Raw genomic sequence first — 144,179 nt, 5'->3', positions numbered from 1 at the left:
GCTCGCTATAACTCACCTGTTAGTCCAGCGGAATTGTGAAAAAGCATGTTGTAGCGTCATTCAGAAGTTTTTTTGTTGATTCGTGATCTCTGAGCTATCCTGAATCAGAATCAGGCGGTGCCAGACTGGCACCCTTGAGGAATTTTGTTTAAAGGAAAAAAACAAAATGGCCGCCACTGATTTCCGATGAATTTTGTTTTGTGCAATATCTTCACTTCTAATGCACTTAGAAACAACATTTTGGTGACTATTATTATGTTTTCAAGGTCAAAGATTCCGATAATTATATAATTAAAGTTGTGTATATATAACACATGTATCACACTTTGAAGATGGCATCCACTGATAACGATAAAATTCAGATAAAGTCATCGATTTTGCCTTTTTATATGTTTTTGTATTATGAGTTTCGGGTCCCAAGGTCCCCCAGAACTCTACCAGCCTCAACCTTCGATGCCTGATCAATTTCTTTCCTTTTTGTTTCAGGTTGCTGTCGTTAACTTTGTAAATAATCATTTCAATAGTGATTGCATATACATAAAGTAACTGTTCTTTGATTTTCTTTTTAGGTGATGTGACAACAGTAGACTTCTTCTGAAGAGAGGACATCCTGTTTCTTTAACTGCTCTAATGCTTCTAAGACATTACTAACTACTGGTAGAACTAGAATAGAAAAAATCATTAAAAGTAGTATACGTAGAGGTGATTTGCTTCATGAAAAACGAACCGATTCTCAGTCTATTCTGTGTCACAAAAGCTGTGTATCCACATATACATCCGAACAGCACATAAAGAGGCATGAAAAATTAGACAAGCAAGAAGCTCCTCCACCAAAGAAAACACGACGTTCTCATACATGTGAATTTGATTTCAAAAAGCACTGTATCTTCTGTGGCAATCAATGTGAACAGCTCGATCCTCGAAATCCACAGCGATGGAGAAAAGTGATAAAATGTAGAACAAGTACACATACATTCAAAGTACACCGCCCCCATGCCAAATGATTAAATATCCTACAGCGCGGCATTGCCGGGGCGCCTCCGGCGCCCGGCAATACCGCAGTGCAGCTCATAGAGGCTGCATTGGGAGGGAGAGGTGTACGCTAATTGATTGATTAATTGTATAATTAAAATCAATAAAAGATTATCACAAAATATTTTCTTAATCAATTGGCTAATCGCATAACTAAACCACCAGTGCTTCATCCGAAGATGTATCTTTTAGAAATTAAATTAAATAAGTCATTAATAAATAATTAAATAATTAATTGATTAATCAAATAATTAATCAATTAATCAATAAATAATTAATCGATTAAATGATTAATCAGTAAATCAAAAATATCCTTGATAGCCACATCACTTGGTCACTGTCATGTCCAAATATTAGCTTCCCAGCTCAAAAGGTGCCTGAGATATTGGCCAAATGAGAAAGAAAATAAATAAATGATTAATAATGAAAATAAATAAATAATAATCATTAAAAAATTAAATTATTAATCAATTTGGTCACAGAACACATAAACCACCACCATTTCATCAGAATCTGTAACTTTAAAAAAAAAATTTTTTTAGTCATTAATCAAATAATTAATCGATTAATTGATTAATTGATTAATTAATAAATCAAAAATAGCCTTTGCAGCCAAATCACCTGGTCATTGGCATGTCCAAATATCAGCATCCTAACTCAAAAGGTGCCTGAGTTAATGGTCAGAAGAGAAAGGAAATTTGATTAATTAAATAAGTACTTAATTAATCGCTAATAATTAAATAACTCCTCAATTTATTGTTAATCAAAAAACAAAAAATAAAGTTTTTGACAAAGGACTTGCTCACTATTGTGCCGAAATTTCAGCTTCCTAGCTCAAAGGATGGCTGAGATATCGCCCGGACAAACAAACAAGAAAGAAAACAAGCAAACAAACAACCAGAGTGAAAACTGAGTACTCCCTTTCAGCGTGCGTCACTGCCGAGCCCCCTTCGGTGCCCAGCAATGACGATTTGCAATGCCTGGAGATGGCATAGGAAAGGTGCGGTGTACAACAAACAAACAAACAACCAGAGTGAAAACTGAGTACTCCCTTTCAGCGTGCGTCACTGCCGAGCCCCCTTCGGTGCCCAGCAATGACGATTTGCAATGCCTGGAGATGGCATATAGCCCAGCAGATATGTGAAAAAATTGTGCTTTTGGTGATACAAGCATGAAATTTTGAACACTGATAGAGCATACTACTAGGAAGATTTTTGGATATAGGGGCATTCAAATCTTTTCCTAGGGACAAAATGGCGGCCATTTTAAAAATGGCCGTTTACGGATAATAAGATACACAGTACCGATGTCTATAAAACTAGATTTACTTATTGCTCAAGCACACCTATGATGTTTTTTTCACGTAAACAGGTTGTAAGATCATAATTAAATGTCAACAAACTCACATAACATTTATTTGGTCCTTATTCTTTACAAAAATAATTACTTTTTGAGCTATTTTGAGCAAACTCCAGAAACACAATGGAAATGAAGTGAAAATGCCACATTAACGCTGTGGAAGTGACTTTCACTATAAAACAGTCTACAAAACAGTCTTCCACATGTTTGTGTATATGTAACAGGTGTGTTATTCCTCCTGTATACTATCGTGTGCACTCCCCTGCACAGTGACACAGAGCTGAGCACTGGAGTGCGGCCTTAACACACTTGCACTGTTTCCTGCAACCCTTCTTGCATCCACATCTAATCAATTGTCGGCATGCCTCAGTTGCCTCTGTGAGGGTTGTCCAATATATCCCCCAGCCGTTATTACTCTGTTTCCAACCCCATTCACTTGGCGATGGGAGCTCAGGTGCGCAAATCATCATCTGGCCCCAACAAAAGCCGGCTTGGTAGGCAGCTCTCTTGATGTGTTGTCTGAGGGCTTCTTGCGTTGGTGGGATAGCCTCTATTGATCTACCAGTCTGGGTGAAGAGATGCTTGCGGGCATCGTTAACATGTTCCTGGCTGCTTGTTCGATCGTAGAGCAGAACAACAAAACGCTCCAGTGGATCCATGTTGTCATTTGCAGTTGAAATGGTTGGTGTGGCAGCCAGTGCGCAGAAAGCTGAGGTGACCTCATCATAGGCTTTCCATGTTTCCCATGCTGTTTTCTTCCCCCTTCCGCCGAAGCAGGACACGGTGTCACACCCAGTGAAGGCGTGGAAGAATGGCAACCCTCGGCACTTGTTTGGTCCCAGTGCCACAGCCATCTCGTGAGCTGCCAAGTGCCTGAAATTCTTCCCTGTGCCAAAAGCAACCCAGAGTTCATCGATGTCAAGATATCCAGTTGCTGCCACTGCAAGGATCAAAACATCTGTGTCCACTGTGCGGATTGACACCTTGGTATAGCCCTGTCTGACTGCATCTTGGACATGGAGTAGTATCCTTGTATCTGCCTCCTCGTGACTACACGGGGAAAGACCAGTAACATCTCGTGGCTGTGTACAAAAAACTTCTTTGTGGTTTGTGGTGACGATTTGCTTGTCAGTCTCAATGTTTGCTATCCTCGTTGCTAGAAAGTCAAACAACTCCACCTTGTTCTCGTCTATGCGAAGGAAGGCCTGCCAGTTTCGAGGGATGGAACTAGATGGCTCAACTCGTCTCCTGGTGCCTTTACCCCTCGTCTTCCTGGTGTCGGCTTTCAAACTGTCTGGGAAATATTCATCCCAGATAATATCAACCCTGCTCTTATTTTGTATCTGAGATGTGATGTATGGCAAGAATACTAGTGATGCATACTCAGAGAAGGTCTTCGCATTACGAGGTGCCAGCATGTTCACGATGGCTGCTCCATCCAGGATCATGACTTCAACAGGGGGGCTTACATCATCATTTTCCCGTGAGGTGATCAGATCTTCTAAGCACCCAACCAGATCAGACTTGGTTCCAAGCCGGATTTTGCCCATTTGTGACAATGCAGGGGGACAAGCTTGGTTTTCATGTGCAAAGAATTCATCAAGATCTCCATTCCGTGTCTGGGATGCAATAAACAGCCTGGAGAACAGAACGCAGTCATTCTTCAGAGATACCACCTTCAACTCTGTTCTTGACTTCTCTCTGACTGGGGGTCGGCTGAAGAGAGGGAGATTGTTTCTTTTTATTGGGTCAGTGATAGGCTTTGTCTGATGTACAAGCCTCTCGTTCACATATGTGTCATACTGTTCTTTTCCCAGCTTCTCGATCTGGTAAAGGGTGTTGATGACTGCTGGGTCTGCCAGGTCTCTGCTGTCTAGCACCAAGAGATCTTTGCTGTCGTCACAGAATGGGTTCCCCATCTCTCCTATGACACGGGTGAGTTCTCTTACATCTCGAGCAAAGGCTACCTGCGTGTGCTTTGTCTGTTCATGGTGTTTTAGTTCAGTTTTCCTAATTCTTTTTTCTGTTGTGGCCTCGAACTTATAGATCAGTTTGGCCATCTCTGGACCAGACACCATCCATCGGCGCAAAGCTGCAGCATTCTCCGTAAGACCTACAGCCCCTCCATCACCTTTCACCAATGCATTATTTTGCTCGTGTGCCTGGTCTAAGGCTATGGCAGAGAATGCACGTGTAGTCTTCTTCATGGTGAAGTTTCCTGCCAGAAACTGTGCGTATACAGTTGGATGCTTTGTTGCAAGTGTCACCATGTCGCGCAAGTGAACTGGGATCCACCTGGCATAGTTTGTATGTCCCAAGGCGAAGAACCATGGTACAAGCTTGGTCAGAGCATCAGTGTACAGTTGGAAGTTTCCTTCACGGACGGATCTCACATAGATCAGGACTGCCAGTTCTAGCTGCATAATTAGGAACCAGAACTGAAACTGTGGACTTGCATTGGCTTGTTCACCGCACCAGTCATCTAGTGGTATCGTATCCTGTCCCTCATCTAGTCCACTGGTGTACTGGCTGTAGGCTTCCTTCAGGAGAAGATAGAGAGTACTGGCTGTGACTTGGTGTGCTCGTCGTGTGCGTGTCACATGGGTCACTTTCAGGAAGGAATCAGCAGTACCACTTGTAGCAACTCCTGCAAGCATCAGAACGCCTGTCCACCCACTGCTATCCAGAAGGTCACCGAGGGTTGCCATCTCAATATGGAGTCCACCAAAGACCATGACGAAGTGATCTTCTCCGTGTGTTTCTGGCCATCTCCATTGGATCTGTTTGGCAAGTGTGTACAGTGGCTGATCAAGTGTGATTACAGGGATCTGACCTGGATTCAGAATATCGATTGCTGTCTTGATGACATCCATGGAGTGACGAATCATTGCCACAGATTTTGCCTGGTCATAGAAGAGAGGCAGCAATGAAGTTAAGGCCACACTACACTCTGGTTCTTCTGGAATAGACTGCTTGCTGGCATGGTATCCAGCCCATGATACTGTCTCGTCTCCCTTAAGTGGTGTGTCAGATAGCACTGTCTTCTCCATCTGCTCCAGCCACCTGTCAAAATGCAAGATAATGAACACAATTAAGAACAAACAAGTCCACACAAGTTAACAAGTCTTGGTTATTTAGGTACACATATAACTGTCCACAGTTCAAACACAATAATCAGTTACCTGTACTCAATCTGCATTGCTTCAGGGATGAGTTGGCAGTTGCTTTTGTTGGGACCCGCTAGCTTGGGTACAGGTGGGTCACATTTACCCAGAACAACAGGAGGTACGATGGTGTATGACTGTGGCAGGTGTGCATCTGTTGTTGATGTGTCATCTGGGTTTACCCGTTGAACTCCACGGCTATCGCTATTTGGGTGCTGGAAAAGTGAAATGCCAGTGCCATGGAAGGAGTCGTGGGCACTTGTTGAACTGGGGTTATGATCAATGTTATCCACTGGCCCAGTTGTGAAGAGGTCACTTTTTAGCTCAGGGGGGCAAACTGTACCCTCATTTTGGAAGAAACGGCAGATTCTGTTCCCCAAGTCCGTGGAGATGCTAAGCACCCTGTCATAGGAGATCGAGAGACCCAGGTTGAACATAGTATCAACCAGGTCTCTTTTTCGAGTCTTTGTGTGGATAAGGGTGCCCAGGTACACAGGCAGGGGAGTCTCCCGATTGTGACTGTGCCTCGTGGACGTGGTAGTACTGCTACTCTCTCTGCGGCGTGAGTAACTGTTGAACATAAGGAGTTGTGAGATTGTGAGAGTAGGTGTTGATACCGACGAGTGGCTTGACTGCTCTTGGATGTTAGGACCATTCAAGATCATAGAAACTAGTGATACAAGCGAATTAGGTACCGAATGTTCTTGGCAGTGGGCTTCAAATGAACCACTAAATGTTGAGTTCATTTTCAACATGTCTCTACGAACTATATTTGCGGCTCTAGCAAGACAAACTCCATCACTGTCAGTGTCGTGATCACATGCCTTCTGAAGGGCTGAGCCAACATCCTGGTTGAAAGCAAGCAGAATATCTCGACCGGACATGTGCTCCTCTAGGTCTGGAAAATATGTCATGATTCGATCTTTGAGTTTGGTGGAGTGGACACGCCTGGTCAAGACTGTTCCAAGCTGTTCCAGCCTGGTGGTGTATAGTCTTGCTAGGTCTACCAGCTTGAACACTGGTGTCTGTACAAGAGCATCTGTGCGGGCATCATCGATGTAGGACACTAGCTCTCCAAGTGCTATACCGTGATTGATATCATCTTGTTCATTCAGTGTTGTGCTTGTGGCCCTTGCTTTGTTATAAAGTGACACCAGACACTTCACGTGGTACTGTGCATCTTGTGCTATAAGGTCACCTGCACTCAGTTTAGCAAGAAGTGCCTGATCTCCTAGTTTAAGGGCAGCTGTCCTGACATGTTTATCGAGGTCGAAGGTGGAAGCTTTTCGCAGAGAATTAGTACCCGCTGGTTTGTCACAAAAGAAACACTTTTCAGGCTGTGGCTGTGTGTGGTCTACATGTACTCTGTGACGGGTGTACTTTCTTGAGACACTTGCGGTTTCTTCACTAGACGTTTCTCTTTTTTGTGCCCGATGCAGTTCAGTTTTGTTGTATTTCAGTCTGCATGAATCATGCCACTTAGCCTTGTGGCTCTGGAAGGTTGACTGGATACCTTCACCATCGTCCAGGCGGGACAGTTCTAGAGATTTTGGCAGGCAGCCCATCTGGCTGAAGGTGAGGAGATAATCTGCAAGAGTTTGGTATCCGGACCCTGTGGTTCGCTTGGAATCAGCTGGACAGGCAAGGGCCTCATCGGTGACCTCCTGACATAACACACACTTCTCCCAATCTGTCAGATAAGGCATGTTTGTTCCAGATGTACTAGGGCTTTGGGGGTCTAATAGCTTGAAATTTTTGTTGGCCATTGTCAATTAAGCATTATCCACCACCACCATCCAATCAATATACAAATTGGGAACCAAATCTAGGTAGCTACTACAGTCAATGAGCGAAGGTGCAGTGCAGTCGAGTTATCATCTGAAAAAGAAATACATACATTATTATCATAAATATAGTAATTCGCTTTCGTAACTTTTCACTAGCCTTGCATTGTTCCTTATAGTCACCTAGTCTATGATAGGAAAGTTCATAAAGCTACATCAAAGTTGTTCATATAAAGGTATTGAACCAAAATTACACCCAGGAGAAATCAGATAGTCATGCAAAGTTAAATAATTAAACCGCTAGACCAGTCCTGTCTATTGCAATGGTAAACCATTTGTTCTGCCCCTTATAGGCCACCGTAGATTCCAATTTTGAACCCAGTATGAAGGTATTGCATAGCATGTACATGACAATTTATAATATGCTCATTACATTGTGTTTCAATAGCAGCACAAATGACAAGTCTGAAATAATAGGTAAATATGTCCTTCTTAGCCGCCATTTCGTAAAATGGCCGCCATTTTGGGCCAAGGAGAAATCTGGAATGCCCCTACATCCAAATTTCACTGTAAGGGTATGCCCTAACTGTGTGCCAAGTTTCATGCTTGTATCATCAAAGGCACAATTCTACCACAATTCTTCACATATCTGCCGGACTAATAGGAAAGGTACGGTGTACAACAGTCGATGGAGGAAAGAATCAGATGCCATTTAAGCTTAGGATTCTGACTGTTTGTGACCAATGCAATGACATACAAGCTGATGATGATGTTCGCCTCCGAGTCCAGGGGGCATTCTCCGACTTGCATGCTGCCGATGCCCAATATCATCTTGATTGCTATAATTCCTTCATGTCACCAAGAGCTATTTGTCTGTCTGTCTGTCTGTCTATAAATGTAAGTAAATGATCGAGGAACCATTTAATTTCAAATGAATGTTATGCTTTGAACATTAATTGGATGGAACATGAATCAGACGGAACACAACTCTGCAGTTTAGCAGTACTTTGGGTCTGAATTTGGCAAATTGTACAGAACCTTATCCCGATCACGCATACACAAAGATTAAAGCAATTAAGCGGTGAGGCAGCTTCAATATTCCGCTATATCCGTCTGTCCATCAAAAATGAAGAAGAACCCTTCTAACCCACCGTGTTCAATTCTAAAGGGTTCTAAAGTTCTAAAGTAAAAAGTTCTAAAGACTAAGGTGTCTAAAGGGTAACTCTAATGGCTTCTAAAGGGTACTTCTAAGGGATTCTAAAGGGAGGCCTCCAAAGGCCTCAACTCTGTGTTTGCCTCAAAATCTTGTGTCCCAAACCCATCTCTCTCTGTTTTTTTTTTTTTGTTTGTTTGTTTTTTTTGTATACAAGATCGAGGCTCGTGAAAGAGCGAACATTAATCACACAGAAAGACAAACAGACACATAAAACATATAACATCGGGAGCGGTAGACAAGATGGGGAGAGAGGAGGAAGGACACAAACACAACATTATTTAACACAACACATAACACAACACACAACACACATAACAAACACAACCTGTTCCCACCTTTCCCAGTCGAACCCAACTGCTCCTGGACTCTGTGTCCTTCTCTCCTGTCAAGGTGGAAAAGTTTTTGTCAAACCTCGAATCTGATTCTGCAACTGGACCAGACGGCATCAACCCACGGGTCCAAAAATCCTGCTCTGCCGCTCTATCTCACCCTCTCTCTGTTCTTTTCACCCTCTCTTTTGCTCAAGGTCATCTGCCAGCATCCTGGAAATCAGCGAACATTACCGCTTTACACAAAAAAGGTGCAAAAACAGATCCTTGCAACGACAGACCAATCAGCCTGCTTCCAATTATCAGCAAAGTCATGGAATCCATCATTGCTTCGGATATGAAATCTTTCCTCTTCTCCAATGGCTTGATCTCTGATCATCAATTTGGATTCAGACCAGGTCACTCTACTCTGGACATGCTGCTTCTGCTGTCTCAACAATGGATGGAGGTGCTCAATGCCAAACAGGAAATCAGGGCTGTCTCACTTGACATATCACGTGCCTTCGATACGGTCTGGCGCCCAGCTCTGCTCACCAAACTCTCCTCCTATGGTATCCATGGAAATCTCCATGCATGGCTTGCGGACTTCCTCTCTGGTCGTAGTCAACGTGTGGCCCTGAATGGATTTCTCTCATCTCCCCTTCCTGTTCTGGCTGGAGTTCCCCAAGGTAGTGTTCTGGGCCCTGTGCTATTTCTGGTCTTCATCAATGATCTCTCCGACTCTCTGGAAAATCCTCTCTATCCCTTTGCTGATGACTCCACTGTCTGCCGCTGCACTCCTCATCCCTCAGATCGGCAGTCTGCAGCCTCTTCACTCTCTGCAGACCTGGACAAAATCACAGACTGGTCAAACAAGTGGAACATGTCTTTCAATCCTGACAAATCTCACACTCTTACTATGTCTCTCCGAAAAGACTGACTGGAAAACCCTCCCATCTACTTTCTCAACAATCCTCGCCAAGAAGTTCTGTCGCTCAAGCTTTTGGGTCTCACTATCTGCCATGATCTTTCTTGGGAAAACCACATTTCCAAGCTGGCCTCCAAAGCCAGTCGCCGACTGGGCATCCTCCGTCGTGCAAAGTCCTTCCTTGGCACACCTGAGCTCCTCACCACATACAAGGCTTTCATCTGCAGCTCAATGGAATACTGTTCCCCCCTCTGGGCCAGTGCTCCTGCCTCACACCTAGCTCGGCTTCACGCTGTTGAAACCAAAGCTTTTAGAATCATTGGAATCTCCTGCGATGAAGCTAACTCCGAGGGCCTTTCACTCACTCACCGCAGGCAGGTTGGTGGTCTTTCTGTCTCCGACCGACTCCTCTCCGGCCTTGCCCCCCCAGCTCTCTCTGGGCTCTGTCCCCCTAATATTCCTTCAGGTCGCACAAGATCTGCCTGCAACCCTCTTATGGTTAAACTGCCAAAATCTAGGCTCTCTGCTCACCTTCTCTCTTTCATTCCCCTTTTCTCCCGCCTCTGGAACAAACCCTCCCACTCCCTTCAATCGCACTCCTCCCTCCAGGTCTTCAAAACAGCTGTTCACCACCATCTCTTATCTTCCCCCATCCAAAACCTTGATCTTTTCTACCCCCATTAATTCACCCCAGATCCACTTTTTTGAAACACCGATTTCCTTCCTGGAGGTCCCAGCAGTGTCCATGAGTTTTATACATCTCCCACCCCCCCCCCCCTACTCCCCGTGCCTCCTCTCCCCAAGCCCTCTCCCTCCCACATTTCTCCCGATGTCCCTGCTCTCAAATGTTGTGTTTGTGTCCTTCCCCCTCTCTCACCATCTTGTCTTCCGCTCACCTTATTTTTGTGTTTTATATGTCGGTTTGACTTTTTGTGTGATTAATGTTTGCTCTTTCACGAGCCTCGATCTTGTATACAAAAAAAACAAAGAAAAAAAAAAACAGCTATAGAAACTGCCACCAAAAAGAAATGCACCTCCACAGATGTTGACACAGCCTTCTTGCACGTCGTCGAGGAGATGGAAAAAGATAAGTGTAAACTTTGGAATTCTGTGGAGCTTCAAGACATGTACAATTCATTTGGTGATGATAAGCAGTCACGGCGTCATCTTGGCGAATGTGTAACAGCACATTTTGGATCAGAACTCATAAAGTTGTCAGGAAATGGGTACGCTAGTCTACTAGTCTTCAAGGGACATGCACCAAACATCTTGAGAGCAGTGGAGAACACAGACGAAGGAACTCCAGATGTGAAACATATTGTGAAGTGTATCATTCAGGAAACCAAAAATTTTGTAGAAGTCTGACTATTAGGGTGGCCCTTAAACGGGGTGAAAATTTTAAAATGTTAATTTGAATGGTCTCATGGCCTAGATGTGATACATTCGGGATGGAAACACTGCAGTCAAAATGTCATATAGGTCCGTTTATATTTAGAGGTAGTCCAGGCACCTTCAATAATCAAGACTTTATATATATACTAGTGCATGCCCGTACATGCGGGGAGGTAAGTACGTGGACATACGTACGCTGACGTACGTACCAAAAATAAGGCCTCACTGTCCGGAAGTTCGCATATCGCAGTTACGATTAATCGCAAATTAGTTTTAATGGCCAATTATTCAATTTTTCAAACCGCGAGGCAGAAACAACAAACACACGCGGTTCCTTCGCTGTCGCTTGACCGTACGTGCAAAAAAAAATTAAAACTTTCATCGTTCCTTCGGTCTTCGCTCTCGTCCTTCGCCGTTCCTTCGCTCTCGTCCTTCGCTGTTCCTTCGTTCACGTACAAAACGGATGTGTTTGCTAAATAAATGGCCATAACTTGGTAACCACTTGTCCGATTAATAGCAAACCTTGAAAAGGCACATCCTCAGGTCCCCAGCACTGTCCGGAAGTGAGGCCTTATTTTTACTTACCGGAAGTGAGGAGGTCCGGAAGTGAGGACAGTGAGGCCTTATTTTTGGTACGTACGTCAACGTACGTACTGCTCACCTTCACTCCTTCATTCCTCTTTTCTCCCGCCTCTGGAACAAACTCCCTCACTCTCTTCAATCCCACTCCACCCTCCAAGTCTTTAAAACAGTTGTTCACCACCATCTCTTATCTTCCCCCATCCAAAACCTTGATCTTTTCAACCACCGCTAATTTCACCCCAATTCCCCTTTTTGAAATACCAACTTCTGTCCTGGAAGTCCTTGGTGTCTTTGTGCTTTATACTTCTCCCTCCCCCCCCCTTCCCATGCCTCCTCCCCCCGGGCCCTCTCCCTTCCACACATCTCCCTGCTCTCGGATGTTGTGTTTGTGTGCTTCCCCTTTTCTCCCCATCTTGTCTTCCGCTCCCTCTTTTTGTGTATTTTGTTTGTCTGGTCGATTTGTTTGTGAAGTAAATGTTAGCTCTTTCACGAGCCTCGATTCAGTATACAAAAAAAACAAAAAAACACACAGACAGACACACAGACACACAGAGATTGCTTGCATTACAGATATATATATATATAACACAACACAACACACAACACACATAATATAACAAACACAACCTGTTCCCACCTTTCCCAGTCGAACCCAACTGCTCCTGGACTCTGTGTCCTTCTCTCCTGTCAAGGTGGAAAAGTTTTTGTCAAACCTCGAATCTGATTCTGCAACTGGACCAGATGGCATCAGCCCGTATATATATATATATTGTCGCGATCCCGGCTGTGAAATGGTTCCCAGCACGGAATACGGACGTTAATGTCCGGGCTTCAAGTAGTCCACGGAGTGGACAGAGAGAACTCAATAAACACAATTGTGTTTTAATCGGCCTTCTAGGGGTAAGGCACGATGCTTTATTGGCTCGATCACAAAAACCATAAATGGTAACAGAATGGAATAAACTGCACAAAGCCTGCAGGAACTGTCGGCAACAGACGCTCCAAACAGGACGCAGGTAAGATCACTCGCGGCTCCAATCGACGATCTCCGGGACTCGGAGGGTAACAGGATGGAATTCACCGCACAAGGCCGGCAGGAACGGTCGGCCAGCAGCTCCAACACGAAGCAGGCAATCACTCGCGGTTCCAATCTACGAGATCCGGGAATCACTCGTTCTCTTCCGGAGTTACTCGCTCGTAAAATACCGAACTGTAATCGACCAGCCCAACTCGGCTGTCGTGAGGATTCAAGGAAAGCCCTTTTGAGATTTCCCACTCGGAGCCTTCGAGCCGCGTCCGTTACATAAGATGGCGAACGCGCTCTCTGACCCTCCACCAAATCACCAATCGCGTGCCGAATCGCCTCCCGATCGCGTGAGGCTCCAAGGAGGCCACGTCACGCGGTGGGCGGGGCACCAAATCTGGGTGAGAACAGGTGGTTTCACAGGTGGTTTCTCACAATATACAGACTTGGCATTTAATATGGAATATTTTTTTTGTGGGGGTGAATTTACTTTTCAAGATGACTTAGAACCAAAAGTTCATTGGAATTATGTTGAAATTATTCTAGATTTTGTTAATGTGACCTTTAAAAGAAACAAAAACCACATTTGACATTTCGAAGCAAATAAATTGATCCTTGAAAGTGATGTAAACTGATATCGAACTCAATTCATGGACAGTACTGTGTTAAACTTCTGTGCATTTTCCAGAAGTATCTCTTTATTTTGCACATTAGCCAAAAATTCTTTTTTAACAAACACAAAAGTTAAATTACGACTGGGATTACGGACAATAAAATTACAGTTCAGTACTTCGTGTAACCCCCACGAGCATTCAGAAGAGCACGTACACGTTGAGGCATGCTGTTCACGAGATTTGCCAAGGTTTGGACAGGAATCGCTTGCCATGCAGTTACAATAGCCTGCTGCAATTCACGCACAGAGGTCGGCTGCTGGTCCAAGTTGTCGATTTGACGCGTTAATTCTGCCCACAAGTTCTCGATCGGATTCATATCCGGGGACCTGACAGACCACTCCATATGGTCTACACCACGGTCAGCAAGAAAGTGTTGGATCATGCGAGCACGATAGCCTGCTTGAACCAGTCGTTGGTTGACTAGCCTTCTGGATACAGGCACATTTGTCAGTTGCTGCCACTCAGCCCTAAGCCGATTAGCTGACTTGGTACGGCCATTGCGGACTAACCGGTGCAGCTGGCGATCATCCCTCCTTATGGTTCTGTGGGGACGTCCTGACCTCGGTATTGGAGTCGGGACACCCCTCTGAGCATTTCGTTTCAGGATCTTTGACACCTGACCTTGAGTGATGCCATACTGCTGAGCAATAGCACGCTCTTTCATGCCGGAATTTCGTAAAGCCACCACTAAATGACAAACAGCATTGTCGAGTTGACGGACCATCTCCAGGGGAAGCGGCAATAACTTTTGTAGACGTGCAGCAGTTGTTTTCCACTAATACAGAACGCAACAACCCTTATATACCCAATTGTGAAGTCAATCGTCAAATGTACCTGTCCGTACATTTTGTCACGCCACCTGTGATATAATCCTGTCATTGACTTCTTGCTGCGACAGACAATCAGTGACATGGTTCTTTTAACAAAGAAATCACCGAAGCGTAAAAGAAACTCGCCAGATTGATATACCGAGTTCAGAAAGTAAACCCAAGTCAAGAAAAAAAAAAATTCCATATTAAATGCCAAGTCTGTCTATATATATATATATATATTATATTTTATATTTCTAGTCCATAGATGTGATAATTATTCATAAGTATGTTTTATCAAACGGTGTTTATTTATTTCTGTGATACATACTGTATTATCTGTAATGTGTTTTTAGTGTTACGTGACCTCAATCACATGGCCTATAGGGGGAAATGTTCAAGGGTGCTGGACTACCTCTAAGTATTTATGAGTCTAGCTGACATTTGAGCTGGTTTGTCTTTCGGGCAAATGGACCAGTTTTAGATGGTGAGAGCATTTCAAACGTTCATAAATAAGGGCCACCCTACTGACGATACATACTCAACGCGTATTTCGAATGAGATTGCAGCAGAAGTGGTAAGCCCAACCCTGGCAAATCTCTTAGCAGCAATATCACCAAAATTAGTTGACAGCAACCAAGCCCTTCTCATTGGAAACATTGTTACAAGTTGTGTCACCAATAAGGCAACAAGTCTTCAGATCGCTCTTGGAGTGTTGGTCACAGAAAAACAGCTGACAGATGAATGCCACGCCTTTGGCATTTGTGCATCATATGACGAAATACTACGCTTCAGGCATCAGCTGCACATGCTTCATCAAACAAAGAAGAGCTGAGAGGATTGTTTAACAGCAAACGTGGCTTAATCCAAACAGTAGCAGACAATTATGATGCTAATGTGTCTTGCTCTCCTTTTGACCCAAATGACTGAAAATGTCACGCCAGAAATCGAAGAGCAACCTCCAACAGTTCCAGTTATCAGACGCATCTCTAAAGATGAGATTGTAGCGTGGTGCTACGCACGCAACTTGTTTGCCAATGAAGGTAAGCCACAACGCGTAAGGTCAAAAAGAGTCTTTATTCACTAGCTCAAACTGTAGCACTGAGGTGCTCTGGGCTGCACGCCCCGTGTATATCCCGAGGCCACGCCTACCCCTCGGGCATGACCGACACCCTCTTGGTGCGCGGAATGATGTCACCGCGCCAGCGAGCCATCGTGTCCGCCACACGCGCCCCCCCAGAATTCCCGCGCACCTGAAGGGTCAGTTTGCGGGGCAAACGGATGACCCGGCCGAAGCGCCCTCTGGCGGCTGGCGGCGTCTGGGATGCTGGGATGTCATCTGGGATGCCTCCGGCGGCACCTGGGATGGGTGCAGGACCGGGGGGGCCGTGCCGGCGGGGGCCGAGCCACTGGCGGGGGGGTGGTCCACGTCGAGGTGGGCCGGCTTGAGGCGGTCCACGGAAACGCGGTCAGGAGTACCGCCGATGTCGAGGGTGAAGTGTTTCACCCGGGTCTCCAGCACGTGGAAGGGCCCGTCGTACGGGGGCCGCAACGGTGTCCGGTGGGCATCGTGGCGGACGAACACGTACTCCACCGTGCGAAGCTCCGGGGCGACGTGCGTTGGCGGGCATCCGTGGTGCGCCGTCGGCACCAGGGCGAACCTCTGGGCGGTCTCCTGCAGTGCGGAGCGCTGCTGCGCGGCGGACCATGGTGCCGTAGAGTCGGGGAGGAACTCGCCCGGCACCCGCAGCGGTTGTCCGAAGACCAACTCCGCCGCGGATGCGTGCAGGTCGTCCTTGGGCGCCGTCCGGAGGCCCAGCAGGACCCAGGGGAGCCTGTCGACCCAGCTGCCGTCGCGGAGGGTGGCCCGGAGCGTGGCCTTCAAGGAGCGATGGAAGCGCTCGCACAGGCCGTTGGCCTGGGGGTGGTAGGCCGTGGTGCGGTGCAGCTGGACGCCGAGCCCCTGCGCGACCGCCCCCAGAGCTCCGAGGTGAACTGGGGGCCGCGGTCGGACGAGATGTCCGAGGGGGCGCCGAACCGGGCAACCCAGGTGGCGATGAACGCCTGCGCGACGTCCGCCGCCGTCGTCGCCGCCAAAGGCACGACCCCCGGCCACCGGGGGGTGCGGTCCACCATGGTGAGGACGTGGGTGAAACCCCGCGAGGGGGGCAGAGGTCCCACCAAGTCCACGTGAATGTGGTCGAACTGACGTTCGGGCACCGTGAACGGGGCCAACGGGGCCTGGGTGTGGCGGTGCACCTTCGCGCGCTGGCATGCGAGGCACGTCCTGGTCCAATCGCGGATGGCCTTCTGGAGGCCATGCCAGACGAACTTGTCAGCGACCAACCTCTGGGAGGCCTTCGTGCCCGGGTGGGACAGGCCGTGGATGGCGACAAAAACCCGGCGCTGCCAGCCCGCGGGCAAGATGGGGCGAGGCCGCCCGAGGGAGACGTCGCACAAGAGGGCCGTGCCCGCGCCGTCGAACGGCACCTCGGTGACGCGGAGGCCCATGACGGCGGTCCGCAAGGCCTGGACGTCGGGGTCGGCGGTCTGGTCCGCCGCCATCCGGGCATAGTCGATCCCGAGGTGGACCGCGTGGGTGACGGACCGGGAAAGGCAATCCGCCACCGGGTTGTCCTTTCCCGCGACATGCCGGATGTCCGTCGTGTACTCGGACACGGCCGAGAGGTGACGCTGCTGCCGGGCCGACCATGGCTCGGCGACCTTGGCCATCGCGAAGACCAGGGGTTTGTGGTCGACAAAGGCCGTGAACGAACGGCCCTCGAGCAGATGGCGGAAGTGCCGGACTGCCAGGTGGAGCCCGAGCAACTCGCGGTCGAAGGTGCTGTACCGGCGTTCGTGCGGGCGAAGATGCCGGCTGAAAAACGCCAGCGGTTGTCAAGCACCACGCACCCATTGCTCGTGCACCGCGCCCACCGTGTAGTCCGACGGGTCGGTGGTGAGGGCGATTGGTGCATCGAGCGCCGGGTGCGCGAGCATGGTGGCGTTAGCCAAGGCGAGCTTCGCGCCCACGAACGCCGCGTCCATCTGCTCGGTCCAAACAACGTCACCTTTGCCCGGCTTCCCCCGGAGGGCCTCATGCAGGGGGCGCAGGAGCTGGGCGACGCGGGGCAGGAAACGGTGGTTAAAGTTCACCATGTCCAGGAACTCCTGGATCCCCCTGATCGTGCGGGGGTGCGGAAACCCCTTGCCCGCCTCCACCTTTGCCGGTAAGGGGGTGGCCCCGTGCCTGGTGACGTGGTGCCTCAAAAAGTCGATTTCGGCGGCGCCGAACCGGCACTTGGCGGGGTTTACAATCAGGCCATGCTGGCCCAGGCATTCGAAGAGCATGCGGAGGTGGCGGAGGTGCTCTTCGCGGGACGCGCTTGTGACGAGGATGTCGTCCAGGTAGACGTAAACACAATCCAAGTCGCGCAAGACGCTGTCCATCAACCGTTGGAATGCCTGAGCCGCATTCTTCAACCCGAAGGGCATCCGAAGAAACTCGAAGAGGCCAAACGGTGTAATGACGGCCGTCTTCGGTATGTCCTCCGGCCTGACGGGGACCTGGTGGTATCCACGGATGAGGTCCACCTTAGAAAAGAAGGACATTTTCACCAACCGGGCGGAAACGTCCTGAATGTGAGGGACCGGGTAGCGTTCGGGGGTGGTGGCATCGTTGAGGTGGCGGTAGTCTCCGCACGGCCGCCATCCCCCGCCGGGCTTCGGCACGATGTGCAGTGGTGACGCCCAAGCGCTCTTGGAGCGCCGTACGATGCCCAGCTGCTCCAGCGTAGCGAACTCCGCCTTCGCCACCGCGAGCTTCGTCGGCTCGAGGCGGCGTGCCCGGGCGTAGACCGGTGGCCCAACGGTGGGGATGTGATGTTCCACCCCGTGCTTGATGGCCACCGCCGAGAACGTGGGCCGCGTGAGGTCCGGGAAGCTGGCGAGGAGGCGGGTGAACTCGTCCTTTGCCGGGAGCATACAGACCAACCTCGCCGGGACCGAACCGTTCAGCAAGCCGCTTGGCGAGCCGCTCAGTGAGCCACTCAGGGAGCTGCCCAACGAACTGCTCAGCATGCAAGCAAGCGAGCTGAACGTTTCGGCCTGGACGAGGCGTTGGTTCTTCATGTCTACCAACAACCCATTTGCACATCGGAAGTCCGCACCGAGCAATGCCATGGGCACGCTGGCGGTTACAAACGTCCATTGAAAGCGTTGCTCTCTGAACCGCAGGGAGAGGCAGCGCTTCCCGAATGTGCGTATGGGTGTACCGTTGGCTGCAAGCAATGCGGGGCCCCGGCCCGCGGTTCGCTTGTCGGACGTGGAGGCGGGGATAACGCTCACCTGTGCGCCTGTGTTGCAGAGGAAGCGACGCCCAGACAAGGTGTCCGTGACAAAAAGGAGGCTGCCGGAATGGCCGACGCTCAGGGCCGCTACCGAGCGCCGGCTTGGTAGTTTCCCGACTTGCCAAACGAGCACGGCGGGCAACAATTCCTAGCCTTGTGGCCAAACCTGGCATGGAAACGGCACCAGGTTTGCGGCGGAGGCGGAGGCCGCGGTTTTCGCGGTGGTGGTGGGCGGGGCGTGGCGGCGGCCACGCGGTGTGCATCGGCATCAGCCTCGGGATCCACGAGGTGTGCAGCAGCATCAGCCTCGGGATCCGCGACAGCCGCACCGACTCTCGCCCGCGTGTCACAAGCCGCGAAAAACTTGTCGGCCTCGACGGCCAGAGCACGGGTTTCCTTTATTTTGGAACCGGCCAACGCGAGGCGTGCCTGTGCCGGCAGCTGGCATAGAAAGAGCGCCGGGAATTAAAAAATCCGGGGCTTTGTCACCCAGCAGCGAAAGCATGTAGTCCATCCGGACCGATGGTCGTGTGTCGCCGAGTTCGGGAAGGTCCAGGAGGCAGTCGGCCCGCTCGCACTCCGTGAGGCCGAATGTGGCAATGAGGAGACGCTTGAGTGCCTCGTACCTGTGGTCGGCCGGTGGGTTCCGCAGGACGGACATGACTCGGGCGGCTGTGCCGGGCCCGAGGGCGGCGATGACGTGGTAATTGCGCGTCTCATCCGCCGTTACGCCTCGAAGTCGGAACTGTGCCTCGGCTTGCACGAACCATACTTCGGCCTGAGCTTCCCAAAACTCAGGGAGCTTCAACCCTACCGCGTTGTTGGCCATGGCGCGTTCTGTGGTCAGCGACGGCTGAACCAAAAAGGGGTCACCAATGTAGCATGGTGCTACGCACGCAACTTGTTTTCCAATGAAGGTAAGCCACAACGCGTAAGGTCAAAAGAGTCTTTATTCACTAGCTCAAACTGGAGCACTGAGGTGCTCGGGGCTGCGCGCCCCATGTATATCCCGAGGCCGCGCGCCCCGTGTATATCCCGAGGCCACGCCTACCCCTCGGGCGTGGCCGACACGCTCTTGGTGCGCGGAATGATGTCACCGCGCCAGCGAGCCATTGTGTCCGCCACAAGATGAATGAACAAATTGTACCACCAATAAGTGTCCACCGGTATAATGGACCAAAACAGCCTGACAGACCCTATAAACTTGGACCCCATTCAGTACGGATGGCAAGAAGGTGAGGACGGTGCAACTTTGTGTCCAACCATACTCCCACCTGATGTGTCTGCTGCACCGGTCACCATTCTGCAGCTGATTAAGTGTGGATGCTCCACCAGTCGGCCCTGTTCTACAGGGAAGTGTGGATGTGTGGTAGCACAGATGTCATGTTCGATATTTTGCAGTTGCAGTGGTGAATCATACTGCTGTAACGAACAGACAAGGGCAGTAGCTGCTTATCAGGACGAAGATGATGAAGATTGAACATTGTGTAAAACATTAATAAGGATGCATGCTGCTCCAAACAAAGTTATTATTTGTCAGTCTGAAAATAAAAGTACATTTCAAAATCATATACTTGTTTTGTCCACTTTTTGTTTAAATTGTTATGTTTATTTACAACGCAAGTTTTACTAGACAAAATCCATGGTCATTGTCAACTGTCCACATGTATCCAAATATATTTGTGTAAAAAGCACAATCCAATATAATAACCAATGCATTAATAATTGCAAATAAGTTACTTCAGCTGTCATAAATACATATTTGGTTGTGACTGTTATTGTATTAATATTTGAAGGTTCATCAAATTCAATTTCTAACTAGAGGTTATCAATGGAACTGCAAAATAGCCTTTTATATAGGGAAATGGTGGCCATCTTGAAAATATGATACAGTAAAGCGCGGCGTTACGCGCGCTGCTTGTGAGCAAGGAGGAAGCGGACAAGCGGTAACATATAAACGTCTTTATTGTAAGACTACACTGTAACACTGTACTGTCCCGGGCTGGGCGCCCGGTGTATATCATGAGGCCACGCCTACCCCTGGTGCGTGGCCACCGCCCACTTGGTGCGCGGAATGATGTCACCACGCCAGTGGGCTTTTGTGTCCGCCACACGCGCCCCCCCAGAATTCCCGCGCACCTGGAGGGCCAGTTTGCGGGGCAGACGAATGACCCGGCCGAAGCGCCCCCTGGCGATCGGCGGCGTCCGGGGTGCAGGGATGCCAGGTGGGATGCCCCTGGCTGCCCCTGGGATGGGTGCAGGACCGGGGGGCGGCGTGGCGGCGGGGCTGGGCGGTGCCGGGGGTCCGCCCGCAGGAGGGCGGCCCCGACGTGGGGGTCGGGCCACTGGCGGTGGATGGTCCACATCGAGGTGGGCCGGCTTGAGGCGGTCTACCGAAACGCGGTCAGGAGTACCGCCGATGTCCAGGGTGAAGTGCTTCGCCCCGGTCTCCAGCACGCGGAAAGGCCCGTCGTACGGGGGCCGCAGTGGTGTCCGATGGGCATCGTGGCGGACGAAGACGTACTCCGCCGTGCGAAGCTCCGGGGCGACGTGCGTCGGTGGGTGCCCGTGGCATGCCGTTGGCACCGGGGCGAACCTCTGGGCGGTCTCTTGTAGAGCGGAGCGCTGCTGTGCCGCGGACCATGGTGCCGTGGAGTCGGGGAGGAACTCGCCCGGCACCCGCAGCGGTTGCCCGAAGACCAATTCCGCCGCGGATGCGCGCAGGTCCTCCTTGGGCGCCGTCCGGAGGCCCAGCAGGACCCAGGGGAGCCTGTCGACCCAGCCGCCATCGCGGAGGGTGGCCCGGAGCGCGGCCTTCAATGAGCGGTGAAATCGCTCACACAGGCCGTTAGCCTGGGGATGGTAGGCCGTGGTTCGGTGCAGCCGGACCCCGAGCCCCTGCGCAACCGCCCCCCAGAGCTCCGAGGTGAACTGGGGGCCGCGGTCGGATGAGATGTCTGAGGGGGCGCCGAACCGGGCGACCCAGGTGGCGATGAAAGCCTGCGCGACATCGGCCGCCGTTGTCGACGCCAAGGGCACGGCCTCCGGCCACCGGGTGGTGCGGTCCACCATGGTGAGGACGTAGGTGAAACCCCGCGAGGGGGGCAGAGGTCCCACCAGGTCCACGTGGACGTGGTCAAACCGGCGTTCCGGCACCGTGAACGGGGCCAACGGGGCCTGGGTGTGCCGGTGCACCTTGGCGCGCTGGCACGCGAGGCACGTCCGGGCCCAGCCGCGGACGGCCTTCCGGAGGCCATGCCAGACGAACTTGTCGGCGATCAGCCTTTGGGAGGCCCTCGCGCCCGGGTGGGACAGGCCGTGGATGGCGTCAAACACCTGGCGCTGCCAGCCCGCGGGCACGATGGGGCGAGGACGCCCGAGGGAGACGTCGCACAAGAGGGCCGCGCCCGCGCCGTCAAACGGCAGCTCGGTGATGCGGAGGCCCGTGACGGCGGTCCGCAAGGCCTGGACGTCGGGGTCAGCGGCCTGGTCCGCTGCCATCCGGGCATAGTCGATGCCGAGGTGGACTGCATGGGCGACGGCCCGGGAAAGGCAATCCGCCACCGGGTTGTCCTTCCCCGCGACGTGCTGGATGTCCGTCGTGTACTCGGACACGGCCGAGAGGTGACGCTGCTGCCGGGCCGACCACGGCTCGGTGACTTTGCCCATCGCAAAGATCAGCGGCTTGTGGTCGACGAAGGCAGTGAACGCCCGGCCCTCGAGCAGATGGCGGAAGTGCCTGACCGCCAAGTGAAGTCCGAGCAACTCGCGGTCGAAGGTACTGTAACGGCGTTCGGGCGGGCGAAGCTGCCGGCTAAAGAACGCCAGCGGTTGCCAAGCTCCACGCACCCATTGCTCATGCACTGCGCCCACCGCGTAGTCCGAGGCATCGGTGGTGAGGGCGATCGGTGCATCGGGCGCCGGGTGCGCGAGCATGGTGGCGTTAGCCAAGGCGAGCTTCGCGCCCGTGAACGCCGTGTCCATCTGCTCGGTCCAGGTAACGTCGCCTTTGCCCGGCTTACCTCGGAGAGCTTCGTGCAGGGGGCGCAGGAGCTGGGCGATACGGGGCAGGAACCGATGGTAAAAGTTCACCATGCCCAGGAACTCCTGCAGCCCTCTGATCGTGCGGGGGCGCGGAAACCCCTTCACCGCCTCCACCTTGGCCGGTAGGGGGACGGCTCCGTGCCTGGTGACACGGTGCCCCAGAAAATCGATTGTGGCGGCGCCGAACCGGCACTTTGCGGGGTTCACAATCAGGCCATGCTGGCCCAGGCGTTCGAAGAGCGTGCGGAGGTGGCGTAGGTGCTCTTCGCGGGACGCGCTGGCGACGAGGATATCGTCCAGGTAAACGTAGACAAAATCCAAGTCGCGCAGGACGCTGTCCATCAGTCGCTGGAACGCCTGAGCCGCATTCTTCAGACCGAAGGGCATGCGCAAGAACTCGAAGAGTCCGAATGGCGTGATGACCGCCGTCTTCGGGACGTCCTCCGGCCTGACGGGGACCTGATGGTAGCCGCGTATGAGGTCCACCTTCGAGAAGAAGGACCTGCCCGCCAAACGGGCGGAAAAGTCCTGAATGTGGGGGACGGGGTAGCGGTCGGGAGTCGTGGCGTCATTGAGACGGCGATAGTCCCCGCACGGTCGCCATCCCCCGCCGGGCTTCGGCACGATGTGCAGCGGCGACGCCCAAGCGCTCTCTGAGCGCCGAACGATGCCGAGTCGCTCCAGGGTAGCGAACTCCGCTTTTGCCACCGCCAGCTTCGTCGGCTCGAGGCGGCGTGCCCGGGCGTAGACCGGTGGCCCGACGGTGGGGATGTGATGGGCCACCCCGTGCTTGACGGCCCCCGCCGAGAAGGTGGGCCGCGTGAGGGCCGGGAAGCCGGCGAGGAGGCGGGTGAATGCGTCCGCTGCCGGAAGCGTACAGACCAACGTGGCCGGAACCGAATCGTTCGGCAAGCCGCTTGGCAAGCCGCTCGTTGAGCTGGGCAACGCACAAGCGAGCGAGCTGAACGTCTCGGCCTGGACAAGCCGTCTGCGCTTGACGTCGACCAGGAGCCCATTAGCGCACAGGAAGTCCGCGCCAAGCAGTGCCATGGGCACGTCGGCGGTGACGAACGTCCATCGGAAAACCTGCCCTCCAAACCGCAGAGAGAGGCAGCGTTTTCCGTACGTACGGATGGGCGTCCCGTTCGCGGCAAGCAGCGCGGGGCCCCCACCCGCGGCGTGCTTGTCTGACGTGCCGGCGGGAATGACACTCACCTGCGCTCCCGTGTCGCACAGGTAACGGCGCCTGGAGAAGGTGTCCGTTATGAACAGCAGGCTGTTCGAATGGCCGGCGCTCATCGCCACTATTGAGCGCCGGCCCGGGCGTTTCCCGACCCGTTGAAGGAGCACGGCGGATGACACCGCCGAGCTTCGTGGCCGAACTTGGCGTGGAACCAGCACCAGGTGGTGGAGCTGGAGGAGCGCGGCTGGCTCCGCCAGGCCGGTGGAGTTGGCGGGTTTCCCCGCGGTGGCGGTTTTCGCCGCGGCGGTGGGCGGGGCGTGGCGGCGTTCACGAGGTGCATATCAGCATGCTGCTGAACATCAGCGTGCTGTAGAAGCTGATGCTGTGGAACATGCTGCTGAACATCAGCGTCGAGGGCCGTGACGGCCACGCCGACGCTCGCCCGCATGTCCGAAGCGGCGAAGTACCTGTCCGCCTCGGCCGCCAATGCTCGGGGTTCCGTTAGCTCGGTCCCGGCCAACGCGAGGCGGACCTGCGCTGGAAGTTGGCGCCGGAAAAGCGCCCGGAATAGCGAACCGGGGGCTTCGTCGCCCAACAGTGACAGCATATGGTCCATTCGGACCGACGGGCGCGTCTCACCGAGCTCGGGGAGATCCAGGAGGCGGTCGGCCCGTGCGTCGTCCGTAAGGCCGAACGTGGCTAGGAGTAGCCGCTTGAGTGCCTCGTACTTGTGGCCGTTCGGTGGGTGGCGAAGGACGGACACAACTCGAGCGGCCGTGCCGGGCCCGAGGGAGGCGACGACGTGGCAATAGCGCGTGTCATCGCCGGTGAGGCGCCGAAGCTGAAATTGGGCTTCGGCCTGGACGAACCAGACTTCGGCCTGAGCCTCCCAAAATTCCGGAAGTTTGACGAAGTCGGCCATGGCGATGGCGTCGCGTGTGGAAGGATCGCTCCAGCAGATCCAACGTCGAGGGTCACCAGTAAAGCGCGGCGTTACGCGCGCTGCTTGTGAGCAAGGAGGAAGCGGACAAGCGGTAACATATAAACGTCTTTATTGTAAGACTACACTGTAACACTGTACTGTCCCGGGCTGGGCGCCCGGTGTATATCATGAGGCCACGCCTACCCCTGGTGCGTGGCCACCGCCCACTTGGTGCGCGGAATGATGTCACCACGCCAGTGGGCTTTTGTGTCCGCCACAACAGGATTAATATATACACCTTTAATCTTATCATTATCGGATTCCTTGACAATGAAAACATAAAACTATAAAACTATAGAACGATAAAAGTTGTAAGCAACACCATGGTAAATGGCTCGCTATAACTCACCTGTAAGCCATACCGTGGTAAAAGGACGTTGACAGGTATCCAAGTGATTCAAAACAAGACAACGCTGTTATACAAACACAGGTTTATTGTTTATATTAGAAAGTTGAAACTATTATGTCGTCATATCCATGTACAAGTTGGGTCACCTGATCAAGATCAAGTCTTTGGACTTCAGTAAAACATCAAGAAGATCGTTACTCGAAGCAGTGGTGAAAAAAAGTGCAACATGGAAATATAACTAACCTGTATGCCATAGCTCACGATAACGTGAAACACTCCTGCACTCCATCCTCCCTCCAGCGTCCTTAAACGTATTTTTGACTCGAAGATCACAAGAAACTCATTTTGCAATAAATGTTCGTTTCCCATTAATCGTACACTTTCAAAAATCCAATCTCACCCCTCCCCTCCAAATCTTCCCCATAACCCCTCCCCTCCAAATCTTCCCCATCACCCATCCCTTTCAAATCTTCCCCCTTGCCACTCCCCTCCTAATCCTCCCCATCACCCATCCCTTTCAAATCTCCCCCCTTGCCCCTTCTCTCCTAAACTCCCCCCACACCCCTCCCCTCCAAGACTTCCCCTCGCCCCTCCCCTCCTAGACTCCCCCCTCACCCCTCCCCTCCAAATCTCCCCCATATCCCATCCCTTTCAAATCCCTCCCCTTGTCCCTTCCCTCCTAAACTCCCCCCTCGCCCCTCCCCTTCAAATCTCCCCATCCTCATTTCTTCTCAATTTCCCCCCTCTCCCTCCCCCTCCTCAAAGCGTCCTCCCCGCTTCTTCCCTCTTCCAACTCTCACCTCCATCTCCCCCAACCTTCTGCCTCACTCTTCCCCCTCCTCAAATAACACCTCATTGTGCCTCACCCAATCACCATCAAACCTTTTGTCCGCCCCATCCTTCCCTTTCTTCGAGCTATTCTGAAATCTCTGACACACCTTCAACAGCTCTCCCTACCTCTTCCACCTCTTCCACATCTTACCCTACCCCTCCTCCCCCCTGTTCTGTATCCGATGCTCCCCCTTCCTCTTCATTAACGGTATGGACCTCAAACATCCGGGGCCTTCGTTCAAACTCAACTGATCTCTCCATACAGGTTGCTTCTGTCAAACCAGACGTGATCTGCTTAACAGAAACTTTCCTCCTTCATGATGTCTCTGATTCCTTAGTATCTCTCCCGGGTTACTCCCTCCTCCGGTATGATAGACCTGAGCCTCGTCCTGGAGGTGGGGTTGCTATCTTTTTCAAAAACTCTCTTCCTCACTCGCCCTGCACTGCACTCTCTCCACCTCACCCCCAGGAATACCTCTGGCTACGGCTTCCCCTTCGCTCCCACCTCTTGTTCATATGTGTGTTGTACCGTCCACCAAACAGTGATGACTCCATCTACATCTCGCTGTCTGATAATATGGACCAACTTCTGTCTACTAATCCTAACTCTCTCTTCCTCATATGTGGTGATTTCAATTGTCACCATGCCAGTTGGCTGGGTGTGGGTCCCTCTCTCACCAGCCATGGCTCCTCAGCAAAGGACTTCTGCGACTCACTGGGACTGACACAATCTGTCAATTTCCCGACCCGGATCTCAGTTAACGGAGCATCTTCTCTTCTGGACTTGGTTATGACTAACTTCCCTGAAAATGTCTGCTGCTCTTCTTCTGCTCCAATCGGCTCATCTGATCATGTGCTTGTTAAAGTGGACATCTCTCTGACCATTCTCAGGGAGCCTCCTCAGCGTCGACGAGTCTGGCATTTCACTCAGGCCAACTGGCACGGTCTTCAAGCAGCCATCAATCATCTGGACTGGTCTCCCATCTCTACCACCTCTGACATCAACTCATCCTGGGAATTCTTCCAAGGTAAATTGCTCTCTCTCATGCACAGATGTATCCCATCTCGTCTTCAGTTGTCATACCCTTCCTCCAATCCATGGTACACGGAATCTTGTGGTGAGGCTGTTGCCCAGAAACAACTTGCCTTCGTCTCCTGGAAAGCAAATCCAACGGAAGGAAATCTCATTACCTTTCACAAAGCCCGAAACAAGTGTGTGTCCACCCTCAGGAGAGCCAGGAAGCAATATCTCTCCGTTCTCAAGACCGAACTCTCTTATCTGTCTCCCTCTTCCAAATCCTGGTGGCATCTGGTCAAATCTGTTTCTGGTGTTTGTTCCCCCTCCATCCCCTCCCTTACCTCAAACGGCCACACAGCTGACTCCGCACGTGAAAAAGCTGAATGTCTCAACTCTGTGTTTGCCTCTAAATCTTGTGTCCCAAACCCATCCCTCTCTGTACCCACCGTACCCAGTCGTACCCAGCTGCTCCTGGACTCCGTGTCCTTTCCTCCTGACAAGGTGGAAACGTTTCTGTCAACCCTCGACTCTGATTCTGCAACTGGACCTGACGGCATCAGCCCACGGGTCCTAAAATCCTGTTCTTCCGCTCTTTCACTCCCTCTCTCTGTTCTCTTCACCCTCTCTTTTGCTCAAGGTCAACTGCCATCTGCTTGGAAATCAGCCAACATCACCGCTTTGCACAAAAAAGGTGCAAAAACAGATCCTAGCAACTACAGACCAATCAGCCTTCTCCCAATTATCAGCAAAGTCATGGAATCCATCATTGCTTCGGATATGAAATCTTTCCTCTTTTCCAATGGCCTGATCTCTGATCATCAATTTGGTTTCAGACCAGGTCACTCTACTCTGGACATGCTGCTTCTGCTGTCTCAACAATGGATGGAGGTCCTCAATGCCAAACAGGAAATTAGAGCTGTCTCCCTCGACATATCACGTGCCTTCGATACGGTCTGGCACCCCGCTCTGCTCACCAAACTCTCCTCCTTTGGTATCCATGGAAATCTCCACGCATGGCTGGCGGACTTCCTCTCTCGTCGTAGTCAACGTGTGGCCTTGAATGGGTTTCTCTCATCTCCTCTTCCTGTTCAGGCTGGAGTTCCCCAAGGCAGTGTTCTGGGCCCTGTGCTTTTTCTGGTCTTCATCAATGATCTCTCTGACTCTCTTGAAAATCCTCTCTATCTCTTTGCTGATGACTCCACTCTCTGCCGCTCCATTCCTCATCCCTCAGATCGGCAGTCTGCAGCCTCCTCACTCTCTGCAGACCTGGACAAAATCACAGACTAGGCAAACAAGTGGAACATGTCTTTCAATCCTGACAAATCTCACACTCTTACGATGTCTCTCCGAAAAGACCGACTGGACAACCCTCCCATCTACTTTCTGAATAATCCTCTCCAAGAAGTTCTGTCACTCAAGCTTTTGGGTCTCACTATCTGCCATGATCTTTCCTGGGAAAACCACATTTCCAAGCTGGCCTCCAAAGCCAGTCGCCGACTGGGCATCCTCCGTCGTGCGAAGTCCTTCCTTTGCACACCTGAGCTCCTCACCACATACAAGGCTTTCATCCGCAGCTCAATGGAATACTGCTCTCCCCTCTGGGCTGGTGCTCCTGCCTCACACCTAGCTCGTCTTCACGCTGTTGAAACCAAAGCGTTCAGAATCATTGGAATCTCCCGCGATGACGCTATCTCCGAGGGCCTTTCACTTACTCACCGCAGGCAGGTTGGTGGTCTTTCCGTCTTCTACCGACTCCTCTCCGGCCTTGCTCCCCCAGCTCTCTCTGGGCTCTGTCCCCCAAATATTCCTGCAGGTCGCACAAGATCTGCCTGCAACCCTCTTATGGTTAAACTGCCAAAATCAAGACTCTCTGCTCACCTTCACTCCTTCATTCCTCTTTTCTCCCACCTCTGGAACAAACTCCCTCACTCTCTTCAATCCCACTGCTCCCTCCAGGTCTTTAAAACGGCTGTTCACCACCATCTCTTATCTTCCCCAATCCAAAACCTTGATCTTTTCTACCCCCGCTAATTTCACCCCAAATCCACTTTTTTGAGGTGACTTTTGTCTTCTTTCCTGGAAGTCCTTGGTGTCCTTGGTTTTATACCTATCCTGCCTCCCCCAGGCCCTCTGCCTCCCACACATCTCCCGATGTCCCTGCCCTCCAATGTTGTGTTTGTGTGCTTCCTCCCCTTCTCTCCCCATCTTGTTGACCGCTCCCCTTTTTATATACTTTGTTTGCTTGTTTGTTTGATTTGTTTGTTTGATAAATGTTAGCTCTTTCACGAGCCTCGACTCTGTATACAAAACAAAAAAAAAACAACCCAAAAAAAAAAACACCAAATCTTGGGGCAACACGGAAATGATGGGCCAAGTGGCATCCTCAGCGCCTTGTCTAAGGTTGTGCAGGAGCCCAGGATCACTCCTGACACCCAGTGTGGTCACATGGAGACTGTAGATCCTTTGCATATTACTTTATAACTTGCAACGGTACCCGCCCTATGGGCGGGGCTTCAATTGGGAGGCCCAAATGAAAAAGCAAAATATCAGAAATTGAAGGCTTTTTATTTTAAACGATTCATATAAACATCCATTGAATCATATCACATGCTCACATGCACATCATCAAAATCTAAACAGTACATGGCGCCCATTTTGAAAAAAGATCGAATTCTGCAAAACGGAGGCGGTCGCTGCACGTCTTTCTCTGTCGCACGTTTATGTGTGAAGAGTGCGTGCCGAATCTGTAACACGGAAGCATGCTCACATGATTCACGAGCGAGTCGAGGCTCGTGAATCATATCACATGCTCACATGCACATCATCAAAATCTAAACAGTACATGGCGCCCATTTTGAAAAAAGATTGAATTCTGCAAAACGGAAGCGGTCGCTGCACGTCTTTCTCAGTCACACGTTTATGTGTGAAGAGTGCGTGCCGAATCTGTAACACGGAAGTGGCTGCTGCACGTCTTTCTCAGTCGCACGTTTATGTGTGAAGAGTGCGCGCCGAATCTGTAACACGAAAGCGACCGCTACACCTGTTTCTCAGTCGCTTTGCACACGCTGCCGTGTTACTTCGGAGCCGCACGTTTATATAGGAAGAGTTTGTCAGGAGTCGATCTACTCTCTCCTGGTAGACGGGTCAATATACTGCCTGACCCCAAAAAAATTGCAAATTTTTGTTTTATGCTTATTTCTAGTAGTTTATGAAGTGGAAGACAACATATTAAAAGTTGGACAATTTTGACGCATGGGAAAGTCCCTCAGTGACGTCAGAAAACAAGATGGCTGCCGGCAGATAAAACGTAAAAAAATTGACTGATAAATCATCAGACCACTAACAATTTAAAGTTAATTTTGCACCAATATTTGTATTATGATCGTTCCTGGTAGTTTATGCAGTGCTAATCCTGAGACCATTCGCAATTTAAAGTAAATATTTGCACAAATATATGTTCTTTGATTGTTTCTGCCAGTCTATGACATGGAAAGCAACATATAAAAAATTGGACAATTTTGACACATGTGGAAGTACCATATGCCTTCTAGTCTTAGATTCCAGTTTCATCGTCCTCCTCCTCCTCCTCCTCTATGTCTGGTTCAACACTCATATTGTCACAGTTGCTGTCCTGGCAATGTCCACATGCACTGGTGCACTCTAATCCATGCTTCCTACATGAACACCTTAGTGTTTTGCACCCCCCTGAACAGTTGCAGTGAATCATCTGAAGTAGTATGTCTGGAGCAGGGCTTTTGTCTGTCATCACTGGAACAAGTTTTCCTCCTTCTACCTTCCATCCCCACTCCGTTGGCTCCATTCCACAACAAAGGCCCATCCATTCCATTACCTGGTAATAGGTCCGCAGAGAATGAAACTTGCAGGCAGCGGATGTGGGTGGCAGTCTTTCAGGAGTGACAAATGCCTTAGCCCTTGCAACCTTTTTGCAGAGAATGTTGTATCTGATCGATGCCAATGAGTCGTTCTGATTTGCTTCAAACAATGCCACCATTGCTCTGCAGCCTGCAGTTTCAATAACATCCTGACTCTGCTGTGGTTTACAGAACACCTTTGAGCTGTCTATCAGTTCCTTTTCTTTCTTGATGATTCTTTGAAACCCTGACTTCTTTCCAATCCCAAAGACACGAGACGTTGCGTCACAGCCAGTTAATGCATGAAGGAACAATATATCTCTGCAGGCTGCATTTCCAAGTATCTGCTGAAGGACTTTGATATTGTAGACATTTGATTTTGCCTTGTCAGAACGGAAATAGAGTTCAATGCAGTTTGTCTCCACCATATAGAAGAGCAGGAGGAGAAGGAGATCTGTATCTTCTCCAATGAGGGTTGTAGATCTGGAAGCCGCATTTGCGACGGCCGCTTTTGCAATCTCAACATCAGCATCTCCCTCTGCTTGGATCACCTCACAGCCTTCCTTGTGCAACACCTCTATAATCAACAGTATCATTGCCTGCTTGTTTGACTCATTCGACAGAAAGTCCTCCTTTTTCCCAACAAATTTTGTTGACTCCGTAATGTTAACCTTGGTGGCATTCTTGTTTCTATTCCGACGTTGATGAGAACAGTCCTTTGTGCTTGGCCCAGCCTCATAACCATCAAACACAACAGTAGCTTTGCCATAGTGTCGTACTGTAAATGAGGCATATTCATCTGCAATGGAACTGTAGGTGAATCCCTCTGTCCACTTTAAGCGGTGAATAAGTGATCCCCCGTCAAGAACATAGTGATCTGTTCCTGGAACTGTCTGGTTGACAGCATTGTCAGATTTGGTTGTAGCATAATTCCTTATTGCCTCCGCCAACTGTGGTTTATCTGGCTGGCGCAGGATGTTTTTTGCCTCAAAAAGAGACATTGGGTATGGGCAGAGTTCATATTTCATCACTTCACCTATCTGGAGATCTCCCGTCTGTGACACCACTAAGAACCTCTGGAATAGTAACGCTGGATCTATTGTGCGGTCCTCAGCAACTTTGACTGCCCTGCTGAATGCAAGTGTCTTGGCTTTAGAACTCCTTTTGTGTGAATAGGAGTAAGCTGGGCGATCATCCATCTTCTTGACAATGTCACTACCTACTTTGAATAGGTCATGAACATTGACATCCTCATTTGCAGTAACCCCTGTGATGATATTGCGCAATGACTTGTCATCAGAAAATGGTGTGAAGCTGTCCAGTTTTTCGGCAACTTTGCCACGATCAGCTTCATCTCGACTCACCCTGGATGTTGTCAACTCCTTATGTTGTTCACTTGTTGAGTAGCTACTCGAGGTCAGTTCTTGCATAGCAAGGTTGTAGGAGGACGATATGGTTGAAGACAGAGTCCAAACTGCTCTCTGGTGCTCTGACATCCCACTTCCTCGAGTCAGCCCCCCTTGGCTTTTCAGTGAGCGCATTAATGTCTGTTCTATCACAAGATCAGAGCCTAGGCCAGCCCAGTATTGGTCACTGCGCCGGATTACATGATAACCAGATTGGAACTTCTGATGAACCTCAGGGTTGTCATCCTCTAACGCAAGCATCTTCTCGAGATAGAGTCGAGCTGACTTCAGGTAATTGGGATGGCCAGCAGCTGCAAATATCGGCAAGCAAGCTGATATGGCTTGGAGATGCATCTCCCAGGACCCCGTCCGATCAGCTGCCACAAGTGCCCTTGCAATTCCCAACATACGCTGGTAGTTGATCCAAAGTGCACTGGTTTTCGAGTCCTTTGCAAGTTTATTCCTTTCCTGATTCAATCTATTGTCAATGAAATGAATGCACTCTGATTGCAACACAGACTCTATAGTGTCACTTTCGACAGTCTCCAGGGAAATGTACAGTCGCTCCAGTTCTGCCACTTGTTCTTGAAACCCAGGGTCAACTTCCACAATCTTGCCAACAACCTGACGTGTAAGACACTGATCCACAAGCAAATGGCCACGAAAAGCACGTTGCACCGCCTTCCCACTCAGCATGTGCACAACAGCATTTTGACCATACACTGTTTCCAGGATCTCTTTCAGTCCACTTCCATCCATCAAACTTCCAATGGCACCCAACAAATTCATTAATGTGTGGAAGCTCCCAAGCAGTAGCACTGCATTATGGATTGGGTTATCAGCAGGAAGAGCATTCACTATCTCAGAGGCCTTCCAAAACAGCGGTTGGTCAAATGTGATGATTGCTGGCATGTTGTGTTTTGATGCAAGTTTGCTCAGGTAATCAAGAGTTGACAAGATGCAGGTTTTGTCACCTGGGTTCATATCAATCATTGGGAGAAACTGTATTGAGGCTTTCCCTGGGTGATCACACTCCTCATGCAGAAAGTGCATCATGCCTTGCCAATTTGGTGCACTCTTTTCGAAGCAAAATGACATCTCCCATAATATGTCAATTGGGCGATCACAAATTGATAACAAAGGGAGGGGCTGAAATTTGAGGTTGCGGTTGACGTGCTCTGCATAGCGGTAATCTATTATATTGATCTTCGTCAGTTCGACGAGCTTCCTGTCAGACATTTTCTTTCTAGATATGATGTGGCTAGATTGACGCCCTGGTGTAATAGCTGCTATCATGCCCATCCCATGAAAGGTACCCTTTCCATCCAACGTTATGATGTTGTGGTCCACATTGTCTCCAGCAATGGAGAACACTCAGTGGAACAAATTAATTTATATAAACAAAAAGAAACAAAAATAAAAAACCAAAGACGTTTTCGACGTAGTGAATCGTGCATGGTTTTGTGACATTTTTATCATGTCAAAAATTTTTACTTTCCCATGGTCCATTTATGTCCAACTTTTGATATGTTCCTAAGTAAGTCTTAAAATATAAGGAAATGCAATAAAACTAAAATTTGCAATTTTTTTGGGGTACGGCTGTTCTGGTTGTATATTGACCCGTCTATGGTACGTAGAATAAACAGTATTTGTAGAATTTCAATAAAAGCCACATCACTGTTCATATCGGTAAATATTATTCCATCGTGTTTGGAAAAACTGGAAAATTGGAAAATTTGGAAAAATTGAAAAAATTGGAAAAACAATATAGCCTATTTTACTCCCAGGGGTCCCACGAATACCCACCCAAAATATCGTTGCGATCGGTTGAGCCGTTTTTGCGGTACCTTCGAACGGACGGACGAATACGGATGGACAGATGAAAACAATATAGCCTATTTTACTCCCAGGGGTCCCAGGATTACCCACCCAAAATATCGAAAAACAATATAGCCTATTTTACTTCCAGGGGTCCCAGGAATACCCACCCAAAATATCGTTGCGATCGGTTGAGCCGTTTTTGCGGTACCTTCGAACGGACGGACAGACATGTGAATTATAGTAAGATTCTGCATTCGGAACCTAAATATTGAAATGCAAATGGTATTGATTCAGAGGCTTCGCTAGCTTCCAAAAAGATCCGGGGTTCGGGGCTCGCGGCCCGGCCCCCCCACCGCCAAACTTCAGATCCCTCCTCACATCCTCAATAAAACATTTAGCACAGTGGCACATGTAGAAACATGGGGGCAATACCCCTGGTGCTCACCTGGAAGAATAAACAGTATACTACACTGACTACGGGTATTTTAAACTAATTTCAATGATTTCTAGAAGACAGTGCAGCATGTGGAATCATACTAATATAATCATAAGATTTTAAACAAACAAACAAACAAATACTCATTTTGGGAGGAAACATCTCCCCCCCCCCCCCCCCCCTCCCATCCTGTATACCTCCTCAGACCGCAATTTTTCTAATGCCTTGAACAAACATCGGTACATCACAGGTGATGAAGGTTGTGGTGAAGTTTCATTGAAATTTTAATGTAGTTTCAGAGAAAAGAGCAAATAGTTATTTTGGGGGGAAACCCCCCAGTAGACCCCTCACGGCCAGATGTTTTAAAAAATATGCTGTGAACAAACTTTGGTACAACACGGATGATTAAGGTTGTGGTCAAGTTTCAGCAGAATTGCGTGTGTACATTCTGAGAAAAAAGCAAATACCTATTTTGGGGGACAACCCCCCTCCCCCCCCATATACCCCATCAAGGCCCGATTTTTTTTTAATGCCGTGAACAAACTTTGGTACAGCCCGGGTGGAGAAGATGTGGTCAAGTTTCATTGAAATCGTGTGTGTAGATTCAGAGAAGAAAGCAAATATATATTTTGGGGGGGTCAAACCTGGACCCACTTTGACCCCCCCCCCCCCCATAGACCCCTCTAAACTTCGATTTTCTTCGTGCTGTGAACAAACTTTGGTACATCAAGGGTGATGAAGGTTCTGGTCACGTTTCATCGAAATCGTGTGTGTCGTTTCAGAGAAAAAAGCAAAGTCCTATTTTGGGGGGGTCAAACCTGGATGCACTTTGACCCCCGGGAGACCGCCTTAGACCCCGATTTTTTTTAATGCCGTGAACAAACTTCAGTCACAACACAACAAATATTATTTGTGCCAAATTTGGTCGCAATCCCATCAGCGGTTTCGGAGAAGAAGTTTCAAGTGTTTACGGACGGACGGACTGACGGACAATGCGCCATCGCATAAGCTCTCCTGAACTTCGTTCCACGTGAGCTAAAAATTGACTAATCGTTATAAAGTTTCCTATTGTAGCCGAGGGGTTGAAATAGATTCGTGCCCCATGGGTCATTGCTCAGCGACAGCCCTGGTTTGATTCTTTTTATATATTTTTATTTTTGTGTATACAAGATCGAGGCTCGTGTAAGAGCTAACATTAATGACAAAAAAACAAACTGACACATAAAACACAAGACAAAGGGAGTGGGAGACAAGATGGTGAGATAGAGGGAAGCACACAAATACAACAGTAGATAACAGGGACATCGGGAGATCTGTGGGAGGGAGAGGGCTTGGGGGGAGGAGGCACGGAAAGGGGGGTGGGATAGGCACAAAACACATGAACACTGCTCGGACTTCCAGGAAAGCAGTCTGTATTTCAAAAAAGTGGATCTGGGGTGAATTAACGGGGGTAGAAAAGATCAAGGTTTTGGATGGGGGAGGATAAGAGATGGTGGTGAACAGCTATTTTTAAGACCTGGAGGGAGGAGTGGGATTGAAGAGAGTGAGGAGTTTCTTCCAGAGGTGGAAGAAAAGAGTAATGAAAGAGTGAAGGTGAGCAGAGAGTCATAATTTTGGCAGTTTAACCATAAGAGGGTTGCTGGCAGATCTTGTGTCAGGAATATTTGGGGGACAGAGCACAGACAAGGCTGGGGGGGGGGGGGGGGGGCTAGGCCGGAGAGGAATCGGTAGAACACAGAAAGACCACCTACCTGCCTGTGGTGAGTGAGTGAAAGGCCCTCAGAATCAGCTTCATCGCGGGAGATTCCAATGATTCTGGAAGCTTTGGTTTCAACCCCGTGAAGCCGAGCTAGGTGCGAGGCAGGAGCACCAGCCCAGAGGGGAGAGCAGTATTCCATTGAGCTGCAAATGAAAGCCTTATATGTGGTGAGGAGCTCAGGTGTGCCAAGGAAGGACTTCTCACGACGGAGGATGCCCAGTCGGCGACTGGCTTTGGAGTCCAGCTTGGAAATGTGGTTTTCCCAGGAAAGATCATGGCAGATTGTGAGACCCAAAAGCTTGAGTGACAGAACTTTTTGGAGAGGATTGTTGAGAAAGTAGATGGGAGGGTTGTCCAGTTGGTCTTTTTGGAGAGACATGGTGAGAGTGTGAGATTTGTCAGGATTGAAAGACATCATCTACAGAATCTTGTTTCTCACAGTCTGAGAGTCCTTTAGGTGCTTTTTTGCAAACTCCAAGCGGGTTTTCATGTGTCTTTCACCGAGGAGAGGCTTCCGTCTAGCCACTCTGCCATAAAGCCCAGATCGGTGGAGTGTTGCAGTGATGGTTGTCCTTCTGGAAATTTCTCCCATCTCCACACAGGATCTCTGGAGCTCAGCCAGAGTGACCATCGGGTTCTTGGTCACCTCTCTTCCCAAGGCCCTTCTCCCCCGATTGCTCAGTTTGGCCGGGCGGCCAGCTCTAGGAAGAGTCCTGGTTGTTCCAAACTTCTTCCATTTGAGAATTATGGAGGCCACTGTGCTCTTGGGAACCTTCAATGCAGCAGATTTTTTTTTTGTAGGCTTCCCCAGATCTGTGCCTCGACACAATCCTGTCTCTGAGCTCTACAGGCAGTTCCTTCGACCTCATGGCTTGGTTTTTGCTCTGATATGCATTGTCAGCTGTGAGACCTTGTATAGACAGGTGTGTGCCTTTCCGAAACATGTCCAATCAATAGAATTTACCACAGGTGGACTCCAATCAAGGTGTAGAAACATCTCAAAGATGATCAAGAGAAATGGGAGGCACCTGCGCTAAATTTCAAGTGTCATAGCAAAGGATCTGAATACTTATGTCAATGTGATATTTCAGTTTAAAAAAAAAAAAAAATTTGCAAAGTTTTCTAAAATGCTGTTTTCTCTTTGTCATTATGGGGTATTGAGTGTAGATTGATGAGGGAAAAAATGAATTTAAACGATTTCAGCATAAGGCTGCAACATAACAAAATGTGAAAAAAGTGAAGGGGTCTGAATACTTTCTGAATGCACTGTATGTTCCACAGTCATCAAATGGATGTTAGAACGAGAAATAACGGCGCTCTGGCCAATCTGCTGGGATGTGCAGAGCTTAGCTTCACTTCAGCACTTGATCATCGCGTTCACATTCCAATTGCATTGAAATGCACAAGATTGGAGGTCACGTCTCTTCAAAGCTGTCCATGCGCGCACGCTTTCGAAGTTAAGTAACTTTTCACAATTGTGTTTTTGTCGAAACTGTATCTTTCTTTCGGTGTGTGTAACTATTGGTGTGTCTTTAATAGTATTCTTGGTGTTGGTTTTTCATACCTGTGTACAGAATCGTCGGTTAGTTCTTGTCGCGTATTCTGAGGCCTAGTGTAGTACTAGTAGGCCTCATATGTGTCTGACCTTGGCTTGAGGCTTTGTTTCTGTCTCAGCGGTTCTTCGATTGCGCTCGCAATTACTTTTGGTCTCTATTTTTCACGTTTCACATTCGGTCTCTGTCTCTGTTTTCATCTCAACTCAAAAAAAAAAAATAATAATAATTCCCTTCTCTGTTCTTATCCGTTGTTCGTTCTTATTTGTTCGTTCGTTCTTCGACCACGTTGTTCGTGATCACGTGTTCACATCGTTAAAAAATGTTTCAACTGTCCCCTGAAGAACTGTATTCTGTCATATACTATAACACCTTTTTCTTCTTCTTCTATAAAAGGATGCTTTCGACTTGCTCACCAAATCTATTCATTCCAAAAAAAAAAAATCCCATCTCTTACAGTTACTTTCATACATTCCCTAAACTCTCCAGAACTCCACCCATCCTTCAGCGTCCTCAAACGTATTTTTGACTCGAAGGTCTCAAGAAACTCATTTTGCAATAAATGTTCGTTTCCCATTAATCGTACATTTTTCAAAATCCAATCTCACCCCTCCCCTCCAAATCTTCCCCATCACCCCTCCCCTCCAAATCTTCCCCATCACCCCTTCCCTCAAAAACTTCCCCATCACCCCTCCCCTTCAAAACTTCCCCATCACCCCTCCCCTCCAAATCCACCCCCTTGCCCCTCCCCTCCAAATCTTCTCCATCACACATCTCTTTCAAATATTCCCACTTGCCCCTCCCCTCCAAATCTTCCCCATCACCCCTTCCCTCCAAAACTTCCCCATCACCCTCCCCTCCAAAACTTCCCCATCACCCCTCCCCTCTAAATCTACCCCCTTGCCCCTCCCCTCCAAATCATCCCCATCACCCATCTCTTTCAAATCTTCCCCCTTGCCCCTCCCCTCCAAATCTTCCCCATCTCCCATCCCTTTCAGATCTCCCCCCTTGCCCCTTCCCTCCTAAACTCCCCCCACACCCCTCCCCTCCGAGACTCCCCCTCACTCCTCCCCTCCTAGACTCCCCTCTCACCCCTCCTCCTCAAAGCGTCCTCCCCGCTTCTTCCCCCTTCCAACTTTCACCTTCATCTCCCTCAACCTTCTGCCTCACTCTTCCTCCTCCTCAAATAACACCTCACTGCGCCTCACCCAATCACCATCAAACATTTGTCCGCCCCATTCTTCCCTTTCTCCAAGCTATTCTGAAATCTCTGACACACCTTCAACAGCTCTTCCTACCTCTTCCTCCTCTTCCACATCTTACCCTACTGCTCCCCCCCCCCCCCCCTGTTCTGTATCCGATGCTCCCCCTTCCTCTTCTTTAACGGTATGGACCTCAAACATCCGGGGCCTTCGCTCAAACTTGACTGATCTCTCCATACAGGTTGCTTCTGACAAACCAGACGTGATCTGCTTAACAGAAATTTCCTCCTTCATGATGTCTTTGATTCCTTGGTATCTCTCCCAGGTTACTCCCTCCTCTGGTATGATAGACCTGAGCCTCATCCTGGAGGGGGGGGGGGGGGGGGGGTTGCTATCTTTATAAAAAAAACTCTATTCCTCACTCGCCCTGCACTGCCCTCTCTCCACCTCACCCCCAGGAATACCTTTGGCTACGGCTTCACCTTCGCTCCCACCTTTTGTTCATATGTGTGTTGTACCGTCCACCAAACAGTGATGACTCCATCTACATCTCGCTGTCTGATAATATGGACCAACTTCTATCTACCCATCCCAACTCTCTCTTCCTCATATGTGGTGATTTCAATTGTCACCATGCCAGTTGGCTGGGTGTGGGTACCTCTCTCACCAGCCATGGCTCTTCAGCAAAGGACTTCTGTGACTCACTGGGACTGACACAATCTGTCAATTTCCCGACCCGGATCTCAGTCAACGGAGCATCTTCTCTTCTGGACTTGGTTATGACTAACTTCCCTGAAAATGTCTGCTGCTCTTCTTCTGCTCCAATCGGCTCTTCTGATCATGTGCTTGTTAAAGTGGACATCTCTCTGACCATTCTCAGAGAGCCTCCTCAGCGTCGACGAGTCTGGCTTTTCACTCAGGCCAACTGGCACGGTCTTCAAGCAGCCATCAATCATCTGGACTGGTCTCCCATCTCTACCGCCTCTGACATCAACTCATCCTGGGAATTCTTCCAAAGTAAATTGCTCTCTCTCATGCACAGATTTATCCCATCTCGTCTTCAGTTGTCATACCCTTCCTCCCGTCCATGGTACACGGAATCTTGTGGTGAGGCTATTGCCCAGAAACAACTTGCTTTCGTCTCCTTGAAAGCAAATCCAACGGAAGGAAATCTCATTTCCTTTCACAAAGCCCGAAACAAGTGTGTGTCCACCCTCAGGAGAGCCAGGAAACAATATCTCTCCGTTCTCAGGACAGAACTCTCTTATCTGTCTCCTCTTCCAAATCCTGGTGGCGTCTGGTCAAATCTGTTTCTGGTGTTTGTTCCCCCTCCATCCCCTCCCTCACCTCAAATGGCCACACGGCTGACTCCGCACGTGAAAAAGCGGAATGCCTCAACTCTGTGTTTGCCTCTAAATCTTGTGTCCCAAACCCATCCCTCTCTGTACCCACCGTACCCAGTTGCTCCTGGACTCTGTGTCCTTTCCTCCTGACAAGGTGGAAAAGTTTCTGTCAACCCTCGACTCTGATTCTGCAACTGGACCTGACGGCATCAGCCCATGGGTCCTAAAATCCTGTTCTTCCGCTCTTTCACTCCCTCTCTCTGTTCTCTTCACCCTCTCTTTTGCTCAAGGTCATCTGCCATCTGCTTGGAAATCTGCCAACATCACCGCTTTGCACAAAAAAGGTGCAAAAACAGATCCCAGCAACTACAGACCAATCAGCCTTCTCCCAATTATCAACAAAGTCATGGAATCCATCATTGTTTCAGATATGAAATCTTTCCTCTTCTCCAATGGCTTGATCTCTGATCATCAATTTGGTTTCAGACCTGGTCACTCTACAGTGGACATGCTGCTTCTGCTTTCTCAACAATGGATGGAGGTCCTCAATGCCAAACAGGAAATTAGAGCTGTCTCCCTTGACATATCACGTGCCTTCGATACGGTCTGGCACCCCGCTCTGCTCACCAAACTCTCCTCTTTTCGTATCCACGGAAATCTCCACGCATGGCTGGCGGACTTCCTCTCTAGTCGTAGTCAACATGTGGTCCTGAATGGGTTTCTCTCATCTCCGCTCCCTGTTCAGGCTGGAGTTCCCCAAGGCAGTGTTCTGGGCCCTGTGCTTTTTCTGGTCTTCATCAATGATCTCTCTGACTCTCTTGAAAATCCTCTCTATCTCTTCGCTGATGACTCTACTCTCTGTCGCTCCATTCTTCATCCCTCAGATCGGCAGTCTGCAGCCTCTTCACTCTCTGCAGACCTGGACAAAATCACAGACTGGGCAAACAAGTGGAACATGTCTTTCAATCCTGACAAATCTCACACTCTTATGATGTCTCTCCGAAAAGACCGACTGGACAACCCTCCCATCCACTTTCTGAATAATCCTCTCCAAGAAGTTCTGTCACTCAAGCTTTTGGGTCTCACTATCTGCCATGATCTTTCCTGGGAAAACTACATTTCAAATCTGGCCTCCAAAGCCAGTCGCCGACTGGGCATCCTCCATCGTGCGAAGTCCTTCCTTGGCACACCTGAGCTCCTCACCACATACAAGGCTTTCATCCGCAGCTCAATGGAATACTGCTCTCCCCTCTGGTCTGGTGCTCGTGCCTCACACCTAGCTCGTCTTCACGCTGTTGAAACCAAAGCATTCGGAATCATTGGAATCCCCCGCGATGAAGCTAACTCCAAGGGCCTCTCACTCACTCACCGCAGGCAGGTTGGTGGTCTTTCCGTCTTCTATCGACTCCTCTCTGGCCTTGCCCCCCCCAGCTCTCTCTGGGCTCTGTCCCGCAAATATTCCTACAGGTCGCACAAGATCTGCCTGCAACCCTCTTATGGTTAAACTGCCAAAATCAAGACTCTCTGCTCACCTTCACTCCTTCATTCCTCTTTTCTCCCGCCTCTGGAACAAACTCCCTCACTCTCTTCAATCCCACTCCACCCTCCAGGTCTTTAAAACAGCTGTTCACCACCATCTCTTATCTTCCCCCATCCAAAACCTTGAGCTTTTCTACCCCCGCTAATTTCACCCCAATTCCACTTTTTCACAATTCCACAATTCCAATTCCACAAATCCACTTTTTTGAAATACCAACTTCTGTCCTGGAAGTCCTTGGTGTCCTTGTGTTTTATACTTCTCCCACCCCCCCCCCCCCCCATTCCCATGCCTCCTCCCCCAAGCCCTCTCCCTCCCACACATCTCCCTCGTCTCAAATGTTGTGTGCTCTCAAGTGTTTGTGTGCTTCCCCTTCTCTCCCCATCTTGTCTTCCGCTCCCTCTTTTGATATATTTTGTTTGTCTGGTTGATTTGTTTGTGAAGTAAATGTCAGCTCCTTCACGAGCCTCGATTCAGTATACAAAAAAAAAAAAAAAAAAATTATATTACGAATGCAGAATGGAAAGTAAAAATACAAAGCTTCCACAGTCTCCACAGGACTCCACTTAGTGTAAGCAGTGGTCACAGGCTCCTCTCTGACCTTTATAAACAAGGAACTGAGAAGGGCATTTGGCTCATCATTGTTTTGCCACAATCCCGAGTTGAAAAAAACAATTTTACAGCTTTAAACAATGAGCTTCTTGATGTTTTCCTAAAGTCTAAATAACCCAATTTGATCAGGTGACCCAACTTGTTGCTAATTCGAACTTGTTCTGATTTCCGATACGTGAAACAGGTTGCAACTCATGCCTGCAGAAAACAGACTTTTTGAACGCCGACCACATTTTCCATCCAATCATGTTTCCATGTTTCCAACTTTGTTAAAATATATCCGTGCGTATGTGCTCCATTGTTGAAAGTTTCGTGACAATCGCTCATTCAGTTGCAGGGAAAACGAAGTTTTAAGCGAATACGGGTGAAAACGTGAGGGTGGAAGAAATCAAAGTGAGGGCCTCGGCCATCATTCCACAACTTGGTGAAGGATGGCTGTGGATGCCTATTACATGTTTCTTTCTCACAGGCGAAACAAATCGCAGGGATGACATTACTTACCTCTGCCACCGAAGGTGAATGGAGGTTGTTTTCACACCTGTCTGTTTGTTTGTGAACGACATATCTCAAAAAGTTATCGATGGATTCAGACAAAATTTGGTGGAGGGGTTGGGTATGCGACAAGGACGAAATGATGAGATTTTGGTGAATATCCGGATCTGGATTTGAGAATTTTTTTCGGTGACATGTCATCATTGAAAGATAGTGCAAAAAACGATATCTATCTAGCACGATACCTCAAAAAGTCATCGATGGATTCAGACAAAATTTGGTGGAGGGGTTGGGTATGCGACAAGGACGAAATGATGAGATTTTGGTGAATATCCGGATCTGGATTTGAGAATTTTTTTCGGTGACATGTCATCATTGAAAGATAGTGCAAAAAACGATATCTATCTAGCACGATACCTCAAAAAGTCATCGATGGATTCAGACAAAATTTGGTGGAGGGGTTGGGTATGCGACAAGGACGAAATGATGAGATTTTGGTGAATATCCGGATCTGGATTTGAGAATTTTTTTCGGTGACATGTCATCATTGAAAGATAAGGCAAAAAACGATATCTATCTAGCACGATACCTCAAAAAGTCATCGATGGATTTGGATGAAACTTGGTGGAAAGGTTGGGTGGGTGACAAGGAAGAAGTTATTCATTTTTGGTGAAGATTCGAATCTGGATCTGGATCAGAGAATCTTTTTAGTGATTCTTCACGATTGAGTGAAAGGGCTAAAAACGATATATAGCACGATATTTCAAAAAGTTATGGACGGATTCGGCCAGACCTTTGTGGACTGTTTGGGTGTGTCACAAGGAAGAATCAGTTAGATTTTTTTGGAACATCTGATTGCCGATCTGGATATGAGAATTTTTTTTTTTTTTTAACGGGCCAAAACGATATGTAGCATGATATTTCAAAACGTTGTGGACGACTTATGACAAAACTAGGTGTACGAGTTGGTTAAGGAACAAGAACAAGCAGATTAGATTTTGGTTCAGGTCCGGATCCATATCCGACCTATCAGTGGGATACCAGACGTAAACTGTTCGGCCTGGCAGAGGGAATGCGCTCTACCGAGTGCCCTTCTAGTTATACTTGCTTTCAGCTATTTTGTGGATCCTTTTGTTTCCTGTGGCTAAATTATCGCTTTCAGCACTAACCACATAACAATCAGCAGCTCACAATGGCTTTGTCATTCACCGAAAGATAGAGACCATTTTTTAAAGAGTGGGGTGGGATAGTTCATTACGTGTATTATGGGTTAGGTAACACGGTTCTAATTCCAAACCCACAAGTTCATCCCATGCCGCTGGTGGGTTTCGAGAGCGCATCACACATCGAATCTACATCTTCATGCGTGAACTGCACGTTCGGTACGCTCTCCGTTCTCACCGACGGATCGGGAAGATCCCATTCCACGTCCGCAGAGATGGTGGACACTGCGGTGGTCGGCCGGATGCGGGCGGTGCTAAACCAGCCAATGCTCCTTCCAGCAGGGACTAAATTCCACAATAAACTGTGTGTTCGCCTCGGGGCTGGCCCGGCCCACCGGCCTCCATCATGGGCCCGGGCCGCGCGAGGAGGGTATACAGCAAACTCGCGTAGGGTGCTGCGGAAAAGCATCGGAACTTCTGAAGGTTCTGGCTCACGGGACTCGATGAGCTCGCGGAACCTAAGTGGTAGATCAAGAGAGATGTTCAGTTTGAAAACCTCATGGGTTTAGAAAGAACAACTTAAGCCATGCTTGAATTACCAGAATTACCGACGTACTCGGTTTCTGGACCTGCAGGCCAAATCGCCAAAAATCATCCCTCGAATGTTTACATGGCAAAGATAAAGGCGTTGAGGCCTGCTCAATGAAAGTCTGTTACCAGGATTACCGACGTACTCGGTTTCTGGACCTGCAGGCCAAATCGCCAAAAATCATCCCTCGAATGTTTACATGGCAAAGATAAAGGCGTTGAGGCCTGCTCATTGAAAGTCTGTTACCAGGATTACCGACGTACTCGGTTTCTGGACTTGCAAGCCAAATCGCCAAAAATCATCCCTCAAATGTATAAATGGCAAAGATAAAGGCGTTGAGGCCTGCTCAATGAAAGTCTGTTACCAGGATTACCGAGGTACTCGGTTTCTGGACTTGTAAGCCAAATCGCCAAAAATCATCCCTCCAATGTTTACATGGCAAAGATAAAGGCGTTGAGGCCTGCTCAATGAAAGTCTGTTACCAGGATTACCGAGGTACTCGGTTTCTGGACCTGCAGGCCAAATCGCCAAAAATCATCCCTCGAATGTTTACATGGCAAAGATAAAGGCGTTGAGGCCTGCTCATTGAAAGTCTGGTTTTAAAGACCTAAACAATCTGTTTATGAGCTCTGTGCTTTTCCACCACAAAGGGCAGCAACGGGACGGGGATCATCATTACAGCATTGCTCGCTTTAATCACAGCCTTCGGTGTGGATTATCATTTGTGGACACCCCAATGGCCACAGTAAGGCCTCACTAAGCTCTTTCGAGACAACCAGAGAACAATTTTACTCTGTGGTTTTTGAGTGTGCAGATTAAACCAAAAACGCCTTTTCGGGCTGGGGGTAGTTAACTCCGTTAACAATGACAAACTCTAAAATACTTTCTATACGGATTGAATTTTTTTTATATGAACACCCATGCATAATTTATTTAAGAAATTCCACAAGATGGGACTTTTAAAGTTGATTTTGTCCGACCAGCCTTTCAACCCCACCTTAGGATAGCTGGGCCGCAATCTCTTGGTCTCAGCTGGCCACACAGGTCTTCAAGCTCTAAGCAGACGCCGGAAGAAATGTCAAACGCTGGCGGTGCTTGTGCCGGACTTATTAGCCAGGTGTAGTCCGCACAACCCGGTGGGGCCTGAAGGCAGAGGGCGCGGCTCCGGCGCCAGGCTTGTCGTGAGGCCTCACGTATCTGGGCCACAAGCTCAGCCATCAGCATCGTTGTACAGGGCTCAAGAGGCCGCTGATGACTACGTGTGGCCCCTGCCATAGACCGCAGCCACATCGAATAGGCCACGGCTGGGGTAAAGAAGCAAAAGGAAGTGGGGAAGACAGAAGGAAAGCAAGGAGAAGGGAGAGATGTTGTAAAGCACCTTGTACAAAACCCCAGGTGGTTTTCGCTCCTTATAGTCCAGCTTTCTGGTCATGGTGGTAATGTGAATCTCAACAAACTTAACCATGTGACTATTCCTTTCTGGTGGTGGACCCTTAATCTTTATACTATGGAGAGCCTTCTGTCACCCGTTTTCTAGTTCCGTATCCACTCCCTGAATAGAGTGAGAGCTGGAGTGACAAAGTCTGGTGATAGTACTATACGACTAAGTCGAGGTTGAGAGAAACGACCCCAGACATGAATATGGAGACCCAAACACATTTAAAAAAACTTGTATACATCCTCATGTGGCGTACCCTATCGACATCCTGCGCTCCTGAGGAACTATTCAAAAAAAAAAATGGCAACACTAGGTCCTGGTTGCGGTGTTGTTAGTGACAAGCTACAGACTGATCATCCCACGTCTTCTTCCCTGCTCGACTTTATCTGCTCAGACGAGTATAACGGAAATGACACCAGTTCACCATCTGGACAAATTTATCAACAATGACTCTTTTCTGCGCTGCAAAATCCATCAAAATGTCATAGATGACTCAACTATCTGCAAGACTGATCCTGACCCTTCCAACATGCAAGATGTGGCAGCACGCCTCACTTCTGATCTTGAGAAATGAAGAAGCTGATCATCTAGCTGGAATATATCTTTTGAATGCAGGGAAGTCCCACTTTATCCTAATACGAAGATTAAATATTTTTCTTAATTGCTACAGCAAACAAGGAGGTAGCTGCAGCTTATCTGTCACTGGGATGATGGACTGGCTGCCTACACCTTGTCCTAGTACACCAATAAAAAGGTCACCTACAGAGATTACAAGTAATGTAGGAAGGAATAAGGTGCAATGTTACCATCAATAGCTTTGCCACCAATAAAAGGGAGGAGGTGGAGGACCTCAAAGTACATAACTACAGGAAAGGCCTAGCAAGATGAAATTTCACGTTAAAGCTGCTGGATTTAAGTTGACCATGTCAGCAAAGTGGGGAATAGACCATTATGATGAGATGTGATCTAAATATAGTGCCTTGTGGTAGGAGCATATGGTTATCTTTTCAGCACTGCACATGCCTACAACCAACACTTAGCTCTAAATTTCCCTTACTAACTTTACCCCTCCAGGGTGTATATATTTCCCAACCTTGAAGGTAACTGACGTACGTAATATATTTAGCATCTCAAGTGCGCAAGCATGCGAAAACCTTGTATGTTCAAAAAAATTAAAATGAAAAACGATATATATATATATATATATATATATATAGTTTTTTATTTATTATACATGTATATACTGTCGTGGCCAAAAATCTTGGCACCCTTGCACTTTTTTCAAATAATGCACCATTTCTTCCAGAAAATTGTTGAAATTAAAAAAATATTTTGGTATCTACAAATGTATTTCTTTAGCTTGCAGTGGAACAAAACCAAAAAGCTGAAAAAAATACTAAATCTCAGCTTATTCCACACAGAAATACTAAAATGGCCCAGACAATATTATTGGCACCTTTTAGAAGTTGTTAGAAATAATTCGATTTCAATCAGGTGATTCTCCTTTACTTTGGAATTGAACTCACCTTTGGTGAGTTGCAGGTGCCTGCAATATAAAAATCACTCATTCAACAGTTTGAAGAGAGAAAAGGACTCATTCTGTTGTTTTGTGTCACTGTGTGTCACCGCAATGAGCATGGAGAAAAAAAAGAAAACCAGAGAATTGTGTGAGGAGGTCAGACACAAGATTGTAGTCAAGCATGGACAATCTCAAGGCTACAAGTCCATCTCCAGAGACCTTGATGTTCCCGTGTCCACCGTACGCAATGTTATCAGGAAGTTTAAGGCCCATGGCACTGTAGCCAACCTCACTGGACGTGGCCACAAGAGAAAACTTGATCGAAGATTGCAGTGAAGGATTGTTGGAATGGTGGAGAAAGCACCTTGATCAACTGCCAAACAGATTCAAGCTAACCTTCAGACACAAAGTACGACAGTTTCAACTCACACCATCCATCACCAACTCAATGAAAGGGGATTCTGTGGTAGGAGACCCAGGAGGACCCCACTGAGAAGAGAGAGACATAAGAAAGCCTGACTGGAGTTTGCCAAAACACACCTGAACAAGCCAGAATCCTTCTAGGAGAATGTCCTGTGGACAGATGAGACCAAGTTAGAGCTTTATGGGAAAGCACATCATCTCTATGTTTACAGAAAACAAAATGAAGCCTTCAAATAAAAGAAAACCTTCCCAACAGTCAAACATGGAGGAGGTTCAGTGATGTTTTGGGGTTGCTGTGCTGCCTTTGGCGCTGGGTACCTTGAATGTGTGCATGGCATCATTAAATCAGGAGAATACCAAGGCATTTTGGAGCGCAATGTTCAACCCAGTGCCAGAAAGCTGGGTCTCCGTCGAACGTCATGGGTCTTGCAGCAGGACAATGACCCCAAACACACTTCAAAAAGCACCCAGGAATGGTTCAAGACAAAACGCTGGATTGTTCTGAAGTGTCCAGCTGAAGTGTCCTTCGTACCAGTCCAGATCTAAATCCCATTGAACACCTGTGGGGAGATCTGAAAACAGCAGTTGGGAGAGGGCACCCTTCAAATCTGAGAGAACTGCAGCAGTTTGCATAAGAAGAGTGGGCCAAACTACCAGTAGAGAGTTGTAGGAAGCTCATTCATGGCGATAGGAAGCGCTTGACTGCAGTTATTTTGTCCAAAGGCCGTGCTACCAAATATTAGAGGCCGTGCTACCGTGCTACCAAGTCTCGGGTGTCAATAATTTTGTCAATGCCATTTCTTTTTATTTTCTGATTTCAAAGGATAAATTAAGTTCTGAATCAAAAACAAAGGGTCTGGAATATTAACAGTGAAATAAAAAATTGTGGAGACCAAATACTTTTGTCAATTTCAACTTATTTTTGAGAAAATTGGAAGTTATTTGAAAAAGGTGCAAGTGTGCCAATATTTTCGTCCAGGACTGTAAGTTCAAAGGTTTTTGAAGGTTCAAAGGTTCAAAGGTATATATATATATCATTGCATTTGAACGTTTATAATTCTGAAGCTAAATACCCAGAAGGCTGCGAAGATTGCAAAGTGCATCACACGAGCAGATTATTGGCTTAACCAGATGGCGTGTGGAGACACTACACGTTTGAGACCGGATGCATAAAGCCAGATGAGAATGTGTTGCATATAGCCGGTTGTGATTGTGCATAAAGCCAGATGAGAATGTGTTGCATATAGCCAGCTGTGATTGTGCATATAGCCGGTTGTGATTGTGCATAAAGCTAGATGAGAATGTGTTGCATATAGCCGGTTGTGATTGTGCATAAAGCGAGATGAAAATGTGTTGCATATAGCCAGTTGTGATTGTGCATAAAGCAAGATGAGAATGTGTTGCATATAGCCGGTTGTGATTGTGCATAAAGCAAGATGAGAATGTGTTGCATATAACCAGTTGTGATTGTGCATATAGCCGGTTGTGATTGTGCATAAAGCGAGATGAAAATGTGTTGCATATAGCCGGTTGTGATTGTGCATACAGCCAGTTGTGATTGTGCATAAAGCGAGATGAAAATGTGTTGCATATGCATAGCCAGTTGTGATTGTGCATATAGCCGGTTGTGATTGTGCATATTGCCGGTTGTGATTGTGCATAAAGCGAGATGAAAATGTGTTGCATATAGCCAGTTGTGATTGTGCATATAGCCAGTTGTGATTGTGCATATAGCCGGTTGTGATTGTGCATATAGCCGGTTGTGATTGTGCATATAGCCAGTTGTGATTGTGCATATAGCCAGTTGTGATTGTGCATATAGCCGGTTGTGATTGTGCATATAGCCGGTTGTGATTGTGCATAAAGCGAGATGAAAATGTGTTGCATATAGCCGGTTGTGATTGTGCATATAGCCGGTTGTGATTGTGCATAAAGCGAGATGAGAATGTGTTGCATATAGCCGGTTGTGATTGTGCATAAAGCAAGATGAGAATGTGTTGCATATAGCTGGTTGTGATTGTGCATATAGCCGGTTGTGATTGTGCATATAGCCAGTTGTGATTGTGCATAAAGCAAGATGAGAATGTGTTGCATATAGCCGGTTGTGATTGTGCATAAAGCAAGATGAGAATGTGTTGCATATAGCCAGTTGTGATAGTGCATTTAGCCAGTTGTGATTGTGCACATAACCAGTTGTGAATGTGATGCATGTAGCCAGTTGTGATTGTGCATAAAGCCAGTTGTGATTGTGCATAGAGCCAGTTGTGATTGTGCACATAACCAGTTGTGAATGTGATGCATGCAGCCAGTTGTGATTGTGATGCATGTAGCCAGTTGTGATTGTGATGCATAAAACCAGTTGTGATTGTGATGCATATAACCAGTTGTGATTGTGCATATAGCCAGTTGTGATTGTGATGCATATAGCCAGTTGTGATTGTGCATATAGCTAGTTGTGATTGTGATGCATATAGCCAGTTGTGATTGTGCATATAGCCAGTTGTGATTGTGATGCATGTAGCCAGTTTTGATTGTGCATATAGCTAGTTGTCATTGTGATGCATGTAGCCAGTTGTGATTGTGCATACAGCCAGTTGTGATTGTGATGCATGTAGCCAGTTTTGATTGTGCATATAGCTAGTTGTGATTGTGATGCATATAGCCAGTTGTGATTGTGCATATAGCCAGTTGTGATTGTGCATACAGCCAGTTGTGATTGTGATGCATGTAGCCAGTTGTGATTGTGCATGTAGCCAGTTGTGATTGTGCACAAAGCCAGTTGTGATTGTGATGCATATAGCCAGTTGTGATTGTGATGCATGTAGCCAGTTGTGATTGTGATGCATATAGCCAGTTGTGATTGTGCACATAACCAGTTGTGAATGTGATGCATGTAGCCAGTTGTGATTGTGATGCATGTAGCCAGTTGTGATTCTGATGCATGTAGCCAGTTGCGATTGTGATGCACATAACCAGTTGTGAATGTGATGCATGTAGCCAGTTGTGATTGTGATGCATATAGCCAGTTGTGATTGTGCATATAGCCAGTGGTGATTGTGCATATAACCAGTTGTGAATGTGATGCATGTAGCCAGTTGTGATTGTGATGCATGTAGCCAGTTGTGATTGTGATGCATGTAGCCAGTTGTGATTGTGATGCATATAACCAGTGGTGATTGTGATGCATATAGCCAGTTGTGATTGTGATGCATGTAGCCAGTTGCGATTGTGATGCACATAACCAGTTGTGAATGTGATGCATGTAGCCAGTTGTGATTGTGATGCATATAGCCAGTTGTGATTGTGCATATAGCCAGTGGTGATTGTGCATATAACCAGTTGTGAATGTGATGCATGTAGCCAGTTGTGATTGTGATGCATGTAGCCAGTTGTGATTGTGATGCATATAGCCAGTTGTGATTGTGCATAAAGCAAGATGAGAATGTGTTGCATATAGCCGGTTGTGATTGTGCATACAGCCAGTTGTGATTGTGATGCATGTAGCCAGTTGTGATTGTGCATATAGCCAGTTGTGATTGTGCATACAGCCAGTTGTGATTGTGCATGTAGCCAGTTGTGATTGTGCACAAAGCCAGTTGTGATTGTGATGCATATAGCCAGTTGTGATTGTGATGCATGTAGCCAGTTGTGATTGTGATGCATGTAGCCAGTTGTGATTCTGATGCATGTAGCCAGTTGCGATTGTGATGCACATAACCAGTTGTGAATGTGATGCATGTAGCCAGTTGTGATTGTGATGCATATAGCCAGTTGTGATTGTGCATATAGCCAGTGGTGATTGTGCATATAACCAGTTGTGAATGTGATGCATGTAGCCAGTTGTGATTGTGATGCATGTAGCCAGTTGTGATTGTGATGCATGTAGCCAGTTGTGATTGTGATGCATATAACCAGTGGTGATTGTGATGCATATAGCCAGTTGTGATTGTGATGCATGTAGCCAGTTGCGATTGTGATGCACATAACCAGTTGTGAATGTGATGCATGTAGCCAGTTGTGATTGTGATGCATATAGCCAGTTGTGATTGTGCATATAGCCAGTGGTGATTGTGCATATAACCAGTTGTGAATGTGATGCATGTAGCCAGTTGTGATTGTGATGCATGTAGCCAGTTGTGATTGTGATGCATATAGCCAGTGGTGATTGTGCATATAACCAGTTGTGATTGTGATGCATATAGCCAGTTGTGATTGTGATGCATGTAGCCAGTTGCGATTGTAATGCACATAACCAGTTGTGAATGTGATGCATGTAGCCAGTTGTGATTGTGATGCATATAGCCAGTTGTGATTGTGCATATAACCAGTTGTGATTGTGATACATGTAGCCAGTTGTGATTGTGATGCATATAGCCAGTTGTGATTTTGATGCATATAGTCAGTTGTGGTTGTGATGCATGTAGCCAGTTGTGATTGTGATGCATGTAGCCAGGTGTGATTTTGATGCACATAGCCAGTTGTGATTGTGATGCATGTAGCCAGTTGTGATTTTGATGCACGTAGCCAGGTGGGATTGTGATGCATATAGTCAGTTGTGATTGTGATGCATGTAGCCAGTTGTGATTGTGATGCATGTAGCCAGGTGTGATTTTGATGCACATAGTCAGTTGTGATTGTGATGCACGTAGCCAGGTGTGATTTTGATTCACGTAGCCAGGTGGGATTGTGATGCACATCGCCAGGTGAAACATATAGTGAGGTTGCCATAAATGATACCAAGTGAGACAGGTTGAGTTTGTGACATATAAATCGAGGTAAGGTCATGGAAGCAGAAACCAATGTCAGAGCAAGTGAGACAGTGATGCATAAAAGCAGGTGAGATCAGGTGAAAATGTGATTCATGAAGCCAAGAAATAAAAGAAATAGACTTCCACAACAGCCCCATTAACAACCTGATCAAACCATGAGGGTCTCATCCTGGTGGCGACAATCCCAACAGGTCAAGATCAAAAACAAAACGACCGTGAAGCTGCCATACACCAGAAGTAAATACCTCACCTGTTACTGCTTAGAACGTGTCCTGGCTGGAATCCGATCCCAGAGTACGATCCACCCGCTCCGCACACTCAAACTCAACAGCACCTGGCGTTACTATGACGTTGGCTGCGAATAAACTCGAGGGTTTAATACGACCGGTCGCTCAGCAACAAACACTTGGACCCCGCCTCCTTCGTACCAGCATCGTTATTCCTTCGGGTATACATTAGGGTATACATTATACATTAGGGTATACATTATACATTAGGGTATACATTACACATTAGGGTATACATTATACATTAGGGTATACATTATACATTCGTGTATACATTATACATTAGGGTATACATTACACATTAGGGTATACATTATACATTCGGGTATACATTATACATTAGGGTATACATTCGGGTATACATTATACATTAGGGTATACATTATACATTAGGGTATACATTAAACATTAGGGTATACATTATACATTAGGGTATACATTATACATTAGGGTATACATTATACATTAGGGTATACATTCGAGTATACATTATACATAAGGGTATACATTATACATTAGGGTATACATTATACATTAGGGTATACACTATACATTAGGGTATACATTCGGGTCTACATTATACATTAGCAATAATTATCAACCAAATGCAGCTTAAATGCTCAAGTGAGAGAGGTCTAGAATAGCCATGCTTGGGATGTTAACATTTCCACCTGATGGTATAACAACTCACCTTGTGGAGAGGTACCAACTCACCTTGTGGAGAGGTACCAACTCACCTTGTGGAGAGGTACCAACTCACCTTGCAGACAGGTACCAACTCACCTTGTAGACAGGTACCAACTCACCTTGTGGAGAGGTACCAACTCACCTTGTGGACAGGTACCAACTCACCTTGTGGACAGGTACCAACTCACCTTGTGGACAGGTACCAATTCACCTTGTGGACAGGTACCAACTCACCTTGTAGACAGGTACCAACTCACCTTGTAGACAGGTACCAACTCACTTTGTGGAGAGGTACCAACTCACCTTGTAGACAGGGACCAACTCAGCTTGTGGAGAGGTACCAACTCACCTGGTAGACAGGTACCAACTCACCTTGTAGACAGGTACCAACTCACCTTGTGGACAGGTGCCAACTCACCTTGTGGCCAGGTGCCAACTCACCTTGTGGACAGGTACCAACTCACCTTGTGGACAGGTACCAACTCACCTTGTAGACAGGTACCAACTCACCTTGTAGACAGGTACCAATTCACCTTGTGGAGAGGTACCAACTCACCTTGTGGACAGGTACCAACTCATCTTGTGGACAGGTACCAACTCACCTTGTGGACAGGTACCAACTCACCTTGTGGACAGGTACCAACTCACCTTGTGGACAGGTACCAATTCACCTTATGGACAGGTACCAACTCACCTTGTAGACAGGTACCAACTCACCTTGTAGACAGGTACCAACTCACTTTGTGGAGAGGTACCAACTCACCTTGTAGACAGGGACCAACTCAGCTTGTGGAGAGGTACCAACTCACCTGGTAGACAGGTACCAACTCACCTTGTAGACAGGTACCAACTCACCTTGTGGACAGGTGCCAACTCACCTTGTGGCCAGGTGCCAACTCACCTTGTGGACAGGTACCAACTCACCTTGTGGACAGGTACCAACTCACCTTGTAGACAGGTACCAACTCACCTTGTAGACAGGTACCAACTCACTTGGTAGACAGGTACCAACTCACCTTGTGGACAGGTACCAACTCGCCTTGTGGACAGGTGCCAACTCACCTTGTGGACAGGTACCAACTCATCTTGTGGACAGGTACCAACTCACCTTGTAGACAGGTACCAACTCACCTTGTAGACAGGTACCAACTCACCTTGTGGAGAGGTACCAACTCACCTTGTGGACAGGTACCAACTCACCTTGTGGACAGGTACCAACTCACCTTGTAGACAGGTACCAACTCACATGGTAGACACGTACCAACTCACCTTGTGGACAGGTACCAAATCACCTTGTGGACAGGTGCCAACTCACCTTGTGGACAGGTACCAGCTCACCTTGTGGACAGGTACCAACTCACCTTGTGGACAGGTACCAACTCACCTTGTGGACAGGTACCAACTCACCTTGTAGACAGGTACCAACTCACCTTGTAGACAGGTGCCAACTCACCTTGTAGACAGGTACCAACTCACCTTGTAGACAGGTACCAACTCACCTGGTAGACAGGTACCAACTCACCTTGTGGACAGGTACCAACTCACCTTGTGGACAGGTACCAACTCACCTTGTAGACAGGTACCAACTCACCTTGTAGACAGGTACCAACTCACCTTGTAGACAGGTACCAACTCACCTTGTAGACAGGTACCAACTCACCTTGTGGACAGGTACCAACTCACCTTGTGGACAGGTAACAACTCACCTTGTAGACAGGTACCAACTCACCTTGTAGACAGGTACCAACTCACCTTGTAGACAGGTACCAACTCACCTTGTAGACAGCTACCAACTCACCTTGTAGACAGGTACCAACTCACCTTGTAGACAGGTACCAACTCACCTTGTAGACAGGTACCAACTCACCTTGTAGACAGGTACCAACTCACCTTGTATGCAGGTACCAACTCACCTTGTGGACACGTACCAACTCACCTTGTAGACAGGTACCAACTGACCTTGTAGACAGGTACCAAATCACCTTGTAGACAGGTACCGACTCACCTTGTAGACAGGTACCAACTCACCTTGTATACAGGTACCAACTCACCTTGTGGACAGGTACCAACTCACCTTGTAGACAGGTACCAACTCACCTTGTATACAGGTACCAACTCACCTTGTAGACAGGTACCAACTCACCTTGTATACAGGTACCAACTCACCTTGTTGACAGGTACCAACTCACCTTGTAGACAGGTACCAACTCACCTTGTATACAGGTACCAACTCACCTTGTAGACAGGTACCAACTCACCTTGTAGACAGGTACCAACTCACCTTGTAGACAGGTACCAACTCACCTTGTAGACAGGTACCAACTCACCTGGTAGACAGTTACCAACTCACCTTGTAGACAGGTACCAACTCACCTTGTTGACAGGTACCAACTCACCTTGTATACAAGTACCAACTCACCTTGTAGACAGGTACCAACTCACCTTGTAGACAGGTACCAACTCACCTTGTATACAGGTACCAACTCACCTTGTGGACACGTACCAACTCACCTTGTAGACAGGTACCAACTCACCTTGTAGACAGGTACCAACTCACCTTGTAGACAGGTACCAACTCACCTTGTATACAGGTACCAACTCACCTTGTGGACAGGTACCAACTCACCTTGTAGACAGGTACCAACTCACCTTGTATACAGGTACCAACTCACCTTGTTGACAGGTACCAACTCACCTTGTAGACAGGTACCAACTCACCTTGTATACAGGTACCAACTCACCTTGTAGACAGGTACCAACTCACCTTGTAGACAGGTACCAACTCACCTTGTAGACAGGTACCAACTCACCTTGTAGACAGGTACCAACTCACCTGGTAGACAGTTACCAACTCACCTTGTAGACAGGTACCAACTCACCTTGTTGACAGGTACCAACTCACCTTGTATACAAGTACCAACTCACCTTGTAGACAGGTACCAACTCACCTTGTAGACAGGTACCAACTCACCTTGTATACAGGTACCAACTCACCTTGTGGACACGTACCAACTCACCTTGTAGACAGGTACCAACTCACCTTGTAGACAGGTACCAACTCACCTTGTAGACAGGTACCAACTCACCTTGTATACAGGTACCAACTCACCTTGTGGACAGGTACCAACTCACCTTGTAGACAGGTACCAACTCACCTTGTATACAGGTACCAACTCACCTTGTAGACAGGTACCAACTCACCTTGTAGACAGGTACCAACTCACCTTGTATACAGGTACCAACTCACCTTGTTAACAGGTACCAACTCACCTTGTAGACAGGTACCAACTCACCTTGTAGACAGGTACCAACTCACCTTGTAGACAGGTACCAACTCACCTTGTAGACAATGTGGTGATGGCTTTAATAATTTTTGTTGGCACAAGAGGTGGCACATCGAATGCATTTTCCATCTAATGCATCACCTGCCTTGTATGATCAGTAGATTGTTTAAAGAAAACATCTACGAGGACAAGATGAGATAATGGGGGCAATTTCAGAAGACTGAAAAAAGAAAGAGGGAAAGAGGGAAAAGAAGAAGATAGAAAGAGGGAAGAAGATAAGTTACAAAGATTAGTTGGTAGGCAATGAAGATGTGAATTAGCTTGTTATTTCATAGTTAACGTTGTTGGGGTAACATGTCTCTTGGCACCCTGGCAGCATTGTGTATAGAAAGATCCATGCCACCCTAAAAGGCTTCTGTATGGCTTCTTGCCCCCATCGACCTAACGCCACCGAAGATGGACCCAGGTTACGCTTTCACCTGTTTGTACGTCTGTCTGAGCAGGATATCTGAAAACGTTATGGATGGATTCGGATTAAATTTGTTGGTCAGGTTGGGTGTGTGACAAGGAAGAATTGGTGAGATTTTGGTGAAGATCCAGATACTGGTTCCGACCTATCAGTGGGATACACCACATAAACTATTCTTGTAGTGTTGGGGCCTTTCGCCTCCTCCCTTTTCTTGCTCTGCTGGGATTTGGAATGAGTGGAGAGTGTGTGGAAAGTGGTGCTGATGTGGGATGTGACATTTGAATGAAGTACCAAATCTTCGATGTGCATTATGTGGAGAGTGTGTGGAAAGTGGTGCTGATGTGGAATGTGACATTTGAATGAAGTACCAAATCTTCGATGTGCATTATGTGGGGAGTTTGTTGTGGAAAGTGGTGCTGATGTGGAATGTGACATTTGAATGAAGTACCAAATCTTCGATGTGCATTATGTGGGGAGTTTGTTGTGGAAAGTGGTGCTGATGTGGAATGTGACATTTGAATGAAGTACCAAATCTTCGATGTGCATTATGTGGAGAGTGTGTGGAAAGTGGTGCTGATGTGGAATGTGACATTTGAATGAAGTACCAAATCTCCGATGTGCATTATGTGGGGAGTTTGTTGTGGAAAGTTTGGAGAGCAGCACCCCCTGTTGGAGGGAATCTCCAGTTAGCGATGGGCAAGGTGGAGGGATTAAAAGGTTTTCTGTCAGTGGGGCAAATCCATAGTGGGAATCAGTAGCTGGAATTGCAAACGTGTAGTTTGTGAGCTGGGAGAGCGCCCCAAGAGTTCAGAGTGGGGGTTACTGAATGCTCCGAGCCAATTGGGACCTCCTGAGCGGCTGAGAGCTGCCAGAGAGGGCCCACGATTAGTTTGGGATCGTGGAGAGGAACACCCTATAGGTTCGCCCTAAGGTCTCAGGGTGCTTCGGACTCCAGAGAAAGATAGAGCCAAACAATGAGGCCCGAGTTGGGACTTTACTGCCCATCCTGCTGATTGTGCTGATGCACAGAGATGGAGGATTTGAGAAGGCCATACCCAAATCCATAGGATGCGACCGGCATGCTGAACGGTGGGGTAAATTGGTCGCGAGTACCACAGCAGTTGATGTGGTTAAAAGTAATTTTGAAAAAATGTCTTGTTGCCGTCCTCTCCTTTTCACCATACAGTGTTTGCCTTTGGTAGGGAGAGGATAGAGTAATCGGCATTGGAGAGGACCCATTGAGTACCAAGTTGTTCGGTCAATTACTCCCTCTGACATTGAGCCATGTAAGGATCCGCCACATCAGCCCTTTGAGTTGATTGGAGCACCATCGTTTCCTGCCAGGGAAGTAGTAGATTTAGAGCTTGTCTTCCCCCTTATAAAGACCCAGACCCGTGGCCATCGCTGGTATCTGCAGCCAACCAACAACATTGCTGCTGCCTACCTATACCCAGATCTACCTTCAGAGGTGCCTGCTGCCATGAACAATTGTGACCCCTCCTTGACTGTGCCACATGAACTGATAAATGTATTGGGTTCCTTTGTAAGTGAACGCTCATCCTCAGAGCTACTTTTTATTTTGCTGAAGACTGTACATATGAATTTTCGTTTGACATGTCAAGTATTGTGCATAGGGAAGGGTATGTATGAGAAGGTAGGATTCTGGTAGATGAGATAGGCCCAAGACTGCACATACAGCACAATGTAAGGCAGAATAGTTGTCAATAAAGTCATTTTCATCATGTCCCTCCCAAGCACAAGGTGAGACTTTTGGACCAATCTGAGACAAATTGATTTATTGCTTGCCTTGTCCACATTCCTATTTGCCTCCATGCTCGGGACACTGGCCGACAAACTCAGTGCTTGTGGGTTCAAATCCAGCTGAAGGCATGCATGGATTCAAAGCTCCAGGAAGTCCCATTGGTTTCAGAACTAGCTATGGAATTGTGGGCAGAAATCCAGGTGGCTTATGTAAAGACCTTTGGATTCCGTAAAACGAAAATAACAGCGAATAAGACGATCTTCTCACTGCAGGTCACATGACCCAAGACAATGGACCTTCCATTGTAACTGGTTGCTCGGCAACAGTAACAAGCCCCTCTTCCGCCTTACTTTATAATAACTAGAATGTAAGACCCCTCGCTTAACTGACGGGAATACCAATCTTTGTGTATTTGTGAAAAAAAACAGTTGTTAATGGGGGAAAAATAAAATTATGTGGTGTATAGATACCGGCCTAGCTATTTCCTCGGGGAGCCAGGGTGGGGGAGGGACGGTGCTAATGGGATATTCATCACAGCCATATTAGATGATGAATTGCGAATAATATACAGCAACACTACAAGGAGGATTAAAAAAATACTTTCTCACCCTCCCCTTTCTTTTGATCAAACGGTCTGGGTATGTATTAGGTATATGGGCATGGCAGGAAACAAACTCTGAGGTCTCCTCATCTCCACCTTTGTGTAAATGCTAAAAATTGGGGCTTTCCGTTTACTCGACATAGTGTGATGGTTAATCTTTGCAGCAAGAACAAAAAGGGATTTCTGAGAGATCCTGCCCTCCGTGCGGGGACAGCCAGCATTTGTAGGACAATAAATGACAAGAATAATTGTCCTATATTGTCAGGATTCATTCATACAGTATTCATTCTTCTCCTACAAGTTTGGAGGACAAGAATAATTTCCCTGAATATGGGACAATAAAGATTTATTATTTATTTATTTATTTAGTTTCTTTTGACACGTGTACCCATGTACCCATACACACAAACCGACTTTTTTATTAATTGTTTTTTGAACCACAAACCTTCCCCGGAGTTCCCTGCATCCAACGGACATGGATTTATTGAAAGCTGCTATTATCAAGTTATAACACAGCTCCTTTTATAATGTAGATTTTATCATTCAGTTAACTTCTTTTTTTTTAAATGATTTTAAAAAATTGATTAATTTTTACATTTAATTGTTTTTAGTTTTAAAATTATTTTAACATAAATAAATCAGTATATTTTATTATTACATTTATTTAATAAATTTAAAAAATTTAAATATTTTTTATTATGATTTAATTATTTCAATTTGCCTTAGAACTCGCATTTTACAACTACTTTACATTGTGTGTGTGTATATTGTATGTGTATATTATATATATATATATATATATATATATACATATATATATATATATATATATATATACTGTATATATATATATACTGTATATATATATATATATATATATATATATATATATATATATATATATATATATATATATATATATATATAACTGTAAGAAATAGTAGAAACTCCACAGTATGAGCAGGGCGTCTCATTTGCATTAAATAAATAATCGTTAGATTAAATAAGACGCGGACGTAGCTTCAGGACGTCGATCTTTAATTGTCGACAAGCTTTCGACCAACAAAGGTCTTCCTCTGAGTCTACAAAAACAGCAGGTATGTATATCAGTCAAGTATGTATAATGATATGTGTGTAAGATGTGTGATATGTGTAGAAAATGCATACAAAAGGAAGAGCCACGCCAAAGTTCACTCACCAGCCCCAAGTTCAACGGAAGTGAAGCGCACCTTCCAGTTACCGTTTGCGTTACAGTTCCGGTGCACGTGCATATACAAATATAGAGATATACATACATAAACACACAAGCATATATTCATATACCATTTATATTTGTATATGCACGTGCACCGGAACTGTAACGCAAACGGTAACTGGAAGGTGCGCTTCACTTCCGTTGAACTTGGGGCCGGTGAGTGAACTTTGGCGTGGCTCTTCCTTTTGTATGCATTTTCTACACATATCACACATCTTACACACATATCATTATACATACTTGACTGATATACATACCTGCTGTTTTTGTAGACTCAGAGGAAGACCTTTGTTGGTCGAAAGCTTGTCGACAATTAAAGATCGACGTCCTGAAGCTACGTCCGCGTCTTATTTAATCTAACGATTATATATATATATATATATATCAGCCGAAAGCACTCGGCGTTGCCCGGGTTCTTTTAAAATGAATTTACTACTATAATTCAGCTTTTACTCGCGGCCGTAGAAGATTGACTACTATAATTCAGCTCAGCTTTTCATTGCGAAATGGGCACAGCCCGGCCAAGACGGCCTCGACACCTCGCCTATAACCTTCCCGGGACCCGTCCCGACATTTTTTGTTTTAGAGGTTTCCTCGTATCTTTCACCGTTCAGGAGATTAGCACGGGCAGACAAACAAACAAACAAAAACTTTATATACATACATACATACATACATACATACATACATACATACATACATACATACATACATACATACATATATATATATATATATATATATATATATATATATATATATATATATATATATATATACAGTATATATATATATATATATATAATAACTATACATAATACATAAAGGTCTTCCTACCCATCCATACACTGATATAAATGTTCGTACCTTATGGGTGGGATGGAAAACTGAAATTTTGTCTAATGATGCAGCTCGAAGGCACTATCCCAGGAAAAAACTAGAACGGCACTCTTCCACGTTCCGATGTCGACTGATATGACCTCCGATATATGTGTGAACCACATATACCTGACATGACCTCTGACCTTTGACGCCAAAATGTAATCAGTTCATCTTTGTGTCATAATATATACTTGTACTGTACCAAGTTTGGTAACAATCCCATCACTGGTTCGCAAGTTAGCGCAGTAACAGAATTTGTACCCAACGGGACATCTGACCTTTGAACTCTTGACCCCATAAATCTAATCCGTTCATCTTTACATCATTATATATACTTGTACAGGCATTCCTCGATTTAAACGCATTCATTTTACACCTTTTCGGTTTAACACCATGGAATAATTAGAGACCACTTTTCGATTTACGCCTGCCATATTCGGTTTAACGCCTATTAACGATATTTAACACCTTTAATATTGTTGCGGTTTTGAGAATAAAGATAACCCCCCTCTTAGTTAGTTCCACCACATGTAGCCTCACTTAGTTCAGTTATGTCTTATTCGATGTTAAGCATGGTCTCCTTTCCTGTGTTAGTATGCGTTGATGCAGACACGTAAGGGTAGGCCTCATTTGGGCTGGAATGCCATGTGCTAGGGCCTGGAACAAGTCTAGGAGGCCCGAGGGAGAAGCTAAAGGGGAGTGGCTGGTAAGCGGCAAGCAGCCAATGGGAGCTGAAGGGGAGTGGCTAGCAACGGCGGCCGGGGGAGATGCTTAGAAATTCTGACAGGACTCTGCGAGGGGCTATAAAACCCTGCCCGGGCCCCCGAACGCTCTCTCCGTGGCCAAGCTCCCAGCTCTCTCTGCGCTCTGTGATCGAAAGCACGAACTCTCTCTGTAGCCTGCGTTCTGCCCCTGCCCTACGCTCTGCCCCTGTATTAAGCACTGTCGCAGGACGATCTCTCCCGGGGCCCGAGGCTCCAACGATCTCCCTGCCTGGGCTCCCTGCACGTGCCGCGAACATCTCAAGGGACACGCCCAACGAGCTGACCAGGGCGAACGGCACCAACGGCCGTGCTTGAGCGCGTTCTCTTCTCTTCCTTCCTTTCCCCGCGCGAGTGAGAGGGCCCTTGTCCGGGAAATTAAGTTAAGGACGTTAAGTTTCTACTCTGTGTCTCTTTGCCCTGATCATTTGTACAAATTGTAATAATAAACCTGTGTTCTTTGCTTCCATTTGGCCGTTCACGTCTCTTTCCACCATTGGCCTCGCATTGTACGAAGTAAAACCGCTCAATCGGGTTCAATAATAATTAACGGCACGAGTCACGTGACACGCAAACTGCTCGGGCATATCAGACCAGCGTGACTCGGGCGAGGTCCAGTCCCCGTTCTCATGGCGGCGTGTGTATAGAAGGTACTTGGGGATTCGACCAGATACCCTTCCACATGCTCGCTAGGGGGGTGGCGGCTGGAATTGCTCCGCAATCCGCCCCACGAGTGTAAAGTGGGTAGCGACCTCGTGGACTCGAAGGCCCGAGGGGGAAAAGGGTTTAACCCCCTCTGTACGTCGACGGGCTCGAGATCCGCAACAATATTGACATTTAAATTAACGGGAAAAACCACATTCGGTTTACGCCTTTGCAATTTACACCCTGCTTTCCAGGAATTGCCAGTTTCCAGGAAGAAGTTGTTTCTTGGGTTTGTTGATCTGGAGAAAGCATTCGATAGGGTTCCATGCGAAGTATTGACATGGGCATTGAGGAAATTAGAAGTGGAGGAATGGTTGATCAGAGTAGTGATGGCAATGTACAAAAGAGCGCGCACAGGTGTAAGGACAAAGGACAGGAACAGTGGTGAGTTTGAGGTGAAGGTGGGAGTGCATCAGGGGTCGGTACTAAGTCCACTACTATTTGTAGGTGTGATGGAGGTGCTGGCTCAGAACGTAAAGGAGGGTTTACCGTGGGAGTTGTTGTATGCAGATGATCTGGTGTTGATTGCGGAAAGTATGGATGGACTGAAGGAAAAGATGAACAAGTGGAAGGAATGTATGGAGACAAAAGGTCTCAATGAATATAGGAAAGACGAAGGTGATGGCAAGTGGTAAAGCATGTGGTGAGGTGGAAAGAACTGGGAAGTGGCCATGTGCTGTGTGTAGGAAGGGTGTCAGAGTGAACTCCATTCAATGTACAATGTGCGCTGAGTGGGTTCATCAAAAATGTAGTGGTCTGAGAGGGTCATTAACCAGTGCGGCAGCTACATTCAAATGTAAGGTGTGCACAGAGGTAGCTGCAGATGGAGGAAATGAGTTGGATCTTGGAGATGGCGTGAAGCTGGAAGGAGTGAAAACATTTTGCTACCTCAGAGACATGCTGAATGGAGAAGGTGGATCAGACACGGCAACGGTTGCTTGAGTGAGATGTGCATGGAAGAAATTTCGGGAACTGAGTGGCATGCTGATGAGGAGGGGAGTTTCGTTGAAGCTGAAGGGAAAGGTGTATGCTGCATGTGTGAGAAGTGTTATGATTTATGGGAGCGAGACATGGGTCATGAATGTAGAGCAGCAACGAAGGCTGGAAAGGGTGGAAATGCGAATGGTTCGGTGGATGTGTGGAATATCGTTGAGAGAGAGGAAGACAAATGATGAATTGCGAAAGATGATGGGAATAGAGCCTGTGATTGATGCTGTGAAGAGGAACAGGTTGAGATGGTTTGGTCATGTGTTGAGGAAGGACGAAAGTGACTGGTTGAGAAGTGATGGAAATGAATGTAGAAGGAAGTAGAAGACGGGGAAGACCGAGAAAGACTTGGCTAAAGATGGTGGAAGAAGAAATGCGGGCAAGGGGGTTAACAAGGAGAGATGCAGAAAATAGGGCAAAATGGAGAAGATCGTCATGGGGACCGCAAGGCTAACCCCCGCTCTAGCAGGGAAAAATCCTTAAAATGCATGTTGTTTGTGTTGTTGTTTCCAGGAATGCATCCTGGGTGTAAATAGAGGAATACCTGGACCAAGTTTGAGTTAGATCTCTTCAGCTGTTCCCAAGTTATCAATGTGCTTCACTGGAACTGGTTGCGAAGCAACAATAACAGACCCCGCCTCTTTCACCTATTTTATAATTTATTTATTATTTTTATATTCCATTATTTTTATTTATTTTCATTAAAATTATTATTATTATATTAATTTAATTAATCATTATTTTGTTTCATCTTTCATCCTTTTTTTATTAGGCTGAGGCCAACTTCAGCAAGGTTGGGGCCATTTATTCCTGATACGTGAAACCCTCACAACCCAGGGCTACAGAAAACACTTTTTGGAATTCTGACCAAATTTTCCATCCAATCATGCAACTTTGTTAAAACATTTATCCATGGGTGCTCCTATGTGGAAAGTTTTGTGTCAATCGCTAAAGCAGTTGTGGAGAAAAGGAATTTAATGGTTCCCTGCTGTGATGATGGGACAATCTACCATCACCAAAAAAAGAAAATAGCCCAGGAGAACCCAAGTGCCGAATAGCAGGATTTTCTGTTCATCCTATCTCTCAAGTACTCATCACTGCTCGTACTGTCGGTGATGTGGTTGCTGTTGGATTTAAACGAGCCTCGACATTATGTTGACTTACAAGACATGAGGTTAGGATGACTGACGAGAGCAATAATCACTCCATGCCTGTGGACTCCAACTGCCATCTGGTCGATATCACAAGAGTTGGATTTTCCAAATACAGCCGTGGCCAAAAATATTAGCACCCTTGCACTTTTTTCAAACAATGCACAATTTCTTCCAGAATTTTTGGAAATAAAAAAATCTTTTGGTATCCACATTTGTATTTCTTTGGTTTTAAAGTATTTTTTTTTGTATTTCCACATTTGTATAAACAAAAAAATCTGAAACAATTACTAAATCTTAGCTTATTCCACACAGAAATACTGAAATGGCCCGGACATTATTATTGGCACCTTCTAGAAGTTGTTAGAAATAATTAGATTTCAAGCAGGTGATTCTGCTTTACTTTGGAATTGAACTCACCTGTGGTGAGTTGCAGGTGCCTGCAATAAAAAAAATCTCTCATTCAACCAGTTTGAATAGAGAAAAGGAGTCATTCTGCTGTTTTGTGTCACTGTGTGTACCACTGAGCACGGAGGAAAGAAAGAAAACCAGAGAATTGTCTGAGGAGGTCAGACACAAGATTGTAGCCAACCATGGACAATCTCAAGGCTACAAAAGTCCATCTCCAGAGACCTTGATGTTCCTGTGTCCACCGCACGCAATGTTATCAGGAAGTTTAAGGCCCATGGCACTGTAGCCAACCTCCCTGGACGTGGCAGCAAGAGAAAACTTGATTCAGGATTGTTCGAAATCAAAGATTGCAGCGAAGAATTGTTCAAATGTGGAAAAAGCACCTCAATCAACTGCTCAACAGATTCAAGCTGACCTTCAGACACAAGGTACAACAGTTTCAACTCACACCATCCATCACCAACTCAATGAAAGGGGGTTCTTTGGTGGGAGACCCAGGACACCACTGCTGAGAGAGCGACATAAGAAAGCCAGACTGGAGTTTGCCAAAACACACCTGAACAAGCCAAAATCCTTCTGGGAGAATGTCCTGTGGACAGATGAGACCAAATTGGAGCTTTTTGGTAAAGCACATCATCTCTATGTTTACAGAAAACAAAATGAAACCTTCAAAGAAAAGAACACCTTCCCTCCAGTCAAACATGGAGGAGGGTCAGTGATGTTCAGTGATAAATTTTCCGATTGAAAAGGATATATTAAGTTCTGAATCAAAAACAAAGGCTCTTTAATATTAACATTGAAATAAATAATTGTGGAGACCAAATACTTTTGTCAATTTCAACTTATTTTTAGAGAAAATTGTGAGTTATTTGAAAAAAGTGCAAAGGTGCCAATATTTTTGGCCATGACTAAGTTCTAAGGCTTTCAATGCAAATGTTGACAGTTTATTGTGTAAGCAGGATGAACTTGGCCACGACAATATTTTTGGCCACGACTAATTCCAATTTTCTTTTGACATTTTCCTCATCTTCCAATCACCTTAATTTTGGATTTTCTTTTTCTTACTTTTTCATAATTTTCCTTTATAAACTGGTCATTTGACAGTTAGAAGCCCCAATGTCTAGGCCATTTCGTTCAATGTTTGACTCAAGGAGGAAGAAAGCATTATGAGTATTTGATCAAGTATGAGTATCATCAAAAATTAAACAACGGTCGAAACCAATGATGGAACCATGTATGGTCAAAGCGGATCGAAGGATCTTTCAAATGAGCGACAGAAAAATGCTCATTCTACACAATCAAACACAATACCAAAAGCAATCGTGCTACCACAATCATTTGGAGAGTTTAGTGAATGTTAAAATGCAATGGTAATACTTCTAAATAACAATGTTTTTACAGTTTAAATATCTAAACAAGTGTACATATTGGTTCCAAAAGCACCTCCAACTTGTGAACATCAATTACACGTTACAAATTTCAGTTTTCTCCTCATGGCTGTTCACATATCAAACTTTAGATGCTCCCAAGTTATCGTTTCAAAAAACCTGGACAGAAATACATTTCGGTACAGAACATGAATGGAAAAAATAAAGAAGGTACTGGAACTGGAGGCAAAAAAAAAGAAAAGAAGAAAAGTGCAGGCTGAATATTAGAAGATTACATCTCAGGGGCCTGCGCATGACGGTTTTCAAAAAGCCCGTTAGTTCTAAGCCCTCAAGTCATAGCAAAAAAAAACAACAACAAAAAAAACAACCAAGGTATTCACAAAACAAAATAATCATTATTTGCAAGTTAGCTCCCACAGAGTCAAAAACATACCAAATGAAAGCGATTTGGGATCGATTTTTAATTTCGGATCCGATCATTTCGGATTGCCACAATTTGGACGAATGCAAGCTATGTGAACGGAAGATAGTGATGCAAGCAGCTGTTAAAATTCACATTATCTGGTAAGCAAATTTCCAATGGGTAACAATAACCGAGTATGAACACAAGAGAGCATCACCATTTACCTTGAAGCTCACCGTTTAGGAACGAACAAGCTTACAGGTTTTGTTTCGAGCTCGTTGGATCGTAATCACTTGCTCATAACAGCCAGACTACGGCGGACAACAAAGCCAACGGGTCCGTCCGTAGAAAAAAAATGTTAACTTGGGGGCCTGGCTTCGAGCCGTGCTTTGTTTTGTTGACTTCCAAAAAATGGAAAACCTTCAAACTTGGATGAAATGCCGTTAGAAACATAGGAGCAGAAAGGAAGTTAAGGGATCAAAGTCTGGAGGGGGTGGGGGGAAGCGAAGAACACAAGACTTCAGCTGTATGAACTAACAAATCACAGCATTGATTTAAAAAAAAAATTGTACCCCTCATCGAGGCTCGCGAACAAGGCCAATCATTTACCGTGCAAAACTGCAAAGTTTGGGCCTCTTGACCTGAAACAACTAAACGAATTTTCAGCAAGATAAGCTTAGGAATTAAAGAGTGCGGGTGACAGCTTGGTAAAGTCAGTTATGAATGGGTAAATTATCGACACAATCTCTCGAATGGAATGTCACGTTTGTTCCCCAAACAGATCAGCAACCTGGAGGTGGCCTGCCATGGGGTCGCTTGGTATAGTTCCTGCAGACTTGAAAGATAGACCAGTATCCCTTCCAGCAAGGAGATAAAGGCATGCCAGTCTGGTGGGATTAGTCCTGTTTTTCAGTTGTGTTACTCCTTTGACCTTGACGAGTTACTGTCGCCCCTTCCACTACCCCTTTCAATGTAACACCACGTCCCTCCTGCCTTTGAAAAATAAAAATGATCAAACATCCACAGCAGGATTCGGGTGAGCATTGCACGGCAGTTTCACTGATATCAAGTTGAAGACCTGTGGAGAGAGACAGTGCGCATAGATTCTGTGTTGAACATCGAGATCGGGGAAGAGCTGTAGCATCGCCGGGCATTGTGCCACCAACATGTCCACAGTGCAAAGGAGGAGCGTCATCAGGCAAGAAAGACGACAAAGATGACGAAGAAGAGGATGAGGACGAGGAAGACCTTCACAATTAGCCAGCGGTTGTTTGTTACCGACTGGAAATAACGTAGCAGCTCAGAATGCACCGCCTCGACATTCAGCTGTGTGTCGTCCACATTGGAGTCAATCCTGTGGTAAGGAAGAAGATGTGAAGGAAGAATTAAAACACACAAACACACCTCTGAGAATGGGTGAGGATACTGTGCAGCACAATCCCTCTTTAATGAACAAGTGTTAACTTGATATTTACGTACAGAAATGTAGAATTTGGTATTACGTATATTGTTGTGGTTTTAGGAAACAACCTCAGAGGCAATGGCACCCAGCATACAGGTCCTTAGGTAGTTATTTCTACAATACAAGATCAGAGTACTCCCTTCCCTTTGTGTAGTGTAGACCATGGTTGCGTGTCGCAGCTTGGAGGCAGGGCAAGGGTAGTGCAGCAGTGGCGGCGAGCGCTTTCATTCACCGGACTTTGTTACACCTCAGAAAAGAGAGGCGTTAATTGGCCATTAGTGTTCTGTGGACATTTAATCGCTCCGTCCGTCTATACAAACAATTATATGCCTCCAGTAGCCCACCCGATCTGAGAACACGTTGCTACCCCTCCCACCCATGTTAATCATGGAGCTCTATTTCGTGACGAAGCAAAAGGACCTTCTGAAGGAATTCGGATGCAAATGTCTGGTGAGGGCGGGGCTAAGCGGCGATGTGCCAATCGGCATCCCAGATTTCGCCAATAAACTTATTGATCCGATATTTGGCCCTGCCTCCACCAAGGGTTAACAAAAGTGCTGCAGGCGAAAGCTCGCTCTCGAGCTCTGCATGTGCATTGGTTTTCGCTCTGGCTCTGCTTGTTGGTTCTTGGTGCTCGTCCTGTCCTCGGTCCTTCAAGGGTGGATGATCTGGGCTCGATGGGTGGCGCTCACGCGGATCAGAGCTGGCAGCCGAAGCGGTGGACGGACGGAGCGAGCACATCGTCAGGCGCATGTTAGGGCCGAAACCAAGCCACGCTACACATATATTAGGCTCTTACATAGTAGGCTATCCTCTCACACTTGCTTTTATTTTTATCGTTGTCCCTTGAACGGAGACTCACCATCCATAAAGAAGGCATCAACAATTAACAGTGTTGTCGCGGCTCGACCCAGGAGTGACCACCACTGATAATGAACCTTCGCAGCTATCTTGTACGACACCCTGCACCCTATACAGTCACCCACCCTGGACTTCACAACAGTTTTTCTTTCCTCTTTACCCCTCCTTTAGTGCTTGGGTCGCGGAATCACGTCTGCTTCCGTCCAGTAAGCAAGAGGCCGTTGACCTTTGTACTTTCTCTGTCTTGTTTTCTTTTCTCCCTCCGTGGATGGTCTAATAGGTACCCTGTAGTGTGTATAGCCGGTAGGTAAGGCATAGGATTAAGTCTGCATCTCATCCATTTCTTTTGCTTTGTAAATATCGCTGAATCCTTCACTGCTTGCGATCACTTGTACATTATGAATGTGCAATCCCTCCATTGTTCCCTTTGCGTGCATCCACCTCTCTCCTGCCCCTATGCCAAACAAACATTAAAGTCCTTGAGATCCCACCCCCTTACGTTTTGCATAATTATCCCCGTTTATGCAAATATAAATCCCTTGTTGACGTTCCTTTTCCATCTGTCCATGTCCGTCCGTCATTTCCTCCATTGATCCAGTGCTGTTTGCACTTAGGTTAGCCTAGGAGGTTATAATTCCCCAACTAATTGGCTCATTACAGCACGGCATCCACCAGGTGGTAAGCTCAGCTGCTATAATCAAGATATAATTAAAATAGGATTGGTGCAGAGCCGAGGGTGCATTCCCCAATTGGAAAGTCATGTGGTACAGGTAAACGGTGGTTAGTCAGAGAACCCTGAGACCACGTGGTGGACCAATTTGCGTTCACGGTTGGCTAGCAACTTACCATGGTACAAAGTTATTTGCGCTCGGTAGCCCCAGGCCCGGTAAGTTCAGGGAGATCCCTCCCCGAACTTACACCCGAAACCCGTGGTTTTAACAATATTCTTTAAATCAAAATATGTTGAGCCACTGGGGAGAAATCAAGAAAAACCCTCTATAATGGGAAGTTCTTCAAGAGCTATTATGGCCAAATAGGAACTGCAGTTTGAACTGTATAAAAGGTGAAAGGGAGAAAAAAAAATACATGTGTAATGACAGAGGTACATCAGACTTGCCTGTTTATGTATATACAGGGCGTTTATAAAGTCCTATCTATTTCAGTGAAATAACGGTTTTTATTGATTTTTATTGCAGAACCCCATGAAGATGAATGTGTGAGAACGTGTGATGGTGGTGTGATGGTGGTGTGATGGTGGTCAGAGAACGTGTGATGGTGGTGATGATGGAAAAATGTGTGATGGTGAGCATGTGATGAACGTGTGATGGTGGTTTCAAACTTCTCTCTAATTTATTTGCATTTCTTTCCTTGAATACACAATGTTACCACCATCACATGTAATGAAACTAGCAGTAACTTGCACAATAAAAACTGTTATTTCACCGAAATACATAGGGACTTTATAAACACCCTGCATAGACCATGGGCCGAGCCCCAAAATTCCTACTTTCCGTGATCTGCAAGATAGAAGTACTTAATTTGACCTTTAATGATCCGAGAGCATATTTATAAGTATGTCTATTAATGTTCCCATCTTCAAAACATACGTGTATTTGACAGAAATCCGAAGAAAGGGCCGCAAAAATTACTCTTGCAGCCGACGATCTCAGGGAAGTGATGACGTAAGCTTAGTTCTTAATTGGCCAATCATAGGGCTTTTAACAGGGGCTCCACCAAAACCAGCCAATCACAGTCATCATACAGTGGGTGACGTTGTAACGCAATGTAACAAAGAGCGAGTAAATCTACGCGTAGTACGACGCGACATGGAGTGCTGCATGCATTTGGTGGACCAATCTGCAGACAAACTTATTAGTTTTTCGGATGTTAGCTGGAGAAAATTTCGCGAATGTGTCCATCAGTGGAAGGACTTGAATACCAGAGAAGGTGCCATTGCTACCAAAGCTATCCAAAGATTCCATTTAGAGCTCGTGTTGGCGGAAGAACAACTCGATGTTGTCCCTGCTGGCCCTGACCACTCCGTTGGATATCATCGTGCATGTTATATGCGATTTACTGACAAAACAAAGATCGAGAGAGCCTAGAAAAGACAAGAACGAGAAAATCAAGCTAAAGAGTGTAAGTACTGTTTATTGAGAACGAGAATCCTATTTTGTTTACCTTTTTAAAATTAAATGATTCGGCCCTTTCATCTTCGGTGACTGCATACAGGCCTAAAATGTGATTTTAAATTTATTTAAAAATTTATGCAAATGTTTCAGACTTATGTTTACTTACCGGTATATTATGGTTCATAATGAAACATTGTAATGACTAATGAGTTACATATCTCATACATGTCAATATTACAGTTGAAATTAAAATATTAAATTGTTATTGATGCATTAAATCTAAAAGCCATTTCTCTTCCTTCTAATTTCTTCCAAATACAGCTGCTACTACGAGTGAAATCCAGACCCAGGAAACGGAAGTGAAGAAGTACCGCACAAGTTAAGACTTCTCCGAGATAAAGGACCGAGCCGTCATAGTGAATCATCAAGGGCTTCCCATCTCTTGCCTATTCAATGCGTCATTTGCAGGAAAGAAAAGTACGCCGTCGAACATTTCAGTAGAAAGAGAACAAAAGAAAAACTTATCCAGTGTGAAACTGTAACAGCGGGTAAGCTGCTGAATTGCGCAAAGATGAGCATTTTATTGCATATACGTGGACATGATCTTGTAGCATTAGAAGTTAGGTATCACTTAAGTTGTTACCAAAGCTATACTAGATTCCTTAGTAAGACAGAAAAGGAGGAGAGTGTAGAAACAAAATCATATGAAGCAGGGTACAAATTCTTTTGCACATCAGTTGTAGAAGAAAGAATAATCAAGAAACGTGGTCTTGCGCTTGAAGAAATTACTATCTTCATTTAAGAAATGTGTATCGAAGGTAGAGGGTGTAAATGTTGGGTACAAATCCAACTATCTCAAGAAGAGACTTCAAAAGACCTATCCCTTCCTGAAAATTTTGAGATCATCTCACAGCAATGAGAGTGATTTCGTGTTTGTAGATGATTTGTCAACTGAAGAGTTGGTGGAAGATGTTGCAGAGCCACTTTCCTCTGAAGTAAGCACAGATCAGACAGACACGAACACAGATTCAGATGAAACCACCACCGGTGGGAGTGCAGCCCATAATTATAGAGTTTTCTACCATGCTGCGCAATCCTTGAAGAACATTATCCGTGCAACTAATGATAATCTTCAGCAGATCTGGCCACCCACAGCAGGAGACCTCAACATGGATGCTGCTAACAGTGTTGTGCCTCATGAGTTATTCAACTTCATGGCATGGACAGCTGGAATATCAAATGAAATTCCCCAAGAAAATGTACGCGTCGAGGTTAGCGACGAAAGACGTAAGAAGATTATTTCAACTTGCCAGGATGTATTAAACCTAGCATTTAATGGAAGAAGAGTCATGCCCAAGCATTCCGCATTGGCGATGTCAGTGAGACATATAACTGGATCTGCCCAACTCATCAGTTTATTAAATGGCCTTGGTCATTGCACCTCAAATTCCCAAGTTCTTGAGCATGACACAGCACTGGCTCAACTTCAGATAGAGAGAGGAGAACACTTCATACCTCCACACATCCATAAAAATACCCATGCAACAGTTGTGTGGGATAACAACGATTTCGGGGAGGAGACTCGATCTGGTAAAGGAACCACACACAATACCAATGGTATTATTATACAGAGGCAGCTATCCACCAGTGACTCACACGACGAGTCAAGATCTTTGCAGAGAACACGCAAAAGATCCTTGCAGCCACCCTCAGCAAACATTGAATTTTATCAAGGTGGGCAAAGGAAAGGGCCAAGGCGATTTGCTGAGAATGTCCAGCTGGACTTGGAGAACCATGTGCATATACAAAATACTGCACGAAGAATTGATGAGGCATACTTTTTCACAAAGATTGCACACACAGATGAAAGAATTTTACCTGGATGGACTGGTTTCAACACATTGCTAGAAAGAGATGCCATTCCACCCAAATCAAATATTGGCTACTTACCCGTCATAGATGCTAGTCCAACTGAGCTAAACACTGTGTACACCATCCTTTGCCACAGCCTTGCCATAGTGGATAAGTTGGGTCTCAGTAATATTGTTGTCGTCATGGATCAGGCCATTTATTCAAAGGCCCAAGAATTCCGATGGAAGAATGACGTCTTCATGCAACGAATTGTTTTGCGCATGGGAGAATTTCACGCAGCTATGGCTTTTCTGGCATGTATTGGAAAGCGATACTCAGATGCTGGCTTCCAGGACATTATCATCGAGTCTGAAATTGTCGCCACTGGCTCTGTGGGAGGCGTGACAAGTGGCCATCATTATAATAGAAGTATCAGATCTCACAAACTACTTTGTGAAGCACTGCAGCGACTTCGATGGCATGCATATCTTGCATCCCTATCAGAAGATCAGAGAAATGTTGCTTCTCAGCTTGCGATCGACATGCAGAAGGCATTCCCATCTGAAGACTTTGACGACCACATCAACTCAAAGAAATACCAGGAACTTGCCATTGGGTATGAAAACTTTATCATGGACAACTTGAATAATGACACATTCCACTTTTGGAGCACATATATTCAGATGGTGCAAGAATTGCTTCTTTTCGTCAGGGCAACAAGACAAGCGAATTGGAACCTTCATCTGTCGAGCATCCGTTCTATGCTACCTTGGTTCTTTGCATATGACAATCAATTATGCAAGATATTTAACATCATATTGGCTAGAAATGTGCTGCTTGAGAGAGAGTCACCCTGACATCTATGCAGAGTTTCAAGCTGGGAATTTTGTTGCTCAACGTCAACAGAATCATGGATTTTCCCACATAGCTTGTGACCAAGTCATTGAGCAAACTGCAAATCGAGACTCCAAGACAAAAGGAGGCCTGACGGGATTCACACTGAAGAAGGGTGCAGTACAAAGATGGACATTATTACAACATGAAAGAGCTGCTATTACACGAGAGTGTATGGAAATGGCTAATCGTGGCACCTCATCTAGGTCCCGTGTTGATCTGGACAGAACAAGGATAGAGTGAGATGAGAAGGACATTCAGAACATTATGGATACAGTTCAACATATGATCACCCCATTTGATCCTTCACTCGAAGGTGACAAGTTATTACACATTACATCAGGTCAAGTTGCATCAGAACCGGTTGCTGCAGACCTCCGTGAGGCAAAGGGAAAAGGTGAAGCTCAATTCACAACGTTCTGCCAGAAGAGACTACAATCAAATGACATTGGTTATCATGACATTGTGAAGAAGATGAAGCTGAAGACGTTCAAGGATACCGGCAAGTCAACCATTACAAAGGTAAAGGATAAAGAAATTGTCTTGAAAGCTGATCGGAATCTGTTCGCGAGACTAATTGTTGTTGGCTCCGTGAGAGAGGTTGACATCAAAGAAATGCTGATTCATTCACTGGGGCCAATGCCTGCACCACTCGCAAACCATGATGGCTCGCTTGTCAAAACCAACAAAGTGAAACTCTTGCACTTCCTTGAAAAATCAGTTCATCCATCACCCACTGTTCAAGAGATCCCAATGGGCACAACATGGGTATGGGACTCGATGGCTCTCATCAGAGTTGTCAAATCACAACCAACGTTTGGACAGTTTGCTGATGAAGTATTGAAAGTCCTTGTAAATCGGGCAAGGATGAACAAGTCCAGAGTTGTTCACTTCGTTCCAGACAGATACATGTCTTGCAGCATAAAGAATGCTAAACGAGGAAGACGAGCAGAGGGAGGGACACAGATCACCAAGATATTTTCTGCAGATCAGAAGACTCCAACCCAGTGGTCTAAGTTTCTTTCTGGTGGTGAAAACAAGGAAAATCTCCTTCAATTTTTGTTTGAGAGGTGGTGCAAGAGTGGGAGAGATCTAATTGGTGACATGACAATTATCATTGGGCATGGTGTTGAGCCTGGTGTTGGGCTAGCGGCTAGGGTGCCGGCTTAGGATCCTACGATCCTGGGTTCGAATCCCGGTCGATCGCTGAATTAACGCCAGGGGGGTTGACTCAGCCTGTCATCCTTCCGAGGTCGGTTAATTGAGTACCAGTTCACTGGTAATTCCCTGTTTGTCGTTAAAGGCGGCAAAAAGGGTTGGCGTCAGGAAGGGCATCCGGCCGTAAAACATTGCTTCAAAAAAGGGGACCGAAAAACAACAACAACCACGGTTCCCGAAAAAGGCCAACCCCCGCTTTGTGGGGAAAAATTGCCTCTGAAGGTGGTTTTTTAAAATTTTTATGGTGTTGAGTGTCATGCTATTCGAATGAATGACAGCAAACAGGATGTGGAAGTTGTACCAATCCCAGCTCTGTTCTCGACACAAGAAGAAGCCGATACAAGACTACTACTTCACTGTGCACATGCTGCAGGAAGCAATGATAATGTCATCATCAATAGCCCAGATATGGATGTGTTGGTAATTTGTGTGGCTTTCTGCGATGACATAGATGCACAGATCTACTTCCACACAGGCAGAGGAAGTAATAAACGCACAATTGTTGTCCGACGTATATTTGAGCACTTCGGTAAAGAAGTGTGTTCGGCATTGGTAGGGTTCCATTGCTTTACTGGTTGTGACACTGTGAGTGCTTTGTATGGCAATGGTAAAATCAAATCTGCAAAAATCTTGACATCAAGTAAAGACCACTGCTACACATTTGAAAAGCTAGGGATGACGTTTACAGTCCCACCATATTTGTATGAAGACATTGAAGCATACACCTGTGAACTCTATGGGCAGAAGGGCTGTCAAGATGTTAATGAGGCAAGATACAGAATGTTCAAGACAGTGCACTGTGGAGAGAAAACTTTGCCTCCAAACAGAGATGCTCTGCACAAGCACATATTACGGGCCAACTACCAGGCTGCCATTCACAAGATGTGCCTAATCAGCAAACCAGAAATACCATCACCAAAGAACAATGGTTGGAAGATTGAAAAGGGCTTGCTAACCATAGACTGGATGGGCCTTCCCCCAGCACCACTCAGTGTAATGGAACTTGCCCACTGTTCTTGCAAGAAGACACAGTGTACTCAAGGTAGATGCTCATGCTTTCTCAACGAGCTTCCATGTACAGCTTTGTGTTCATGTGCAGACTGTGCAAACGTGGCATCTGTTCCTGACCTGTCCCAGGATGGGGAAGAAAGCGACGATGATGACGATACTTAATTACATGTACTTATTTTTTTCCGTTTTCTTGACTCCACATATCATTTATTCATCGCTTCTCATCTTTTCCTACAGAATGCACAAATATGATTGCATTGCAATTTTGTATCAGCTGATACCTTGATCTCTTTTCAATAGAGAAGAAAAGCTTGTTGTTTTTGAAAGAATGTATCCCTTTTCTGTTAAACATTTCATCACGTTTGATTGTTATGACCATGGAAAATAAAACCAACAATATCTGAGTTTTTTGTATGATTGATATGTGTGTGTGTGTGGGAGGGGGGTTGTTTGTGTGTGTTAAATTGAGCAAAATGCAACAGTAACAAGTAAATGGTGATCTTAAAAATGAAAGAACAAGATCTGTGTGTGTTGGACTGTGTATATATAGTTATGCATTTTATCAAAAAGAGGGAGGGGACTGAACAGACATAATGCAATATTTGGGTGATTAGTACACAATATCTTTTGTTCATTATAAATACAAGAATATGTATGGTTGGTAGGGTACTAGGATTACTTGTCCATTCAAAAGTTCTATCTCGAGTCTAAATATTTACTTAACTTACTGATTCAATTTATGTGTTTCACCAGAAATGGTTGCTAGGGACATTTTTCCCATAGCAACGACCATCACAATGATTTTTTAATATAAAAAAATTCACAGAATTAAATCTTCTATCATTTGGTGAACTGCACAATTACCAGTTTGCTTGACCTTTTAATTTTAGTTCTCAAGAAAACGATAAAGAAGTATGAATATCGCCGTTGCTTGGGAAAGGAACGTCCTTAACAACGGCATTTAACTTTTCCTTTGTTTTTAACATTTCTACTTTAATGTGCAACTTTCAAACGTGGGAACATGTAATTTATGTTTAATACACACCTATTTAACATACCTAACACACTTGTAAGTACTTCTCAGGTGTAGATCAAGGAACTCAAAAACTAAGCATAATTTTGGGGCTCGGCCCATGGTCTAGTATAACTAGCAGGAACTCAGTGCAGAGTTCGGCCGCCGAAAACCCTCCCATTATTTGGGCGGTGTACAAGCAACAAAGCGCTGCCTCGCATGTTCCCGGAAGTTTATGTTTACTGCTAACAACCCAGTGTTAATTTGAGTCATCTGCACACTTATTGCCAAAAAAAAAGTTATGAATTTGTTTTATGTTCCCAGAGATCAGACGTTGAAGTGAAAATAAAAGACAAATTGCAAAGTGAAAGTGTCAAAGATGGTGAATGAAAGGCACAATCAGGAAACAAACGGGTTGTTTTATACATACTAGCAACGGTACCCACCCTATGGGCAGGGCTTCAATTGGGAGGCCCCAATGAAAAGGCAAAATATCAGAAATTGAATGCTTTTTTTTATTTTAAACGATTCATATAAACATCCATTGAATCATATCACACGAAAATCATCAAAATCGAAACAGCACATGGCGCCCATTTTGAAAAAAAGATTGAATTCTGCAAAACGGAAGCGGCCGCTACACGTCTTTCTCAGTCACACATTTGTGTGTGAAGAGTGTGCACCGAATCTGTAACATGGAAGCGGCTGCTACACCTGTTTCTCAGTCGCTTTGCACACACTGCCATGTTACTTCGGAGCCGCACGTTTATATAGGAAGAGTTCGTCAGGAGTCGATCTACTCTCTGCTGGTACGTAGAATAAACAGTATTTGTAGAATTTCAACAAAAGCCACATCACTGTTCATATTGGTAAATATTATTCCATCGTGTTTGGAAAAACTGGAAAAATTGGAAAAACAATATAGCGTATTTTACTCCCAGGGGGTCCCAGGAATACCCACCCAAAATATCGTTGCGATCGGTTGAGCCGTTTTTGCGGTACCTTCGAACGGACGGACGGACATTTGGTGAATTATAGTAAGATCACAAAACAAACATTGCAAATTAGCGTTCCAAGGGCATTGCCTTTGTTTCCATTGGCATCATTTATGCTTTGTGATGGTGAACAATAGTGATAATCAATAAAAATTTAAAAAACATTTATTTCACTGGTGGATCGAGGGGGATGAGGTAGATGAGGGCCCCTGGTAATTCAGTTTTTACGTATGGCCGACGTTTGTTTTAATGAACTCTAAAATGTCCATTTAAAGTCTTTTTTTTAATAAAGCAACATTTTCTTGGGAGCTATTAACCTTCCAAATTTCACTCTGGATTTGCCCTTGAGTTTATACGATCTCACCATAAACAACGTTGCGGGTTAGTCGGCCTGCAGCAAGTGCAGTTCCTATCTGGAATTCACTGGTTGGCAAAGATGCGCAGATCGAATGGGTCTCCTACTCTACGCAGTGCAACGCACAGCTGTCCATGTGTAACAAGTACAAAAAGTTTTAATTAAAACAAAAGCCGCGTCGATGTTACACAATGCATAGATGCAGCTGTGCCTATAATGTCGATGTTATAGGCACAGGACATTCCTATTGATTCGATTACTTGATGTTATTTTTGTGCAAAGTGAAAATATATCTCGGCAATTTCCCGTGTGTGGCGACGAATTTTTAATATATCTCGGCATTTTCCCGTCTGTTATTTCAGGCGGTGTATGACTGACCATGCCGTGATTGTAAAAAAAATATATCTCGGCAATTTCCCGTATGTGGCGACACGTGAACGAAGCTATGCTCCTCTCTCCACATTATTGTGACGACGTATAAATTAAATATTTCATCGTGACGATTGTCATCAAATGGACGAATTTTTTAATATATCTCTGCATTTTTCCGTCTGTTATTTTGGGTGGTGTATGACTGACCATGCCGCGATTTAAACAAAATATATCTCAATGGACTTGAAGTTACAGGCCTTTGAGAATTCATTTCGTTCTATAAAGGGCAACTTTCATCGGATTTTCTTCCCGTTTTTTTTCAACCGAGTCTAAAACTATGTTAGCGACTGTGAAAAATGAAATGATGTATCGAATTTGATTTGAAATAAAACTGTGCGAGAGAGGAAGACACCACGGGCCTACAAAACAGGCCTCAAAGCTATGCGAGTTAATAAAATGGTGGATATTTGTTTATATGAAGCCTCTCCCAAAATGGGTGGAGCTATGGTTCCCAGAATGGGTGGAGCTTTGAGGTTTTGTCTTCTCTGCAAGAACAAGAAGAAGAACAAGAAGAACAACAACAACAGCAGAGGGCACTCTATTAGCAGCGTACGCGGCTAAAAACACTGGTGGGAAGCAGGACTCCACACCGCCACAACCTTGACCCTGGCTTTAGTTGATAGTCAACGCAAAATGCCGGCCTGACTGGAAACCGACGTTCGCGAAGTTGGAAAGGAAAATCTGTATCAGATAGAGAAATAATAATTCAAGGAATGAGGAGAATATACCCGGCACACTCACCACAGAGCATCCACGTCTCAAGAAGACGTTCAGTGACTTTCTCCCCCAGCAACCCCAGTGAATTAGTTACGGCTTGTTAGCAGTTATCAGGACACCGCTTCTCATTGAGTATCAAGTTATGAATAACACACCGCTTTAATACAGTAACCTTGCAGTCACGACAAAGAGATTGCAGTGTTACAATTATAGTTACTATACATCAGTATTACTACAAAAACGGTTTTCTGTATTAAGGAACCTCGGCTAATAATTAGTTACTCTCGCAGTATTTAGTACACCGCTTCTCATCGAGTCATGAGTAACACACCGCTTGAATCCAGTAACTTTGCAGTGTTACGATTACAGTTACTATACATTACCATTATTATTATTATTAACGTTACATTATTATTATTATTATTATTATTATTATTACGAAAACGATACTACTGCATTTAGAAACCAAGGCAAATTCGTTTGAAGCGGACTGAAGGCGAGGCCTAGGAAGTGAAGCCAGTCGTTGTATGCCTTAATGACATCGTTGTGGGTGGAGTCAGGCCAGGTGTCCAACCAATGGATGGAAAGAGAGGAGCAGCCAGACAAAAAATGGCACTACTTTAATATATGAATTATTGGGATGGTGTGGTGGGTGGAGGGGTGGAGGAGGTGGTGGTGGGGCAGTCCCGTAGAACCGACTGTAGCGTACCTCAAAATCTGTTCCTCTTGCTCCTTCACCATATGAACTAGTTGCTGGAAGATCGAGCCGAGCTCCACGATGGTCGACTCGATATTTTGTACAGCGTCGGCACGGCTCTGGATGTAAGTGTCCTGTAAAAAGAAGGAAACTGATGTTAGTGTTACCTCTCTGGAGGATGCTCTGGATCACTTTGTAGACGACTCTATCCTGTGCCAGCCCATCCCTCATCCCAGTGACAGAGGGCGGCAGCCACATCCTTACAGCAACTAAATTATTTTTAAAACCACTTGAATAGGCTCGTACTCAGCAGGGGTTACAGCAAATACACCTGGGGTTCTCAACATAAACTCCGGGTTGACTGGAGGGCCACAAATGGTTTTAACCACCCTCACATTCCTCCAATGAATGTCTTTTTAAACTGTGTCCAAACATTAAAAAGGTCTTCTCATTTTGTGCACACTCAAGCTGATGACCACTCCAACAGACGAAGTGCCTTGAAATAATGTCTCTTAAATAAATAAATAAATAAATAAACAATTTCTGCCACGGCCAATTTATATAGCAAGAAGATAATGAAATATAATAAATCATTCACAAGCACAGTTGCCCAGGGAGTCTTCTGCCCCCCTCAAAGCCTGCCCTCCCCCCACCAATATACCAACCTGCTCGTCAATAAGTTGCAGCTGTTGCTGATGTGGCTCCATGCTGACAACAACGGTGCCGTCACCTTGAGCTGCTCGCGGCTCGTCATCCTGGAGAAGCAGCGAGACGGCTGCACATGGAATAGAGAAAGCAGTGGATGTTGCACAATGGATATTCCAAACACAACAGGTTGCATAACTGATGGCACTTTTGAGGCCTCTTACTGTAGTCAGATGATATTGTTATCTATGACAATACTCTGTTCTCCCGCAACAACTACCTTGCTGAGAACCAACCCCAGCCTGTGCTTTTTGTCAAGACAGGTTTTTGCAATTTGCCCAGAATATGGACAAACAATGGCCTACTCTTTTCAAAAGGGACCGTGGGATCTTTAACATCCACCAGCGAATGCTCACAGATCCGAGACCCGGGTTAACATCATTCTGACATATGGTATACTCAACGATGCAACACCTTGCCTGTGAAGCACCAGGATAGCAGTTCACTGATGGGCAGCGTATCAAACAAACATTCAACTGTTAAAAAGCAACTACAAAGACAAAGCCTGAAAGTTTCATCATCCTGGCTCAAATCCTCTTGGAGGAGTAGTTGAAGGATACAACATACATGCGTACATACATACAACATACTGTTGAGGTTGCGGTTCTGACTCCTAGGGGATAAAGAATGCATCTATAGTATAACGATAGTTGTTTCAAAGTCTACGACTCTCGATGGCGGGGCGCTGGTGTGTGCTCTACGGGATGTGTCAGTGTGGACAAGGAAGCTGCCGTTACATCTCAGTGCACTAGGGGGTGGGTTGGTCGTTAGTGTGGACCTCATGGACGCCGGTGTTTGGTACCACCCATCAGCATCAACAAATAAAGAACACAGTTCAAGGGTGCCATTTACTGTATTCGTGGGGGACACCCCATGCCCGCCAGTGGCCGAGGGCTTGTAGCCTGTGCAACCACCAAAAAGGGATGCAAAGGCTCCCCAGAGTTGTCACACTAGATTGGGAGGGGGGGGGGGGGGGGGGTCCGTCTTCCCCCAATTGTCTCGACCTCAATCTTTGTTGGACGAATGCAGGTCCCAAGTACAGCGCTAAATTGACTGTACATCCGATATTCCGTGAGTTGTGAGTGCCACGTAGTGCATAGTGGTAATGGGGAATGTTTTGTTCAATTATATTGGTGATGTACATATTTGTGAGTGCAAATAAAACTGCTTGGTCCCTAAAAGCGTGGTGCATTCTGTTGGCCAAAGCGGCGACGTACAGTGATGCGGAGGTTTATAAGGTAATTAATAGATCAGAAGTTATCAGGAGATGAGGTAAGCTCGGCCTCATCACCAGCAGTCACATATTGACTCGGTGGGAGACCCGTTTGAACCTGCTGCTCCACCGGGTAGTAGTGCGGCACATAGGCCCGAACGCTTTGCTCAAGAGATGTGGGGTCGACTGGGGCTTCCAGTCACATTAACCTGACTCAGATTCAAACCGGAGTTATTCAGACCGACCGTGCCTGCAACAAAACTTTCCTTCCATTATAGAGATTTATATAGTCTGTCTACTCCAGCAAGTGCTCTGTACTGTGGGAATTATTACAAAAAGCAAGGAAAGGGAAGCCTACCATGGCCATTCATAATGGGGGGTGGAAGGCTGGATACGGTGCTCTGCGTAAAGTGCTCACGCCTGCTCCTTTGCTCCTTCAGGTTCTGTAAGAACGATATAAAAGAGGGCGCGGTGATACATAAAGCACAATCTGTTCTTGTGACGTTTCTGCGGACAAGTGGAGTCGATACATCGAGGAAGGGACGTGGACAAGTGACGGGCATATGCTCAACACCCACCTCGGTCCTGACTTCAAGCACGTTCTTGAAAGTGTTCGACATGGATGCCAGTCGAGACTGAGGCAGGGCAAGGTAAAGACTACGATTAAAAAGGCAGGCCATGCAGATTTGTAACATCGCATTCTCTCTGATGAAACTGTAGAATAATTACCAAGTACCCAAATCCCAAACAGGCACTATCCGTCTGCTGCTGCAATGCAAAAACAAATTCTTTGCATTTGCAAAAATTTGCATTTTGCAATTTGCATTTGCAAAAAAATTCAATGCAAAAACAAAAACAAATCTTCAGCACAAATTTGATACGATTTATACTAGAAACCCTTTTCCTTTGGATACTTTGCTCTGATATTTACATGGCATATTCAAAAAGTCATGCGAACAAAATACTTACAGTCCAAGACATACCAAAATAAGCAGGAGACATGTGTGTATGAATATCAGACTGAAATCACCAAAACATGAAGAAGTAACTGGGTAGGGGTTGCAAATCCTATCATAGAGTATGTTCAGTGAAAGTCGAACAACAAACATTTATTCAGAATGAAAAACAAAGATGTAGAGATGCTTCGTGTGGTGCTACTTACTACTTGTGCAGGTGTTGTAATTTGGAAATGGAGCTAAAGTTTTTTGTCATTATGCAATAATCCCTACCTAGTTCCTTTATATTTTGGCGAGTGAATCCAACATTAAGTAGAAAATAGAATTCGACACGAATATGTCAATGGCTGTGTCTCCGCCCACGTTGGATGTCAACCCACTGTTACGTTTGCTCTAACTTAAAGGTCACATGAAAAATTAAAGCTCCCTTGAGGGTGCAAGAGGGAGGAGAGAGAGAGAGAGAGAGAAAGAAAGAAAGCAAGAAAGTAGAAGAACAGATGCTTCTAACCCAAGTTATATTTTAAAAAAAAACACCTTTTAGAGGCCATTTTTCCCCGCAAAGCGGGGGTTGGCCTTTTTCGGGGACCGTGGTTGTTGTTGTTTTTGGGTCCCCTTTTTGAAGGAATGTTTTACGGCCGGATGCCCTTCCTGCCGCCAACCCTGTTTGTCGCCTTTTTACGACACACAGGGAATTACCAGTGAACTGGTACTCAATTCGCCGACCTCGGAAGGATGACAGGCTGAGTCAACCCCCCTGGCGTTAATTCAGCGATCGACCGGGATTCGAACCCAGGATCCTTGGATCCTAAGCTGGCACCCTAGCCGCTAGCCCAACACCAGGCTGTAAATTCTGTTATAGTCTGCAAGTTATAGTCTGTAAATAACTTTCAAAGGGCATGTGACCTTTGACCTGTTCAATCTGAAATTCAACCATTTAATCTTTGTATTGAATGAATGAATGAATGAATGATCGTTTTAAGGCCATTTTCCCTGCTAGAGCGGGGGTTAGCCTTGCAGGCCCCATGACAATCATGGTTCCCTGTTTGAGGCAATGTTTTTATGGCCGGATGCCCTTCCTGACGCCAACCATCGACATAAATGCATCGCAGAGCCTCTTACGATGCGCAGGGATACGGTGTACCATTCTAAACCGGGGTACACACCGTGATCATTCATCCCAGCAAGCTGGTACTCAATTTGCCGACCTCGGAAGGATGACAGGATGAGTCAACCCCCCTGGCGTTAATTCAGCGATCGACCGGGATTCGAACCCAGGATCCTAGGATCGCAAGCCGGCACCCTAACCGCGAAGCCAACACCAGGCATACCAGGTAATATTTGTATTACAGCCCATAAATGTATCAAGTATGGTTGAAATATCTTGAGTTGTTCATAAGTTATTGCAGCAACAGATTTTCAATTAAAAGGGTGCTTGACCTTAGGCCTTTCACCTTTTTAACCCAAAATCGAATCAATTCATCTTTGTATTGTCCATAGTTATGCCAAGTTCAGTCAAAATCCCTTCAGCGGCAATAACAGTCATATCTGTTTATTACTAAATTAACAAGCTTCATAAATACACTGTAGCAAATTGTTGCTGCTTTACTGCAAGTGTTAAAACCATCAAGACGAGTCAAAGTAATATTGAGCTAGATCAGAAAGAAAAGATGAAGAAGAAGGTAATATTGAGTTACTTGGAGACAAAAGATAAAAAGGATGAAAACAAGTACAGATACATTCAACGTCAACGTCATATCATAGGGTTAGTGTGCTTCTTTGGTTAAATTTAATATTCCTGACTACAAACCTCCTAGTTGTTCATGAGCAGGGCAGAGACAATGTGTCCGCGTGGCAGGCGACACTTGTTGCTAACAGGTCGTGCAGCAATTGCTGGGGTGAGACTCAATCTGTGCCTTGCTTCCTAGTCAAATTAGGGGGTTCAATCTATTTATTAGCAGCTTAGTTTGGTCACAAATAAACGATCAGCAGTATGTTGTCCTGATGAGCCCATAATAAGGGCGAAATCTAGCTCGACATCTCTGCCTTTGTCTATTTGTGACCATAGAGCTTTAATCTCAGTCTGCAAAGACTTGAGTACCACACGGATGCCTCCTAGTTTGGAGGTGATGTGTTGGTATAATTTATGCACATGACGTCAGTGTCATGTCATATGGCTAGTGGTGTGCTTCTTTGGTTAAATTAAATATGTATAGGTGTGTGTGTGTGTGTGTGTGTGTGTGTGTGTGTGTGTGTGTGTGTGTGTGTGTGTGTGTGTGTGTGTGTGTGTGTGTGTGTGTGTGTGTGTATATACATATATATATACATATATATATATATATATATATATATATATATATATACAGTCACGTGAAAAAGTAAGTACACCCCATGTAAAGTTTTGACTTTTTCAACATATTTCAACATACAGCTATTTGATCTTCATTTGAACAATATTGACAGATAAAGGTGATATAATATAACAAATATCATGAAACATTTACATTTTGTAGTCCATTGTATAATTTAAATAAACATAAATGCAAATTTCGCATGTGGAAAAAGTAAGTAGACCCTTGGCTCTAATAGGTGGTATTGCCCCCTTTGGCAGAAATAACCTCAAGTAGGCGTTTCTTATATCTGTCTACCAGTCTCTGACATTGACTGGGAGAAATTTTTGCCCACTCCTCCATGCAGAATTCTTTCAGCTGTGCGATGTTTGAGGGGTTTCTTGCATGCACAGCTCGTTTCAAATCCCCCCACAACATCTCGATGGGATTTAGATCCGGGCTTTGACTTGGCCATTCCAGAACCCTCCATTTCTTTCTTTTCAGCCATTCCTTGGTGGATTTACTGGTATGTTTAGAGTCATTGTCATGTTGCAAGGTCCACCTTCGGTTGAGCTTCAACTTTCCAACAGATTGCCTCACATTATCCTCAAGCACCCTCTGGTACAACAAAGAATTCATAGTGGATTCGATGATGGTGAGATGCCCAGGCCCTGATGCAGCAAAGCTGCACCAAACCATAATATTTCCACCACCATGCTTTACAGTTGGTATCAGGTTCTTGTGGTCAAATGCTGTCTTTGGTTTTCGCCAAACATGTCTTCTGGTACTGGGGCCAAATAGCTCTACCTTTGACTCATCTGTCCAGAGCACATTGATCCAGAAGTGCTGGTCTTTGCCTCGGTGTTCATTGGCAAACTTTAGTCTTTCCCTGATGTTCTTTCTGGACAGCAAAGGTTTCCTCCTGGCACACCTCCCATGTAGATCAAATTTGTGCAGCCTCTTTCTAATGGTAGACTCGTGCACTTTGACATCAACAGTGGCAAGAGCTACCTGTAGGTCCCGTGATGATATATTGGGGTTCTTGGAGACTTATTTCAGCATCTTGCGGTCTGCTCTCAGGCTGAACTTGTCGGGGTGGCCTGGCCTGAACAAGTTGGCAGTTATTTGGAATCTTCTCCACTTGTAGATGATCTTCCGGACAGTCGAATGATTGATTTAAAATTGTTTGGAGATCTTTTTAAATCCCTTCCCAGACTCGTAGGCATCTATAACCTTCTTTTTGAAGGCCTCAGAGAGCTCTTTTGATCTAGGCATGGTGACGCCGCACACTTCAACAACAAAGAACAAACCAAACTAAATGTCTGAGGTTTAGAAAAGACAGGTTCGTCCAAGATCCTCTCTAACGATGTTCTAATCATTTGCACCTGAGCTGGTGCACCTGATTCTAATTTTAGGTATTTGAAGTAGTGATAAATGTAGGGATGTACTTACTTTTTCCACATGCGAAATTTGCATTTATGTTTATTTAAATTATACAATGGACTACAAAATGTATGTATGTATATATATATTGTTACAGACGCGGCTTTTAGATGTTATATTGACCGAGCGGTGGTGTATTTAACCGCGTCCGAACAGTTACTCCCCGATTAAAACCTGATTCCACCCGACGTTGACCAGATCGCCCCACAGATATTCAATCGGGAAATCTCTAAAGCGACCGAAAGAGAATGAAAAAGAAGAAGAAGAAGAATACGGAGGAAGAACAGATTTTATTATACACACACAAGCAATGGATGGAAGAAGCAGTAACACAGCGAATCATTAACTTACACTATTCATTTTTACTTAGCCCCAAGACAACGAGCAGGACAGGACATTCACACTTACACAGGGGATATTGCAGGCAGGTAGGGCTTGAGATGGATTGCTTGAGAGGGAGGCAAAGTCGGGAGGCCGCAGCTCACAATTCCTCGCGGTTTTGGCGGGAAACCCTCCGTCGTGTATCCGCTGCGGTAGACGTCACGCGCTGGTTCGGCACACCTGCTCCTCTTCTTGGGGTGGAGCCGTCTCCCTCCTTTCAGCGCGTCTCTCCAAAGCTGGTTTCCTTGCCGAGTACCTCTCCTCTTTGGCTTGGAGCGTTTCGCATCTCACCGCTCCTTTTGGTGCAGCCTCTTTGCTCATCTCCCAGGGTCATCTCTCAAGGCCTCTCCCAAGTCATCTCGTAAAGCAGTCCCTTACAGTCGCTTTTATCACCTCGGGCGAAATCAAGCCGCCGGCTCCGAGGGCACGCCTACCGGGTCGCTCACCGCAGTGTTGATTGGCTGTTAGGGCTGGTTCACTCCTTCCCTCTTATGACGAGGTGGAGACACGCCTTTCTTCCCCAACCCTACCTCGTGGCCAATGGTGGTTTGAAGAAAACCGCCCAAAATGCGGAAGGCAATTGGAAGGGAGGTTTTGGGGAAATTGGAAGGGCCTACGCTTATTTTGTTTGATACAATGCAAAGTCAATCTAGTGGGAAACACATATTTAGCCTACATGGAATAAGGAAATACACTATTTAAAAGATATATTGTGACCTGCGTGTAAGTTTCATGGAATTAACTAGGACGGCTGCGACCATTATTTACATTACGAGGATGTTACCATACTTTTGTAACGTTCACATTGTAACGTTTCCACATTCGTTACAATATATATATATATATATATATATATATATATATATATATATATATATATATATATATATATATATATATATATATATATATATATATATATATATATACAGTGAAACCTTGACTTACGAGTGCACCAACTTACGAGTTTTCCGAGATACGAGCCGTCGCTTGGGCAGTTTATTGCTTTGAGATGCGAGCCGAGATCTGAGTTACGAGCTTACGCCACCCGCCACCAAGTGGGTTCCGGTCACGTGGTTATCTTGCCGTGCAAGCATCTCTGCCGTATATCGCTGCTGCTTTGTTTTCGCATTTTGGTTATTTTGGAGCTTACGCCACCCGCCACCAGGTGGGTTCCGGTCACGTGGTTATCTTGCCGTGCAAGCATCTCTGCCGTATATCGCTGCTGCTTTGTTTTCGCATTTTGGTTATTTTGGAGCTTACGCCACCCGCCACCAGGTGGGTTCCGGTCACGTGGTTATCTTTCCGTGCAAGCATCTCTGCCGTATATCGCTGCTGCTTTGTTTTCGCATTTTGGTTATTTTGGAGCTTACGCCACCCGCCACCAGGTGGGTTCCGGTCACGTGGTTATCTTCCCGTGCAAGCATCTCTGCCGTATATCGCTGCTGCTTTGTTTTCGCATTTTGGTTATTTTGGAGCTTACGCCACCCGCCACCAGGTGGGTTCCGGTCACGTGGTTATCTTGCCGTGCAAGCATCTCTGCCGTATATCGCTGCTGCTTTGTTTTCGCATTTTGGTTATGTTGGAGCTTACGCCACCCGCCACCAGGTGGGTTCAGGTCACGTGGTTATCTTGCCGTGCAAGCATCTCTGCCGTATATAGCTGCTGCTTTGTTTTCGCATTTTGGTTATTTTGGAAAATTTCTTAGTTTTAACCATGTGTCCTAAGAAATTGAGTGCCAAGGGCAGTACTGAGAAGAAGAAGAGGATGATGTGCTTGGATATAAAACACGCAATCGTCGAAAAACATGAGCGAGGTGTGCGTGTTGTCGACTTGGTGAGGCAGTACAATCGTAGTACTTCTACGATATGTACGATTTTGAAGCAGAAGGAGTCGATAAACTCCTTGACAGGCAAGATAAACTCCTTGATTCACCCATGACAGGTTATAGCTGGGTCGGGATTCAAACCCAGGCTGGACAGTTCAGAGTCGAGTGTGCGTACCTCCAGTCCAGGCCATCCTGCCAACTTGTATGCTGCATACAGGTGAAATATAAAGCGCGAGATATTTTTATATATACTGTATATTTAAAAAAAAATTGGTGTGGTTTTTGGGGGGCTGGAACGGATTAATAGCATTTCAATGCATTTTAATGGGGAAATTTAATTTGAGAAACGAGCAAATTGAGTTACGAGCTCGGTCACAGAACGAATTAAACTCGTAAGTCAAGGTTTCACTGTATATATATATATATATATATATATATATATATATATATATATATATATATATATAGTTTTACGGGTTTTCTGTTTTTGGGTGTCACCTCTGGAGAACCCCGAGAGAATGGCGTGTCCACTAGATCCCGGACGCCCTTTGCAACTATTAACTCTAGCCGGATCCTCCTGCGCAAAGTCGGTTGACTGTGCCAGTGAGCTAAGCTCAGTGAGGCTAAAGCAGGCCTCTGCGAATGGCCAAATAATCCTGCAAGCTACTTCGAGCAGACAGCACTTGCTTATCTTCTCCACACTAATAGCAGGACTAACTATTACAATTTAATATTCTCCAAGATTGGTCAATACGGCCGAACAAGCTGGTCTTTCCTGCGCGTGGCAATTGAAAGGCGGGAGGATGCTTGTTATATTTAAAAGATTATTTAAACAGAAATATGGGAGGGAAAACGAGATGCCAATAACAAATAAATTGAACAGACCTGGCACTCAAAAGACAATCAAATAAGGAAGCACACATCCAAAAATACACAAGGAAATTAAAACCCCTCGCTGGCATCAATACTTGATTCACATGAACAATGGGGCGGCGAGGACTTCGGTAACTAAACGATAATTAATTGGTGTCTACACGCCAATCAAACACTGCACGGATGGGCCAGTTCAGTCGGCTGGCATCCCTCACACCAAGGATCAGAGTCCAGGCAGAGTCCAATGCTCGCAAGCCAGAAAAGAGAGAAGATCTGTCTCACATATGTGCGAATGCAGCTTTTATGACCTTCAGGACCACCTTCCAGCATGTGGATGGTCCTACAATTGGACGTCCCACTGTGTGGGGTGGCCAGCCCGCAAAAGCATCCTGCCTCCACATTACAGGGCTCTCGGCAGCTCACCATACCAACAGGTGCGCGGTTCTCAATGAGGCAGCCTGCGGGGGATTCCCAAAGCAACACATGCAGAGATTTTGCATGCCCGTTTTCATTTACCTCAAGTCCTCCACCTGTCCTCGCCTGTCGACAGGAGGTTTTTTTTACACGACATGTCATTACCCTATACTGCTCTATGATGGACGGTCACTGCCTCAGTACCCATTTTCCATACAAACGAACTCTGATGTGTCTCTAATGCAGGTATAAATCTAACCCATTTGAGCCCACGTTCCACACTATTTTATCACATTCTAGCTATGGCTCCCTACCTGCTCCCCCTTCCACATAATACTTTTACACATGTTGCCAGGAGACAGCAATTTTGTTTTGGTACCTCCCTATTCCCTACACAGAGCGAGTGCTGCCGCAATCTCTGATATTGCAATACATATAAAATATATGTGTGTCTTGGAATATTGTGAGCATCTTGTTCCACTAACTTTCTGAATGTGCCTCATAATTCCTTTAACCAATATCCTGCCACCCCAGTATCATCCCTGGTTCAGTTGAAGCAATGTACCACAACACTGATGCTCAGATGCAAACCCAGTAACGAACAATTTAAAACACAACACTGGCAATCACCTGCAAGGATATGACCACCGTGCTGGAGTGCGTCTGCATGTGCCGACTGCTTTGAGTACCGCGGCCGCGTACGAACTCCTGCAGCTGTGCAATCTGCTTGTGGAGGCTGTTTATGTCCTGAAAGGGTTGAAGCAGGGAGTGGAGTTTTAAAGAACCATATTCCAATAGTTATTAAACAGCAATCAAGGACCAATATTGTTTGGTTTGCAAGAAAAAATATCAAAAAACAGAGAATCAAAATTTAAGGATAAAGCTACTCATTCCATTGAAATAAATATCCTATTGTCCCTTTATGGCACATGGTAGAGGGAATGAGAAGGCAGCAGGGGTGGAAAGCTAAATTAAGAAAATTAAATGTAAAAAAAAAAACACAAGGAGTTTGAAACTAAAACCCTTCTATGAGTGTGAGATGAGGGGAGGAGTATGGAGAGACGTATGGAGAGGGTTAGGTTCGGGGTTATAAGAGCAAGAGAAGTGGAAGGAAGGGGGCATGCATTTGGCATACATAAGAGGCTGGGGCTGTGGGTTCTGTGTTAAATTGGGATAAACAAACAAACTTATGCTTTGGGACTCGAGAGATTGTTATTAAATGTGGTGAAAATCCATCAGTGTGTCAAATCAACACAAACAGTTAAATATAGTGAGTATTGGATGAAATCAACGGAACCGTAACCAAGGAATGCTAACAATCGTGGAAAGAAGGGGAGGCCGACGCATTGGTCATTAACCTTTCCCTCACGAAGGGTTAACATCCAAAACATCAGCTTCTCCTTGCTCCTGACAGCACACCTCGATCAATGTCCTGTCGATTTCATCCAATATTCAACCTGTCCACTCACAAAGATCAACGCTGGCCTTTACAAGCAAAACTAGTTCTTCATTGTAATGCTGGTGAATATAAACATACAAATTTTAAAAATAAAGGTAAAAGTTACACTTTTACACATTTTACAGAAACCCAAATGGCTCGTGGAGTTGGGAGGGGAGCTCGTTTCCAAATTCCCAATGGAAAGAGACAGCTCCTTCAGCAAGATGCCACCGATTCGTAAGCGAAGTTACCCCACGATATGGTTATTCGCTCCATCGGCATTCGATGGTCATTCAGACAGCCTTGCTCCAAGACATCCGTTATTATTCACAATGTCACGACCAAATATGAACCACTCACTAGGTGTATTGCAGCTTTTGCGAAACACAAAACGGTTAATTACGGGAAGAAAAACGTTCTATTTAACAAGAAACCGAGGAATATTTCACCACCTTCCCTTTGATCTTTTCCAGGTCGCGATTTTGTTTCCACTGCAAGTAGTTGCAACTTGAAGCGTTTCTGCGTGAGTCACCGGGCAAACAAATGATGCCATCTACAGACCAATGTGGACGATTAAATGTTGCATCCACGCAGTTTTTACAGCATAGCCCAAAGGGCAAAGCCATCGAGAACAGTGTTTGCCCGTCCGTATGTATGTATGTATGTATGTATGTATGTATGTATGTATGTATGTCTGTCTGTCTGTCTGCCCCCTCAAACGTATACCAATCAAAGCTGAGGATCTGGTCACATGACAGGGTGATTTGATTACTTCCGATGTCATTACGGCGGTGCGGCTGCTGACTCTCCACATTCCGGCATTTCGATTCCAATTTCGTTCAGGCCGAACATATCGTCGAACCTGTCATATATCACAATCGCCATGCTCTACCTTCACGTTTTTCATTCAGTGTGAAACACAAACAAACCGATTGTTAAAATGACCATCAAATATCGAAAGCATCGGCGTTACGGCTCTTGCAACAATACGGTACGGTACACGTATAGGCCTTAGGCGTTATGCTTCACCCTACGGGTCGCTTCGGACAAATTAAGCCCAGGTTTCTTAATACAGTAGTGTATCGTTTCAGCAGTATCGTTTTCGTAATAGTAATAATAATATAGTAAATATGACCACAACACTTTAATCCCAATGTCGTGAATAAAAAATTAATGGAATGAAGCGGTGTATGGTTCATGAATCAATGATAAGCGATGTGCGGTACTAATAACAGCGGAAGTAAGGATTCGCCTTGGTTTTTTGATAGCATGTTATTAACCCAACCATTGTAGGGTATATAGATTAAAGTAGATCTTCCCTCAGTTCTGTCAGTAAAACTTACCTCACAGATGTCGGGATTCCTCCAAATTTCTTTATTTAATGTTATAAACAGCATTAGCGACTGTTTAAAAAGATAATCATGTGTGTTTGCCGTTTATAATATTTTACAAGCCCGGCTACGCTGCTGTTAGACTTTCGGTCTTGTTAGTCTACAAAAGGGAAACTTTTATTAGAACTACCGACATAGTTTGCAATCTCTGTTAGGCAAAGCTTGAAATTGAACCGTGAACCAAAACTGCAAAAGACGAGAAGTTTTCACCGTCATAGCACTTCCAGATGCACAGCCACAGTACAACAAAAATTAAATAAACAATGACGAAGAAAAGGTACTGCACTGAAAAAGACCGTGTAAGGTTCTTCAATATCAGTGGGCAGTACAAATCAACTCACTTTCTTTATGATGTAAGTCAGTTCCTCGATATCGGCAGCTTTATCGTCGAATAGCGATTTGCGTTTTGCCACTGTAGGATAGCACACGGGCATGGAAGTCTGTCATGTGCATCACATAACGAGAACGTAAAGCACAGAAGCACCTCAACGATCTCTCCTACAGTACTTACACAAGGTGAGTTTTTCCAGCTTGGTAAATGTGCTGCTTAAATCTTTCCCTATCCTCCTGCAGGAACAGAAAACAAGAATCCAAAAATGCCTTCGTGGGGAAAAAAAAGAAAAAAAAAAAAAAAAGGCAAAAGGGTCAGAAATTCTTGATAATTGCGGATAACAACATCACATCCATATCACAGATAAGGGGTGGGGATTCTGTCTTCTGTCAACTTCAACTGTCATCATGCCAGCTGCTTGGGTGTGGGCACCTCTCACACCAGCCATGGCACCTCAACAAAGGACTTCTGCAACTCATTGGGACTGACGCAATCTGTCAATTTCCCGACCCGGATCTCAGTCAACGGAGCATCTTGTCTTCTAGACTTGGTTATGACAAACTTCCCAGCAAATGTCTGCTGCTCTTCTGCTCCAATCGGTTCATCTGGTCATTTGCTTGTTAAAGTGGACATCTCTCAGGCCATTCTCAGAGAGCCTCCTCAGCGGCGACGAATCTAGCATTTCACTCAGGCCAACTGGCATGGTCTTCAAGCAGCCATCAAACTTATGGACTGGTATCCCATCTCTACTGTCTCTGACATCAACTCATCCTGGGAATTCTTCCAAAGAAATTTGCTCTCTCTCATGTACAGATTTATCCGATCTCGTCTTCAGTTGTCATACCCTTCATCCCATCCACGGTACACTGAATCTTGTGGTGAGGCAGTTGCCCTGAAACAATTTGCCTTCGTCTCATGGAAGGCAAATCCAACTGAAGTCAATCTCAGTTCCTTCCACAAAGCTCGGAACAAGTGTGTGTCTACCCTCAGGAGAGCCAGGAAACGATATCTCTCTACTCTCAAGGCTGAACTCTCAAACCTGTTTCCCTCCTCCAAATCCTGGTAGCGATTGGTCAAATCTGTTTCTTGTGTTTGTTCCCCCTCCATCCCCTCCCTTACGTCAAACAGCTACACAGCTGACTCCGAACGTGACAAAGCCGAATGCCTCAACTCTGTGTTTGACTCAAAATCTTGTGTCCCAAAACCATCTCTCTCTGTACCCCCCTTTCCCAGTCGAACCTAGCTGCTCCTGGACTCTGTGTCCTTCTCTCCTGACAAGGTGGAGAAGCTTCTGTCAAACCTCGACTCTGATTCTGCAACGGGACCAGACGGCATCAGCCCACGGATCCTAAATCCTACTCTGCCACTCTATCTCACCCTCTCTCTGTTCTCTTAACCCTCTCTTTTGATCAAGGACATCTGACATCTGCTTGGAAATCAGCCAACATTACTGCGTTACACAAAAAATGTGCAAAAACAGATCCTTGCAACTACAGACCAATCGGCCTGCTCCCAGTCATCAACACCGTCAATGAATCAATCATTGCTTCTGATATTAAATCCTTCCTCTTCTCCAATGGCTTGATCTCTGATCATCACATTATACTCAGGCCAGGTCATCTGGACATGCTCCTTCTGCTGTCTCAACAATGGATGGAGGTCCTCAATGCCAAACAGGAAATCAGAGCTGTCTCCCTTGACATATCTCGTGCCTTCAATACGGTCTGGCACCCTGCTCTGCTCACTAAACTCTCCTCCTATGGAATCCATGGTAACCTCCACGCATGGCTTGCGGACTTCCTCTCTCGTTGCAGTCAACGTGTGGCCCTGAATGGAATTCTCTAATCTCCTCTTCCTGTTCAGGCTGGAGTTCCCCAATGCAGTGTTCTAGGACCTGTGCTTTTTATGGTCTTCATTAATTATCTCTCTGACTCTCTGGAAAATCCTCTATATCTTTTTGCTGATGACTCAGCTCCCCGCCGCTCCATATCTCATCCCTCAGATCGGCAGACGGCAGCCTCTTCACTCTCTGCAGACCTGGGCAATACCTCAAACTCATCAAACAAGTGGAACATGTCTTTCAATCCTGACAAATCTCACACTTTCACTTTGTCTCTCTGAAAAGACGGTCTGGACAACCCTCCCGAAGAAGTTCTGTCACTCAAGCTTTTGGGTTTCACTTTCTGCCATGATCTTTCCTGGGAAAACCACATTTCTAAGCTGGCCTCCAAAGCCAGTCACAGTCTGGGCATCCTCCGTCATGCGAAGTCCTTCCTTGGCACTTCTGAGCTCCTCACCCCATAAAAGGCTTTCATCCACAGCTTAGATCCCTGGTGTTGGGCTAGCGGCTAGGGTGCCGGCTTAGGATCCTAGGATCCTGGGTTCGAATCTCGGTCGATCGCCGAATTAATGCCAGGGGGGTTGACTCAGCCTGTCATCCTTCCGAGGTCGGCTAATTGAGTACCAGTTCACTGGTAATTCCCTGTTTGTCGTTGAAGGCGGCAAAAAGGGTTGGCGTCAGGAAGGGCATCCGGCCGTAAAACATTGCTTCAAAAAGGGGACCAAAAAACCACAACTACCACGGTCCCCGAAAAGGCCAACCCCCGCTTTGCGGGGAAAAATGGCCTCTAAACGGTGGTTTTATCCACAGCTTGATGGAATACTGCCTTCGGCTCGGCTTCACGCTGGAGAAACCAAAGCTTTCAGAATCATTGGAATCTCCTGTGATGAAGCCGATTCTGAGGGCCATTCACTCACTCACCGCAGGCAGGCTGGTGGTCTTTCTATCTTCTACCGACTCCTCTCTGGCCTTGGCCTTGCTCTATCTGTGATCTGTCATCCAAATATTCCAGCAGGATGCACAAGATCTGCCAGCAACCCTCTTCTGGTGAAACTTCCAAAATAAACACTCTCTGCTCACCTTCACTTTCATTCCTCTTTTTCCCCGCCTCTGGAACAAACTCCCAGATTCTCTTCACCCCTACTCCTCCATCCAGGTCTTCAAAACAGCTGTTCACCACCATATCTTATCTTCCTCCATCCAAAACCATGATCTTTTCTACCCTTGTTAACCCACCCCAAATGCATCTCTTTTAAATTCCCTGTTTTCTTTCCGGAAAAGCCTTGTAGTGTCCATCTTGTTTATCCCATGTACCCGCCCCAACGGGTACACGGGAAAAACAAAATCCAGAAGCCAAAACAATGTACGGTAAGGAATTGGGAAGCAATTTCAATGAAAGGTTGGCATATTTGAAAAGAAAAAATTGCTCCATGACACTCACTTTGCAATGAGGGTGAACTCGGTGCGCTGACGTGTGGCACCGGTTGGGATTGGCTGAATGCCATTCTGCTGCTGTCACACAAAGTGAAGACATTAATTGGGATAAAAGGCCACAAAAGGAGCTGACTCTCGCATCAGCAGGAAAGCAAATGTTAAGCGAGTCGTTAACAATATTACCTGTCTGCTCTGCATAGACTTGCAGGTCGCCATGAACTCTTGCGTGCGATCCCTACACGTCATAGCTGCGGCTGAAAGCCTGTGAGCAAGACATTCCACCGTGATTAACAAAACGCAAAACTTAACTAAACAGTCTTTTTAGAAAATTTTGAAAACTCCCTAACAGACTCGGATCCAGATCTTCACCAATAGTCCAGGAGCCAGTTTTCAAGAGAGGCCTAGAAAATGAGTTTCGTGCAACACCCACTACACAGTTGGTTTGTCATTTCAGGGTGCTTGGGATACATCTGTAGAACAAATCCAGCCCTGATGTCCAGTTAAATTGTGGCAGCAACAATAAATGGCAGCCACTTTTCTATTAAGGGGGTACCGTAGAGCTCGAAATTGATGATTTTTTTTTTGTATTTTTGTTTTTTCAGCTCTTCTAATAGGGATTCTTCAACATTATAATTAAAAGGATAGTGGGAAGTATGAGGGGATTTTCGTTATGCTGTTCAAGTATGATTTAAAAATTTTTATTTATTATACCTTGTATTATACCCAAAACACACAAAATCGCTGAAATATGTAGTTTTTCCTTTTCGACTGTAATTATGCAATATCATCGTTATGTCGTTCAAATGCGGTTATGGTTGTAATATGTTATATCTTTATGATCTTTTCAAGAAACAAAATTGGACAATCCTTAAGTAAAGTCAGAAAAATATAGATTTCATTTCCCCTTAAATCATCAACCCCACTCCTGTTATGACCAAAAACCCACAAGTAATCTCAGCAAAAATATCTCACCAGGTCAAATCTGGCTGCGTATCATAGCCATAGTCATTCACTGAACATTACAATGTTAACATATAACTGTTATTTGTTGTATTATTAAAATAAACACATATTTTGCTACTGAATCATCCTCTAAGTGGTATAAAATCACGAAAATGTCATCATTAATCTTCCTCATCATCATCTTCCGAGTCGCTTGTGGTAGGTTATTTGTTTGGGTTTTTGCATTGTTCACCTCCCATGCAAGTGCAGGCTTCTGTGCATGGCATGTTATTGTTCTTGCAGGCACATACGTGGCTGCGTTGACATGCAGACACTTTACACTTGCTCAACTAGTCCAACTGGAGCAGGGTCTTTGGTCATGAGGGTGGGCTGGAGAGTTCCATCTTCGATGTTCCATCCATTATCATCTGGCTTTGGTAGTGCTTGGTTGGGGAGCAATGACTTCTTCCAGATGAATGACTGATAGTTAGCTCGATAAATGTGTTGCCTAATACTGTCAGATGTTGGTGGAAGGCATTCACTCTTCTGCCTTTTCTGGCAGAACATCCAATATCTGATTTCGTCCGCCGTGTCACCTGCTGCCTGAGCTGTTGTGTACAGGGAGCATATGAACCGCTCACAAGCACGGACAGTATCCTCTGTCGGTGGGATAATATCTCCCTGTAGCCTGTAGGGGCTAAGGGAAAAAATAAATAAATGAAATCCGTCAAAATCTCAGATTTACGCCTCGGACACCACCCCCCTCATAGAAAAGTGGCTGCCATTTATTGTTGCTGCCACAATTCAACTGTACATCAGGGCTGGATTTGTTCTATAGATGTTCCCCAATCACCTGGAAGTGATAAACCAACTGTGTAGTGGGTGTTGCACAAAACCATTTTGAGCAGATTCTGGCTCCTGGAAGACAAAATCAAATCAATTCGTCCTTGTGACACACACAACCTGTCTACCAAATTCCATCCAAATCAATCCAGAACCTTTTGAGATATCCTGCTCAGACAGACAGACAGAGGTGCAAAGATAACACCCGTCCACCTTCGGTGGTGGAAGTAGCGAGGGACTGCTCCGAGACCAAGCCGCAGATCCAATGTGGAGTACCTGTTGCCAGCTTGACTGGGAAACGAGCTTCTTTTTGAAAACTTTCGTCAGCAAGTTGTTCCACATGTAGTATCCATGAAGCAGCTTTGTGGGACACAGCTCTCCACCTTATTCAAGTGCATGAAGGAAATATCAAAGTGAATGCTTCCAAGCCAAATGAAAAGCTTTGCGGATGTGCAAAAAAAGTTGCAGCAATATAAAGACTTTCCGTTTAAAGCTGATGGGTTTGGAAGCAGGCAGTGATCCCAGGAGTGCAAATGAATAACGGGCATGTAATTGCACCTAGGAAGAGTGAACCGTGAAGGGAGAGCAGTTGGAGGTTGGTAACATCAGCAACGACTCCAACATGAGCGGCCTGGGAAATGTTTTCATAATATCGATTGCCCGACGAAACCCCGTGGCATTTCACGAGCAGAAGGGCGCATCCTGAGCAGGCAATGACCAGCAGAGTGCAAATCATTCCCAGAAAACGTTATCGTATCTGACATTTTCAACTTGCATGGCATCCTTTGGAATGCTGAGCGAAAGAATCGCCAAAAAGACCAGACTGGTAGAAATAACGGCTGAAATGTCTGCTGCGATGCATGTCCTGTGCCAATATGTAATCACCACGTTGTTTGACACTCAGCATTTAGAGGATAGAGTATGGATAAACCCTGTGGGCTGCCATCCAATGGGAAAGGTGCATGGGAGAGGAGATTTCTCCCTGGCAGAGTTTGAGGCTGAAGAGTACTCCTTAAAATTTTCCACATTTTGGAAACCCGAAATGCCAAAGGTGTAGCTGACGACGATTCTTGACCGGGGTGGTTCGTTAAATGTTGGAAACCTTTGGCTAAAATATATATATTCAATCGGCTAGTTTGGTGCATCCCGCTGCTGGTATTGCCAGGTTATGGAGAGGGCACCGAACTGGCAGTTTGTACACCTGACGTCTTGGTCGAGGTTGCGGCAGGTCAAGAAGAGGTCACAAGGTGAATTGCAGTCTCTGAAACGAGGCAAATTGAAAAACTGTCGGTCCACACGTCGTTTCGTGTGCAGCCCACAGCTGCTGGTTGCATCATTTTCTGGAAGCACGGCGGTGCCGCTGATGCAGTGCCCCGATACCTGTAAGCTGGTACTCATTTTTGCCGACCTCGGAAGGACGACAGGCTGAGTCAACCCACCTGGTGTAATAATAAAACGGCACGATAGCGGCTCAAACTCAAGACCCGAAGATCTTAAGCCTCCATTTCAGTGCAACCACGTGATCAGAGTTTGGAGATGGCCAATTGGTCCAAGAAGGACCTCGGACTGGCACTGGCAGTGACACAAATCTGATCAGAAACTGCCACAGAGATAGATCAAGTGTATCGACGTCATGAAAGCTCGGACTCAAACACGACATCAATAAAATTAACCTGGTGATAAAACCGTTGTGACATTAACATTAAATACTAATCCCAAGACCAGTTAGAGTTACCTGAACGATGAAGAACAAAACTCAAATCCCTCGAACTGAACTTGTGAAGCAACAGAGCTCTAAAAACCGCCAAAATAGGAACAACAGTAGCGAGAACGGCGGTGGCGAAGACGGAAGAGGAGTCGCTAAAAAGAACGAGTCATCCGCGTCACAGGTTAAAGCGGTACACCATAAATAACTCGAACCAGGCCCAGAGATCGTCCAATACACAATACAGGCCACTTCCGGTCCTTTACCGTGACGTCATGCCACGTTTCGCCCAAGCTGTGGACGTTCGAATACGTCACGCCGCATTCTTCGCTCTTGCGTGTACCTTCTGACATCCAGAGCCGCAGCGTCTCCTTTCCTTTATTTATTCTTCATACTCACAATAAAAGTAATAATTTCTTTATCCTGTTGGCATGCTACAGTCTGTAGTTAAAGATACATCGAATCGACAGGGCGAAGGATGATCTCGGTTGAAACTGAACTATGGCTGCTTATACACCGCCCAATTAAATTAACTCAAAGTTAATGATCGTTACAAGAAAGCATGGAGGAAATTAACTGTTCCTCTATCCACACAAAGGAAATACACAATGACCAAGGGAAGTAACTGTTACAGGTGTTAGTTTGTGTAAATGAAATTGCCACGGTTATCATCTTCCTCTTCTTGCTTACAGGTGCCAAACACGTATCGTTCAAAAGTCACTTCCGGTTCCGGGGTGAGCGGGCGGGCCGGGAGTGCCGGACGTGGAATATGGCGTGCTCGAACTACTATTACTAACGGCTCCGTGTCCTTTTACACGAGCGTCTGAAACAGAGGAGTCCCCTACCAAGCTTATCTATACACCCTAATGCTGTGAATATTGGTGATGGGTCGCCCATGTTTGTAATTGTACATCTTGATGAATTAGGATGAAAAGTAGAAGTAACAATTAAAGCATGAATTGCACGTTTCTATATTGTTAGGCACCGTGCGTGGTCCGCAAGAGTCCAGAAATTGAAGCAACAACGATTTATTTAAATTCTGCAAACAGCGCAGTCAGCATCAGTTACTGCAAGAAACACCAACAAAATCCCCGGCAAGCCACGCCCCTCGGCTCTTCTTCTTCCTCACCGCAGTTTCCTTCTGACTCAATTATTCATTTTGGCATTTCACTGTCACCACCTTAACATTCTTAACATTCTTATTGACGTGACAAAACTAACTTGAACAACTCGTGAAAACAAGTTGCATTCTAGCACTGTTCATTAAATGTCCATGTCAGTGCTAATATCAGTCTTGGAACACGTTTAGGTTACGATAACAATCTCAACAACAAAATCTACCATATAAAACAATGTGTGTGTGTGTGTGTGTGTGTGTGACCCCTTCATAAGGGTAAGTTTTAAAGGCTTTGAGTAGTGCTTTAGGAGGGATTTTAGTGCGGGGGAGGGGGGGGGGGGTTAATGGGCAATCTTTCAACACGACTGTGTGTCAACCAGTTAAAAGACCTAAAATATTCCGAGAACCTTCAAAGGACCCAAAAGACTCCGAAGACCCAATATACCCTGTAGACTGTTAATGACACAAAAGACCATGAAGACCTCAAGGACTCTGAAGACCCAAAATACCACAAAGACCCAATAGACCCCGAGGATGCAAAAGACACAGAGAACCAAAAATACCCCAATGACGCAGAAGACCCCCCAAGGATGCTGAAGATCCAAAATATCCCAAAAACCCTTAAAGACCATGAAGACCCAATGGGCCCAAACACCCAAATTAAAGACCCCAAATACCCGAAATGCCACAAAGACCTCAAATATCCCAAAAAACATTAAAGACCCTGAAGAACAAAAATACCCCAAAGACCCTTAAACACCCCAAAGACCCAGAAGACCAAAAATACCCCTAAAAGACCATTAAACACCCAAAATACCCCAAATACCTCAAACACCCAAAAGATCACAAAGATCATTAAATAACCTGAAGACTCAAAATACCCCAAAGACCCCAAGTACCCAGAGGACTTAGACTGAAAAGACCCTGAAAACCCAAAATACCCGAAAGACCCTTAAATACCCAAAAGATCCTGAAGACTGTTAAAGATCCAAAAGACCACGAAGACCGAAAATACCCCAAAGACCCAAAATACACCAAATACCAAAAATACCCCAAAGACAGAAAAGACCCTGAAGAATGAAAAAACCCAAAATACCCCAAAGACATTTAAATACCATGAAGACCAAAACGATCGAAAAGACCCTAAAGACCGAACAGACCCCGAAGACCCAAAGGACCCAAATAATCTTAAAGACTGAAAATAGCCTGAAGACCCAAAATATCCTGGTTACTTAAAGGATCGAAAAGACCCAGAAGACTGAAAATACCCCCAAAGACCCAAAAGGTCCCAAGACCCAAATTATCCCAAAGACCCTTAAAGACCCCGAAGACCCAAAATACCCCAAAGACCCCAAGTACCCAGAGGACTTAGACTGAAAAGACCCTGAAAACCCAAAATACCCCAAAGACCCTTAAATACCCAAAATACCCTGAAGACTGTTAAAGATCCAAAAGACCACAACGATCGAAAATACCCCAAAGACCCAAAATACACCAAATACCAAAAATACCCCAAAGACAGAAAAGACCCTGAAGAATGAAAAAACCCAAAATACCCAAAAGACATTTAAATACCATGAAGACCAAAACGATCGAAAAGACCCTAAAGACTGAAAAGACCCCGAAGACCCAAAGGACCCAAATAATCTTAAAGACTGAAAATAGCCTGAAGACCCAAAATATCCCGGTTACTTAAAGGGTCGAAAAGACCCAGAAGACTGAAAATACCCCCAAAGACCCAAAAGGTCCCAAGACCCAAATTTTCCCAAAGACCCTTAGAGACCCCAAAGACCCAAAATACCTGAAATAACCAAAAGACCCGAAAGAACCAAACAATCCAAAAAAGCGAAAAGATCCCAAAGACCCAGTGGACCCTAAAGACCAAAATTACCCCTAAATCGCAAAATAGCCCAAAGACCCTTAAATACCCCATAGATCCAGATTGAGGTGCCCAAAAGACTCAAATGACCCAAAATATGCCGATCAACCAGAAGACCCAAAAGACACAAACGACGCTGAAGACCTAAAAGACCCCAAGGACCCAAATGATCCAGAGGACACAAAAGACCCCAAGGATTCCGAAGACCCAAAAGAAGAGCAATTATGCCTCTTACATTGGAATTGTTGACGGTGGCTTGCAAACTGAGCCTCGAGGTCGGTGTACAGCAGCGGTATTTTTTAAATCACAATAAATACAAAGCACAGGAAGGTGAAATTTGCTGCACGTGATGTGCAATGTGTGCAAAGTAAAACGAGTGTTCATTTACATCTGTAGAACCACCTTCAGAGGCCATTTTTCCCTGCAGAGCAGGAGTTGGCATTTTTCGAGCACCCTGGTCCCCTTTTTGAAGCAATGTTTTATGGCCAGATGCCCTTCCTGCCGCCAACCCTGTTGGTCGCCTTTGCGACACACACGGAATTACCAGTGAACTGGTACTCAATTTGCCGACCTCGGAAGGATGACAGGCCCCCTGGCGTTAATTCAGCAATAGACCGGCATTCAAACCCAGGATCCTGGGATCCCACGCTGGCACCCTAACCGCTAAACCAACATCAGGCTCATTTACATCTGTAGGATGTCTAATAAATAAAGATTATATGAGCCCAGACTTCAGACTTTGGCAGGCTCACATGGCTGTCGTAAAAAAAAACAAAAAAAAAACTGTTCCAACCCATCATTTTTAATGGGCTTTATACTAGTGCAACAAGAAAGAGCAATCAGATATTGCAGACCTTCAGCAGGACGTGTTTGTGTGGTTTATTAATGGCGTAGATATATGTTCAATCCAATGCGGCTGCTGAACCACGTTACCGATTATGTCATCAATTTAATTCTCCCATACTATTCATGTGTAGATCATGCTCAAGAAATTGGATCAAACATTCTACTTGTCTAATTATGATGTCATAATGAAGGCAATGGTGACATAATCATGAATATATTGTTGCGGTTTTAGAACCCTCGCTTGTAAATAAGTACTTGTAAATATCTCATTATTAAAATGTTAAAGGCTGCACCCCATAGTTAGTCCACAAGCAACACGTAGGCCACCATAGGACTTTAGTTATTTCATTATTATGTGTTTTAGATAAGGCCGTGTTTCCAATAGTTGAATCTGCGTTGCATCAATCAAATAAGATTAGGACCATTCCGTCCATTTTGCGACCTCCATCTCCAAGCGACGCCATTACGTGCCCCTACAGTCGTTGCCTTAGCGTTCGCTCAAGCACCGCCATAAACCATGCGATCAGGCCTGAGGAAAAAGGGGGCGGAATGCCAAGAAGAAGGTGTGGCCTGTCAACCAGCCGTCAAAGGCGTGGCCGGTAAACCCTCACCAGCCAACCAGGGCTGATGTAACATCACCGACAGGCGTGGCCTTGAGGCCCGTGTAGTGATCACGTGGCGCGTTATATAAGCGCAAACGCAAAGCCCTTTGAGAGAGAGATACGGCGGCACTCGAGTGGAAGGTTGGTGGTAAAAAGGACTCGGGTTGGAGACGCGCTTATACGAGTCTGATTGGGAAATGCGCACGAGTTTGGTTGGAGACGCGCTTATTAACGGACTTGTCCAGGAGCGCACACGTACGGGACACCAGCCTCCCCCCCGCTATATGTAAGGTCCGGTCGCGTTTCCAAAATACGCGGAGCTGCCTGCCGGGTTTTTGCCCGCTGAACCGGAGCCTGGACTGGAGCCTCACCTGGAGCCTGGACCCCATCACCGGACCCTCTACCTGACCACCTACCAGCTACAATCCCTGTGTGTGTGTATGTTTGTCTGGGGTATAGATTAAGACTGCTTTAAGACTGCCCTGTGTCCTGCTTCTTCTTCTTCCTGTCTTGTACATTCTTTCCTTTCCTTTTTTTGTTTGTAATAAATTCACCTGTTCTTTCTGGTTTCGTCTTAATCCCTTCGCTTTCGTCTTTTCTCAATTGAGTACCTGTGGCACGATTAGGAACCGCTCAGAATCGGGTTTCGTCTCATTGTTAACAGCTTGGATCGCGGATTGCTAACCGCTCGGAATTTTCCAACATATCCATGGTTCGAGCGGGAGTTATTCCCTCGTTTCCAGCCAGCGTTGGTACTTAGGTAGTAGTGAACCCCTAGGCCTAACAAACCCTATCTAACGCCGCGCCAGGAAGGACGTTATAACCCCCAGGACTCGGGACGGCCAGCTAAAAAGACAAGGGGATTAACCCCCCCCCCCCTTGATAAGGGGAGCGCCGACCCCCAAGATCCGTAACAATATATTGTTCCCCACGGGGAGTAATTGACTACGAGCCATGTTTCAATTTTTTCCATGGAGCAGTTTCAGAGATATAGAGGAGCAAAGTTTTTCGGTTTTTTTTCCAAGATGGCACCCATACCACGTGACCCATGACATAATTATCATTCAAAAAAAATTCTGCAGGAGCACCTATGGTGAAAATTTCGTGTCAATCGTTGCAGAGAAAAGCTTACTCACTTTATGTGCGGACAAAAAACAGACAAACAATCGGACCCAAATGCAATCTGGCGAGGGTAACAACTGATCAGTGAAGGTAAACACATGTAGCTACCCCAGATTACAAACTGCTTGTTGTTGGGCTTGGACCTTTTTATTTACTGAGGAAAGTAAACCAGATATTTGTAATGGCTGTCTACATTCCACCACAGACCACAGACCAATGTATCTTGAGGCTTTATCACCCGATTCAGCCAAATTTTCTTGGGAGATTGTAATCAGTGCAGATTGGACAATGTATTCCCAACATGTACAGCAACGCACACGAATTGAGGAAATGCTGGATTTATGCTACCAGCAGAAGACCCGCCCGACGGGTGATCTTGTTGCAGGCATGCAACAGCTTTTCCGATGCATACCTTTATTTGGGCGGGGTATAGCCAACTGACAGCTGCCTCAATTGCTCCCGGAGATAAAATAAAATAAAAACCCAGGTTACGTGCATGAAGCAAAAACGTGCCCACAAGAGAATGACCGTCTCTCAATATAATCCTCCAATGACTCTCTCGTCAGCTAGAACTCTCCAATTTCCGTATTGAGAGAAAAAAAAGAGGAAAAAAAAAAAGAAGAAGAAAAAAAAAAAGAAGGTTTTTGGAGTCGCCAATTATGTTACGTCCCTGGGAATCAGCATTACTCCTTGGAGTCCATCAACAAGATCTCTTGGAAGCACGTGCCAACTCAAAGCACAGGCAATCATCATAGCAGGCCGCTTTCCTGAATGCCGTTCCATCTCCTTTTTCTCCGGCCTTTCAAATCCAAATGCATACCAGCACAGCTTCAAAGACTAAAATCAAGACAAATTAGCACCAATGATCTGTAAAAATTCCAAGGATGAGCGAGACAAAAAATAACAAAATTAAGATCGTTACTGTATCTCACAGTCGTGTCTTCCTCTCAACTAGAGTTTCTTGACGTCTTTCGACATGCTTCCTGTCTCTGCTTGGCGTGAGAGTTGCGATCAACACGTCTGTGTTTGTCTGCAGAATAATTCGACAATATGAGCAGCAAGATGTCTGTCTCGATTTGCCCTTAACCACCTGTAAGTCTGTGAACCTGCTGCCGTCGGTCACTTACCTCCTGCACGAGCCTAGATTTCTGTTTGGAAAATAAATAAATAAATAAAATAAAGGAATACTCACACTTAACACTTCTGCTGTTTTTTTTGTTGAAGATCGTTTATTGGCTCCTTGAACCACTTCGACTTTACAATACATAATGTGTCACTTATCTCAATACTCTTGTTGTGAAAATCAACCAAATCCACAACTCGTCCCATAGATAGGTTTAATTTCAATTAGATCGTAACATCATCCTGTAAAATACATCATGCAACATATATGTCAGGATCAAGGCATCATATGAGAAAGATTGGATATATCAGTCAATGCAAGCAAGCCTAGAATATAAGTGGGTACGTACCATTCAATTCTACATGTCATTGTATAAGGTCGCAGGAGTGGCCTCGAGTCGCGGACGTCCCGAGGTCTTATAGACACCGCCCAGTGGTTTAAGTGAGCGTCACACCTGGGTTCAACTTACATTTTCACCACAACTCTATCCATTAAAAATATTCTGACGATTCTCTAAAAATATTGGAACTTTCAAAGGTTAAGGACATCTCAAAATTAACAAACGCAGTTGGATCATTTGGTCTCTTGGAAGCAATGGTTTACAAAAGTAATTTCTCTTATCCATATCTTGTGTTCCAAACCACATGCCTTTCCATATCCTCCCCCTGCTCCTGCCCCCACCCCATCCACCCTACCCCACCTCCTCCCCTGCCCCACCTCCTCCTCTGTGGTTGTCACAACAGGTTGCTGTTCACATGAGTTCCCTATCCAAGCACGAGCCTCGTGTGCTGTCCAGGGCTGATGTCCCACCCAGCAAGGAGGACTAGAAGGGGTCGAGGTGGATTTCCGCAACAATGCCTTTTCAAAACTTTACAGTAAACCTGAACTGAATTTCCACAGAAACATTTCCTTTTCAATGCAACATCGACGCTCATGGAAGATCGATGCCAAAGCATACAATGGAATGTGAGAATTCTAATCAGGAAGAATAAAGATTGTAATGTGTAGAGATAACAATAAAGGAAGAAAGTTTCAGACATGTCCACCCAGGACCACCAAGTAATCCTCGACCGATCGACAAGGCCTCACTCTAGTCCCAATGAATGCCCAGCAGTTGACAGCTAACATCCCAGAGGCGAGAAGCGGCTTGTTGGTCGTTGGCACAGTCCCCCACCGCAGATGGAGCACAATCGCTGAAACACAAGATGCAGGATGTCACCTCGAGGCGGAATGATCGCCCAAGATTTCCCTACATGTAGGCATACCTCGGAAACATGATCATGCAGCCAAATATCCAGCACTCTACATAACAAAAGAAAGAAAAAAAAAGTGAACGAATGGAAAAGTTGACATTAAACTCCACCGTGGTGCAAACTATTGTTACATTTTGAATCGCACATGAAATTCTACACCTCCATTACATTATTGCTTTTCAAGAGGTAAGCTACACCTGAGTAGCCTCGCACAGAATGTTCTCGTCAATTAATACAGTCTGCAAGAGGTCTCAGTTAAAGTCCTTCGTTTAGACATTGATAAGGGAGGATATGTGTGCTTCTGGGCAGTGCCAAGCCCATAGTACTGCACAGTACCAAAAATGTGCAAGTACGCTTCATTCATTCTTTAGAGGTAAAAAAAAAAATCACTGCTCATTTGGTATTACTATCCAAGAGTCACGATTTCACAAGTGAAAGCAGCTTGTTGAGGCAACCAACCAGCACCCAGCAGCACCAAAGCCAGACGGTACCTGAAATATACGCCCGAAACATCTTTTAGCTCCGCTGCGACGGCACAGTGGATGCTTGTCTGGGCTCCTTGAGTGGCAGTTTTTAGAAAAGGAGAAAAGAAGATTCCAGCAGGCAGGAGAAAGTGGAGATGTCGACCCAATTCAGTGTGCACGCTACCGGGGTGCACAGCGTTGACAGTCACATTGGTATCTGCCAGAACGAAGGACAGGTGAAACAGAATATGCCATCATTGAGAAATTACATCCTGGTATTTTGGGTTCACAATTTAAATGCTAATCTCTTTTAAAATCCCTCCTTTTTCTGTGAACACAGGTTCAAATCCCACATACCATGTGTTGATCCATTATCTACTAATTCTCGTGAAAAGTACTCTGATATTTACTATTGTCTTTGTCCTGGATGTGATATATATGCATTTAGGTCATTCATGCTTCCTTGGCATACACCTAACCTGTCCACCAAGTATCATCCGAATCTGTCCATAACTTGTCTGTCCATAACATAATCTGTCTATAACAGCTAACTCCAAGGGCCTTTCACTCACTCACCGCAGGCAGGTTGGTGGTCTTTCCGTCTTCTACCGACTCCTCTCTGGCCTTGCCCCCCCAGCTCTCTCTGGGCTCTGTCCCCCAAATATTCCTACAGGTCGCACAAGATCTGCCTGCAACCCTCTTATGGTTAAACTGCCAAAATCAAGACTTTCTGCTCACCTTCACTCCTTCATTCCTCTTTTCTCCCGCCTCTGGAACAAACTCCCTCACTCTCTTCAATCCCACTCCACCCTCCAGGTCTTTAAAACAGCTGTTCACCACCATCTCTTATCCTCCCCCATCCAAAACCTTGATCTTTTCTACCCCCGCTAATTTCGGTCCCCTTGTGTTTTATACCTCTCCCCCCCCCCTTCCCCCCCCTCCCCCTTCCCACGCCTCCTCCCCCCAAGCCCTCTCCCTCCCACACTTCTCCCTGCTCTCAAATGTTGTGGTTGTGTGCTTCCCCTTCTCTCCCCATCTTGTCTTCCGCTCCCTCTTTTTGTATATTTTGTTTGTCTGGTTGATTTGTTTGTGAAATAAATGTTAGCTCTTCCACGAGCCTCGATTCAGTATACAAAAAAAACAAACTTTGAGACATCGTGATATATATCGTTTTTGTCCTCAAATCTTTCCTCTTCTCCAATGGCTTGATCTCTGATCATCAATTTGGTTTCAGACCAGGTCACTCTACTCTGGACATGCTGCTTCTGCTGTCTCAACAATGGATGGAGGTCCTCAATGCCAAACAGGAAATCAGAGCTGTCTCCCTTGACATATCAAGAGCCTTTGATACGGTCTGGCACCCAGCTCTGCTCACCAAACTCTCCTCCTATGGTATCCATGGAAATCTCCATGCATGGCTTGCGGACTTCCTCTCTGGTCGTAGTCAACGTGTGGCCCTGAATGGATTTCTCTCATCTCCCCTTCCTGTTCAGGCTGGAGTTCCCCAAGGAAGTGTGCTGGGCCCTGTGCTTTTTCTGGTCTTTATCAATGATCTCTCTGACTCTCTGGAAAATCCTCTCTATCTCTTTGCTGATGACTCCACTCTCTGCCGCTCCATTCCTCTTCCCTCAGATCGGCAGTCTGCAGCCTCCTCACTCTCTGAAGACCTGGACAAAATCACAGACTGGTCAAACAAGTGGAACATGTCTTTCAATCCTGCCAAATCTCACTCTCTTACTATGTCTCTCCGAAAAGATCGACTGGACAACCCTCCCATCTACTTTCTCAACAATCCTCTCCAAGAAGTTCTGTCACTCAAGCTTTTGGGTCTCACTATCTGCCATGATCTTTCTTGGGAAAACCACATTTCCAAGCTGGCCTCCAAAGCCAGTCGCCGACTGGGCATCCTCCGTCGTGCGAAGTCCTTCCTCGGCACACCTGAGCTCCTCACCACATACAAGGCTTTCATCCGCAGCTCTATGGAATACTGTTCTCCCCTATGGGCTGGTGCTCCTGCCTCACACCTGGCTCGGCTTCACGCTGTTGAATCCAAAGCTTTCAAAATCATTGGAATCTCCCGCGATGAAGCTATCTCTGAGGGCCTTTCACTCACTCACCGCAGGCAGGTAGGTGGTCTTTCTGTCTTCTACCGACTCCTCTCCGGCCTTGCTCCCCCAGCTCTCTCTGTGCTCTGTCCCCCAAATATTCCTACAGGTCGCACAAGATCTGCCAGCAACCCTCTGATGGTTAAACTGCCGAAATCTCGGCTCTCTGCTCACCTTCACTCTTTCATTCCTCTTTTCTCCCGCCTGTGGAACAAACTCCCACACTCCCTTCAATCCCTCTCCTCCCTCCAGGTCTTTAAAACAGCTGTTCACCACCATCTCTTATCTTCCCCCATCCATAACCTTGATCTTTTCTACCCCCACTAATTCACCCCAGATCCACCTTGTTTGAAATTCCAACTTATTTCCTGGAAATCCTGGCAGTGTCCATATGTTTATACCTCTCCCACCCCCCCCCCCTTCACATGCCTCCCCCCCTTCACATGCCTCCCCCCCAAAGCCCTCTCCCTCCCACAGATCTCTCGATGTCTCCATGTCTCTCGGTCCCTGCTCTCAAATGTTGTGTTTGTGTCCTTCCCCCTCTCTCCCCATCTTGTCTACCGCTCCCGATGTTATTTGTTTTATGTGTCTGTTTGTCTTTCTGTGTGATTAATGTTCGCTCTTTCACGAGCCTCGATCTTGTATACAAAAAAAAAAAAAAAAAAAAAAAAAAAAAAAAAAAAAAAAAAAAAAATATCCCAATGGTGAAGAATCACTTAACAAATTACAACTAACAAAATAAAAACCGGAGAATGTAAAATAAGGAATCATCTATAAATTACTTAATGGATGTAATTGACAAAATGTTGATCAAGCATGATAACCACCAAAGGAAACAAGGAGAAGCTCATGTTTTGATTTCATCCCTTCGTCGGAGAAGAGGAGGGATACATGATAGGGGGGGAACGGGTGTGTGTGTGTGTGTGTGTGTGTGTCTCCTCTATAACTCCAAAACCATGAAACCAGGCAGCCCCAAATTTTGCATGCATATTTAACCAATTCAAAGGGAGTGCATGAATGAAAACCGAGTGTTTGGGTGTGTTCAAACACCCTTTTTGAAGATACTTTATGGGATGCTCATCACCAAAAAAATAATAATAGGCCTTACCAAAATGACAGTGTGTCATATTTGTCAGCCCTCTGTCACACCACTGGGTTATTAAGCCGCCATTTTGTTTTGGCCTAATCAAACATGCCTTGCATAGAACCACAATGACATCTCACAGATGAATTCAAGCATATAATCAAAATCTTGATTCAAGGTTCGGATCCCATAGATGAAATAAGTATCGAAATTTGGAGTGAAATCTGAAAATTTTAAAGAAGTTAGCTATTCATATAATGAAGTGAATTTATTTATTTAAGAAAGGCTGTCATCCCTTCTTCTGCTCTGTCATCTTAATTCATACCTCCATAGGATAGGGTGTCACTCGACTGTACTGCAACCTGTGATACATGTGGGAAACCAGAAGATTTGATCCATCTGTTTTTAAAATTCCCTCCATGTGACGGACCTGGTGTTGGCTTAGCGGTTAGGGTGCCGGCTTGGGATCCTAGGATCCTGGGTTCGAATCCCGGTCGATTGCTAAATTGACACCAGGGGGATTGACTCAGCCTGTCATCCTTCCAAGGTCGGCAAATTGAGTACCAGCTTGCTGGGATGAATGATCCCGGTGTACCCCGGTTTAGAATAGGTAAACCGTATCCCTGCGCATCGTAAGAGGCGACTAAGGGTTGGCGCCAGGAAGGACATCCGGCCATAAAAACATTGCCTCAAACAGGGAACCATGATTGTCATGGGGCCCGCAAGGCTAACCCCTGCTCTAGCGGGGAAAATGGCCTTAAAACGATCATTCATATTCATATTGACGGACCCAGATTGAGTCGATTTCAGAGCATTAAAGAAGTGGGAATTGGCGGGTCAGATCTCCCGAACATTTTAGGCCATTTAAACCAGAAGCAATCAGCTTGCTATTGCTTGCCAAGCCAGCCATTCTTTATCAACCGTTTCATTGGAGTGCTGTTTGAGTGCTTTAACCGTTTGGTGAGGACTCTAATCTGCTTGACAATGGAACACCTCAGTTTCACCACTCTCTTATTACCTTTCCATTTGCTTTATTTGTCATTTTGCGCAAGTATTTGTAATTATTTTGGTGCTCAGCTTTGAGTGATATTCTTTGATGTTTGTTTCTTTTGCATGGGAAGGGGTGTGCTTGGAGTCACGGAGGAGGCATGGGAGGAGTGAGGTGAAGGAAGGCGTGTAAATTGACCTTTTTGTCATTTTTGAAAATATCATTACAAATTGACATTCAAGACAATGTTAAGGTGATGAATTAAAGGTGTGTTCCGTCGTCTTAGTCAAATCTAACACAAGTTAAAAATGTAACCTTTGCCTCGACGGGACCAATTTCACAGTGTGGACACATCATGGCGGCAGCTGCAGTTTGAGTTGCATCCCTTAAGATTGAGGGAAGCCCATGTTATAATCTCTTAAAATGGTACGTGCTGTTTGAAAACTATGGGTAAATTGCTATCTTGCTTGAACGTGATTGTCTGGAGATGCTCAGAACCAGTTACGTATTTATAATTAAATTTATCCTTTATTAATCATTTTGTTAATTTGCGCCTGTTGTTAAGTTTGCCAAACCCTCATTCTATGGCACTGCCTTCCCTTCCCCTCCTTTCGCACTACAATCCCTTCCCCTCTGTTCATGCTGCCTTACCCTCCCCTTGTGCTGTCTTCCCTTCCCCTCTCTTCATGCTGCCTTCCCTTCCCCTCTCTTCATGCTGCCTTCCCTTCCCCTCCCCTCATGCTGCCTTCCCTTCCCATCCCCTCATGCTGCCTTCGCTCACCCCCCCCCCCCCCCCCAGGCTGCCTTCCCTTCCCTCATGCTGCCTTTGCTCCCCCCCCCCTTCCTCACGCTGCCTTTGCTTCCCTCCCCTCATGCTTACCTCACCCAAGGCCCCTCATCCCTCAAACCCGCATTGACATATATGGGCGGTGTGCGGGCGATGTTTAGTATGACCCATTTCAATGTGCTGTTTTAACGTACCCCGTTTGGTTCAATCCCGTACTAATGCCCGTAGATGGGACTAACCCCCATCCCTCCCCACTTCCCCTTAAGTCCCCCTCCCAAACGCAAGTCCAGAACACTACCTTCTTTTCCCCACCCACCTCTCTCTCATCCCCTTCCCTCCCCCTCCTTCTCCTTCTCTCTTTCCCTCCCTCTCAATATTCCCACCAGCGAGGCGACCCTGAGTTGCCGTCAATGCCGAGTACCATTGCTAATACATCAACTAAAATAACTACAAAAAGGAGAGAACAAAGGGGAGAAAAAAAAGGAGAGAGAAGAGGAAAACGGAAAAGAAGATGAGGAAAAGTGCAAAGGAGAAAAGGAAAATAAAAAAGGTCAAATGAGTAAAATTAAATAAAAGGGAAAAGGCAGAGCAGGAAAAAGTTGATTGTGCCATTAAAATTAAGAATGTTTATTTAAATTTAATGCCATTAAAAATGGCAGCATCCAGTAACAAAAATCGTTATTGTGCGAGTAATCTGAAGAAATAGAGCTTTCACTTTAGTTCGCGTGGATGATACAAGCTCAAATGTTGAGCAGCCATTTCTGGTGGAGAAAAAGGTGCGGCCTCTACACGAATGATTACGGTCGGTGTATGCAAGTTTGTTTGGTTGTTTGTTCGTTCGTTACAAGTTTCCAGGCAACTAATCCAAGTTCCACAATTTTTTTTTTTTTAACTTACCAATGGCAAGGCAAAAGGTGTCCAAAAAGAATAAATTCAGATGATCGTTTACCTTGGAGTCGACGTGCCAGTTCACGTGTGAAAAGCACGTTGGCGAGCTTGCTCTGACAGTACGCCCTGCCGCTTCTGTAGCTTTTCTCACTCTGCAAATCATCAAAATTTATCTTCCCCCATTTGTGGGCCAATGAGGACACGTTGATGATTCTGGCCGGTGCAGAGCGCTTTAGAAGGTCCAGCAAGAGGTACGTCAGCAGGAAGTGACCTGGAATGAAATTAAATGCTTAGTAATCATTTGGAGAAAATTTGTAACATAAAAAACTCAAATTTCACAAAATGAGAATTACTGGATAATAACTAATAGGATTTTTCCCACTTTATGCCAACTTTATGGAGCAAAAAGTGCAACTTTGGCTAATTTCCTTGTAATTTCTGACGCAGCATACATGGGTTCCCGATTGGCTGTGTGGGGCATGTGATGCAAAAACGGTGAACGTTTCCGCATCTGGTGTAAAAAAAAAAGCAACAACTGGCACCTTGTAGTCATGACACATCATGACATCGACATACATGTTTATATCGTAGTAATACATACTTTACCACTAAAAAGCCACAGCAACGTTGCTGCTCACAAACTTACCCAAATGATTCACACCAAACTGCATCTCAAAGCCATTTTCGGTCTTCCAATAAGGACACAACATCACCCCAGCATTATTGATTACGATGTGAATTGCTGACTCCTCTGAAAAAAAACAAAAAAAAACAAAGAACGTAACTATTTTGGAATGATTCAGGAATGACTGACCTTGCAAGAGAAGGATTTAGGAATGAGAGATTCAATACTGCACTTTTTTTTTGGAAACAAGAGCGAGGCTCATGGAAGAGCAAGGATACATTGACAGTGGGATAGTGGGGGCAACCATTGGATACAACCAGCAAGGGGGCAATTGGACAAGAAAGGAAGAGAGAAGGGGGAGAGGGAGGAAACACTAAAATCAGCAAGTAAGATGGTTGAGTTAGGAAGGGATAATGGGGATAATAAAGATCACGAGTTAGGATGGGGGATAACAAGAGATGGTAGTGCATCGCCTGCTTAAAGCCCTGGAGGGAAGAGCGAGACAGAACAGCCTTTTAAATGTGGTACAATAAACGGGAGAAGTGAGGAATAAAGGTGTGAGTGCAGGTCAACGTGTGGCTCCAAATGGAATTCTCTAATCTCCACTTCCTCTCCAGGCTAGAGTTCCCCAAGGCAGTGTTCTGGGCCCTGTGCTTTTTCTGGTTTTCATCAATGATCTCTCCGACTCTGGAACATCCTTCCCTATCTCTTTGCTGATGACTCCACTCTCTGCCGCTCCATATCTCATCCCTCAGATCGGCAGTCTGCAGCCTCTTCACTCTCTGCAGACCTGGACAAAAATCAGACTGGTCAAACAAGTGAAACATTTCTTTCAATCCTGACAAACTTTTCAATCACACTCTCACTATGTCTCTCCGAAAAGACCGTCTAGAAAACCCTCCCATCCACTTACTCAACAATCCTCTCCAAGAAGTGCTGTCACTCAAGCTTTTGGGGGTCCCACTATCTGCCATGATCTTTCCTGGGAAAACCACATTTCCAAACTGGCCTCCAAAGCCAGTCGCCGACTGGGCATCCTCCGTTGTGCAAAGTCCTTTCTGGGCACTTCTGAGCTCCACATACACCATATACAAAGCTTTCATCCTCAGCTCAATGGAATACTGCTCTTCCCTCTGGGCTGGTGCTCCTGCCTCACACCTAGCTCGGCTTCACGCTGTTGAAACCAAAGCTTTCAGAATCATTGGAATCTCCCATGATGAAGCCGATTGTGAGGGCCTTTCTCTCTCTCACCGCAGGCAGGTCGGTGGTCTTTCTGTCTTCTACCGACTCCTCTCCGGTCTGATCCGTCTGTGTTCTATCTCCCAAATGCTCTCCCTTCCACAGATCTCCAGATGTCCCTGCTCTCTATTGTTGTACTTCCCTCTCTCTCCCCTCTCGTCTCTCGCTCCCTTTATTGTATGGTCTATGTGTTAGCATTTACATGAGCATCCACTTTGTGTACAAAAAAAAAAAAAGAGAAAAAAAAGTGTGCAGTCAGCCTGGATTTTGGAAATTTCATCAGGACGAGGTTACTAGAAGAGCGCGTGCATCCTGGAGTTGCGGGGGAGGGTCGTTGGACTGAGAGCAGAGGGGGCAACTGGAGTTGCGGAGGAGGGTCGTTGGATTGAAAGAGCAGAGGGGGCAACTGGAGTTGCGGGGGAGGGTCGTTGGACTGAAAGAGCAGAGGGGGCAACGTTGGAGAATAGATGGTATAACTTTTCAATCTTTCACACATTCTGTGTACAAGTCATCACACTTGGACACAGGTATAGTTGTCAGCATCAGAATCTGCAAAGGCTAACGGGTGAACTTGCACATCTTTCTGACCTTTGTTGATTCGAGCGGCAAACTCGTGAATGGACACCGTACTGGCAAGGTCCAGCTTACGCACGACCACGTTTTTATTGGGGGAACCAGCATAAATCTCCGCCGCAGCCGCTTCAGCCTTGTCCAAGTCACGACATGCGAAGATAACACGAGCACCTGTTGGACGGCATATCGATTTCTGGTTAAGCAGCTCTAAGCTTACAGGTTATGCTTTACATAAAACAAGATGCCGATGACCTTGGGTGTGTTCCATTAGCAAGCAGCTTACTATCGTTTTCCAAGCTACTTATTCTGTATCAACTGCTTTGAAAGCCGTTCGACTAGCATCTTCGCAAGTGAAGCAAGCGAGTAAGAGAGGTGCTTCGTTTTGGTAGCAAAAATGCCCGCCGTAGTCACATTAAAGACGATACTACAACCAACGAAATGTTCAGATGGAAACCCGTTATGAATACTCCCAATATTATTTCGCCCCCGTTGGGCTTGGTCCAAAAATGGGGCTTATGGATTTGGTCACATCCGTCCGTCTGTCCGTATCCGTATCCATATCTCAGAGATATATGGACCGATTTTGTTCATACTTGGCACATGGACAATACATGATGTGTCCATATACAAATCATTTTGTTTCGCGATGCAATCGAAGATGGCCGACTGGAGGCCATTTAAGTTAGAAAAAAACCCCGATGTTGAACACGTCCTCAACCATTTTTCGGACATGCATTTACCGATGTTTTTCAAACTTGGCACACAGATCATGAATGATCACTTACATGTGCACATCCTTTTTCGAGATCAAATCCAACATGGCCGACTGGCGGCCATTTTGATACTTAAACTTGTCCCCATCCATTTCTCGGACATGCATGGACCGATTTTCTTCAAACTTGGCACAAAGCCAACACATGAGACTATACATATGCAGAAGATTTTGTTTTGTCATCTGTCCAAAGATGGCCGACTGACAGCCTTTAACTCCACACAGCAAAATTACTAAAAAGATGGTGAACACACCCCTTGCTATGACATTTGACGTCTTTTTATTCTTGTTGAAACGTGCATTTCATACTATTATTGTTACTTCTACTTTTCATCCTAATTATTCAAGATCTACAAACATACAAAACCCCTCCCCAAAATGCACAGCGGTAAGGTATATAGATAAGTTTGGTAGAGAGATCCTCCTTCTGACTCTGCATTTGTTTATCTTTCTTTTCCTCTTCCTCGTACTCTGTAACCGCTGCTGACACAAATTTGTTTGGTGAAGTTGTCATAAGAGGATCGATGTCACAAGATGCGACATGAAGTTGAACTTATGAAGGTGTCATAAGAGAAAGAGTTTGTCATAAGAAGTCATAAGATCAACAATGAATGGTCATAAAACTGAAAACGACGGCCCGACAACAGCATTGTTTACGTGGAGACCGCCATGTTGTTGTTAAGCAAACTGCTTGGCAAGGGGGAGCAAGCTGCTTGCTAATTGGAACACACCCCTTGCTAACCTCAGAATCATTGCTTCCTCGTCTGCTGTTTTGTCTGTCTTGAGGTTACTTTTCATTTGGCGATTTGCAAGTCTGTGGGGGAAATGGCTTTGTAGTTGGATATGTGTGTGCTATTTTCTTCAGGTTAAACTAGATTACTGAAGGAGCTCGGGCTCCCACGTCGATCGGAAGAATGGACGCGACAAAAAGCTGGAATTCGTCCGAGTTGCTTAATTCAAACAAAACACTCAGGTACTCTGACAAGCCCGTTTATCGGGCAGCAATATATATACACACATTATCCCGGAGCGTTTGCCCAGGAAAGGCGAGAGGGGGCGTGGCCGAGCGTCCTGGCTGCGGCCTGGCAAGTTGAGGGCGAGCCTGCCCGGGCGTCCTGGACGAGCCCGGCATGGTGATCACTCCGCGTCCTCGATAGGTGCAAGGCGATTGTGAAAACCCAGCGGTAGCCGCTACACACGTCCCCCCAGAATCGACTTGCACCGGCAGGGTCAATTTGAGGGGGGTCCTGATGACCCGGCCGAAGCAACCCCTGGCGGGTCGTGGGGGGGGGGGGGGGGGTCCGGTGTGGTGGTGGGCGAAATCCACGTGCGCCGGCTTGAGGCGGTCCACCGCAATCCGGTCCGACCTGCCGCCGATGTCGATGACGAACGACTTGTCGTCCCGTCGCAGGACCCGGAAGGGCCTGTCGTACGGCGGCCGGAGTGGCCCCCGATGTGCGTCGTGACGCACAAAAACATACTCCGCTGTGTGAAGTGCTGGGGGGACGTAGGACTGGGGGTCACCGTGGTAGGATGTTGGCACGGGGGCAAACCGTCGGGCGGCCTCCTGGAGGTCCGAGCGCTGGTGAGCTGCGGACCAGGGACTGGTAGCGTCGGGCACGAATTCGCCCGGGACGCGTAGCGCCTGGCCGTAGACAAGCTCGGCGGTGGATGCCTGGAGGTCCTCCTTGGGGGCCGTGCAGAGGCCCAAAAGGGCCCACAGCAGCCGGTCGGCCCAACCGCCGTCTTGAAGGCCGGCCATGAGCGCGGCCTTCATGGAGCGATGGAATCGCTTGCACAACCCGTTTGCTTGGGGGTGGTAGGCCGTAGTACGGTGGAGCTTGACCCCAAGGTTGCGGGCGACCGCGCCCCACAGCTCGGAGGTGAACTGTGGTCCGCGGTCTGACGAGATGTCCGCCGGTGCGCCGAAGCGGGCGACCCAGGTGGCGATGAAAGCCTGCGCCACGTCGGCGGTGGAGACGAGGGGAAACGGCCTCCGGCCACCTGGTGGTCCTGTCCACCATGGTGAGCAGGTGTGTGAACCCCCGTGACAGGGGGAGGGGGCCCACCAGATCCACGTTGACGTGGTTGAAATGTCGTTCGGGCACGGTGAAAGGTGCCAGCGGGGCCTGGGTGTGTCGGTGGACCTTGGCCCGTTGGCAGGCTGTGCAGGTGCTGGTCCACTCGCGGACGTCCCGACGAAGGCCGTGCCAGACGAATCGCGCCGACACCAGCTTCTGGGAAGCTTTCCGGCCCGGGTGGGAAAGGCCGTGGAGGGAGGCGAAGATGCGGCGTTGCCAGGTGACGGGCACGATGGGGCGAGGCTGGCCTTGGGAGACGTCGCAGAGCAGGACAGTGTCCGCGAAGGGGATGTCGGCCAGGCGGAGGCCCGTGTCCGCCGCCCGGAGGGCTTGCACCGTGGTGTCGGTGGTTTGGTCCGCCGCCATAAGCGCGAAGTCCATGCCCAGGTGGACCGCGTTCGCGCTGGCCCGGGAAAGACAGTCGGCCACGGCGTTGTTTTTGCCGGCAACGTGCCGGATGTCCGTGGTAAACTCCGACATGGCGGAGAGGTGGCGCTGTTGGCGGGCCGACCACGGCTGCGTGACCTTGGCCATTGCGTAAACCAACGGCTTGTGGTCGACGAACGCCGTGAAAGGTCGGCCCTCCAGGAGGTGGCGGAAATGGCGGATGGCCAGGTGTGGACCGAGGAGCTCACGGTCAAACGTGCTGTATTTGAGCTCGCTCGGCCGGAGCTGCCGGCTGAAAAAAGCGAGTGGCTGCCAAACCCCGTTCACCCATTGCTCATGTATGGCGCGCACCGCGTAGTCGGAGGCATCCGTGGTGAGGGCGATGGGAGCGTTGAGCACCGGGTGAGCGAGCAGTGTTGCGTCGGCGAGGGCCCGCTTTGAGCTTTGGAAGGCCGCGTCCATTGCTGCGGACCAGGCGATGTCGTGCTTGGCCGGCTTGCCCCGGAGGGCTTCGTAGAGGGGCCGCATGAGTTGAGCAGCGCGGGGCACGAAGCGGTGATAAAAAATTCACCATTCCCAGGAATTCCTGCAGGGCCTTTATGGTGCGGAGACGCGGGAACGTGGTGATGGCCTCGACCTTGGTTGGCAGCGGCACGGCCCCGTTCTTGGTGATGTGGTGGCCCAAAAATCAACGGCCGTCATGCCGAAGTGGCATTTGGCCGGGTTGACGATGAGGCCGTGCTCGCTGAGGCGCCCGAACAGTGTTCGGAGGTGCTCGGCCCGGGACGTGTTGGCGACGAGGATGTCGTCCAGGTAAACGAAAAGGAACGGCAGGTCACACAGCACGCCGTCCAACAAGCGCTGGCATGCCTGAGCCGCGTTCTTGAGACCAAACGGCATTCGTAAGAATTCGAATAAGCCGAACGGCATGATGACTGCCGTTTTAGGGACGTCGGCCGCCCTGACAGGTACCTGGTGATATTCCCGTATGAGATCAATTTTCGAAAAAATGACCCGTCCCGCCAGACGGGCGGAGAAGTCTTGGATGTGCGGGATCGGATACCTGTCGGGGGTGGTAGCGTCGTTAAGGCGGCTGTAGTCGCCACATGGGTGCCAGCCGCCCCCTGGCTTTGGGACGATGTGTAGTGGCGAAGCCCATGCGCTATCGGAGCGCCGCACGATGCCGAGGTGTTCTAAAGCGTCGAACTCGGCTTTGGCCATGGCGAGCTTGCCTGGGTCGAGGCGGCGGGCTCTGGCGTAGACCGGCGGGCCCGTGGTTGGTATATGGTGCTCGATCCCATGTCGTACTGCGACGGCCAAAAACGTCGGCCGCGTGAGGGCCGGGAACTCCGTGAGCAGGCGAGCAAACTCGTTCGCCGCCGGGAGGGCGCATGCCAGCTCGGTCGGCGTGGAGCTGCTCAATGTGCATACCAGGGAGCTGACGGTTTCGGTGTTGATTAAACGACGCCGTTGGACGTCCATCAGCAGCCCGTGTGCGCAGAGGAAGTCGGCGCCTAGCAGAGCCATGGGTACGTTTGCGGTTACAAACGTCCAAGCAAAGCGTTGGCCGCCGAAGCAGAGGGTGACGTTGCGCGGGCCGAAGGTGCGGATGGCCGATCCGTTGGCCGCAACCAAGGAGGGGCCGCAAACCGCGGACTGCCTGTCCTGGTCAGAGGCGGGTATGACGCTCAGTTGGGCGCCGGTGTCGCACAGGAAGCGCCGTCCGGACGCTTTATCCATGATGAACAGTAAGTTGCCCGTGTGGCCGGCGCTCATGGCTGGTAATGAACGCCGGCCCAGCCGTTTCCCAGCCTGCTGAAGGTGCACGGGGGTCGGCATGTCCGGGCCTTCTGTCCGAACCTGGCATGATAGTAACACCATGCTTGGTCAGGTGGAGGCCCCGGTCGTCGTGCTGGAGGTGGTCGGCTCGGTGTAGCGGCCGCCAATTGCGTCGGCAGTTTGGTCGTCGACCGTGCCGGGTGCTCGGGCGCCATGGGTGTTGCGTCGGACGGCGGTGGGCCCCAGGTCGCTGCTGCGATGCGCTGGCCTGCGGCGGAGATCTTGTCGGCTTCCCTGGCAAGGGCACGGGGATCCGTGATCGTCGTGCTTGCCAGGGCGAGGCGTACCGGGCTAGGCAGCTGACGGAGGAACAGCTCCCGGAACAAGAATGCCGGAGAGTGCTCGCCGAGCAGCGAAAGCATGTTGTCCATTCGCTCGGAAGGGCGTGTGTCTCCGAGCTCGGGCAGGTCGAGCAGGCGCCGTGCGCGTTCCGCCGATGGGAGGGCGAAAGCGTCGAGGAGGAGCTTTTTAATCGCGCCGTATTTGTCAGCGGCTGGCGGGCTCTCGAGGAGGCTCAGGGCGTGGGCCGCGGTGGCTGAACCGAGCGCTGCTACCACATGGTGGAAGCGGGTGTCGTCGGCCGTGATGCCTCGCAGGGCGAACAGGGAGTCCGCCTGTGCGAACCAAACCGCCGCGTGAGCCTCCCAGAAGGTAGGCAGTTTAAGGGCCACTGCCGTGTCCATGTCGGTAGGTCACCAATGAAGGAGCTCGGGGTCCCACGTCGATCGGAATAATGGACACGACAAAAAGCTGGAATTCGTCCGAGTTGCTTTATTCAAACAAAACACTCAGGTACTCTGAAAAGCCCGTTTATCGGGCAGCAATATATATATACACACATTATCCCGGAGCGTTTGCCCAGGAAAGGCGAGAGGGGGCATGCCCGGGCGTCCCGACCGAGGCCTGGCAAGTTGAGCGCGGGCCTGCCCGGGCGTCCTGGACGAGCCCGGCATGGTGATCGCTCCGCGTCCTTGATAGGTGCAAGGCGATTGTGAAAACCCAGCGGTAGCCGCTACATTACAAACATTCTTTTCGACATACTGAGTATTCTTTTCTATATGATCGACCGCGGACTTGCATACAGCATCCTTTATGTTTATGGGATGGAGAAACTTCAAAGTCACTGCAGTCCAAAATGGATATACAAATACAAATCAAACACCCACCACGCTTGGCCAGATCCCGCGCAGTCTCTTTCCCAATGCCCGTGTTTGCACCGGTGATTATAACAGTCTTCCCATCCAGGCGCGCAGGAGATGTGCACACACCGCCAGCAAAGTAGCGCCTGGAAGGGCAGGAAACACGAGGGTACAAACTGTGCCCAACTGCAAAGGTCAGTTAGGTTCGCAGTAAAATTAGATTGACGAAAATCGTGATCTATTTATTTATTTACTTATTTATTTACTTATTTATTTACATTGATCTCAGACCAATGGAGGAGTTTGCACATGTACCGCATACAGGACACGGATGTCAATAGACATCGGTGTACTTCAAAGATTTTGTCGATGTCTGTGTACTTTCTGCATAAATTGCAGGGACATCAGTAGATGAAGGCGGTAAAATAAATTTCAACCTGCATCCTCCGTATCGTGAGTCAAGAGTTCAGCTGGGAACACCAACAGGGGAACCCATGTATTAGAGAACATGGACCAAGTGCAGAAAAGACAACAATGAAGGGTAATTATTGGATTAGTTACGAAATGTATAAAATTCAGAGGGGGTGGGGGAGGTCAGACACCAAACATGGCCTTTGGGTCCCTTGAGTTACAATCGACCACACAGGTAAACAGCATTGGACACCTGACAAAGTGAAAGTTTGTTTGAGGTCAAAGTATGTACAGAACTGGAGTTTGCTTTCTAACATCAGATGAACAATCATGCCGGATCTGTACTTTATCCCAGAGTGTGATAGTCAACATGCCATTGACTATGTGCGTGTTTCGGGGAATGAGAGTTGAATTTCATTTCCATTTGGCAAACTGTGTGGCCAAAGTGTTCCATGGACAGCATCATCTGAATGATAATGCAGAGAAAAAAAAAAAATGATCCAGGTGAAATGTTACAGTCAGGGGTCTCCAATAAAACATCGAGGATCCACGAGTCATCCACCTCGAAGCAAGCGCGCAGACCCCGAGGCGAGCGCGCAGACCCCCAGGTGAGCACGCAGACCCTCAGGTGAGCGCGCAGACCCCCAGGTGAGCGTGCAGACCCCCAGGTGAGTGCGCAGACCCCGAGGTGAGTGCGCAGACCCCCAGGTGAGTGCACAGACCCCCAGGTGAGTGCACAGACCCCAAGGTGAGTGCGCAGACCCCAAGGTGAGTGCGCAGACCCCCAGGTGAGTGCACAGACCCCAAGGTGAGTGCGCAGACCCCAAGGTGAGTGCGCAGACCCCAAGGTGAGCGCGCAGACCCCAAGGTGAGCGCGCAGACCCCCAGGTGAGCACGCAGACCCTCAGGTGAGTGCGCAGACCCCAAGTGAGGGCGCAGACCCCCAGGTGAGCACGCAGACCCTCAGGTGAGCGCGCAGACCCCCAGGTGAGCGTGCAGACCCCCAGGTGAGCGCGCAGACCCTCAGGTGAGCGCGCAGACCCCCAAGTGAGCGCGCAGACCCCCAGGTGAGCGTGCAAACCCGCAGGTGAGCACGCAGACCCCCTCAGGTGAGCACGCAGACCCCCCCCCCCTCAGGTGAGCACGCAGACCCCCCCCCCCCCCAGGTGAGCACGCAGACCCCCCCCCCCCCCCAGGTGAGCACGCAGACCCCCCCCCCCCCAGGTGAGCACGCAGACCACGACGAGCACGTATTCACCCAGGCTATATAAATCGCCCCAACGGAATGCACAAACTAATGAAAGTTCCAAGTGCAATAGCCACCTGGCGCGATCAGTATCCACGGACTCCCTTCCCTACGTACCTGATGCTGGAGTGATAGAAGCAGCCAAGTCCCGCGAACACGGTGAACCCGCCAACTACCAGCGGTAGCGCCGCCATGTGTGGTTATACTTATAGACTGGATGATAACCGCATTCGGCGTCGGGACGAGTGACTCGAAATGAACATGCCTTTAAATCCCAGAATGCGCCTCGCCCGTACGTGCTCTTCTTCTGCATCTAATCGTTTTCTTCTTCTTCTCCCCTTGTATAATTTATGGCGTTTTCAGATCCGCAAGGCTCAATACACGCCACACACCTGGACATAATAGACCGGGGGCCCATGGGGGTCAGCATCGCTGGAAAGTTAACCAATTTTCATGTATATAGCAATGGTCCATGTGCATGTCCATTGTCCATGTAAGGAAATGGACGTCTGCCGGGCACATTCTGGTGGGTGTGGTCAGAAGGGCCATCAGAAAGGGACCCCAAAATTGAGCTAGATCAGCTCTGTGAGTTAACCTGATGAAACCTACTGGAAAATGTTCGGCGTAGTCCCGGGTATCATGAATGACTACTGCCAGACATTTTCAGTGGTGGCGTGTGCCCGCCAGACACCCCCGAGCCTCGAATGCCCCCCACGGCTGCCAAGACATTGCTTCCTTTGGCAATGAACGCTATGAACGATATGAACGCTATGACGCTATGAACGCGATGACGCTATGAAAAAAAAAATCGCTATGACGCTATGAAACGCTATGACGCTATGAAACGATATGACGCTATGAAAAAAAAAATCGCTCGCTTTACCAAGGGGCTCGCTCTCCCCCCGTTCCCCTCCCCTCCCCTCCCCTTCCCCTCCCCTCCCCAGCTCCCCTCCCCCTCCCCTCCCCTCCCCAGCTCCCCTCCCCCGCCCGGCAATGCCGGGTACTTCTGCTAGTTATCAATACTAGGACGTGCCCGCACGTACGTGCTTGCCCGTACGTGCGTGCAAAAAAACATGCGTGCAAACAACAACAACAAAAAACAACTTTGAAACCACGTGGCAGTAACGACCACAGAACCCCCCCCTCTATTTACATGAAATGGTTTGGTCCATTCGCAAAGCCAGTCACGACCACAGAACCCCCCCCCCCCCCCCCCCTCTATTTACATGAAATGGTTTGGTCCATTCGCAAAGCCAAAGCGAACGGCTTGCGAGTACGGTGACCATACCAGCATACCTTGGGAACCACTTGTCCGATTAATTTCAAACCTTGAAAAGGCACATCCTCGGGTCCCCAGCAATATACCTGGCAAGTTTCAAGTATATCGGACCGGTAGTTGTCGAGAAACAGCGGTCACAGACAAACACACACACATACACACAGAGATTACTGGAATTATAGATAGACTAGGGCATTGCCCGTACGTGGGTGCCCGTTCCTTGCCAAAAAAAAAAAAAAACGCTACCCGTACGCTCTACCCCGCCCGTACGCCCGTAAACAAAAAAAACAACGCTCTTCGCTTCCGCCCTTCGCTCTGACTGAATTGGGAGAAATAATGCGCATAAGAAATCGAATTACGTACCGTAATGGCGGTCAGCTCGTAACGCGCTCAGCTCCGCTCGTCTCACATCGGCCACGCCTACGCAACAAAGCGTTCTGTGATTGGCTGCCGGAAGTGAAGTCTTCACTGTCCGGAAGTTCGCAAATCGCAGTTACGATGAATCGTTTTAATTTAATCGCAGTTTGAATTCGTTTTAAAACATAGTTTAACGGCAACATAGTTTTCCAACGTGAAATAAATGAATACGCTGTCAAATGTGCCGTCCGAGGCAGAGTCTGATCGCCACGTTCGGCACACGTGATAGCTCGCTGCTCTCTGATTGGTTGAAGCGTTTTTTGGACATAGCTCGGTAAGTACTTCTCCGATTAATTTAAAACCTTGAAAAGGCACATCCTCGGGTCCCCAGCAATATACCTGGCAAGTTTCAAGTATATCGGACCCGTGGTTGTCGAGAAACAGCGGTCACAGACACACAGACACACAGACACACAGACACACAGACACACAGACACACAGAGATTGCTGGAATTATAGATAGATAGTGAAGGAACTGCGCTCCAACGCGAGTCGAAAGAATTGACGCGACCAAAGACGGAATTCGTCCGAGTTGCTTTATTGAAACAAAACAGCTCAGGTATTCTGACAAGCCCGTTTATCGGGCAGCAATATATATACACATTTATGTCGGGAAGTTTGCCCGGCAAAAGCTATACCGGGCATGCCCGGGTGTCAAGGGCGAGCCTTGGAAAGGCGAGTCTGGACCTGCCCGGGCGTGTTTGGCTGCGGCCTGGCAAGTCGAGGCTGGGCGTGCCCGGGCGCTCTGGACGAGCACTGGAAAAGCGAGAGCGGGCATGCCCGGATGCTCTGGGCGAGCCCTGGAAAGGCGATAGCGGGCATGCCCGGACGCTCTGGGCGAGCCCTGAAAAGGCGATAGCGGGCATGCCCGGACGCTCTGGGCGAGCCCTGGAAAGGCGAGTCTGGACCTTCCCGGGCGTGTTTGGCTGCGGCCTGGCAAGTCGAGGCTGGGCGTGCCCGGGCGCTCTGGACGAGCACTGGAAAGGCGATAGCGGGCATGCCCGGACGCTCTGGGCGAGCCCTGGAAAGGCGATAGCGGGCATGCCCGGACGCTCTGGGCGAGCCCTGAAAAGGCGATAGCGGGCATGCCCGGACGCTCTGGGCGAGCCCTGGAAAGGCGAGAGCGGGCATGCCCGGGAGAGGCGCGTCTGGCCGTGTTCTGGCCAGTGCAAGGCGATTGTGTGCATCCAGCGGTAACCGCTACACACGCCCCTCCAGAATCGACCTGCACCGGCAGGGTCAATTTAAGGGGGGTCCGGATGACCCGGCCGAAGCGACGCCTGGAGGGTCGTGGGGAGGGGTCCGAGGTGGTGGTGGGTGGTCGAGCGAGGGGAACTGTGGACGGGGGGCGGCCTCGCCGCGGAGGAAGGGCCAACCGTGGTGGTCGGTCGACGTCCATGTGCGCCGGTTTGAGGCGGTCCACAGAAATCCGGTCCGGCCGGCCGCCGAAGTCGACGATGAAAGACTTGTCGCCCCGTCGCAGGACCCGGAAGGGCCCATCGTACGGCGGCCGGAGTGGCCCCCGGTGCGCGTCATGACGCACAAAGACGTACTCCGCTGTGCGAAGCGCCGGGGGGATGTAGGACTGGGGGCCACCGTGGCGGGACGTCGGCACGGGGGCAAATCGTCGGGCGGCCTCCTGGAGGTCCGAGCGCTGGCGAGCGGCGGACCAGGGACTGGTAGCGTCGGGCACGAATTCGCCGGGGACACGAAGCGGCTGGCCGTAGACGAGCTCGGCGGCGGACGCCTGGAGGTCTTCCTTGGGGGCCGTGCGAAGGCCCAAAAGGACCCACGGCAGCCGGTCGGCCCAACCGTCGTCCTGAAGGCCGGCCATGAGTGCGGCCTTCATGGAGCGGTGGAACCGCTCGCACAACCCATTGGCTTGGGGGTGGTAGGCCATGGTGCGGTGCAGCGTGACCCCCAACGAAAGGGCGACCGCGCCCCAAAGCTCAGACGTGAACTGTGGGCCGCGGTCGGACGAGATGTCCGCTGGTGCACCGAAGCGCGCGACCCAGGTGGCGATGAACGCCTGCGCCACGTCGGCGGTGGTGGTGGAGGCGAGGGGCACAGCCTCCGGCCACCTGGTGGTCCTGTCCACCATGGTGAGCAGGTGGGTGAACCCCCGCGAGGGGGGCAGGGGACCCACCAGGTCCACGTGGACGTGGTCAAAACGCCGTTCAGGCACGGCGAAAGGTGCCAGCGTGGCCTGGGTGTGGCGGTGGACCTTGACCCGCTGGCAGGCCGTGCAGGCGTTGGCCCAGTCGCGGATGTTTCGTCGAAGGCCGTGCCAGACGAAACGCGCCGACACCAGCTTCTGAGAAGCTTTCCGGCCCGGGTGAGAAAGGCCGTGGATGGAGGCGAAGATGCGTCGCTGCCAGGAAACGGGCACGATGAGGCGAGGCTGGCCCTGGGAGACGTCGCAGAGCAGGACGGTGCCCGCGAAGGGAATGTCGGCCAGGCGGAGGCCCGTGTCCGCCGCACGGAGTGCCTGCACCGAGGCGTCGGTGGTCTGGTCGGCCGCCATGAGCGCGAAGTCCACGCCGAGGTGGACCGCGTTCACGCTGGCCCGAGAAAGACAGTCGGCCACGGCGTTGTCTTTGCCGGCGATGTGCCGGATGTCCGTGGTGAACTCCGACACGGCGGAAAGGTGGCGCTGCTGGCGGGCCGACCACGGCTCCGTGACCTTAGCCATTGCGTAGACCAACGGCTTGTGGTCGACGAAAGCCGTGAACGGGCGGCCCTCCAGGAGGTGTCGGAAATGGCGAACGGCCAGGAATAGCCCGAGCAGCTCGCGGTCGAACGTGCTGTAGTTTAACTCGTTCGGCCGGAGTTGCCGGCTGAAAAAAGCGAGTGGCTGCCAAACCCCGTCCACCCATTGCTCATGGACGGCGCCCACCGCGTAGTTGGAGGCGTCCGTAGTGAGGGCAATGGGCGCGTTGAGCACCGGGTGAGCCAGCAGCGTTGCGTCGGCGAGGGCCCGTTTGGCGCTGGCGAAGGCCGCGTCCATGGCCGCGGACCAAACAATGTCATGCTTGGCCGGCTTGCCCCGGAGGGCCTCGTAAGGGGGCCGCATGAGCTGAGCAGCGCGGGGCACGAATCGGTGATAAAAATTCACCATGCCGAGGAACTCTTGGAGGGCCTTGATGGAACGGGGACGCGGGAACGTGGTGATGGCCTCGACCTTGGTCGGCACCGGCACGGCCCCGGTCTTGGTGATGCGGTGGCCCAAAAAGTCAACGGTCGTCGCGCCGAAGTGGCATTTGACGGGGTTGACAATTAAGCCGTGCTCGCTGAGGCGACCGAACAGTGTTCGGAGGTGGAGGAGGTGCTTGGCGCGGGACGTGCTGGCGACGAGGATATCGTCCAGATAGACGAAAAGAAACGGCAGGTCGCGCAGCACGCCGTCCATCAAGCGCTGGAACGCCTGGGCCGCGTTCTTGAGGCCAAACGGCATCCGCAAAAATTCGAACAGGCCGAACGGCGTGATGACGGCCGTCTTCGGGACGTCGGCCGCCCGGACAGGTACCTGGTGGTAGCCCCGTATCAGGTCAATTTTCGAAAAGATGACCCGTCCCGCCAAACGGGCGGAAAAGTCCTGAATATGCGGGATCGGGTACCTGTCGGGGGTGGTAGCGTCGTTGAGACGGCGGTAGTCGCCACACGGGCGCCATCCACCCCCCGGCTTTGGCACGATGTGCAGTGGCGAGGCCCACGCGCTATCGGAGCGCCGCACGATGCCGAGGTGCTCCAACGCGTCGAACTCGGCCTTCGCCACGGCGAGCTTGGCCGGGTCGAGGCGGCGGGCCCTGGCGTAGACCGGCGGGCCCGTAGTGGGTATGTGGTGCTCGATCCCGTGCCGCACCGCGACGGCCGAAAACGTCGGCCGCGTGAGGGCCGGGAATTCCGCGAGCAGGCGAGCGAACTCGTTCGCTGCCGGGAGGGCGCACGCCAGTTCGGTCGGCGCGGAGCTGCTCATCGTGCACGCCAGGGAGCTGAAGGTCTCGGCGTTGACAAGGCGACGACGTTTGACGTCGACCAGCAGCCCGTGCGCGCAGAGGAAGTCGGCGCCCAGCAAAGCCATGGGGACGCAGGCGGTCACAAAAGTCCATTGAAAACGCTGGCTGCCGAAGCAGAGGGTGACGACGCGTGGGCTGAAAGTGCGTATGGCCGAGCCATTAGCAGCGACCAAAGAGGGGCCGCAAACGGCGTCCCGCCTGTCCTGCTCGGAGGCGGGTATGACGCTCAGTTGGGCGCCGGTGTCACACAGGAAACGCCGCCCAGACGCTTTGTCCCGAATAAACAGCAAGTTGCCCGAGTGGCCGGCGCTCATGGCTGGGAATGAACGCCGGCCCGGCCGTTTCCCGACCTGCCGAAAGTGCACGGGGGCCGGCACGTCCGAGCCTTGTGTCCGAACCTGGCGTGGTAATAACACCACGCACGGTCAGGTGGAGGCCCCGGCCGTCGTGTCGGAAGCGGGCGGTGCGGCGTGGCGGCCGCCAGTTGCACCGGCAGTTCGGCCTCCAACCGCGCAGGGCGCTCGGGCGTCGTGGGCGTCGCCTCGGACGGCGGCGGGCTCCAGGTAACCGCGCCGATGTGCTGGACCGCCGAGGAGATCTTATCGGCTTCCCTGGCGAGGGCGCGGGAATCCGTGATCAACGTGCCAGCCAGGGCGAGGCGTACCGGGTGAGGCAGCTGGCGAAGGAACAGCTCGCGGAACAGAAAATCCGGAGAGTGCTCACCGAGCAACGAGAGCATATAGTCCATGCGCTCTGACGGGCGCGTGTCGCCGAGCTCGGGCAGAGCGAGCAGGCGCCGTGCGCGTGCTGCCGGTGAGAGGGCGAAAGCGTCGAGGAGGAGTGTCTTCAGCGCGTCGTATTTGTCAGCAGCCGGCGGGTGCTCGAGGAGGCTCAAGGCGCGGGCCGCGGTGGCGGAACCGAGCGCCGCCACAACATGGTGGAAGCGGGTGTCGTCCGCGGTGATGCCTCGCAGGGCGAACTGAGAGTCCGCCTGAGCGAACCAAACAGCCGCATGAGCCTCCCAGAAGGTAGGCAGTTTAAGCGTCACTGCCGTATCCATGTCGGTAGGTCACCAATGAAGGAACTGCGCTCCAACGCGAGTCGAAAGAATTGACGCGACCAAAGACGGAATTCGTCCGAGTTGCTTTATTGAAACAAAACAGCTCAGGTATTCTGACAAGCCCGTTTATCGGGCAGCAATATATATACACATTTATGTCGGGAAGTTTGCCCGGCAAAAGCTATACCGGGCATGCCCGGGTGTCAAGGGCGAGCCTTGGAAAGGCGAGTCTGGACCTGCCCGGGCGTGTTTGGCTGCGGCCTGGCAAGTCGAGGCTGGGCGTGCCCGGGCGCTCTGGGCGAGCCCTGGAAAGGCGATAGCGGGCATGCCCAGACGCTCTGGGTGAGCCCTGGAAAGGCGAGAGCGGGCATGCCCGGACGCTCTGGGCGAGCCCTGGAAAGGCGAGAGCGGGCATGCCCGGACGCTCTGGGCGAGCCCTGAAAAGGCGAGAGCGGGTATGCCCGGACGCTCTGGGCGAGCCCTGGAAAGGCGAGAGCGGGTATGCCCGGACGCTCTGGGCGAGCCCTGGAAAGGCGAGAGCGGGCATGCCCGGACGCTCTGGGCGAGCCCTGAAAAGGCGAGAGCGGGCATGCCCGGACGCTCTGGGCGAGCCCTGGAAAGGCGAGAGCGGGCATGCCCGGACGCTCTGGGCGAGCCCTGAAAAGGCGAGAGCGGGCATGCCCGGACGCTCTGGGCGAGCCCTGGAAAGGCGAGAGCGGGTATGCCCGGACGCTCTGGGTGAGCCCTGGAAAGGCGAGAGCGGGCATGCCCGGACGCTCTGGGCGAGCCCTGAAAAGGCGAGAGCGGGTATGCCCGGGAAAGACGAGACCGGGCGTGCCCGGGAGGTTCGGGCGTGCCCGGGAGAGGCGCGTCTGGCCGTGTTCTGGCCGGTGCAAGGCGATTGTGTGCATCCAGCGGTAACCGCTACAATAGCATGTATTTGACCAAGCCTGAACCTCGACAACAAGGTGCTAGACGTGTTACCTTTGATGTATTACTTTTTGTGACACTTTTATCGGTGTACACTGCCGGTCAAAAGTTTTAGAACCCCTCAATATTTCCAGTTTTTATTGAAATTTACGCAGTTTAACGTCTCAATGTACTCTGAAATTAAGCAGAGAACAAATAAACATTTGGAGATAAAAAAGAAATCATAGAATCATTTTGTTTAACAAAATTTAATTTAAATTTTTGACTCAGCAAAGTAGCCACCTTTTGCAGATATAACCGCCGAACACACTCGTGGCATTCTTTCTACAATGGAAATCAAATATTGTTCGGGAAGTTCTTCCCAACACTGTTGCAGAAGTTCCCACAAACGTGTTGCACTTGTAGGTTGCTTTGCTTTCACCCTTCTGTCCAGTTCATCCCAAACCAGCTCGATGGGGTTTAAGTCTGGAGACTGCTGGCCATTCCATGATTTTAAGCCTACCGTCTTGTTCTTTTCCTCGAAGGTAGTTTTGACATAGCCTGGAGGTGTGTTTAGGGTCATTATCTTGCTGTAGGATGAACCGCTGACCAACGAGGCGTATACCAGAGGGTATTGCATGGCGCTGCAAAATGCTGTGGTAGCCCATTTGGTTGAGGGTGCCAGTCACTCTGTGCAAGTCGCCGACTCTGGATCCAGCAAAAGAGCCCCAGACCATCACGCTTCCTCCTCCATGTTTGAGAGTTGGTGTCACACACTGAGGGACCATCCTTTCGCCGACTCGACGGCGTACAAAAACCCTGCGTGATGAAACTTTGTTTTGTATCCCACTGATAGGCCGGATCTGGATTCCGACATGAAGCAAAATCTAATCGGCTCATTCTTGTCACCTAGGTTTATCACCTAACCTAGTTTAGTCATGTCGTCCACAACTTTTTGATACATCGTGTAATATATTGGTTTTAGCCCTATCACTCAATGGTGAAGAATCACTTAAACATTAAATAGTTCTCGTATCCAGATTCGGATCTTCACCCAAATCGAATCGATTCGTCCTTGTCACACACACACACACACACACACACACACACACACACACACACACACACACACACACACACACACACACACACACACACACACACACACACACAACCTGTCGACCAAATTTCGTTCGAATCCGTCCACAACCTTTTGAGATAACCTGTTCACAAACAGACAGGGGTGAAACCATAACCCCCATCCCCCTTTGGTAGCGGAGGTAATAAGAGAAGATTTGCACATTTCCACTACTTTTCTTCTCGTGCTTGTTATATTTAAAAGGTTCTCCTTGAAAAAGCTTTATTATCCCTTCCTAACATCTTCTTGCCTCTAAAACGTTTTACTCTACCTTCTCCTTTTGCTCTCTTTTCTCAATTTAGCACACCAACCCCTACCCGCTTCACCCCACCACCCTATGGCAGCAACAATCCTCCACTCTTCTTCTTCATCGATATCCGCCCACGCATGATACTATAATGTGATCACACAGAGTTTCAGTCACCTAAACACAAATGAACAATAAATGTTTTTAAGTACAAATAAAATGCTCCAGATAAAAAACAATAAAAACAAGTGCGATTTTTATCACGAGCAAAGCTCGTTCTTTCGGACGGTTCATTCCCCCGAATTGGCCTATTTTAGTATGTCTCCTTCCACCAGGTGACACTATGCCATACACACAGTTGCATAGAGAGAATTGGGGTGCTCTCCCAACCCTGAACCCCCAAGACTCTGGTTTTTTGTTTTTTTTTACCGCCGAAAGCCGTCACCTGGCATCCCCCACCCCCCCCCCCCCCCCCCCGAGTAAAAATACCAGTTTCCAACTCATTTTGGCCTGGGGTTCAGGAATGCAGAGAAGTCACACAAACAAACAAACAAACACAGACACTTCTCGAATAATCATATGATGTTTAAACACACGGCACATTTCAGTATGTTACAGTGTGCAAAACGTCATGTACATACATTAAATATAGTATTATAGGCCATAGCTGTAATACTTGTTTAAAACCATGAAAAAACTGCATATTTACATTAAAGGGAATGTGTATTTGTTTGGGGTGTGTTGGAGGAGGCGAGGAGGAGTGGGATTGGGTTTTCATTCTGGCACATGCACCTGCTTCCGCTTACGTTGCACTAACCGCATTCAAATGTGGAAAAAGACAATCGCTCGCATCTTTGTAATGCAGAAATCAAGTCTATGCCTTTGAGGGGACCGATGAGGTCACACACCAAAACAAAATGATGGCGTTCACACTCCCAAGCATTTAACCATATTTATGAGTAACTTCTGGACCAGTTCCACAGTAACCATTTACCCTGTCCGAGCAAGGTCAGGGGACCGCCACCCTGCCATGTAGTTCAGAGCCTACCGCCCTCGCAATTCATTCCAGGAACTGTTGCTTCACCAATCGGTCTGGGAAAAGCTCCATTGCCACTCAGCCCAGAGGATATTAGCTCGCCCTCTTGCCCAGAGGCCTTCGCTTCACCACCAGGCCCGGGGTTTGAGACGACAAGAGTTGCTACAGCAAACAACATAGCACTGGCTAGTATTGCAGAGCCACTGAATAGGAATGAGGTTGTGTAGGAGTCAGTTTGATCCACCATCCAGCCTGCAGCATAAACATACATGCGTCATTACATCCACAGACTTTACACAGCGAGTCAGTAAATTAGAGTTAGGCCTGACTCAGCAGTTGTAGCTTGTTTTGTTTGCAGTCACTAAACATAATAATATGAGTTCCCTTACTAGAGGAGAACATTAGGCCCATCTCAGAGCAGACGCTCCAACCATTACACCGCCGAGGCTGGTCACAACTCATACTAGACAACTCTTGGATGTGACAGCAACAGTCATTACCTGAAAGAGGTGGACCAAGGAGGTAGGGTAGACCATGAATGCCATACGTGAGGCCGATTGCTGTTGGCGTGAGGTGTGCAGGCACCAGGTCAGTCGCGATTATCGCTAACAGAGTCACATACGCTCCATCAAAATAGCCGTAGAGCCCCGCCAAAAGTGCGAGTGGAGGTACGTGTTGTGCAAATGGTAGACAGAGGGAGCAAATTCCCTCCAGAGTTATGGCGAAGACATAGCACCACCAACGACGACGGCGGAAAAAACTGGACAGAAAACGGTGCAGGGATCAGAATTCTAGAACATTCAAGAAGGTGTGCCATGGCATTATGGACAAATAACTAACAAACAGAAGATCTCTTGACATAATGACAATAAAAGAAGAGTTTCTCCTGCTCACCACAGGCCCATGCAGCTTTGTAATGCGTTTTATTTTATACAGAATACAGGCTAATGGAAGAGCTAGAGCACAGAACAGATCAGGACATACCACAACGAAGAGAGAAGTGGAAAGTTGGGTGGGTGGTGGAGGGGAAGTGCCCCCCTCCCCCCCCCTTTCTAGCTATGTGAAAGGTAATATTAAATAATCTCTGTCCCCTTTCCTTAGTGGATGTAGGGGAGTGTTTTAGGCCCCCTCAAAAAAAATCTTCATTTAATAGGTCAGTGTCAGGTCAACCTTTTGGGACTGTCACTGGTAACACGTAACCCAGTACTACCTGTGACTAAACTGACGCCCCTCACTTTGCTAGTAGGGCGACACCCTGCCAGGAATAAACACAACACTTGATAAATGGTGGATGAGTTCCCAAAGTGAGCCAACAAACATCCAGTACAGAGATGGTGTGTCCTAAAAACACCCATCCGGATTGGACCGGTTACAATCACATCAAAGACTTTAAATTGACGTTCAACATTGAAAAGGATAGAGCATGGACAATCCCCATGGGTTGGCATCCATGGGGAGGAGGAATTCCTCCTGAGGAAATGCCCCACTGAGTGCGGTGAGAAAAGCGGTGCCATTGTTGTGACATCGCTGGTACCCAGAGTATCCTCGGAAGTGATGGCAGTGACGGCACTTCCCCCAAGCTCAGTGGCTGTGTTAAGTGTTTGTCTTGTCATTATGTCCATGTGCATGTGTGTGCGTGTATTTATGTGCATGTGGCAGCTCCATTATGAGCCTTAGACCATGTATAAAAAATAAATAATATACTATCAGGGCTACCCAACATTGCCCATTGCTGTTCTAATCCAGTTGGCATTTTGAAGAAATCAGTTTTTTTTTTTCCTATTTTTTGTGGGCCCTAAAACACGTCTCTACACCCACTAAGAAACGGGGTTGGAGATCATTTAATATTACCTTTTACATAGTTACAAAGGAGGTGCTGATGTGTGTGCCGTGTGCTGATGAGGAGGGGAGTGTCATTGAAGCTGAAGGGAAAGGTGTATGCTGCATGTGTGAGAAGTGTTATGATTTATGGGAGCGAGACATGGGTAATGAACGTAGAGCAGCAACGAAGGCTGGAAAGGGTGGAAATGCGAATGGTTCGGTGGATGTGTGGAGTATCGTTGAGAGAGAGAGGAAGACAAATGATGAATTGCGAAAGATGATGGGAATAGAGCCTGTGATTGATGTTGTGAAGAGGAACAGGTTGAGATGGTTTGGTCATGCGTTGAGGAAGGATGAAAGTGACTGGTTGAGAAGCGTGATGGAAATGAATGTAGAAGGAAGTAGAGGACGGGGAAGACCGAGAAAGACTTGGCTATAGATGGTGGAAGAAGAAATGCGGGCAAGGGGGTTAACAAGGGGAGATGCAGAAAATATGGCAAAATGGAGAAGATTGTCATGGGGACCGCAAGGCTAACCCCCGCTCTAGCAGGGAAAATGGCCTTAAAATGCATGTTGTTGTTGTTGTTGTTGTTGTTGTATAGTTACAAAGGCTTAGGCACTAGAGAGCAATAAAACAAAAACAAAAAATTCCAAAACAAATCTCACTTTTCTTTCAAAATTTTCATAATAATGTTTCCCTTAAAACACTTCCTGCACTCACTGACGAACCTCTGAAAGTTTGAAGAAGATCCGTTTGGCCATCTCTGAGAAACATGGCGACCCACAGACAGACTGACAGACAAACATCTCTCTTCCTTTATGTTGTTTGTGTCCTTTTTGACGTCCCTTAAAAACGGTGCATTTCCTGTTTGGAATGATTTTTGGTTTGTTTGTTTGATTTTTGGACACTACAGGTTTGTTTTCAGATACATGCTCAAAGTATAATATTCAATTGAAATGAAGTTGTTCCTCGATCATAAACTGACTTTTGTAGACTTACCAGTTAACCAATTGCTTAACCCTGCTTTTCGCTTCGTGTGCACGGAGTATCAACCAGTGCTAGCAGAGGGGTCCTCCAGTTTAACGTCCCTCTGATAGACAGCACGCAGAACGACGCATCACCCAGATTGCGTAACACCACATCGTGTTAATTTTTTTAACAACGGAACACCAAGGCAACAGGTGATAGTTTTCAGTTTATAGCTGAATCAAGATTCAAAACTAGACCAGCACTCAGTAAAAAGCATACCTCCACCAGGTTAACAGGTTACGTTTTGTATCCCACTGATAGGTCGTATCTAGATCCAGACCTGAACCAAAATGTAATCAGCTTGTTCTTGTCACCTAACCAATTTATGCACCTGGTTTTGTCATAATTCGTCCATGTCAGAACTCGTCCATAACCTTTTGAGATATCCTGCTATGTATCATTTTTGGCCCGATCTCCCAATGGTGAAGAATCACTTAAAAATTCTACTACCCGATTCCGTATCCGGATCTTCACCAAAATATAATCATTTCATCCTTGTCACATATGCTACCTCTCTGCCAAATTTCGTCCAAATCCATCCACAACTTTTTGAGACATCTTGTTCACAGACAGACAAACAAACAAAGAAATATGTCGTGCATAGCATGACACTTGTGAAATCCCTAAAATAAGTTGTTGGCATTGGAGTTGTTGGCCACAAAAATAATTGGTGGTTGAATTCAGTGACAAGACATGCAAATCCTCTTTAAATTCCCAGTCAATCAGATAAAAATTGAGGATTTTAGAAATTTGGCCTATATTGACCTAAAATATAATTGGTGATTGAATTCAGTGACCAGATATGCAAATCCTCTTTAAATTTCAAGTCAATCGGATGAAAATTGAGGAAATTGAAGTTGGTGACCTTTGGCCTATGTTGACCTATTGACGTTTTGACCCCAAAAACAATAGGCTTTTTTGTTTATGACAAACTCTCCCATTTGGTGAAGTTTCGTGAAGATAGGTTGAAAATTGTGACCTGTAGGCGACTGACATACAAACAGATAAACAAACAGACAGACAGACAGATGAAAAATCACTCAGTGACACTTGGCAAAACAGAACAAGGTAGCATGGCACTCAGTAGAGCATCCCTTTGACCTCAAAAATAATTAGTGGTTTAATTCAGTGACCTGATATGCAAATAGTCTTCAAAGTTTAAGTTAATTGGTTTAAAATTGACAATTTTAGAAATCTGGCCTATGTTGACCTTTTGGCCTATGTTGACCTCAAAAATAGTTGGTGGTTGAATTCAGTTAGCTGATTTGTAAATCCTCTTCAAATTTCAAGTCAATTGGATGAAAATTGAGGATTTTAGAAATTCAAAAAAAGTGGTTGACCTTTGGCTTATGTTGACCTTTTGGCCTATGCTGATCTAAAAAATAGTTGGTGGTTGAATTCAGTAAGCTGATATGTAAATGCTATTCAAATTTCAAGTCAATCAGATGAAAATGGAGGATTTTAGAAATTTGAAAAAAAGTGGTTGACCTTTGGCCTACGCTGATCTCAAAAATAGTTAGTGTTTGAATTGTGGTTAACCTTTGGCCTATGTTGACCTTTTGGCCTACGCTGATCTCAAAAATAGTTGGTGGTTGAATTCAGTTAGCCGATATGTAAATCCGATTCAAATTTCAAGTCAATCGGATGAAAATTGAGGATTTTAGAAATTTGAAAAAAAGTGGTTGACCTTTGGCCTATGTTGACCTTTTGAACTCAAAAATATGTAGGAATTTGTCGGACCACGAACTCTACCATTTGCTGAAGTTTCGTGAAGTTCGGTTAAAAACTGTAACCTGTATAGTAGGCAAGGATAAGTGAGCGGACAGACAAACACACACACACACACACACACACACAAACAAACAAACAAACAAATGAAAAATCACTCTTAGCAAAACAGAACAAAGTGGAATGGCACTCAGTAGAGCATCCTTTTAACCTCAAAAATAGTTGGTGGTTGAATTCAGTTGGCTGATATGAAAATCCGATTCAAATTTCAAGTCAATCGGATGAAAATTGAGGCTTTTAGAAATTTGAAAAAAAGCGGTTGACCTTGGGCCTATGTTGACATTTTGGCCTGTGCTGATCTCAAAAATAGTTGTTGGTTGAATTCAGTTAACTGATGTGTATATCCCATTCAAATTTCAAGTGAATCGTATGAAAATTGAGGATTTTAGAAATTTGAAATTGTTGTTGACTTTTGGCCTATGTTGCTCTTTTGGCCTATGGTGATCTCAAATATAGTTGGTGGTTGAATTCACTATGCTGATATGTAAATCCCATTAAACTTTCAAGTGAATCGGATGAAAATTGAGGATTTTAGAATTTTTTAAAAAAAGTGGTTGACCTTTGGCTTATGTTGACCTTTTTGCCTATGCTGATCTTAAAAATAGTTGGTGGTTGAATTCAGTAAGCCGATATGTAAATCCCAATCAAATTTCAAGTCAACCGGATGAAAATTGAGGATTTTAGAAATTCACAAAAAGTGGTTGACCGTTGGCTTATGTTGACCTTTTGGCCTATGCTGATCTAAAAAATAGTTGGTGGTTGAATTCAGTTCGCCGAAATGTAAATGCTATTCAAATTGCAAGTCAATCGGATTAAAACTGAGGATTTTAGAAAATATTAAAAAAGTGGTTGACCTTTGGCCTATGTTGACCTTTAGGCCTATGATGATCTCACAAATAGTTGGTGGTTGAATTCAGTTTGCCGATGTTTAAATCCTTTTCAAATTTCAAGTCAATCGGATGAAAATTAAGGATTTTAGAAATTTAAAATTGTTGTTGACCTTTGGCATATGTTGACCTTTTGGCCTATGCTGATCTAAAAAATAGTTGGTGGTGAGTTCAGTTTGCTGACATGTAAATCCCATTCAAATTTCAAGTGAATCGGATGAAAATTGAGGATTTTAGAAATTTGAAATTGTCGTTGACCTTTGGCCTATGTTGACCCTGTGGCCTATGCCGATCTCAAAAATAGTTGGTGGTTGAATCCACTTTGCGGATATGTAAATCCCATTCAAATTTCAAGTGAATCGGATGAAAATTGAGGATTTTAGAAATTAAAAAAAAGTGGTTGACCTTTGGCCTACGTTGCCCTGTTGGCCTAAGCTGATCTCAAAAATAGTTGGTGGTTGAATTGAGAAAGCCGATATGTAAATCCTAATCAAATTTCAAGTCAATCGGATGAAAATTGAGGATTTTAGAAATTTGAAAAAAGTGGTTGACCTTTGGCCTATGTTGACCTTTTGGCATAAGCTAATCTCAAAAATAGTTGGTGGTTGAATTCAGTTAGTCGATATGTAAATCCTCTTCAAATTTCAAGTCAATTGGATGAAAATTGAGGATTTTAGAAATTTGAAATGGTTGTTGACCTTTGGCCTATGTTGACCTTTTGGCCTATGCTAATCTCAAAAATAGTTTGTGGTTGAATTCAGTTTGCCAATATGTATATCCTATTCAAATTTCAAGTCAATCGGATGAAAATTGAGGATTTTAGAAATTTGAAAAAAGTGGTTGACCTTTGGCCTATGTTGACCTTTTGACCTTTTGACCCCAAAAATATATAGGATTTTGTCGGACCACGAACGCTACCATTTGGTAAAGTTTCGTGAAGATCGGTTTAAAATTGTGTCCTGTAGGCAAGTATAAGTGAGTGGACAGACAAACAAACAAACACACACACAAACAAACACACAAACAAACAAACAAACACACAAACACACACACACACACACACACACACACACACACAAACCGGAATGATCGCACAACTGACACACAAGACAAACCAATATACTTGAAAAATCTTCGATTTTCGCGAGTAACAAACAGAGAAATAGACACAGTGGTGAAAACATAACCTCCATCCACCTTTGGTGGCGGAGGTAACCAGTTTGGACAGCTCAGCGACAAGTGCACCTACCTTTAGGCTATTCTGCCAGCCCACAATAAACACTACAAGCCAAGTGGCTCAGGTAGACTCAACAACACCTAAGGAAGACATGGTAGAGAATCAGATAGAGACGAACCAGATTCCCACCTGCAGTCGACCAGCCATCCGTACGTTACATTTCCCACGATGCTCATGATGCCAGTGAGAGAAAGAAGCAATGACGCATGCTGGAACGATATGCCATGGCTCTGAGCATATGGCACCAGGTACACAAAGGGTATTCCACAGCCTGATGCCAACAGCAACAGTGATAGAAGGTATGCTGCAAATAGTGGGCACCTCACCAGGGTGTGGGTCTCACCCAGCCAGCAGCTCACAGATTGAGACACTAGGATGAACGCTCTTCGCCACAGTGAGGATTCATTCCCTGCTGTCTTTTCCAGCTTTTCCTCATTGTCCTCAGGAGGAGCAAAATTCTGATGGCAACAACCACAAACGAGATAAGCAATAAATTATAATAAACAATTATCACTCGGCTCAACAACTCTTGGAACAATTAAAACTACGCAATATTGAACATCACAAATCCTCGGAGCTGTCATCGATAGCACTACTACTACCCTTACTAATCCGCATGCTCCATTACTGTCGGCCATTGGAGAAAAGGAATGATTTTAGGTCAACTGCAATGATAGATTACATGACCTTGCTGATGACCGGTAAGCTAATTGATCTGTACTTAAGGGGATTCGTTGTTGTACCTTTTTATGTAATGCATTGATGTTGGTGGATTTCCAAGCAGATGGAAGATGACCTAGAGCAAATGATAGGGTGAAAAGGGCAGAGAGAGAGGGAGGGTGCGCAAGAGCAGCAGAGCGGGTTCTTAGGACGTGTGACCTGATGCCGTCCGGGCTCGACAGTTGCAGAATCAAAATCAATGTTTGACAGAAACGTCTCAACCTTCTCAAGTGCAAAAGACACACAGTCCATGAGCAGTCGGGTGCGACTGGGAAGGGTGGGTACAGAAAGGGAGGGGTTGGGGACAAGATTTGGAAGCAAGTATAGA

The 144,179-nt window shown here is 47.0% G+C and overlaps 4 protein-coding genes across 9 annotated transcripts in view; all 4 read right to left on the bottom strand.

Moving 5' to 3' along the window:
* Positions 1–43,952: 43,952 nt before the first annotated feature.
* On the bottom strand, positions 43,953–53,404 carry RD3 (RD3 regulator of GUCY2D). The gene is made up of 3 exons (XM_068131716.2): positions 53,213–53,404; positions 45,811–46,117; positions 43,953–44,742 (listed from the first exon to the last, which is right to left on the bottom strand). Exons 2-3 carry the CDS (start codon positions 46,101–46,103, stop codon positions 44,367–44,369), a joined length of 669 nt encoding a protein of 222 aa, XP_067987817.2. The 5' UTR covers positions 46,104–46,117; positions 53,213–53,404; the 3' UTR covers positions 43,953–44,366.
* Positions 53,405–67,537: 14,133 nt separating this feature from the next.
* STX5 (syntaxin 5) lies at positions 67,538–102,011 on the bottom strand. 3 transcript variants are annotated; one of them, XM_068132940.2, is made up of 11 exons: positions 101,727–102,011; positions 98,390–98,468; positions 98,214–98,281; positions 95,113–95,168; positions 94,943–95,013; positions 92,403–92,519; positions 84,129–84,185; positions 83,909–83,993; positions 82,298–82,407; positions 81,645–81,766; positions 67,538–69,349 (listed from the first exon to the last, which is right to left on the bottom strand). In XM_068132940.2, the coding sequence occupies exons 2-11, from the start codon at positions 98,450–98,452 to the stop codon at positions 69,190–69,192; spliced, it is 909 nt and encodes a 302-aa protein (XP_067989041.2). In that variant the 5' UTR covers positions 98,453–98,468; positions 101,727–102,011; the 3' UTR covers positions 67,538–69,189. The 3 variants fall into 3 exon arrangements, with proteins under 3 accessions (XP_067989041.2, XP_067989040.2, XP_078622751.1); XM_068132939.2 differs by having other exon boundaries at positions 98,214–98,284; positions 101,727–101,976; XM_078766625.1 differs by having other exon boundaries at positions 98,214–98,278; positions 101,727–101,965.
* A 6,458-nt stretch (positions 102,012–108,469) lies between these two features.
* Positions 108,470–126,782, bottom strand: LOC137438060 (retinol dehydrogenase 12). The gene is made up of 7 exons (XM_068132941.2): positions 126,384–126,782; positions 124,637–124,755; positions 118,407–118,562; positions 116,601–116,705; positions 116,016–116,225; positions 110,130–110,319; positions 108,470–109,578 (listed from the first exon to the last, which is right to left on the bottom strand). Exons 1-7 carry the CDS (start codon positions 126,458–126,460, stop codon positions 109,476–109,478), a joined length of 960 nt encoding a protein of 319 aa, XP_067989042.1. The 5' UTR covers positions 126,461–126,782; the 3' UTR covers positions 108,470–109,475.
* A 9,114-nt stretch (positions 126,783–135,896) lies between these two features.
* The window catches only part of LOC137438061 (monocarboxylate transporter 12), a 56,900-nt gene continuing 48,617 nt past the window's right edge, over positions 135,897–144,179 (bottom strand). For 3 of the 4 annotated variants that reach the window (XM_078766616.1, XM_068132942.2, XM_068132945.2), the window contains 3 exons: positions 143,261–143,589; positions 136,869–137,128; positions 135,897–136,620 (listed from right to left, as the gene is read on the bottom strand). In XM_078766616.1, coding sequence (XP_078622742.1) covers positions 136,370–136,620; positions 136,869–137,128; positions 143,261–143,589 — 840 coding nt within the window. In that variant the 3' untranslated portion in view covers positions 135,897–136,369. The remainder of the gene's footprint in view (positions 136,621–136,868; positions 137,129–143,260; positions 143,590–144,179) is intronic. The other variant, XM_068132943.2, reaches the window with a different exon arrangement.

The sequence above is a fragment of the Myxine glutinosa genome, chromosome 12, assembly GCF_964187855.1.
Source record: "Myxine glutinosa chromosome 12, kmMyxGlut1.1, whole genome shotgun sequence".
Taxonomy (NCBI): Eukaryota; Metazoa; Chordata; class Myxini; order Myxiniformes; family Myxinidae; genus Myxine; species Myxine glutinosa.
The sequence above is the reverse complement of the archived record's forward strand: the minus strand, read 5'-3'. Positions and strand labels throughout refer to the sequence as shown.

Coding starts and splice junctions, on each gene's coding strand:
- RD3 (XM_068131716.2), bottom strand. CDS start 46,103: ATGTGGCTGCGGTCTATGGCAGGGGCCACACGTAGTCATCAGCGGCCT. Junction 44,743..45,810: donor TGCGGCCCAGCTATCCTAAG/GTGGGGTTGAAA, acceptor TCTACCACTTAG/GTTCCGCGAGCTCATCGAGT.
- STX5 (XM_068132939.2), bottom strand. CDS start 98,452: ATGACGTGTAGGGATCGCACGCAAGAGTTCATGGCGACCTGCAAGTCT. Junction 95,169..98,213: donor GAGTTCACCCTCATTGCAAA/GTGAGTGTCATG, acceptor CTGTTCCTGCAG/GAGGATAGGGAAAGATTTAA. Junction 69,350..81,644: donor CAAGAGGAACAGATTTTGAG/GTACGCTACAGT, acceptor TCCTTACCACAG/GATTGACTCCAATGTGGACG.
- LOC137438060 (XM_068132941.2), bottom strand. CDS start 126,460: ATGGCGGCGCTACCGCTGGTAGTTGGCGGGTTCACCGTGTTCGCGGGA. Junction 118,563..124,636: donor GCGGGATCTGGCCAAGCGTG/GTGGGTGTTTGA, acceptor GCCGTCCAACAG/GTGCTCGTGTTATCTTCGCA. Junction 116,706..118,406: donor TGCCGCTCGAATCAACAAAG/GTCAGAAAGATG, acceptor GTTTTTTTTCAG/AGGAGTCAGCAATTCACATC.